Raw genomic sequence first — 144,179 nt, 5'->3', positions numbered from 1 at the left:
CATTTCGGCCATAGAAGTTGTCCCAGTTGTCAATGAATGGTACTGCATTATCCTTACAGTTGTGATGAATGGTTTGAAAAACCGACAAGTTGAAGATTGAGACATGCAGCATATGGGAATCTTTATTCAGGAAACGTTTCGCCACACAGTGGCTTCATCAGTCCAATACAAAGAGGAAGGCGTAAGGAGAGGAGGAGTATGAGGTAATCAGTCCCTCAGCCTGGAGTCGATGTGTTCAGTCCATCAATCTTGCAGAATGTACAGCATAGGGCCGTAGACGATTGATGGACTGAACACATCGACTCCAGGCTGAGGGACTGATTACCTCATACTCCTCCTTTCCTTACGCCTTCCTCTTTGTATTGGACTGATGAAGCCACTGTGTGGCGAAACGTTTCCTGAATAAAGATTCCCATATGCTGCATAAGTGTCTCAATCTTCAATTATCCTTACAGTGTTTATCCCCCCTAATTCTACGCCTTTCGAGAGAGTGCAGATTCAGGGCCCTCAGTCTATCCTCATAGGGAAGATTTCTGATACATGGGATCATTAAAATGGCATAAAATACCGACAGGTTGTTAGGTAAGACACATATGCAACAGTTAGGTATCTTTATTTCGAAACGTTTCGCCTACACAGTAGGCTTCTTCAGTCGAGTACAGAAAAGTTGATAGAAGCAGAAGATACTTGAAGACGATGTAATCAGTCCATCACCCTTAAAGTTTTGAGGTGGTCAGTCCCTCAGTCTGGAGAAGAGCATTGTTCCATAGTATCCATTGTTTCATACTATGGAACAATGCTCTTCTCCAGACTGAGGGACTGACCACCTCAAAACTTTAAGGGTGATTGACTGATTACATCGTCTTCAAGTCTCTTCTGCTTCTATCAACTTTTCTGTACTCGACTGAAGAAGCCTACTGTGTAGGCGAAACGTTTCGAAATAAAGATACCTAACTGTTGCATATGTGTCTTACCTAACAACACATGGGATCATCTTTATCATCTTCCTCTGTACGTTTTCCAGAGCATTTATATCCATTCTGTAATACGGTGACCTGAACTGAGCAGCATAGTCTAAATGAGGCCTAACCAAGGATATATAGAGTTGAAGAACAACCTGAGGACTTCTATTATTTATACTTCTAGATATGAAGCCAAGAATTCTGTTAGCTTTATTGCGAACACTAATGCACTGTTGTCTTGGTTTTAGATTACTGCTAGCGAGAACTCCTAAATCCTTTTCGCAATCGGTAGTATTAATATCTACATTATATATTTTTGTGAAAACTTGGGTTTTGTAAGGACATGGTTAGCGAGAGTTTTGGGTATAGTGGCGGGAGGGGGGAGAAACATTTCGACTTTGAGGGCGTTGCATTTTAATGTGGGAGGGGTTTCCAAGGACATTCGGAGGGCAGTGATGTATATAGTGGCAGATTTTTTGTATGTGTCTTGGTGCATGCGGGAGGTGGGGGGTGAATATAGGGTGCGGGCGCTTGCGGCGAGTGTGTATCGTACATTATGCAGAAATAGGCTACTATATGGGAGGTTGTGGGTAAATAGTTTTCCCTTGGGTTATCGTAATCTGACGGTAGGTGTAATGTTGGGGTTGGGTGTAGTTTAGAGCTGGATTGGGCTGTTTTCTCCCTAAACTGGCATTTTTGTTCTTTTTTGAGATTAGTGGAGGATGGAAGGTGGAATAAAAGTGTGTGGTAGTGGAGCATATGGGTGTAAAGTCGTTAGGAATGAGGGGGGGCGTAGGGGGGTGAACTTACCTGGAGTTTACCTGGAGAGAGTTCCGGGGGTCAACGCCCCCGCGGCCCGGTCTGTGACCAGGCCTCCTGGTGGATCAGAGCCTTATCAACCAGGCTGTTGCTGCTGGCTGCACGCAAACCAACGTACGAGCCACAGCCCGGCTGATCAGGAACTGACTTTAGGTGCTTGTCCAGTGCCAGCTTGAAGACTGCCAGGGGTCTGTTGGTAATCCCCCTTATGTGTGCTGGGAGGCAGTTGAACAGTCTCGGGCCCCTGACACTTATTGTATGGTCTCTTAACGTGCTAGTGACACCCCTGCTTTTCATTGGGGGGATGGTGCATCACCTGCCAAGTCTTTTGCTTTCGTAGTGAGTGATTTTCGTGTGCAAGTTCGGTATTAGTCCCTCTAGGATTTTCCAGGTGTATATAATCATGTATCTCTCCCTCCTGCGTTCCAGGGAATACAGGTTTAGGAACCTCAAGCGCTCCCAGTAATTGAGGTGTTTTATCTCCGTTATGCGCGCCGTGAAAGTTCTCTGTACATTTTCTAGGTCGGCAATTTCACCTGCCTTGAAAGGTGCTGTTAGTGTGCAGCAATATTCCAGCCCAGATAGAACAAGTGACCTGAAGAGTGTCATCATGGGCTTGGTCTCCCTAGTTTTGAAGGTTCTCATTATCCATCCTGTCATTTTTCTAGCAGATGCGATTGATACAATGTTATGGTCCTTGAAGGTGAGATCCTCCGACATGATCACTCCCAGGTCTTTGACGTTGGTGTTTCGCTCTATTTTGTGGCCAGAATTTGTTTTGTACTCTGATGAAGATTTAATTTCCTCATGTTCACCATATCTGAGTAATTGAAATTTCTCATCGTTGAACTTCATATTGTTTTCTGCAGCCCACTGAAAGATTTGGTTGATGTCCGCCTGGAGCCTTGCAGTGTCTGCAATGGAAGACACTGTCATGCAGATTCGGGTGTCATCTGCAAAGGAAGACACGGTGCTGTGGCTGACATCCTTGTCTACGTCAGATATGAGGATGAGGAACAAGATGGGAGCGAGTACTGTGCCTTGTGGAACAGAGCTTTTCACCGTAGCTGCCTCGGACTTTACTCTGTTGACGACTACTCTCTGTGTTCTGTTAGTGAGGAAATTATAGATCCATCGACCGACTTTTCCTGTTATTCCTTTAGCACGCATTTTGTGCGCTATTATGCCATGGTCACACTTGTCGAAGGCTTTTGCAAAGTCTGTATATATTACATCTGCATTCTTTTTGTCTTCTAGTGCATTTAGGACCTTGTCGTAGTGATCCAATAGTTGAGACAGACAGGAGCGACCTGTTACACAATCCTTGTTGCCCTGGGTTGTGTAACTGATAGGTTTCTAGATGGGTGGTGATCTTGCCTCTTAGGACCCTTTCAAAGATTTTTATGATATGGGATGTTAGTGCTATTGGTCTGTAGTTCTTTGCTGTTGCTTTACTGCCACCTTTGTGGAGTGGGGCTATGTCTGTTGTTTATAGTAACTGGTGACATTTGGTTAAGAAACAGAGGTTTAATGACTTTCGACGTCAGGTACGAACTTGAGCATGGAAGGGAACGTGAGTTTGTGTTTTTTAACACAGATAGCATGGGGTCAGGGGATGGCAGGGGGTGGCTTTCTGAAGTGTCTTTTGCCAGGTTGGTTTTGTTAATGATTGAGGTAGTACTGCCCGGTACATGTTTTATTAGGAGCCATAAGTTATATTGTGTAACTTAGTGCGTGACAGAGTAAGTCTGATATTGCTCTGGAACATTGTTAATAAATATATATATCTTGTTGAACATGATAATACATAAAAAATGGGAATATGTATTAGTGAGTGAGTTACAATTTCTAGTGTACTGTTACCATATTAGTTGGTATTCTTCACTTTGTCAAATAATTACTATCTATATATTGTTATAAGTTATTTATGTTAGTTCTTATTTTATACGTTTTAAGTGAACAAATGTAAGGTGTTGTGACTCTAGTGCAAGTGGCATTTATCTTGCACTGGGGAAAAGGGGAAGTGTAAAGTAAATATGATTGGATCATAACGAAATGTCATTGAATATATGTACACTGTATTTAGAAGACGGGAAGGATTGTGAGGATTGTCAATATATGTATTAATTCTTATGTAAATTTCATGGACGGATAAGTATTGACATTATTATGCTTATTGTAATATAATTTGATTGATGAAATGTATAATCTGGTTATCTTTGGAGTAAAGAGATAAAAATCATAGGTGATGGGGGATATTTTGTAAGCACAAAGATGAATCAGCAGTATGTATTTAGAAAATGTAAAAATTTTATTTTTCTGTGGCGGAGTCGATAAGGGGTTCTTATATTCCTTTATTTTATTGTATTCTAATGTATTTTTAAATTCAATGACTGATGGTGGTTATGAGTGGTGACGGCAGACACAGTTACTAGGCATGTGGGGGGGGGGGAGGTTGAAGAGTCAGCGGTAGTGTATTAAACCCACCACCGTGCATGTGAAGGCTTACTCAGCCCTGTAACAACTTCAGACAGTATTACCCAGGCTGGCTCCTCCTCAGGAAAATTAATGAATAGAAAAAGAAATAATAACAGACAAACATAAACACTTTATTATATAGAAATTTAAAATATAAAACACTTAAATAAGAAATATTAATCCTACATTAAAGAAAATGAAAAATGAAAAATATAAATGATAACTTAATTCAACGCTAATATATATAGGGGTGTCTGGTGTTGGTGACACTGTTGTTGAAATCGTAGCCGTTGCTGATGATGGGGGGGGGGGTCGCAGGTGTTGGTTACGACCCACTGGCTAGTTCTTCACAGTAGATAGGGCCTTGAGTATTCTATCCCGATGACAGGAAAGCAGGTTCTTTACCGCTGCAATGATGTGGGGTTACGTCGTGCAATTTCCTACAGGTGCACAGGTAATTAAATCCAAAATGGGGAAGTCTCTGGACGTTAGTCCTTCTCCATCATTTCTTCTCGTTGATTGACAGGTGACCCTCTCTGTCATCCAAGCTGGAAAGATAGACAGGTTACCCACTGCTTAAGAAATCACTCTCCATGGTAAGTACAATACCCAAAAGATGTGGTGATTATTACAACAGTCAACCTAGAGCAAGACTGAAAGGACTAAGTTTATTATTGGTCAAAAGTGAAGCTTTCAACCAATAAATCCACTAGAATACAAGGCAGGCATGTACTTACAGTAGTGTTGGGAGCTGTGAGTCTAGTGATTTACTGTTTGACCAGAGCCCCACACGTCACCTTTCGGGGGGGGGGGAGAAGAGGGAGGGGGAGGGATAGTGGGAGCTAGACTGACCCTACGTTAACAAGCAGCCGGCAATCAAACTATCACTTTAGGGGTGGGGGAGAAAAGGCGGGAGCTTGACTTACCCTACCTTAACAAGTAGCCGGCAATGAAACTATTGTTACTATATACTCCCTCGCTACTCCTATCTATTGAACATTTCCCCTCACAGTGCATGATATTGATTGTTATCATGAGGTATATGAGGGTTAGGGTGTGGATTGGTTTCATTAGTGGATGTGTGCCATCATGTTCAGATATTCCTTGTATTATAGGCAGCCTTTTAGATGGCAGATTGTGTTTTATACATGTCAATGAAGTCCTTAAAGCTCTTATAAATGTATAAGAGATGTCAATGAGTATACTAAGGTGAAAGTGGTATGTTTTCAAGGGGGGGGGAGTGTAAGCTTTACTAGGTAGGACTATCGGTTTTTTTTTATTATAAGACCATCTTTTCACGTGAAGTACAGTACATAAAAGCAGTGTTTGATTGGAGAGCAACAACCAGTTCTGATGTCATTATATAAGTGCTTCTTTGGTATTTGTGTAGTCACTGCAGATTATCGTTTTATTGCCTGTATCTTGTTACATATTGATTATGTATCCATATATTTTGTACCTGAGTTTTAAATAAAATATAAAAAAAAAAAATCTTGTCCCTAATCTTACTTTTGTATACCTGAAAGAACCCTTTTGGGTTAGTCTTTGAATCCTTTGCGACCTTAGCCTCATAATCCCTTTTTGCTTTTCTTATTCCTTTCTTTATTTCTGCCTTTAATTGACTATATTGATTTCTTAACTGCTCATCCCCTCTTTCGATACGCCTATATATGCCTCTGTTTTGACCATTGAGATGTTTTAATCTATTGTTCATCCATTTGGGATCATTTTTGCTAGATCTAATTTCCCTAGTCGGAACAAAAGTTGTCTGGGCAGCTAGAACTATGCTCTGAAAAAGTCATGTTGGCAACCATGATCACCTACCTGGCCCATAGTCAGGTCATCCCAATTTAGCCAACCCAGGTAATTTTTCGGTCCCATGAAGTCGGGCAATCGAAAATCTGGGTCAGAGATTTGATTGCAGTTACCTGGGTAATTCCATGATGTATTGAAACTAAGTGATTTGTGATCACTTTCCCCAAGCTCATCATTAACCTCAAGTTTATTAATTAGTGATTCTTTGTTGGCAAGAACCAAGTCAAGCAGATTGTTTCCTCTAGTTGGTTCTAACAAAACCTGTTTTAAAAAGCAATCCTGAATCGTATCAAGAAAGTCAATAGACTCAAGATTTCCTGTCATATTGTTCCAATCAATTTGTCTAAAATTAAAATCTCCCATTATCACAACATATTTATATCTAGATGCCTTGTGAATTTCGTCCCATAACAGCTTACTGCCCTCCCTATCAAGGTTTGGGGGCCTATAAATCACACCCAAAATTAATTTGCCACGACCCTCGAGAAACTGTAACCAAACAGATTCTGTTTTCGATGTTTATACTCTTATATCATGTCTAAGACAACCCTGTATGATGCATTCAGAAGGCATTTCTCTATCTTTTAGGTTGAACCAGGTCTCTGTCATACCAATAATATCTATATTACCTACACGTGCAAATAATCTTAGCTCATCTATTTAATTTCTTAGACTCCTACTATTTGTATAGTAAACCTTAAGGGAGCTATTCCCTCGTTGCCTTCTGCTATCTCTCTTTGTTGATCAATTGATTTGCCATTACTAGCAATTTTATTTTGAATATTGTCTTTTAAACATATTCCTGAGGTATTCCGGTAATAGCTGCTGTTTTTAACTCTAATGCTGTAGCCAGATTGTTTCCCACAAACACCCATACCTCTGTAATCTATCAGTTTAAACTGCTAGACAAGTCATCAATTACAACCACTCCATCCCCAGAGAGATGAACCCCATCCCTTGCATACATATCACGTTTGCCAAAGAATAGGTCCCAGTTATCAATGAATGGGATTGCAAGTTCCTTGCAGTACCTGTTTAGCCAGCAATTTATACCAATTGCCCTAGAAATCCATTCATTGCCAACTCCCCTTCTAGGCAAGATGCTACATATGACTGGGATCCCTCCCTTAGATCTAACTACTTCTATGGCTGAACTGTACTTATCCAGCAGCTCCTGTCTCCTGCCCTTCCCAATGTCATTACCACCAGCACTAAGACAGATAATAGGCTTGTTCCCATTACCTGACATAATATTATCCAACATGCTGACTACCAACACTCCCTCACTGTCTGGTGTCTGCGGATGTACTGACTACCAACACTCCCTCACAGTCTGGTGTCCGTGGGTGTTCTGACTACCAACACACCCTCACAGTCTGGTGTCCGTGGGTGTTTTGACTACCAACACTCCCTCACAGTCTGGTGTCCGTGGGTGTTCTGACTATCAACACACCCTCACAGTCTGGTGTCCGTGGGTGTTCTGACTACCAACACACCCTCACAGTCTGGTGTCCGTGGGTGTTCTGACTACCAACACTCCCTCACAGTCTGGTGTCCGTGGGTGTTCTGACTACCAACACACCCTCACAGTCTGGTGTCCGTGGGTGTTCTGACTACCAACACACCCTCACAACCAGATCCATAGTGAGAGTTCATTTAAATTCTTGACACTGGTATTGGCTACAAATATAAGTGGAAACTTGATTCACGAAATCGTAATGACACGATTGCAAACAAACCTTACCACGGGCGGGGATAGAACCCGCGATCAGAGAGTCTCAAACGCGACGGTCTGGAGTTTTGAGACTCTCTGATCGCGGGTTCTATCCCCGCCCGTGGTATGGTTTATAAATGGAAACTTCCATGACTGGCATGAAACATCATTCCTACTTGTATAGATAAGTGGAGTGTAGAGTCAGTGGGAAACTTTTCTGAGGTGGAGTGTAGCTGAGATAACCTGAAAAGATGACACAGAAGTCACTGTAATTCTCTGCCATTCAGAGAAACCTAATAATACCTTTACTGTCCTTGGGAACAGGAAAATCGAAATAGCAACAGCTTTACAGTAGTGATGAATGGTTTGAAAAACCAACAAGTTGAAGATTGAGACACTTATGCAGCATATGGGAATCTTTATTCAGGAAACGTTTCGCCACACAGTGGCTTCATCAGTCCAATACAAAGAGGAAGGCGTAAGGAGAGGAGGAGTATGAGGTAATCAGTCGCTCAACCTGGAGTCGATGTGTTCAGTCACTGTGTGGCGATACGTTTCCTGAATAAAGATTCCCATATGCTGCATAAGTGTCTCAATCTTCAGCTTTACAGTAACTTCTACAGTAGAAACCTCACGATGGTCAACAACAAGCCTAACATACTGAACCTTGGCTAGGTCAAACTCATATTTAGCTAAGTTCACAGTTGTTTACAAGAATTAGAGTATAATTAGATTTAAATTGACTGGATAAAATACACAAATTAAGGTAGCAAAATAATAATAATAAAAAAAAAATAAATAAAAATGGCAAAGACTTGGTTATAATATGCTAGTAAGATGGTAGACAGGATAATATAAAAGTTGTAGTTGTAAATACTAGTTTAAAAAAGTATGGAATAAAAATGGTCAATAAAAAAAGTTTACAATAAGTCTGATCAATATAGTTTAAAGTAAAATTGGGCAATAATAGGGATTTAGAATAAAATTGGGCAATTGAGTATTTTTTAAAGTGAGGTAGAATTATTGAAGACAAGTTATGGTTAGTTTATAATAAAATAAGATAGAACAGTGATGTGGTAAGTTGTAAAAAAAGGAGATAGATTCTATAGATATAAACACAATTAAGACTATGAGGTAGAATGGTCGTTGAGTACAACAATGACAATTAAAAGTAGTTGGGGTATTAGAATTTTAGGGGGGCACAAATTTATGACAATATAACACTAACTGTGGACTGTGGGTATTATCTGCACTTTACTCTGATTCTGTTAGTCCAGCCTCACTTAGGAATGTTTTAAGGTCATGTTCTGTGGAGATGAAGTATCTCTTCCCAGTGGGCTGTTTCCTAACTGCTATTTTTCCATCCCTCACAAAGCACTGGTGGATTTTTGGGGCATAGCGCAATTTTCTTAGCCGATAAAGAAGGTTTTGTCTCGTTTTGGTAAAGCACTCATTGACATAAACATCAGTTTTCATAGAAATAGATGTTTTTAGTAGGTTGTTTCTTTGTAGGCTAGTTTGGAATTTTAACAGCACTGTTTTTTTACCTGCTTGGTAGCCCATCAGTTTGCAATCCTTTAAGTCATCACTACGTATAATAAGGCGAAGGTGGTCCTTGATAAGCTGTAGGGTGGTCTCCATGCAGGTCTCTTGGGTGACTGTGGCTGGGAGATGTTTGCTGTTAACTACAACAGCGTCAGATAGCTGCTGTTGGTCATTATGGTCTTGGAAGTTGGTTATGACATTGGCAAGTTGTTGGTCCACTCTTGATCTTTCCTCTGTAATGTTGGTAGTAAGTAGGGTGACTTGGTCTTTTAGAGTGTTGATGGTGTTGATGGTGTACAGTTGGGCTATTCAGTCGACAGAATCATAATCGTGAGGTAGTAAATAGGGAATGGTTATGTTTTTCTCATTCAAGTGGTTGTTTGTACTGCTGCCACTGCAAGCTAATGTGCCCGATGCATCGAAACACCAATCATCGCTTGTTAATAGTGGTTTTCCTGACTGGAAACATGCAAATAAATAAATAATAAATAATAATATCTTTATTTACTACTTATACATGCACATGGTATACGGGCCTAGCTGACATAAATAACATACTACTGTATAGAAAGCCCCTTGTTATGCAGAGCATTTCGGGCAAATTAGGTCAGTTTTGTCCTCATTCGACTAACTCCCAAGTACCCATTTTACTGATGGGTGAATAGGGACAACAGGTGGCTTATGGAAACACGTCCCTAATGCTTTCCAGCTGTACCGGAGGAGATTTGAACTCCGGACCTCAGTGTGTGAGCTGAGTGGAAACGATCGTCTGAAGCAACACGAGCGGTCCAAGGAACATCTTGACTCAATCATTGCATTTCAAAAGTATCCACAATGATTGATGATGAAATGGTACGGCAGACTGAGCAACGAGAACGTTTTTATCAGTCAATATTGAAGCGTTTGGTCAGCATTATCAAGTTCATTGCTGAACGTGGCTTAGCATTCAGGGGAGACAACGAAGTGACTGGATCGCCTCGCAATGAAAACTATCTAGGGATTATCGAGCTTGTTTCGCGATACGACGACCTTTTATCACAGCATATTGAGAAGCATTCCTTCAGTGGCTCTGGACACACAAGGCATCTGTCGTCAACAGTAATAGAAGAACTCATAAATACGATGGGAAAACAAGTTTTGAACGAGTTAAAAAAAGTAAGTACTATTCAATTTCCCTCGACTCCACGCCTGACGAAAGTCATGTCGATCAGCATGCACTTGTATTGCGTTACATATAGAATAATGAACCTGTTGAAAGATTCCTTTCGTTCATCCCGAAAAGGGATGTTTGGTGCCGTGCTGTAGTTCCTCCAATTACACGAAATGGACGTCAGTAACTGCCGTGGTCAGACCTACAACAATGCCAGTTCAATGAGCAGTATGTACAATGGTCTATGGGCCAAATTGCTGCAAGACAACTGGCATGCAGAATGGGTTCCTTGCACAGCTCATTCGCTGAACCTAGTTGGGAAAAATGCAGCCGAATGTTGTACTGGAGCAATCCATTACTTCGATTGCCTTCAGAAGTTGTATGAGTTCTTCTCGATTTCCCAACAGCTGCAAAAAATTCTAACAGATGCTCTGGAAAGTGTATATATTTCCTTGGCTGTGAAACGGGTTACAACAACGTGTTGATCTTGCCGGGTCGATGCAGTCAAAACCCTCAGATCTGGTTACAGTGAAATCAGAAATGCATTAGAAAACATCACAAATGACGTTGATGAAGGGCCTGTGTACGCTGCGAAGCACATGGATTTATACTGATTTCTGGAATGACATTCTTCGAAGAGTGAATGCAACAAATCGAAGGCTGCAAAACAAAAAAACTTTATCTTAATATTGAATTTGCTTCATTGGCTAATCTGGAAGACTTTGTGCGGTATAAACGTGAATGTTTTGACAGTTATGAGAAGCAAGGTCAACTGTCGGGTTCTGCAGACTACACTCAATTGCGGAAGCGATCCTGTAACATTCGTTTACGTCCACTGGACTATGGTGACGCAGAGCAAGCAAGCATGACCCCCGCTGAAAAATTAAGAACAGAGAATTTCATTCGTGTCATCGATCAGTTCGTAGCTTCACTTGATCAATGTTTGCATATGAGCTGATGTCAGGTCGGTTCAGCTGCTTCGGGTGATTGACTGAGTTATCGTCCGAAAAGCTGACAAGAGCAGCACAAAACCTATTACAAGTATATCCCAAAGACATAGAAAATTCCTTTCCAGAAGAAATCATTCAATTATCTTCTTCTTTCAGGATTCATGCGAAGGAAGAGCCCAATGACATGAGCACAGAATTATTTCTTTACAAGCTCATCCAAGACAAACACGTGGTTGACCTTCTCCCAGATGTCGAAGTCGCATTGAGAACATACCGTGTAGTGATGGTAAGCAACTGCAGTGCAGAACGTTCCTTTTCTAAACCTAAACTTATTGAGAACCACCTACGAACGAGCTTGTGAACCTGACGGTCATGATCATGAAGCAAGGACAGCTTGTGAACATGACGGTCATGATCATGAAGCAAGGGCAGCTTGTGAACCTGACGGTCATGATCATGAAGCAAGGACAGCTTGTGAACCTGACAGCCATGATCATGAAGCAAGGGAGGCTTGTGAACCTGACGGTCATGATCATGAAGCAAGGACAGCTTGTGAACCTGACGGTCATGATCATGAAGCAAGGGAGGCTTGTGAACCTGACGGTCATGATCATGAAGCAAGGACAGCTTGTGAACCTGACAGTCATGATCATGAAGCAAGGGTGGCTTGTGAACCTGACGGTCATGATCATGAAGCAAGGACAGCTTGTGAACCTGACGGTCATGATCATGAAGCAAGGGAGGCTTGTGAACCTGACGGTCATGATCATGAAGCAAGGGAGGCTTGTGAACCTGACGGTCATGATCATGAAGCAAGGACAGCTTGTGAACCTGACGGTCATGATCATGAAGCAAAGGAGGCTTGTGAACCTGACGGTCATGATCATGAAGCAAGGGAGGCTTGTGAACCTGACGGTCATGATCATGAAGCAAGGACAGCTTGTGAACCTGACGGTCATGATCATGAAGCAAGGGAGGCTTGTGAACCTGACGGTCATGATCATGAAGCAAGAACAGCTTGTGAACCTGACAGTCATGATCATGAAGCAAGGACAGCTTGTGAACCTGACGGTCATGATCATGAAGCAAGGGGAGCTTGTGAACCTGACGGTCATGATCATGAAGCAAGGACAGCTTGTGAACCTGACAGTCATGATCATGAAGCAAGGACAGCTTGTGAACCTGACGGTCATGATCATGAAGCAAGGGAGGCTTGTGAACCTGACGGTCATGATCATGAAGCAAGGGAGGCTTGTAAGCCTGACGGTCAAGATCATGAAGCAAGGGAGGCTTGTAAGCCTGACGGTCATGATCATGAAGCAAGGGAGGCTTGTAAGCCTGACAGTCATGATCATGAAGCAAGGGAGGCTTGTGAACCTGACGGTTATGAACATAGAATCTGATATCTTGCGCTCCTTGGATTTTGATGGAGTCATCGGAGACTTTTCCACTATCTGACTGAAGATAACTCCTTATAAGTCCGCACATTACTTTTGATTTAGTCTTGTATATGAATCGATAGGCTGCTAAAATACACTATAAATCCAATTTATTGTTTCATTTCTTCATCTTCAGTGGATGGTACGAATGTTGAGAGTGGCGCAAATTTTCCAAGGAGAAACTTTAAAGTTTTCTAACCATTAGAGTTCGACCTTTTAAATGCAAGGGGCTCTCCACCAATATGGGCCTCGGGCCCCCCACCACCTAAATGCGGAACTGATGGAGAGTGAACTAAATAAATGAAATCATTTAGTTTCTTCCCTACTTTCAGAAGACCAACAAATATGGCAATAGCTTCTTAGTTGTGATTTTAACAGTGATGGAAGGATCTGGGAACATCATTCTGATTGTTCTGCTGATTTATCTATGCGTTAGTACTAGACGTTTTGTGGCTAGCATCCGAGCTGATTTTAACTGCTGTTCCATTAAGGAAAGTTGTGGCATAAACCTTGTTAATAAATACCGACAAGTTGGTTTAGAAAGACACGTAAGCAAACACTATGACATATTTATTAGAAAACGTTTCGGTCCTGGGACCTTGATCACTTCTAACATACAGAGTATGTGTATGTATAATGTTCGCCAAGACCATAGTCCTGGCACGGGTCCCAATCTTGCGATGGCCCGTCTCTGGCTCCCGAGGGAGAAAGGTTTCTACAATGATGCGACGCATGCCGCTCAAGCGCCCCTCTGGTCAGTTCAACTGGTGCATCTCATAAGCGACATCATATGTAACTATGGACACTAGCGAGGAGGAGGATATGTCATTATTACAGTTAACAGCTTGTCTGGTTCGTTGACCCCATGGTACACTAGTGTGGCCGCAGTCATCTCTGGGTCCTCTTCGGGAGGGAATATCACCCCTAGTTGCCTGCGGAGTGTCTCAGTAGCTTCGCACTCCAGAAGATAGTGTGTTAGGGGCCGCTGGACAACGTGCTGACAGTACTGGCACATCTCCTCCTCAGCCTTGTCTACCATCATCTTGGCTGTGGGAAAGCCCAAACGAAGCCGATGGATGGCGGTACACTGCGCTCTGGACCAGCTTCTATCATATGGAGGGGGTTCTCCCTGAGTCGCTGCTCGGTACCACTGTTGAGATGGGGTATCACCTAAGACCTCCCTCATAAGTTTCGTGGCTCTGGCAGCCACCAGTTTGGTCTGTCGTAGGCTGATTGGGACAGTAATCCCAACATGTGGATAGTCTGTTGCTGCCTTGGCTGCATCATCTGCCGCCTCATTTCCCCGGATGCCAGCATGGCTGGGGATCCAGTTTAATGTCTATCTATTACCCTGAACTTCTAAGGCTGTCATTATGCTCAGGATCGATGTGATGAGGTGAACATTATCCTGTGGTTGAGGATGGGAGAGGGCATTGATTGCAGAGATGGAATCAACATGTATGACAGGTCGGAGTCGATGTCGTAGGGCATGTGACAATGCCTGCTGAATAGCCACCAGCTCAGCTTGAAGGATCGTGCAGTGGTCAGGGAGTCGCCAGCCTTGTGTGTGACCATTGTGGTACAGTCCAGCTGCTGCTCTCTTCCTGTCAGGGTCGACAGAACCATCTGTGAAATACACTGCACATGTGCCTCCCTCTGCCAGTGCCATGCTTGTCTCAGCATGATTGCTGAGGGTGTCTTGACTGCAGAGACACTTAGAGATGGGTAGCTGCATGATGAAAACATCGGCTGGATTTGGGCGCCAGGGAGGTGGTGGATGGTACCCAGCAACAGGAAGGTCACAACTTTTCTCACAGAGCAGCTGTACAGGCAGCAGCTTCCGCCCAGCAGCACAAAACGAACGAATCCAGGAGTAGTCCGTAAAGAGTGTGGGATCTTGTGACATGGTTGTTAATATCCATCTCCTTAGTGGGGTACCTTGCTGCCGGTGCAGAATCGTGGCCACTTTGCAGGCGTTTATGTATCTTACTCTGTCAGCCAAGGAAGGAAGCCGGGCCTCAGATCTGAGACATACTGTGTTGGTCCAGATGGGGGCACCAACCATAGTTCTTATCGCCTGGTTTTGTACGACCTCCACCCTTTGCCTGCTCTGCGGGAAGAGATGAGCTAAAGCCGGTGCACCGTAGTCAATGAGCGAGCGTATAGCTTGTATATAGTACAAGCGAAGTACATCTTTGCTTGCCCCTGCACGGTGCCTCGTCATGGCTCTCATGGCGTTGAGTCTGAGTAGAGCACGTGACCTGACATACTCGGCCTGTTTCTGAAAGGTCAGCTTTTTATTAATGTAGATTCCCAAGTACAGGTAGGAGCCTGTCCACTCAAGTTCTATATCCTGAATACGTAATCTATTCATAGGATCTGGTCCCTTGAACATCATTGCAAGAGATTTCTCGGCCGAGATCTTGAGGCCTAGTTCCTTGCAAGACTGCGTAATTAGGTCCAAAGCTCTCTGAGCCTGTCGTTCTAAATTGCCTTTCCCATTCACTACTAGTGCAAGATCATCAGCATAGCTGAGAAGCTGTGTACCACTATGAAAGGGAAGGCTCACAAGTTCCTGCATAAGGATGTTAAACAGGGTAGGACTGAGCACACCTCCTTGTGGCGTACCGTTTTCCAGGGTTTTAAAGGAAGAGTAGTGTCCCTGAAAGCTGACACAGGCCTGCCTGCCCCTAAGGTAGGACTTTATCCAGGCCAGGAGGCGTCCTTTGATTCCCTTCCGAGCTAGTATTGCCAGAATTGCTGTGGGGCTGGCTAGCCCAAATGCCTTCTCAAGGTCGAGGTAAACGACGATACTAGGTTTTTTGTTGCTATCAGCAATCTGGCTTAGTAGAGTGGTTATGCACTCTGCTGTTCCCACTCCTTTGGTGAAGCCAAATATGTGATGATGAGAGGGTCCAAGTTTCCATAGGAGGCGGTTTAACACCATCCTCTCAGCAGTCTTGGCTAAGCAGCTGGTCAGCGATATGGGTCTCATACTGCCTGGGTCCTTGGGCTTTGGAATTGGTACGATTGTAGCTTTCTTCCAAGCTGCTGGGAGTGTCCTGGCCCTCCACGACTTGTTAGTGACGTCTAGTATGGCCTCCCATCCACTCTGCTCAGCCCGTGCAATCATGGAGTACGTCACACCATCGATGCCCGGGGCAGTGTCACCTGTGTTCTTAATGGCACGTCGGAGTTCCAAGTCCGTGAGGTCTACATCAGTCACATCTTCCGACTCACATGCAGCTTGTATCGTTAGCTGGCGCTGTGGCAGAAGATCCGTCTGTATATTCCGGATGTCCTGTGGGAGCTGAGTGGAGGCTCCCCTGGAAGTGAAAAGCTCCACTAGTTTCTCTGCTTCCTGGGATGGGTTCGGGTGTGCTGGTGGCCTCGGCTTGCTCTTGCCAGTTGCTATGTTGAGCTTGCCCAATATCTCAGATAAGGTGGTGTGATGCCCGAATGTTGAGCACCACTCCAGCCATTTCTCAGTTTTTACTCTGAGAGAGATTCTGCGGGCATGCTGCACAATGGCTCTCAGAGTATTCCTGTTCTCTGCCGTAGGGTTACGCCTGTATAGCTTCCTAAAAGAGTTGATGCGGTGGTTCTGCTCCCACACCTCGTCGTTGTAGAACCACCAGTCTCTTTTGTGAGTGCGTCCTGCGGACTCCTTTGGAATTGCGCACTCTGCTGCCTGGGTGAGAACAGTGATTAGCTCCTGTTCAGCCGTATCACAGTCTTCAGATAGAGAGTATGTGGACCACCAGTTATGAAGATAATCCTGGAACACCTTCCAGTTGGCCCTCTTTATGTCCCATCTAGGAGGCAGCACAACTGTGGGAGGCCTGTTGATGTTGAAGGTGGTGATCACTGCAAAGTGGTCACTGACAAGGTGAGGATGAGTTTCCCATGTGGCTCCTGCTGCGAGTTGTCTTGACCCGAAGGTAAGGTCGAGGCAGCCACCCAACAGGTGTGTGGGGTCTCCATTGTTTAGCAACTTTACCTCTGGAATATCGTGTAGGAGCATTGCTATATGTCTGCCAGCAGCATTGGTTGCTGAGTGAGAGTGCAGAATAGGGTGATGTGCATTGAAATCTCCACCCACAATAATACACTCAGTGCGTGCTAGTGCGAGGAGCTCTGCAATGTCGAGGGTGTGTCTTGGGTTCTTGTGGATGTTATAGATGGTAATGGGCGCCCCAGGTATGTGCACAAGGATGGCCTGTACCTCGACATCCTCCCCACAGTCCACAGGGTTGATTATAACCTCGTGAGGTATTGTATTGGATACAAATACAGCTGTGCCTCTGCAGTGAATGCCCGGGTCCATGTGCCGAAAATACCCAGCAAAACCGGGTAGTCTTGGGCACATAGTCGGGACAGTCAGAGTTTCTTGTAGCAAGACGATGTCAACCCGATCCCGAATTACTGCCTCCAGCAAGAGGTGCTGTTTGCCCCTCAGGCCCTGAATGTTCCATTGTAGGAGCTTGAGGGTGTGATTTGGCACCGAGGTTATTCCATCGATGTTGTTTCCTGAGCTGGAGACTGAGTCCTGCCCGCTCTGAGAACCTGCAAATTCATGGCATCCACTGTCTCCTCTTCGGTCAGAAAGCACACTCTCAGGAGAGTACTGACCATCTGCCGGAATGCGCTCTGTTGTTCCGTGGAGTTGATTGTGTTGCAAATAAGATCCGTGAACATCTTGATGAGTGCTACGAGATCCTCCCTGGTGAGGGCCTGCTTTGGAGATGGGTTCGAAACAGTGGATATTATCTGGGCTGCTGTGGTCTGTAGGGACTGCTGAGGGTTGGATTTCTTTATTGTATGCACCGTGGTCTGTTGCTGTATACCAGGTTGAGTAGCCGGGATCTGCTGGTGAGGTGCCAGTTGAGTCTGCAAAGCGCCTGTGCCGGGTAAGGAGTGCCTGCGTTGTCGTGCTATGGCCAGTGGGGGATCGTTTAGTGCAGCCTGCTGATCGCATTGACCCGATGCACCCTGTTGACACCTCCTGTTCCTCTTGTTTCTGTTTCTTCGTTGAGGTAGGGGTGCAGGAGGTTCTTGACCTTGACACCTGGTTGAGGCTTCTAGGGTTGGGAATTCCTGGGCATTGACTTGGTTTAGCTGTTGAGAGATCTGCGGTTTGGCAGGGTTCTCTGCACCCATCGTTTGATGATCCGTCGTAGCCTGTTGCCGAGTTTTTGGCGTCTTCCAGACTTCTTGAATTCTGGCGAGCCTCTCGGGGCATCGAGGATTCCAGGCATGGTGTTTCTGCCTGCAGTTCGGGCATTGTGGAGTGGGTGGCGATGCATTTTTCAGCTTGGTGATGCATTCCTCGGTAGGGTGGTGCTGGCTGCAGACACCGCAGATTACTCTGTTCGGACAGAGTGCACCCAGGTGTCCATAATGCTGACACTTGAAACAGCGAACTGGTTCTGCTGTGAAGGTCCTGACATCGTACCTGCCCCAAGAACCGAGGTCCAGCTGGGATGGCAGTGGTCCTACATGCTGAATGAGAACCTGTCGGGTTGGTGCGTTGCCTGCCGTCTTTGCCTTGAGACGTTGAGCTGACACCACACTGGGGTGAGCTGCTACTGCCTCGATGGGCATCATCAGCGGGTATCGCATCACTACACCCTTGGTGATCTTCTGCCGAGAGTCCAGTTCCTCCAGGGAGAATGAGCGATCTGTCTCCATGACTCTCTTCAAGGTGGTATACATTTCCTTGTTGAGAGGAGTCAATATTGGTTCTCCCCTCAAGTTGAACCATATCTTGAACTTCAGGTTGTGTCGTGATTCCAGGTATGAAACAACCCCATAGTGGGTTCTGTGGTCCCCATAAGACTTCACCTTGAATTTGCCAGGTCGGTTGAGCTGGTTTGCCTGCTCCTTGGACGGACGGTGCTTCTTCTTGTTGTCCACAGTGTTCCATCCCTCTTGGTTTTCGGGGGGTGCGGTGTTTATTTCCGCACCTGTTTCTATTGTCGCTGGCTCCATGGTTGGGACTGTCAGATCTGCTACAATGTGAGCAGGATCTTCCTCTTCCTCTCGCAACTTCTTCGCTAGAATTTCGCCCCACATTTCCAAATCTGAGTCCTCCGTCGTGTTCATGGAGCATCGTGGCCTCTTCTTTTCGGCAGAAGCCATGTGCCTATCTTGTGATAAGGTAGTGAACTCCGTGAACTGAGAGTGTGTCAATGGATTGTCGTAATACGAGTCTTCCTGAATGTGCTGTACTACTGTGGAATGTGCTGAACTAACTAACATACAGAGGTAGAAAGACATTATATATATAGGCGGAGAGTGAGGTGTGAGTGACGCACGTGACCTGAGGAATGTCATAAGAACATAAGAATGGAGGAACACTGCAGAAGGCCTACTGGCCCATGCGAGGCAGGTCCTTATCAAAAACAACCTCTACCTATGATGAGGACGGGTAGACGATGAAATCATGTGACTCCTGTGTTGTTGGGTTGGTGGTGCTTAAGCGAGTATTCGTGGCAACATCACCACATGGGAGTACTATGAACTGTTTAGGGGGCTGTTCCATGGGCGGTTTATTGAGGATAGCTTGTGCCTTGAGTCTGCAATCTCGGATGAAGAAAGATGGGAACTGAAGACGTGTAAAGGCTTGTGTTATGTAAGTGCATTCTTCTTCTAGAAAACAATCAACATTCTGAGACAGAGGCTCACTGAAAACCACGGCCTCCCTTTACCTCTTCTAGATTTCATCAATCTAGTGGAACTTTGTGTTAATTTCAACTTCTTCAAGTATCAGGACAACTGTTACAAACAATGCTTTGGGATGGCAATGGGCAGCCCGCTCAGTGCTGTGCTTGCCAACCTCTTCATGGAAAACCTGGAGACAGAAAAATTCAGCACCCTCATTCCCAACACCGTTACCTGGCTAAGATACGTTGATGATATATTGGTTCTCTATCCGAGACGTCTCAATATCCAGGCCCTTCTCAACAAGATCAATGCAGTTGAACCATCAATAAAGTTTACACTTGAACTCGAAAATGATGGCAAACTTCCTTTCCTCGACGTTCTACTGTGCAGATCTCCCGACAGTGACAAACTTCTCTTCAAAGTGTATAGAAAACCTACCAACAAGGACGATCTTATACACTTTTATTCACACCAAGACACCCGCGCTAAGAGAGGAGCCCTCATTGGCTTCTTCTTGAGAGCTCTTCGCATCTCCAGCCCTTGTTTTCTAGAAGAAGAATGCACTTACATAACACAAGCCTTTACACGTCTTCAGTTCCCATCTTTCTTCATCCGAGATTGCAGACTCAAGGCACAAGCTATCCTCAACAAACCGCCCATGGAACAGCCCCCTAAGCAGTTCATAGTACTCCCATGTGGTGATGTTGCCACGAATACTCGCCGGGCACTTGCTATGAGTAACATCAACGTTTCCACCATAAACACATCATCTGTCGAAGACCTCACTACGAAACGCAGCCCCACACTTCTAACTTCTACAGCAGGCGTCTACACTATCCCCTGTGGGTTCTGTCCCAAGAAATATGTAGGCGAGACAGGCAGTCCGCCTGAATGAGCATCGAAATGCCTCTAACAGAGACGATGTAAGGTACGCCTGTGTCCTACACAGAGACTCCACGGGGCATTTGATGAACTGGAATGAGGCACAACTCGTTCTCACCGAACCAGACCTCAGACGCCAACGGTGCCTAGAAGCCTCACTAATCGCCGTCACCGACACTATAGAACGCAACACTGGAAACTACAAAATTTCAAAAACATTGGCATACATGATACTTAAGCACCACCAACCCAACAACACAGGAGTCGTGTACGAATGGTATATAATACCGACAAGATGAGAGTAAGACACATGTGCAACATCTGGGTATCTTCATTGTAGACGTTTCGCCATCCAGTGGCTTTATCAATACAAATTCTAGGACATAACTTGAAGACAGTAGAACTATGTACAGAAGATGAGGTAATCAGTCCCTCAACCTAGGAGTAGGTGCTAACAGCACCATAGTCGTGGAGATTCTGGATGGCGAAACGTCTTCAATAAAGATACCCAGATGTTGCACATGTGTCTTACTCTCAACACAGGAGTCACATGATTTCATCGTCTACCCGTCATCATCATAGGTAGAGGTTGTTTTTGATAAGCACCTGCCTCGCATGGGCCAGTAGGCCTTCTGCAGTGTTCCTCCATTCTTATGTTCTTATGTTCTTATGACATCCCTCAGGTCACGTGCGTCACTCACACCTCACTCTCCGCCTATATATATAATGTCTTTCTACCTCTGTATGTTAGAAATGATCAAGGTCCCAGGACCGAAACGTTTTCTAATAAATATGTCATACTATTTGCTTACGTTTCTTTCTAAACCATACTTACTGATATTGATGTAATTCAGAGTCAAATGGGACTTTAGAGTCACCAGGTCACAATAATATTGATGTAGCTCAGGGTCAAGTGGGACTAAGGTCACCAGGTCAAAATAATATTAATGTAGCTCAGAGTCAAGTGGGACTTTAAAGCCACCAGGTCACAATAATATCCTTCCTTCGTGACCACCTTCTCAGGTCATCACGTCTCATACGATTGAATATTGAATTATTATAACATAGTTCTTAAAATTGTTTGGAAAATTTATGCCAGTAACACTGACACATTGGTGGACTTGACTCATGAAATCGTAATGACACGATTGCAAACAAACCATACCACGGGTGGAGTTTTGTGACTCTGATCGCGGGTTCTAACCCCACCCGTGGTATGGTTTATGGGTGGACTGTATTTTCGGCAATATCAATTACTTGAACCGAGTAATTTGCTTGTGTAGTTTTAAATAAATAAATTACATTAAAATGTATGAAGTTAATTTCCATATAACTCGTCAAATCAAGATTTGGCGTCATATCCTACCGCCTCTCTTTGGGTAGGCAATTTATATTGGTCAATACAAATTAACGTACCTGTAGTGAGAATTAATTCTCTGGGAGACAGACTGTACATGTGATGTAATTTCATCAATTTCTGACGATACTGCATCTATTACACTTTGGTTGATTTTACTGGATGATTCGGCGGATTTCCAAATTCCTTCAGACAGTCAACACTCCCTCTCAAGACGGCTACCCGGGACTTATTCCATTCAGTTGTCCACTATTTTTGACCTCTCCCTTTGAGTGAAATAGAGAATCGAGACCAGCAGTCAACCTTCCACACCCGTATCACCAGAACTGCCCTCTTACCGTCTACACAACCTTCCACACCCGTGTCACCAACGCTGCCCTCTTACCGTCTACACAACCTTCCACTCCCGTATCACCAGCACTGCCCTCTTACCGTCTACACAACCTTCCACACCCGTGTCACCAACGCTGCCCTCTTACCGTCTACACAATCTTCCACACCCGTGTCACCGGCACTGCCCTCTTACCGTCTACACAACCTTCCACACCCGTGTCACCAACACTGCCCTCTTACCGTCTACACAACCTTCCACACCCGTGTCACCAGCACTGCCCTCTTACCGTCTACACAACCTTCCACACCCGTGTCACCAACACTGCCCTCTTACCGTCTACACCCATGTCACCAACACTGCCCTCTTACCGTCTACACAACCTTCCACACCCGTGTCACCAACGCTGCCCTCTTACCGTCTACACAACCTTCCACTCCCGTGTCACCAACACTGCCCTCTTACCGTCTACACAACCTTCCACACCCGTGTCACCAACACTGCCCTCTTACCGTCTACACAACCTTCCACGCCCGTGTCACCAACACTGCCCTCTTACCGTCTACACAACCTTCCACTCCCGTGTCACCAACACTGCCCTCTTACCGTCTACACCCGTATCACCAACACTGCCCTCTTACCGTCTACACAACCTTCCACTCCCGTGTCACCAACGCTGCCCTCTTACCGTCTACACCCGTGTCACAAACACTGCCCTCTTACCGTCTACACAACCTTCCACTCCCGTGTCACCAACGCTGCCCTCTTACCGTCTACACCCGTGTCACCAACACTGCCCTCTTACCGTCTACACAACCTTCCACACCCGTGTCACCAACCCTGCCCTCTTACCGTCTACACAACCTTCCACACCCGTGTCACCAACACTGCCCTCTTACCGTATACACAACCTTCCACACCCGTGTCACCAACACTGCCCTCTTACCGTCTACACCCGTGTCACCAACCCTGCCCTCTTACCGTCTACACAACCTTCCACACCCGTGTCACCAACACTGCCCTCTTACCGTCTACACACGTGTCACCAGCACCGCCCTCTTACCGTCTACACAACCTTCCACACCCGTGTCACCAACACTGCCCTCTTACCGTCTACACCCGTGTCACCAACACTGCCCTCTTACCGTCTACACCCGTGTCACCAACACTGCCCTCTTACCGTCTACACAATCTTCCACACCCGTGTCACCAACACTGCCCTCTTACCGTCTACACCCGTGTCACCAACACTGCCCTCTTACCGTCTACACAACCTTCCACTCCCGTGTCACCAACACTGCCCTCTTACCGTCTACACAACCTTCCACTCCCGTGTCACCAACACTGCCCTCTTACCGTCTACACAATCTTCCACACCCGTGTCACCAACACTGCCCTCTTACCGTCTACACCCGTGTCACCAACACTGCCCTCTTACCGTCTACACAACCTTCCACTCCCGTGTCACCAACACTGCCCTCTTACCGTCTACACAATCTTCCACACCCGTGTCACCAACACTGCCCTCTTACCGTCTACACCCGTGTCACCAACACTGCCCTCTTACCGTCTACACAACCTTCCACACCCGTGTCACCAACATTGCCCTCTTACCGTCTACACAACCTACCACAACCGTGTCACCAACACTGCCCCCTGCCATCTACACAACCTACCACAACCGTGTCACCAACACTGCCCCCTGCCATCTGCACAACCTACCTCAACCGTGTCACCAACACTGCCCCCTGCCATCTGCACAACCTACCACAACCGTGTCACCAACACTGCCCCCTGCCATCTACACAACCTACCACAACCGTGTCACCAACACTACCCCCTGCCATCTACACAACCTACCACAACCGTGTCACCAACACTGCCCCCTGCCATCTACACAACCTACCACAACCGTGTCACCAACACTGCCCCCTCCCATCTACACAACCTATCACAACCGTGTCACCAACACTGCCCCCTGCCATCTGCACAACCTACCACAACCGTGTCACCAACACTGCCCCCTGCCATCTGCACAACCTACCACAACCGTGTCACCAACACTGCCCCCTGCCATCTGCACAACCTACCACAACCGTGTCACCAACACTGCCCCCTACCATCTACACAACCTACCACAACCGTGTCACCAACACTGCCCCCTGCCATCTACACAACCTACCACAACCGTGTCACCAACACTGCCCCCTGCCATCTACACAACCTACCACAACCGTGTCACCAACACTGCCCCCTGCCATCTACACAACCTACCACAACCGTGTTACCAACACTGCCCCCTGCCATCTACACAACCTACCACAACCGTGTCACCAACACTGCCCCCTGCCATGTACACAACCTACCACAACCGTGTCACCAACACTGCCCCCTGCCATCTACACAACCTACCACAACCGTGTCACCAACACTGCCCCCTACCATCTACACAACCTACCACAACCGTGTCACCAACACTGCCCCCTGCCATCTACACAACCTACCACAACCGTGTCACCAACACTGCCCCCTGCCATCTACACAACCTACCACAACCGTGTCACCAACACTGCCCCCTGCCATCTACACAACCTACCACAACCGTGTCACCAACACTGCCCCCTGCCATCTACACAACCTACCACAACCGTGTCACCAACACTGCCCCCTGCCATCTAAACAACCTACCACAACCGTGTCACCAACACTGCCCCCTGCCATCTACACAACCTACCACAACTGTGTCACCAACACTGCCCCCTGCCATCTACACAACCTACCACAACCGTGTCACCAACACTGCCCCCTGCCATCTACACAACCAACCACAACCGTGTCACCAACACTGCCCCCTGCCATCTACACAACCTACCACAACCGTGTCACCAACACTGCCCCCTACCATCTACACAACCTACCACAACCGTGTCACCAACACTGCCCCCTACCATCTACACAACCTACCACAACCGTGTCACCAACACTGCCCCCTGCCATCTACACAACCTACCACAACCGTGTCACCAACACTGCCCCCTACCATCTACACAACCTACCACAACCGTGTCACCAACACTGCCCCCTGCAATCTACACAACCTACCACAACCGTGTCACCAACACTGCCCCCTACCATCTACACAACCTACCACAACCGTGTCACCAACACTGCCCCCTACCATCTACACAACCTACCACAACCGTGTCACCAACACTGCCCCCTACCATCTACACAACCTACCACAACCGTGTCACCAACACTGCCCCCTACCATCTACACAACCTACCACAACCGTGTCACCAACACTGCCCCCTACCATCTACACAACCTACCACAACCGTGTCACCAACACTGCCCCCTACCATCTACACAACCTACCACAACCGTGTCACCAACACTGCCCCCTACCATCTACACAACCTACCACAACCGTGTCACCAACACTGCCCCCTACCATCTACACAACCTACCACAACCGTGTCACCAACACTGCCCCCTGCCATCTACACAACCTACCACAACCGTGTCACCAACACTGCCCCCTACCATCTACACAACCTACCACAACCGTGTCACCAACACTGCCCCCTGCCATCTACACAACCTACCACAACCGTGTCACCAACACTGTCCCCTGCCATCTATACAACCTACCACAACCGTGTCACCAACACTGCCCCCTGCCATCTACACAACCTACCACAACCGTGTCACCAACACTGCCCCCTGCCATCTACACAACCTACCACAACCGTGTCACCAACACTGCCCCCTGCCATCTACACAACCTACCACAACCGTGTCACCAACACTGCCCCCTGCCATCTACACAACCTACCACAACCGTGTCACCAACACTGCCCCCTGCCATGTACACAACCTACCACAACCGTGTCACCAACACTGCCCCCTGACATCTACACAACCTACCACAACCGTGTCACCAACACTGCCCCCTGCCATCTACACAACCTACCACAACCGTGTCACCAACACTGCCCCCTGCCATCTACACAACCTACCACAACCGTGTCACCAACACTGCCCCCTACCATCTACACAACCTACCACAACCGTGTCACCAACACTGCCCCCTGCCATCTACACAACCTACCACAACCGTGTCACCAACACTGCCCCCTGCCATCTACACAACCTACCACAACCGTGTCACCAACACTGCCCCCTGCCATCTACACAACCTACCACAACCGTGTCACCAACACTGCCCCCTGCCATCTACACAACCTACCACAACCGTGTCACCAACACTGCCCCCTGCCATCTACACAACCTACCACAACCGTGTCACCAACACTGCCCCCTGCCATCTACACAACCTACCACAACCGTGTCACCAACACTGCCCCCTGCCATCTACACAACCTACCACAACCGTGTCACCAACACTGCCCCCTGCCATCTACACAACCTACCACAACCGTGTCACCAACACTGCCCCCTGCCATCTACACAACCTACCACAACCGTGTCACCAACACTGCCCCCTGCCATCTACACAACCTACCACAACCGTGTCACCAACACTGCCCCCTGCCATCTACACAACCTACCACAGCCGTGTCACCAACACTGCCCCCTGCCATCTACACAACCTACCACAACCGTGTCACCAACACTGCCCCCTACCATCTACCCAACCTACCACAACCGTGTCACCAACACTGCCCCCTGCCATCTACACAACCTACCACAACCGTGTCACCAACACTGCCCCCTGCCATGTACACAACCTACCACAACCGTGTCACCAACACTGCCCCCTACCATCTACACAACCTACCACAACCGTGTCACCAACACTGCCCCCTACCATCTACACAACCTACCACAGCCGTGTCACCAACACTGCCCCCTACCATCTACACAACCTACCACAACCGTGTCACCAACACTGCCCCCTGCCTTCTACACAACCTACCACAACCGTGTCACCAACACTGCCCCCTGCCATCTACACAACCTACCACAACCGTGTCACCAACACTGCCCCCTACCATCTACACAACCTACCACAACCGTGTCACCAACACTGCCCCCTGCCATCTACACAACCTACCACAACCGTGTCACCAACACTACCCCCTGCCATCTACACAACCTACCACAACCGTGTCACCAACACTGCCCCCTACCATCTACACAACCTACCACAACCGTGTCACCAACACTGCCCCCTGCCATCTACACAACCTACCACAACCGTGTCACCAACACTACCCCCTGCCATCTACACAACCTACCACAACCGTGTCACCAACACTGCCCCCTGCCATCTACACAACCTACCACAACCGTGTCACCAACACTGCCCCTTGCCATCTACACAACCTACCACAACCGTGTCACCAACACTGCCCCCTGCCATCTACACAACCTACCACAACCGTGTCACCAACACTGCCCCCTGCCATCTACACAACCTACCACAACCGTGTCACCAACACTGCCCCCTGCCATCTACACAACCTACCACAACCGTGTCACCAACACTGCCCACTGCCATCTACACAACCTATCACAACCGTGTCACCAACACTGCCCCCTGCCATCTACACAACCTATCACAACCGTGTCACCAACACTACCCCCTGCCATCTACACAACCTACCACAACCGTGTCACCAACACTGCCCCCTGCCATCTACACAACCTACCACAACCATGTCACCAACACTGCCCCCTGCCATCTACACAACCTATCACAACCGTGTCACCAACACTGCCCCCTGCCATCTACACAACCTATCACAACCGTGTCACCAACACTACCCCCTGCCATCTACACAACCTACCACAACCGTGTCACCAACACTGCCCCCTGCCATCTACACAACCTACCACAACCGTGTCACCAACACTGCCCCCTGCCATCTACACAACCTATCACAACCGTGTCACCAACACTGCCCCCTGCCATCTACACAACCTATCACAACCGTGTCACCAACACTACCCCCTGCCATCTACACAACCTACCACAACCGTGTCACCAACACTGCCCCCTGCCATCTACACAACCTACCACAACCGTGTCACCAACACTGCCCCCTGCCATCTACACAACCTACCACAACCGTGTCACCAACACTGCCCCCTGCCATCTACACAACCTACCACAACCGTGTCACCAACACTGCCCCCTGCCATCTACACAACCTACCACAACCGTGTCACCAACACTGCCCCCTGCCATCTACACAACCTACCACAACCGTGTCACCAACACTGCCCGCTGCCATCTACACAACCTACCACAACCGTGTCACCAACACTGCCCCCTGCCATCTACACAACCTACCACAACCGTGTCACCAACACTGCCCCCTGCCATCTACACAACCTACCACAACCGTGTCACCAACACTGCCCCCTGCCATCTACACAACCTACCACAACCGTGTCACCAACACTGCCCCCTGCCATCTACACAACCTACCACAACCGTGTCACCAACACTGCCCCCTGCCATCTACACAACCTACCACAACCGTGTCACCAACACTGCCCCCTGCCATCTACACAACCTACCACAACCGTGTCACCAACACTGCCCCCTACCATCTACACAACCTACCACAACCGTGTCACGAACACTGCCCCCTGCCATCTACACAACCTACCACAACCGTGTCACCAACACTGCCCCCTGCCATCTACACAACCTACCACAACCGTGTCACCAACACTGCCCCCTGCCATCTACACAACCTACCACAACCGTGTCACCAACACTGCCCCCTGCCATCTACACAACCTACCACAACCGTGTCACCAACACTGCCCCCTGCCATCTACACAACCTACCACAACCGTGTCACCAACACTGCCCCCTGCCATCTACACAACCTACCACAACCGTGTCACCAACACTGCCCCCTACCATCTACACAACCTACCACAACCGTGTCACCAACACTGCCCCCTGCCATCTACACAACCTACCACAACCGTGTCACCAACACTGCCCCCTGCCATCTACACAACCTACCACAACCGTGTCACCAACACTGCCCCCTGCCATCTACACAACCTACCACAACCGTGTCACCAACACTGCCCCCTGCCATCTACACAACCTACCACAACCGTGTCACCAACACTGCCCCCTGCCATCTACACAACCTACCACAACCGTGTCACCAACACTGTCCCCTACCATCTACACAACCTACCACAACCGTGTCACCAACACTGCCCCCTGCCATCTACACAACCTACCACAACCGTGTCACCAACACTGCCCCCTGCCATCTACACAACCTACCACAACCGTGTCACCAACACTGCCCCCTGCCATCTACACAACCTACCACAACCGTGTCACCAACACTGCCCCCTGCCATCTACGCAACCTACCACAACCGTGTCACCAACACTGCCCCCTGCCATCTACACAACCTACCACAACCGTGTCACCAACACTGCCCCCTGCCATCTACACAACCTACCACAACCGTGTCACCAACACTGCCCCCTGCCATCTACACAACCTACCACAACCGTGTCACCAACACTGCCCCCTGCCATCTACACAACCTACCACAACCGTGTCACCAACACTGCCCCCTGCCATCTACACAACCTACCACAACCGTGTCACCAACACTGCCCCCTGCCATCTACACAACCTACCACAACCGTGTCACCAACACTGCCCCCTGCCATCTACACAACCTACCACAACCGTGTCACCAACACTGCCCGCTGCCATCTACACAACCTACCACAACCGTGTCACCAACACTGCCCCCTGCCATCTACACAACCTACCACAACCGTGTCACCAACACTGCCCCCTACCATCTACACAACCTACCACAACCGTGTCACCAACACTGCCCCCTACCATCTACACAACCTACCACAACCGTGTCACCAACACTGCCACCTGCCATCTACACAACCTACCACAACCGTGTCACCAACACTGCCCCCTGCCATCTACACAACCTACCACAACCGTGTCACCAACACTGCCCCCTGCCATCTACACAACCTACCACAACCGTGTCACCAACACTGCCCCCTGCCATCTACACAACCTACCACAACCGTGTCACCAACACTGCCCCCTGCCATCTACACAACCTACCACAACCGTGTCACCAACACTGCCCCCTGCCATCTACACAACCTACCACAACCGTGTCACCAACACTGCCCCCTGCCATCTACACAACCTACCACAACCGTGTCACCAACACTGCCCCCTGCCATCTACACAACCTACCACAACCGTGTCACCAACACTGCCCCCTGCCATCTACACAACCCTCCTCCCCACACAGATGGCAACACTCACTCGCTTCCTCACAAGTAGTTTGGTAGTTTGTGATTATCATTAATTCTTCATATTTACATTAAATTATGTTAACACTTCACATAGACATTACTAATTGTAGGAAAATTAAATTTTAAACAACTGCCCTGTATATTAACATTGCCCTGTATATTAACACTATTAATACTGCCCTGTATATTAACATTGCCCTGTATATTAACACTATTAATACTGCCCTGTATATTAACACTGCCCTGTATATTAACATTGCCCTGTATATTAACATTGCCCTGTATATTAACACTTTTAATACAGTGGTCCCTCGTTTTTCGTAATTAATCCGTTCCTGGAGCCGTTACTATAAACGAAATTTACGATTTGCGAATCAATTTTCCCCATAAGAAATAATGTAAATACAATTAATCCGTTTCTGACACTCAGAAGTATTAAAACAAAATTTTTTTTTACATGAAATATACATGTAGTACATAAACAATACAATGGGAAATGATGAATGAAAAATTAACAGCATAACACTTACCTTTATTGGAGATTCTTCTTAGTGTATGGGAGACTGGAGGAGGAGAGAGAGTGGATTGTTTATAGTTTGGAACGGGAATCCCCTTCCAGCAACACCTCAGGTACCAATTGCTTCTCTAGGGTTGCTTCTCTTCTCTGTTTCTTAATGCCACTAGGACCACCTTGAGAGTCACTCTAGTCCTGTCTCGCAAAGTAACTGTGGAGAGAGCTCTGTTTCTGGCGTCTCTTTAACACTTCCCTAAAATGGTACAAGACTTTGTCACTGTACATATTTCTCACCTTCTCTACCACAGGCTTGGCACTAGGAGCTTTCTTTGGAGCCATGGTAGCTTATTTAGTACTTGCAAGCACTAAAATGAGTGGAATATTATGAAATATTTCGTAGGAGCACTTGAGGGGACCTTCACTCACTGGTAAACAATGCCAGACTGGCTGGGTAGGGAGGCCTCCCCGGCTCACACCGTGCGTAAGCGTCCTGGACGAACTACTATTCGCGAGTCAACCTATGAAAAGCGAGTCCATGTTTATACGAAAATACCCCTATGATTGGCGAAATTTACGATTGCCGAGAACTACGAAAAGCGAGGGACCACTGTACTGCCCTATATATTAACACTGCCCTGTATATTAACACTGCTCGTTATATTAACACTGCCCTGTTTATTAACATCGCCTAGTATATTAACACAGCCCTGTATATTAAGACTGCCCTGTATATTAACACTGTCCTGTATATTAACACTGCTCTGTATGTTAACACTGCTCTGTATATTAACACTAACCTGTATATTAACACTTTATATTATTACTGCCCTGTATATTAACACTGTTTATTAACACTCACTAGCACGTTAAGAGACCATACAATAAGTGTCAGGGGCCCGAGACTGTTCAACTGCCTCCCAGCATACATAAGGGGGATTACCAACAGACCCCTGGCAGTCTTCAAGCTGGCACTGGACAAGCACCTAAAGTGGGTTCCTGACCAGCCGGGCTGTGGCTCGTACGTTGGTTTGCGTGCAGCCAGCAGCAGCAGCCTGGTTGATCAGGCTCTGATCCACCAGGAGGCCTGGTCACAGACCGGGCCGCGGGGGCGTTGACCCCCGGAACTCTCTCCAAGTAAACTTCAGGTAAACACTACCCTGTATATTAACACTGTATATTAACACTGCCCAGTATGTTAACACTGCCCAATATGTTAGCACTGCCCAGTTTGTTAACACTGCCCTGTATATTAACACTGCATATTAACACTGCCCTGTATATTGACACTGTATATTAACATTGCCCTGTATATTAACACTGTATATTAACACTGCCCAGTATGTTACCACTGCCCAGTATATTAACACTGCCCTGTATGTTAACACTGCCCTGTATGTTAACACTGCCCTGTATGTTAACACTGCCCTGTATGTTAACACTGCCCTGCATATTAACACTGCATATTAACACTGCATATTAACACTGCATATTAACACTGCCCTGTATGTTAACACTGCCCTGTATATTAACACTGCATATTAACACTGCCCTGTATGTTAACACTGTATATTAACACTGCCCTGCATATTAACACTGCATATTAACACTGTATATTAACACTGTATATTAACACTGCCCTGTATGTTAACACTGCATATTAACACTGCCCTGTATGTTAACACTGTATATTAACACTGCCCTGCATATTAACACTGCATATTAACACTGCATATTAACACTGTATATTAACACTGCCCTGCATATTAACACTGCCCTGTATGTTAACACTGTCCTGTATATTAACACAGCATATTAACACTGTATATTAACACTGCCCTGTATGTTAACACTGTCCTGTATATTAACACAGCATATTAACACTGTATATTAACACTGCCCTGTATGTTAACACTGCATATTAACACTGCCCTGTATGTTAACACTGTATATTAACACTGCCCTGCATATTAACACTGCATATTAACACTGCATATTAACACTGTATATTAACACTGCCCTGCATATTAACACTGTATATTAACACTGCCCTGTATGTTAATACTGCCCTGTATATTAACACTGCATATTAACACTGCCCTGTATATTAACACTGTATGTTAACACTGTATATTAACACTGTATGGTAGCGCTGCCCTGTATATTAACACTGTATGTTAACACTGTATATTAACACTGTATGTTAACACTGCCCTGTATATTAACACTGTATGTTAACACTGTATATTAACACTGTATATTAACACTGTATGTTAACACTGTATATTAACACTGTATGTTAACACTGTATATTAACACTGTATATTAACACTGTATATTAACACTGTATATTAACACTGTATGTTAACACTGTATGTTAACACTGTATATTAACACTGTATATTAACACTGTATATTAACACTGTATATTAACACTGTAGGTTAACACTGTAGGTTAACACTGTAGGTTAACACTGTAGGTTAACACTGTAGGTTAACACTGTAGGTTAACACTGTAGGTTAACACTGTAGGTTAACACTGTAGGTTAACACTGTAGGTTAACACTGTAGGTTAACACTGTAGGTTAACACTGTAGGTTAACACTGTACTTTAACACTGTAGGTTAATATTGTAGGTTAACACTGTACTTTAACACTGTATATTAACACTGTATATTAACACTGTATATTAACACTGTATATTAACACTGTATGTTAACACTGCCCTGTATATTAACACTGTATATTAACACTGTATATTAACACTGTATATTAACACTGTATATTAACACTGTATATTAACACTGTATATTAACACTGTATATTAACACTGTATATTAACACTGTATATTAACACTGTATATTAACACTGTATATTAACACTGTATATTAACACTGCCCTGTACATTATTGTTCATTTATATTAACATTGTTTACTCGTATTTTTAAGTCTTCTAAATAAACACCAAATAAGTAATTCCTATAAATTTAGCTAAAAATATGAACGTCGGTGCTGGTAAAAATCTTGCGATCCAAGGAACTGGAGGTGCTCTCCCATTCCTTGGATCTAACCCACCTCATATTTCCCAGTCACTGTATAACCCGAACAGGTTTAGTGCTTTCCTATCATAATCAGATACACGTTATGTTTAATTTAAAATTCATGGCGGATAATTATTTTTTAACTTAGCCAGTAACTGTGTGATAAAATTCTTGCTCGTCCAGACTGTCTCATCTTTCTCAGGTTAGTGATCAACTTTGCACAAATCATACCCTCGGCTGGGATTGAACCCGCGGTCATAGAGTCTCAAAACTCCAGCCCGTCGCGTTAGCCACTAGACCAGCTAGCACAATAAGATTCATCCAACTAGGTATATTTCTACACCATAGGAAGGTTAGCACAGGCACCTCTGTGACCACAAATGCAAGTTTTTACAGACGAATCTCCAGCTAGCGTGGCCGTGACGAACTCTAGCTCAAGTCCCTTCACTGCCGTCAACATGACTCAAGAAATCGTAATGACACGATTGCAAATAAATCATACCCCCGGCCGGGATTGAACCCGCGGTCATAGAGTCTCAAAACTCCAGCCCGTCGCGTTAGCCACTAGACCAGCTAGCCACAATAAGTAACTTTGCACAATTTATAGATTCGTTTTGTACATTTCGTTTAAAACAAAAGACATTCTTTTCAAACCATACCACGGGTGGGGTTAGAATCCACGATCAGAAAGTCACAAAATTCCAGACCGACGCGTTAGCCACCGGGCTAGACCGGGCCGAGGGGGCGTTGACCCCCGGAACTCTCTCCAGGTAAACTGGTCCAGCCAGCTGGTATCTGGTTGCTAGCTGGACCAGTGGCTAACGCGTCGGTCTAGAGTTTTGTGATTCTCTGATCGCGGGTTCTAACCCCACCCTCGGTGTGGTTTGTTTGCAGTCGTGTCATTAAGATTTCGTGGGACATTCTTTTCAGTTGGAGACATACAAAACACTTGGGAGACAGAGTTTAAAGAATTATTTCAACAATGTTCAGGTATGGAGGCCTGGTCTCAGACCGGGCCGCGGGGGCGTTGACCCCCGGAACTCTCTCCAGGTAAACTCCAGGTATTGTCGTTAGTGAGGGAACGACCATAAACAGGTCGTTGATATTCACATGATCGATATTATTATTATTATTATAATCAAGGGGGAAGCGCTAAACCCGGAGGATTATACAGCGCCTGGGGGGGGGGGATGTGGAAGGTATTCAGGCTTAATTCGGGGAACTGAAGCACAGATCCAATTCCCTAAATCAAGAGCCCCTCACCACATGATTGATAGAGTTCAGAACTGGTGGACAATAATGTCAACGAACCATTCACCATTTTATTTAGACAAAGAACAACTTGAAAATATAGATAAAATCAGTAAATGCAATTATTTATGGTAGATTATTAAGCAAAAACATGTATATTTTTAAGAATAGAAAACGGTTTACAACATTTTTCTATATACGAAAGCTAAAAAAAAAAAAATACGAAAATGCCTTAAATCCCAATCTCGTCCATAAAAATGTATTTCATTAGAGAGGAATTGCTAAGTTTGTAGTTAATTCAGAAGTGACGACCTCTTAAGATAACTGATGCTTCCTCTGTAAGTTTCTGGTGAGGATACCAGATCTTCTTTTAGTTAAGTATCAAAACAGTGAATGATACCACTTAGTCGGATCTTTAATCTTTTAGTGTCCAATGGCATTTTTTTAAGACAATGAGAGATGACTAGGTTCGATCCGACGGAAGGGAAAATTAGCTTCAATTCCATGTTAAGAGCCCTTCACTATCATCAAGGAGCCATTGCATATAAAAGGATTGACTCATAATGCATTTCGTGACCATCGTTAAGAGACTGTTGTAAGAACTGCATTCAGCGAGGTCGTGTCATCAGTAAATTTATCTTTATTATCAGGTCTTGTGTATTTTGCTATGACGTTGCTGCAGTAAGTGTTCGTTAACTCCATGTTACGTGGCGCATTAAGATGAGTCTGTTAGCCCTTCCATATATGTTCTACCATATATGCTATACCATATATGTTGCACCATATATGCTCTACCATATATGTTGCACCATATATGTTGAGATTTGCTTCCTTTTTATATTTTTGTAACAATTAAAAAATGTTTTGATTCAAGTTCCATTTATGTTTTTTATATTGTCTGTTTGTATATTAAATTTAAAAAATTGTTTTGGTGTGTTTTATTAACAATTGCAAGTTTGCAACATAAAATTTTTTAATCCCTTTGTCGGGAGCAGCCTAATATTTTCGGTCTCCGGAGATTAGCAATTGCTCGAAAACTAACCATCAGAAATCAATTTATATGGGATCAGTGACCTTGTATTGAGTTACTCTATCCACCATAGGGAGTTCAGTTCGAATTTCAAATTTTCGGACCCCTTGCCTGATGAAGGGATATATGTTGCACCATATATGCTCTACCATATATGTTGCACCATATATGCTCTACCATATATGTTGCACCATATATGCTCTACCTTATATGCTCTACCGTAAGTAAACTGTAAACATAATAACTGGTCTCGTCGTATATTTGTTCAGTGTTGCTGAAGCCTCGTACATGCCTCGTACAGCACTCGCATCTTTTGCATTATGGGAATTTCTGTTCCAGGGAACTTACCGCATTTTTACAGTTATCACCTCACACTGATGGGCTTTTGATATTGTCACACTGGACAAATATACACTTAAGCAAAATTTCACTTAATATCATTTTTAAATCTTTGACTAAAATTCCTGTCTTAGCCTCAGTAAAAGCAGTAGGAAATCAATATTTTTATTTATCAACATCTGTGTTATACGAGTGTCTTTGAGTGTTCCTCATGATACTACAAGTCGTTGTACGTTTGATGGCCGCTTCTCTTTCTAGTGAAACAAATTAATCATTCTCGAGGTATCTCTCAAATGGTCTCTGATCCTCAAGAGAAATTCTCCGGTTACAAGAACCTGGCATAATTTATGTATGAAAAGACTAAGTTAGCCAGATCATGAACGGTTTCAACCGTCATAAACTTTAGATTCCAGATATATGACGAAATGTAATTTTTTTCATGAATTTCTGTCTCAATTCACACATGTTTAAGCCTTCAAGCACTTCCATAAACTGTTTCTGTTTGACCAACAGTCAAATGCAAGTTGTATACAATTAAAGATGGTTGACTATTTTCGGTTGGAATTTGAAGGTGGAACCCACTACTTTGATTATTACTTATGTGAACAACTACTAACAGTTACTATCAAAGGTGTTTGTCATGGGATCATTTGTCTCTCGTAAATCGATAATAACTGAAATTTTTGATGTTATCAAATACTTATACTAAAATTAACAAAATCAATTGATAAATGGTGTTTGCCCAGACAGGTTCCTGGCCCCTCAATATGTCCAGACAAGTTTATTTTTTTCTACAGTTCATAACTAACATTTTGTCCAAACAAGTGCATTTCTCTAAGGTTTATGACCAACACTACGTCCAGACAGGCTCATTTTTCCAGGGCTGCAGCGACATCTTGGGGATTAAGTTTCCAGACTTACAGAGGGCGCGCTTGTTGCTGCAATAAAACATGCAAAGTGTTTATTAAACGAAAAATTAGAAAATCGACATATTAAAATCAATATCAGATTTATTAATGATCATAGAATCAAAGCTGCATCAATTTTTTTTATTATATATTATAAATATGATGGCATTTTAAGATTATGTATTGAAGACTTAGTTTAACAGAGCACATTGATCCTAGGAAGAAGAGGGAAGCTCTAATTCATTGAATTAAGAATCTTTAACCAACGTCAGAACACTTAACAATTTGAAGATTGAGACACTTATGCAGCATATGGAAATCTTTATTCAGGAAACGTTTCGCCACACAGTGGCTTCATCAGTCCAATACAAAGAGGAAGGCGTAAGGAGGGGAGGAGAATGAGGTAATCAGTCCCTCAACCTGATGAAGCCACTGTGTGGCGAAACGTTTCCTGAATAAAGATTTCCATATGCTGCATAAGTGTCTCAATCTTCAACTTGTCGGTTTTTCAAACCATTCATCACACTTAACAATTATTGGGGAAATTTTAATTAAAACATTTGGCTTTTAAACTAATAATATCTTTATTAATAATATTTAATATATTTAGAAATATATATTAATAGTTATTTATTTTTATTGATAATTAATATCATTTGTCCAAGGAAAGTACTTACAACTTGGCAATGAAAATAGAATCTCAGCAAATTATGTAAATAGGAGGAGAGGATCCTAACACATTGTCTAAGAGGTTGATCCTCTGTCTTTGCAATTGTGATGGATTTACAAGGGATTGAGCCTCCATCTTGTAATAGGATCCCATCCTCTTAAGAGGTATTATTCCACTTTATAACTAGCCTTAGGCAGTGATTTTCTGACAGTTTATTTTGCAGTGCACACACTGGGTGCCAGTTTTCCCGTCGCTCGTCAAAACTACTCACCTTCATCTAATATCTCATTTATAGTGGTATGTTATAACCGGTAAATTTTTATTGAGAGGTGACAAACTTAACTAAACCTAACTTAGTATCTTAAATAACGGCAGTCGAGAAACTTACTGCAAACTGTATGTGAAAAGTCTTGTAAAATTTTTAAGGATGGGTCTGGGACCTATCAGGAGACTTTCCAAAGTGTAAATATTACTAGGAACTGAACTTAGGTTCTTTTAATTGTAAAAAGAGTAACGGGGTTTGATACAGAGTGCTCTAGATTGTGTAAATAATACTAGTAACCTAATCAACTTTCCCTACAACTGGTTATTCCTGTATATACAAACTTGGTCGTTGAGGTATTAAAAATAATGGCAACTTATATGATGACAAATCGTGTATATACAATGACTGGTGAATTCATCTGAGTGGGACTTGCACATGAGTAAATAGAATTATCAAAGCTTATTTTTTGGGTAGTATTGAAAATTGGGTTGGGCAAATATCCTATTGGTGGGATGGATTGTGAAGAACCTGCCTAATGTGGGCCAACAGGCCTGCTGTAGTGTTCCTCCTTTCTTAAGTTCTTATGACTATGCTCTCTAAAAGGTACGCATTTCTCAGTATGTATCTTTCAGTGAATATATACCGATGGAGGGTCGTCTCCCAGCGTATTTTGGATTCCACAGTTTGACTAACAGTGACAGTCCTGTATGAAGGCCTTAATATAAATATTTTAACAATAACATTTTATCACCAAAGGTGAACCTAATTTTTTAATAAATCTTCAAAATTAGTTCAAGAATGTGGCAACATTATACTTAAAATTGGGTTATTACTCCAAAGGTGTGAATTTAAACATAATAAGAATCAAATACGGCTTATTATTGAAGAAAATACAGCGTTCACCATCGCAGTTTTGTGTATTTACCAGCAACAAAGGTTTAATGTACACTATAGGTATTCCGAAGCTTGATCGCTAGCGCACTCAGTTCACGTACTGAAGTCTGGAAATCGAATCCTCGGTACGGCTGAAAAACATTAGGGCGTATTTCGATAAGACACCTGTTGTCCATGTTCACCCATCAGTATAAAATGGGTACCTGGGTGTCAGTGGATTGCTGTGGGTCGCATCCTGGAACAAAACTGACCTATTTTTCCCGAAATGCTCTGCATAACAAACGACTTTCTATATGGTAGTATGTCACTGATGTCAGCTATGGTCTGTATACCTTGTACATGTACTTGTAGTAAATAAAGATATTATTATTATTATTTTTATTATTATGCAGACCATATAATGTGTACACTCAGTGGCTACTTTATTAGGTACATCCTTCTGGTACTGGGTGCTGCCCAACCCTGTATGAACTGAATAAAGTACGCATCCCTCTATCCACTAGACGACCATCCTTAAACAGCAGGCAGTCAGCAGTACTGAGCGTGTTACCCTGATGCAAGGATGTCGTGGAGCCTCAGAGACTAATTTCATCCTCATCTTGTTCGGTGTACCAGCCTTCACAAGCAGTCTATAAGTCAATGAAATCACGAAAGTCTAGTGGATAGATAATGGGGGCCCTTTAACCCTTAAACTGTCCAAACGTAGATCTGCATTTATTTTACATGCTTTAAAATGTTAAGAAACGTAGATCTACTTTACAAGAGGCAGCGGTGCAAACGTAGATCTATGTTTGGACAGTTTAAGGGTTAATTGAACTTTGCATAGAAAGGGGTTTGGTTATAGGTAATAAATATTTTAAGAAAAGGATAAGTAAGTATTCAGTATTTGATATAGGGCGTAATAACAATAGTTTGTTGGATTACATATTGATAGATAAAAGACTGTTGGGTAGACTTCAGGATGTACATGCTTAAAGAGGGACCACAGATATATCAGATCACTTTTTAGTTGTAGCTACAGTGAGAGTAAAAGGTAGATGGGATACAAGGAAAATGGAAGCAGCAAGTAAAAGAGAGGTGAAGGTTTATAAACTAAAGGAGGGGGTACTTAGGGTAAGCTATAAACAACTACTGGAGGATATAAACAACTATTGGAGTATAGGCAATGGGGGTCGAAGATGCATAGAGTAGGTTTAAGAATATAGTGCTAGAGTGTTCAGAAGATGTTTGTAGTTACAGGGAAGTGGGTGTGGGAGGGAAGAAGAGCGATTAGTGGAATGATGTATAGAGATTAGTCAGAGAGAATAAGTTAGCATATGAGAGGTTTTTACAAAGTAGAAGTGATGCAAAGAGGAGTATATGGAGAGAAAAAGAGAGATTAAGAAAGTGGTGAAGCAGTGTAAAAAGAGAGCAAATGAAAGAGTGGGTGAGATATTATCAACAATTTTTGTTGAAAATAAGAAAAACTTTTGGTGTTAGATTAATAAGTTGAGGAAGCCTAGGGAAAGAATGGATTTGACATGTTAAAAGTAGGAAAGGAGAGTTATTAAATGGAGAGTTAGAGGTACTGGGAAGATGGAATGAATATTTTGAGGAATTGTTAAATGCTGATGAAGATAGAAAAGCTGTGATTTCGTGTATAAGGTAAGGAGGAATAACATCTGGTAGGAGTGAGGAAGAGCCAGTTGTGAGTGTGGGGGAAGTTCGTTAGGCAGTGGTAGAATGAAAGGAGGTAAGTTAGCTGTGATTGATGGGATAAAGATAGAAATGTTAAAATCAGGTTGGGATATAGTTCTGGAGTGGTTGGTGCTTTTATCTAATAAATGTATGGAAGAGGGTAAGGTACCTAGGGACTGGCAGAGAGCATGCATAGTTCCTCTGTATAAAGGCAAGGGGACAAAAGAGAGTGCAAAAATTATAGGGGAAAAGTCTGTTGAGTATACCTGGTAAAGAGTGTGATAGAGTTATTATTGAAAGAATTGTGAGTAAGACGGAGAGTAGGATAGCAGATGAACAAGGAGGCTTTGGGAAAGGTAGGGGGTGTGTGGACCAAGTGTTTAAGTGAAACATGTAGGTGAACAGTAAAGAGGTTTTTGTGGCATTTATGGATTTGGAAAAGGCGTTTGACGGGGTGGATAGGGGGGCAATGTGGCAGATGTTGCAAATGTATGGAATAGGTGGTAGGTTACTGAAAGCAGTGAAGAGTTTTTACGAGGATAGTGAGGCTCAGGTTAGAGTATGTAGGCGAGAGGGAGATTATTTCCCAGAAAAAGTAGGCCTTTGACTAGGATGTGTGATGTCACCAAACGGTCAGTGCCCCAAGGCACTGTCCTGGCACCGCTGCTGTTTTTCATCCTCATAGCAAACATAGATAAAAACACCCGGCACACTTTTGTATCATCATTTGCAGATGACACTAAAATAAGCATGAAAGTCACTACGGTAGAGGACACTGAAAAAGTGCAGGACGACATAAACAGGATTTTCCAGTGGGCAGTGGAGAACAACATGACGTTCAATGGTTATAAGTTCCAGTTGTTTAGGTATGGAAAGATTGAAGAACTCAAAAGGAGCACTATATACAAAACTCAAGAGGGCCACCAAATAGAACGTAAGGAACACGTAAAAGACCTGGGAATAATTATGTCAGCGGACCTTTCTTTTAAAGATCATAACAAGACAAAGATCACGACAGCCAGGCAGATAACGGGGTGAGTACTAAGAACATTCAAAATAAGGGAAATAATGCCGATGGTGACACTCTGCAAATCACTAGCGCTCTCTCACTTAGAATATTGCTCAGTGCTGACGGCTCCGTTCAAGGCAGGAGAAATATCGGAGCTGGAACAAATACAATGATCGTTTACAGCTCACATTGAGCCAGTAAAGCACCTAAACTACTGGGAACGCCTTAAAGTCTTGAAAATGTACTCATTAGAATGGAGGAGAGAGAGATACTTGATAATATATACCTGGAAAGTATTCGAGGGCCTGCACACTGCCATAACAACATACTGGAGTGAGAGATATTGGAGGAAGTGCAAAATAAACCCAGTGAGGAGCAGGGGTGCGGTGGGGACAATAAGGGAACACTGTATCAACATCCGGGGTCCCAGACTATTCAACATCTTACCAGAAGATATTAACACGGCTGGAACAAGTGTAGAAGCCTTCAAGAGAAAACTGGACAAGTGTCTTCACCAAGTTCCTGATCAGCCGGGCTGTGGCTCGTACGTTGGTTTGCGTGCAGCCAGCAGTAACAGCCTGGTTGATCAGGCTCTGATCCACCAGGAGGCCTGATCACAGACCGGGCCGCGGGGGCGTTGACCCCCGGAACTCTCTCCAGGTAAACTCTCTCCAGGTAAGTGCCATATCAACCAAGCTGTGATGGATATGTGGGGCAGTGGGCCACAAGCAGCAGCAGACTGGTTGACCAGGCAAGCACCAGACGAGCTTGGCCCATGGCTGGGCTCAGAGAGTAGACAAACTCTCGAAACTCTTCAAAGGTATAAGGTAAAGTATATACCATCATTGTTCAATATATTTATAGAGGGGGATGTAAGAGAATTGAATGTTCGGGTGTTGGCAAGAGGCGTGGAGTTAAAAGATAAAGAATCAAACACAAAGTGGGAGTTGTCACAGTTGCTCTTTGCTGATGACACTGTGCTTTTGGGAGATTCTGAAGAGAAGTTGCAGAGGTTGGTGGATGAATTTGGTAAGGTATATAAAAGAAGAAAATTAAAAGTGAATATAGGAAAGAGTAAGGTGATGAGAATAACAAAAATAGGTTGCGAAAGATTAGATATTAGACTGGAAGGAGAGAGTATGGAGGAGGTGAATGTATTCAGATATTTGGGAGTGGACGTGTCAGCAGATGGGCCTATGAAAGATGAGGTGAATCACAGAAATGATGAGGGGAAAAAGATAAGTGGTGCACTGAGGAGTCTGTGGAAACAAAGAACTTTGTGCATGGAAGCAAAGAGGGGAATGTATGAGAGCATAGTTATACCAACACTCTTATATGGGTGTGAAGCTTGGATGGTAAATTTTATAACAAGGAGAAGGCTGGAGGCAGTGGAGATGTCATGTCTGAGGGCAATGTGTGGTGTGAATATAATGCAGAGAATTCATAGTTTGGGAAATAGGAGGTGTGGGATTTCCAAAACTATTATCCAGAGGGCTGAGGAGGGGTTGTTGAGGTGGTTCGGACATGTAGAGAGGTTGGAGTGTATAAATCTGTAGTGAAGGGAAGGCGGGGTAGAGGTCGGCTTAGGAAAGGTTGGAGGGAAGGGGTAAAGGAGGTTTTGTGTGGGAGGGGCTTGGACTTCCAGCAGGCATGTGTGATATTCGCTCACAATGGGGCGGGCCAAAACGACGTGCGTTCGAATCGTCGGCTAGCTGCAGTACTGTTATTGATTCAATACCACTCGTTCGTGGTTACAATATAAAATACTGCTCGTGGAGGCTAGTGCACCAAACGAGTAGACTGAAATTAGCTCAGAGGCACCCACACCACCGTATGTCCTCGGATCACGGTAAAACACCTAGCTCTGCTGGGTACGTGATTCATGTAGGATTGCATGGTCCTGTAGGTTAGAGCTTCTTGTGTGATTTTCCCTCACCATGGGGTCGGGCCAAAACAACGGGTTCGAATCCTCAGCTAGTAGCAGTGTTGTTATTATATATATATATATATATATATATATATATATATATATATATATATATATATATATATATATATATATATATATATATATATATATATATATATATACATACATACATACATATACCGAGTGGTGTGTATTTCTATGTGTATGTATACCATGAGTATTGAATCTTCTAGTGTATATTCAGTGAGAGGTCTGAATCTCTAAGCGTAAATTCAGCGAGGGATGTGTATCTCTCAGGACACATGCACTGAGAGATGTGTATCAGGACACATGCACTGAGAGATGTGTATCAGGACACATGCACTGAGAGATGTGTATCAGGACACATGCACTGAGAGATGTGTATCAGGACACATGCACTGAGAGATGTGTATCAGGACACATGCACTGAGAGATGTGTATCAGGACACATGCACTGAGAGATGTGTATCAGGACACATGCACTGAGAGATGTGTATCAGGACACATGCACTGAGAGATGTGTATCTCTCAGGACACATGCACTGAGAGATGTGTATCTCTCAGGACACATGTACTGAGAGATGTGTATCTCTCAGGACACATGCACTGAGAGATGTGTATCTCTCAGGACACATGCACTGAGAGATGTGTATCTCTCAGGACACATGTACTGAGAGATGTGTATCTCTCAGGACACATGCACTGAGAGATGTGTATCTCTCAGGACACATGCACTGAGAGATGTGTATCTCTCAGGACACATGTACTGAGAGATGTGTATCTCTCAGGACACATGCACCGAGAGATGTGTATCAGGACACATGTACTGAGAGATGTGTATCTCTCAGGACACATGCACTGAGAGATGTGTATCTCTCAGGACACATGCACTGAGAGATGTGTATCTCTCAGGACACATGCACTGAGAGATGTGTATCTCTCAGGACACATGTACTGAGAGATGTGTATCTCTCAGGACACATGTACTGAGAGATGTGTATCTCTCAGGACACATGCACTGAGAGATGTGTATCAGGACACATGTACTGAGAGATGTGTATCTCTCAGGACACATGCACTGAGAGATGTGTATCTCTCAGGACACATGCACTGAGAGATGTGTATCTCTCAGGACACATGTACTGAGAGATGTGTATCTCTCAGGACACATGCACTGAGAGATGTGTATCAGGACACATGTACTGAGAGATGTGTATCTCTCAGGACACATGCACTGAGAGATGTGTATCTCTCAGGACACATGCACTGAGAGATGTGTATCTCTCAGGACACATGCACTGAGAGATGTGTATCTCTCAGGACACATGCACTGAGAGATGTGTATCTCTCAGGACACATGCACTGAGAGATGTGTATCAGGACACATGTACTGAGAGATGTGTATCTCTCAGGACACATGCACTGAGAGATGTGTATCTCTCAGGACACATGCGCTGAGAGATGTGTATCTCTCAGGACACATGCACTGAGAGATGTGTATCTCTCAGGACACATGCACTGAGAGATGTGTATCAGGACACATGTACTGAGAGATGTGTATCTCTCAGGACACATGCACTGAGAGATGTGTATCTCTCAGGACACATGCACTGAGAGATGTGTATCACTCTGGACACATGCACTGAGAGATGTGTATCAGGACGCATGCACTGAGAGATGTGTATCAGGACACATGCACTGAGAGATGTGTATCACTCTGGACACATGCACTGAGAGATGTGTATCAGGACGCATGCACTGAGAGGTGTGTATCAGGACACATGCACTGAGAGATGTGTATCAGGACACATGCACTGAGAGATGTGTATCACTCTGGACACATACACTGAGAGATGTGTATCAGGACGCATGCACTGAGAGATGTGTACCAGGACACATGCACTGAGAGATGTGTATCAGGACACATGCACTGAGAGATGTGTATCAGGACACATGCACTGAGAGATGTGTATCAGGACACATGCACTGAGAGATGTGTATCAGGACACATGCACTGAGAGATGTGTATCAGGACACATGCACTGAGAGATGTGTATCAGGACACATGCACTGAGAGATGTGTATCAGGACACATGCACTGAGAGATGTGTATCAGGACACATGCACTGAGAGATGTGTATCAGGACACATGCACTGAGAGATGTGTATCAGGACACATGCACTGAGAGATGTGTATCAGGACACATGCACTGAGAGATGTGTATCAGGACACATGCACAGAGAGATGTGTATCTCTCAGGACACGTGCACTGAGAGATGTGTATCAGGACACATGTACTGAGAGATGTGTATCTCTCAGGACACATGCACTGAGAGATGTGTATCTCTCAGGACACATGCACTGAGAGATGTGTATCTCTCAGGACACATGCACTGAGAGATGTGTATCTCTCAGGACACATGTACTGAGAGATGTGTATCTCTCAGGACACATGCACTGAGAGATGTGTATCTCTCAGGACACATGCACTGAGAGATGTGTATCTCTCAGGACACATGTACTGAGAGATGTGTATCTCTCAGGACACATGCACTGAGAGATGTATATCTCTCAGGACACATGCACTGAGAGATGTGTATCTCTCAGGACACATGTACTGAGAGATGTGTATCTCTCAGGACACATGCACCGAGAGATGTGTATCAGGACACATGTACTGAGAGATGTGTATCTCTCAGGACACATGCACTGAGAGATGTGTATCTCTCAGGACACATGCACTGAGAGATGTGTATCTCTCAGGACACATGCACTGAGAGATGTGTATCTCTCAGGACACATGTACTGAGAGATGTGTATCTCTCAGGACACATGCACTGAGAGATATGTATCTCTCAGGACACATGCACTGAGAGATGTGTATCTCTCAGGACACATGTACTGAGAGATGTGTATCTCTCAGGACACATGCACTGAGAGATGTGTATCAGGACACATGTACTGAGAGATGTGTATCTCTCAGGACACATGCACTGAGAGATGTGTATCTCTCAGGACACATGCACTGAGAGATGTGTATCTCTCAGGACACATGCACTGAGAGATGTGTATCTCTCAGGACACATGCACTGAGAGATGTGTATCTCTCAGGACACATGCACTGAGAGATGTGTATCAAGACACATGTACTGAGAGATGTGTATCTCTCAGGACACATGCACTGAGAGATGTGTATCTCTCAGGACACATGCGCTGAGAGATGTGTATCTCTCAGGACACATGCACTGAGAGATGTGTATCTCTCAGGACACATGCACTGAGAGATGTGTATCAGGACACATGTACTGAGAGATGTGTATCTCTCAGGACACATGCACTGAGAGATGTGTATCTCTCAGGACACATGCACTGAGAGATGTGTATCACTCTGGACACATGCACTGAGAGATGTGTATCAGGACGCATGCACTGAGAGATGTGTATCAGGACACATGCACTGAGAGATGTGTATCACTCTGGACACATGCACTGAGAGATGTGTATCAGGACGCATGCACTGAGAGGTGTGTATCAGGACACATGCACTGAGAGATGTGTATCAGGACACATGCACTGAGAGATGTGTATCACTCTGGACACATACACTGAGAGATGTGTATCAGGACGCATGCACTGAGAGATGTGTACCAGGACACATGCACTGAGAGATGTGTATCAGGACACATGCACTGAGAGATGTGTATCAGGACACATGCACTGAGAGATGTGTATCAGGACACATGCACTGAGAGATGTGTATCAGGACACATGCACTGAGAGATGTGTATCAGGACACATGCACTGAGAGATGTGTATCAGGACACATGCACTGAGAGATGTGTATCAGGACACATGCACTGAGAGATGTGTATCAGGACACATGCACTGAGAGATGTGTATCAGGACACATGCACTGAGAGATGTGCATCAGGACACATGCACTGAGAGATGTGTATCAGGACACATGCACTGAGAGATGTGTATCAGGACACATGCACTGAGAGATGTGTATCTCTCAGGACACATGCACTGAGAGATGTGTATCAGGACACATGTACTGAGAGATGTGTATCTCTCAGGACACATGCACTGAGAGATGTGTATCTCTCAGGACACATGCACTGAGAGATGTGTATCTCTCAGGACACATGCACTGAGAGATGTGTATCTCTCAGGACACATGCACTGAGAGATGTGTATCAGGACACATGTACTGAGAGATGTGTATCTCTCAGGACACATGCACTGAGAGATGTGTATCTCTCAGGACACATGCACTGAGAGATGTGTATCACTCTGGACACATGCACTGAGAGATGTGTATCAGGACGCATGCACTGAGAGATGTGTATCAGGACACATGCACTGAGAGATGTGTATCACTCTGGACACATGCACTGAGAGATGTGTATCAGGACGCATGCACTGAGAGGTGTGTATCAGGACACATGCACTGAGAGATGTGTATCAGGACACATGCACTGAGAGATGTGTATCACTCTGGACACATGCACTGAGAGATGTGTATCAGGACGCATGCACTGAGAGATGTGTACCAGGACACATGCACTGAGAGATGTGTATCAGGACACATGCACTGAGAGATGTGTATCAGGACACATGCACTGAGAGATGTGTATCAGGACACATGCACTGAGAGATGTGTATCAGGACACATGCACTGAGAGATGTGTATCAGGACACATGCACTGAGAGATGTGTATCAGGACACATGCACTGAGAGATGTGTATCAGGACACATGCACTGAGAGATGTGTATCAGGACACATGCACTGAGAGATGTGTATCAGGACACATGCACTGAGAGATGTGTATCAGGACACATGCACTGAGAGATGTGTATCAGGACACATGCACTGAGAGATGTGTATCAGGACACATGCACTGAGAGATGTGTATCAGGACACATGCACTGAGAGATGTGTATCAGGACACATGCACTGAGAGATGTGTATCAGGACACATGCACTGAGAGATGTGTATCAGGACACATGCACTGAGAGATGTGTATCACTCAGGACACATGCACTGAAAGATGTGTATCAGGACGCATGCACTGAGAGATGTGTATCAAGACACATGCACTGAGAGACGTGTATCAGGACGCATGCACTGAGAGATGTGTATCAGGACACATGCACTGAGAGATGTGTATCACTCTGGACACATGCACTGAGAGATGTGTATCAGGACGCATGCACTGAGAGATGTGTATCAGGACACATGCACTGAGAGATGTGTATCACTCTGGACACATGCACTTAGAGATGTGTATCAGGACGCATGCACTGAGAGATGTGTATCAGGACACATGCACTGAGAGATGTGTATCAGGACACATGCACTGAGAGATGTGTATCACTCTGGACACATGCACTGAGAGATGTGTATCAGGACGCATGCACTGAGAGATGTGTATCAGCACACATGCACTGAGAGATGTGTATCAGGACACATGCACTGAGAGATGTGTATCAGGACACATGCACTGAGAGATGTGTATCAGGACACATGCACTGAGAGATGTGTATCAGGACACATGCACTGAGAGATGTGTATCAGGACACATGCACTGAGAGATGTGTATCAGGACACATGCACTGAGAGATGTGTATCAGGACACATGCACTGAGAGATGTGTATCAGGACACATGCACTGAGAGATGTGTATCAGGACACATGCACTGAGAGATGTGTATCAGGACACATGCACTGAGAGATGTGTATCAGGACACATGCACTGAGAGATGTGTATCAGGACACATGCACTGAGAGATGTGTATCAGGACACATGCACTGAGAGATGTGTATCAGGACACATGCACCGAGACATGTGTATCAGGACACATGCACTGAGAGATGTGTATCAGGACACATGCACTGAGAGATGTGTATCAGGACACATGCACTGAGAGATGTGTATCAGGACACATGCACTGAGAGATGTGTATCAGGACACATGCACTGAGAGATGTGTATCAGGACACATGCACTGAGAGATGTGTATCAGGACACATGCACTGAGAGATGTGTATCAGGACACATGCACTGAGAGATGTGTATCAGGACACATGCACTGAGAGATGTGTATCAGGACACATGCACTGAGAGATGTGTATCAGGACACATGCACTGAGAGATGTGTATCAGGACACATGCACTGAGAGATGTGTATCAGGACACATGCACTGAGAGATGTGTATCAGGACACATGCACTGAGAGATGTGTATCAGGACACATGCACTGAGAGATGTGTATCTCTCAGGACACATGCACTGAGATATGTGTATCAGGACACATGTACTGAGAGATGTGTATCTCTCAGGACACATGCACTGAGAGATGTGTATCTCTCAGGACACATGCACTGAGAGATGTGTATCTCTCAGGACACATGCACTGAGAGATGTGTATCTCTCAGGACACATGCACTGAGAGATGTGTATCAGGACACATGTACTGAGAGATGTGTATCTCTCAGGACACATGCACTGAGAGATGTGTATCTCTCAGGACACATGCACTGAGAGATGTGTATCACTCTGGACACATGCACTGAGAGATGTGTATCAGGACGCATGCACTGAGAGATGTGTATCAGCACACATGCACTGAGAGATGTGTATCAGGACACATGCACTGAGAGATGTGTATCAGGACGCATGCACTGAGAGGTGTGTATCAGGACACATGCACTGAGAGATGTGTATCAGGACACATGCACTGAGAGATGTGTATCAGGACACATGCACTGAGAGATGTGTATCAGGACACATGCACTGAGAGATGTGTATCAGGACACATGCACTGAGAGATGTGTATCAGGACACATGCACTGAGAGATGTGTATCAGGACACATGCACTGAGAGATGTGTATCAGGACACATGCACTGAGAGATGTGTATCAGGACACATGCACTGAGAGATGTGTATCAGGACACATGCACTGAGAGATGTGTATCAGGACACATGCACTGAGAGATGTGTATCAGGACACATGCACTGAGAGATGTGTATCAGGACACATGCACTGAGAGATGTGTATCAGGACACATGCACTGAGAGATGTGTATCACTCAGGACACATGCACTGAGAGATGTGTATCAGGACGCATGCACTGAGAGACGTGTATCAAGACACATGCACTGAGAGACGTGTATCAGGACGCATGCACTGAGAGATGTGTATCAGGACACATGCACTGAGAGATGTGTATCACTCTGGACACATGCACTGAGAGATGTGTATCAGGACGCATGCACTGAGAGATGTGTATCAGGACACATGCACTGAGAGATGTGTATCACTCTGGACACATGCACTGAGAGATGTGTATCAGGACGCATGCACTGAGAGATGTGTATCAGCACACATGCACTGAGAGATGTGTATCAGGACACATGCACTGAGAGATGTGTATCAGGACACATGCACTGAGAGATGTGTATCAGGACACATGCACTGAGAGATGTGTATCAGGACACATGCACTGAGAGATGTGTATCAGGACACATGCACTGAGAGATGTGTATCAGGACACATGCACTGAGAGATGTGTATCAGGACACATGCACTGAGAGATGTGTATCAGGACACATGCACTGAGAGATGTGTATCAGGACACATGCACTGAGAGATGTGTATCAGGACACATGCACTGAGAGATGTGTATCAGGACACATGCACTGAGAGATGTGTATCAGGACACATGCACTGAGAGATGTGTATCAGGACACATGCACTGAGAGATGTGTATAAGAACACATGCACTGAGAGATGTGTATCAGGACACATGCACCGAGAGATGTGTATCAGGACACATGCACTGAGAGATGTGTATCAGGACACATGCACTGAGAGATGTGTATCAGGACACATGCACTGAGAGATGTGTATCAGGACACATGCACTGAGAGATGTGTATCAGGACACATGCACTGAGAGATGTGTATCACTCTGGACACATGCACTGAGAGATGTGTATCAGGACACATGCACTGAGAGATATGTATCAGGACACATGCACTGAGAGATGTGTATCACTCTGGACACATGCACTGAGAGATGTGTATCAGGACACATGCACTGAGAGATATGTATCAGGACACATGCACTGAGAGATGTGTATCAGGACACATGCACTGAGAGATATGTATCAGGACACATGCACTGAGAGATGTGTATCACTCTGGATACATGCACTGAGAGATGTGTATCAGGACACATGCACTGAGAGATGTGTATCAGGACACATGCACTGAGAGATGTGTATCAGGACACATGCACTGAGAGATGTGTATCAGGACACATGCACTGAGAGATGTGTATCAGGACACATGCACTGAGAGATGTGTATCAGGACACATGCACTGAGAGATGTGTATCAGGACACATGCACTGAGAGTTGTGTATCAGGACACATGCACTGAGAGATGTGTATCAGGACACATGCACTGAGAGATGTGTATCAGGACACATGCACTGAGAGATGTGTATCAGGACACATGCACTGAGAGATGTGTATCAGGACACATGCACTGAGAGATGTGTATCAGGACACATGCACTGAGAGATGTGTATCAGGACACATGCACTGAGAGATGTGTATCAGGACACATGCACTGAGAGTTGTGTATCAGGACACATGCACTGAGAGATGTGTATCAGGACACATGCACTGAGAGATGTGTATCAGGACACATGCACTGAGAGATGTGTATCAGGACACATGCACCGAGAGATGTGTATCAGGACACATGCACTGAGAGATGTGTATCAGGACACATGCACCGAGAGATGTGTATCAGGACACATGCACTGAGAGATGTGTATCAGGACATGCACTGAGAGATGTGTATCAGGACACATGCACTGAGAGATGTGTATCAGGACACATGCACTGAGAGATGTGTATCAGGACATGCACTGAGAGATGTGTATCAGGACACATGCACTGAGAGATGTGTATCAGGACACATGCACCGAGAGACGTGCATCTTTAAGTACTTATTAACTAAGGAACATAAATCGTTGCTATACATTTACCAGTGTGAATATTGCCTAGTACAGAAGCCGTGATGTTACTTCTCACATTTGTCTCTTATTTCCCTTAATAAGCAGTGAAAAGTAACTTATCTCCTAACAAACTAAGAATATTTAGGCAAGAAAATCGAGAGATAATAATAATAATAATAATAATAATAATAATAATAATAATAATGAAGGTAGTAAGACATCACTGACTTTCTCCAGGAACACTGTTTTTTGAGAAATTGATTGAGTTATCGCTAAAGCGCTAGGAATTTAGTTTCCCTTCATAATGTTTGTATTGGTAAATAATTGGTACTTACACCAGCTCAGCTTGAACGAAGGCTAATGGTTGCATCATCTCCAAGTTGTCAGAATTGTCACATATTATCCTGGCCAAGCTGGTGCGTTTGATCTGTTCTAGCTGGGCCTCTGTGAACGAGGATTCTAACCCACCATTCTCGTAGTAGAATCTGTCGCCCACCTGTTGAAAACATGAGGAAAGTTACTTCGACAATGATTTTATGGACTTCATGTGTGCGGCAGTCACCTCACATTCTGTGAGCGGCAGTCACCTCACATTCTGTGAGGGGCAGTCACCTCACATTCTGTGAGCGGCAGTCACCTCACATTCTGTGAGCGGCAGTCACCTCACATACAATGAGCGGCAGTCACCTCACATTCTGTGAGGGGCAGTCACCTCACATTCTGTGAGCGGCAGTCACCTCACATTCTGTGAGCGGCAGTCACGTCACATTCTGTGAGCGGCAGTCACGTCACATTCTGTGAGCGGCAGTCACCTCACATTCTGTGAACGGCAGTCACCTTACATTCTGTGAGCGGCAGTCACCTCACATTCTGTGAGGGGCAGTCACCTAACATTCTGTGAGCGGCAGTCACCTCACATTCAGTGAGCGGCAGTCACCTCACATTCTGTGAGCGGCAGTCACCTCACATTCTGTGAGGGGCAGTCACCTCACATTCTGTGAGCGGCAGTCACCTCACATTCTGTGAGCGTCAGTCACCTAACATTCTGTGAACGGCAGTCACCTTACATTCTGTGAGCGGTAGTCACCTCACAACCATTCTGTGGGATATAGCAAAACATTACTGACACACATAATAAGTCCTGGGAACTTGCCTCAGTATGTTACTTGTCCAAGCAACTGCTATAAAATCGGTGACTACAGACATAAAAAATAACAAAAAAATATCCACAACAGAAATTTCAAAAAAAATTCTACGTCTACCCGTACATCTTCGAAAAAGGAACTAGCCAGATATTGAACAACTAAACCATACCCCCGGCCGGGATTGAACCCGCGGTCATAGAGACTCTATGACCGCGGGTTCAATCCCGGCCGGGGCTATGGTTTATTTGCAATCGTGTCATTACGATTTCTTAAGTCATGTTGACGGCAGTGAAGGGACTTGAGCTAGAGTTCGTCACGGCCACGCTAGCTGGAGATTCGTCTGTAAAAACTTGCATTTGTGGTCACAGAGGTGCCTGTGCTAACTTTCCTATGGTGTAGAAATATACCTAGTTGGATGAATCTTATTGTGGCTAGCTGGTCTAGTGGCTAGCGCGACGGGCTGGAGTTTTGAGACTCTATGACCGCGGGTTCAATCCCGGCCGGGGGTATGGTTTATTTGCAATCGTGTCATTACGATTTCTTAAGTCATGTTGAACAACTAAGGTGGAAGAGTTGAAGGTAGGAACTGGGTCAGCGTTTAGTCATAAGATTACAGAAGAACATAATGGGGTCAGGGACTCGATGATGTTGAACGTAATAGTGTTGATAAATATACTGAACTTAATGAGGGTAGTGGTGTGGGTGTAGTCAGGTGGAGGTACTAGTCAGGTGGAGGCACTAGTTAGGTGGAGGCACTAGTCAGGTGGAGGTACTAGTCAGGTGGAGGCACTAGTCAGGTGGAGGTACTAGTCAGGTGGAGGCACTAGTCAGGTGGAGGCACTAGTCAGGTGGAGGTACTAGTCAGGTGGAGGCACTAGTCAGGTGGAGGTACTAGTCAGGTGGAGGCACTAGTCAGGTGGAGGCACTAGTCAGGTGGAGGCACTAGTCAGGTGGAGGCACTAGTCAGGTGGAGGCACTAGTCAGGTGGAGGCACTAGTCAGGTGGAGGCACTAGTCAGGTGGAGGCACTAGTCAGGTGGAGGCACTAGTCAAGTGGAGGCACTAGTCAAGTGGAGGCACTAGTCAGGTGGAGGCACTAGTCAGGTGGAGGCACTAGTCAGGTGGAGGCACTAGTCAGGTGGAGGCACTAGTCAAGTGGAGGCACTAGTCAAGTGGAGGCACTAGTCAGGTGGAGGCACTAGTCAGGTGGAGGCACTAGTCAGGTGGAGGCACTAGTCAGGTGGAGGCACTAGTCAGGTAGAGGTACTAGTCAGGTAGAGGCACTAGTCAGGTGGAGGCACTAGTCAGGTGGAGGCACTAGTCAGGTGGAGGCACTAGTCAGGTAGAGGTACTAGTCAGGTGGAGGCACTAGTCAGGTGGAGGCACTAGTCAGGTGGAGGCACTAGTCAGGTGGAGGCACTAGTCAGGTGGAGGCACTAGTTAGGTGGAGGCACTAGTCAGGTGGAGGCACTAGCCAGGTGGAGGCAATAGTCAGGTGGAGGCACTAGTCAAGTGGAGACACTAGTCAGGTGGAGGCACTAGTCAGGTGGAGGCACTAGTTAGGTGGAGGCACTAGTCAGGTGGAGGCACTAGCCAGGTGGAGGCAATAGTCAGGTGGAGGCACTAGTCAAGTGGAGACACTAGTCAGGTGGAGGCACTAGTCAGGTGGAGGCACTAGTCAGGTGGAGGCACTAGTCAGGTGGAGGCACTAATCAAGTGAAGGCACTAGTCAGGTGGAGGCACTAGCCAGGTGGAGGCAATAGTCAGGTGGAGGCACTAAGCAGGTGGAGGCACTAGTTAGGTGGAGGCACTAGTCAAGTGGAGGCACTAGTCAAGTGGAGACACTAGTCAGGTGGAGGCACTAGTCAGGTGGAGGCACTAGTCAGGTGGAGGCACTAGTCAGGTGGAGGCACTAGTCAGGTGGAGGCACTAGTCAGGTAGAGGTACTAGTCAGGTGGAGGCACTAGTCAGGTGGAGGCACTAATCAAGTGAAGGCACTAGTCAGGTGGAGGCACTAGCCAGGTGGAGGCAATAGTCAGGTTGAGGCAATAGTCAGGTGGAGGCACTAAGCAGGTGGAGGCACTAGTTAGGTGGAGGCACTAGTCAAGTGGAGGCACTAGTCAAGTGGAGACACTAGTCAGGTGGAGGCACTAGTCAGGTGGAGGCACTAGTCAGGTGGAGGCACTAGTAAGGTTGAGGCACTAGTCAGGTGGAGGCACTAGTCAGGTAGAGGTACTAGTCAGGTGGAGGCACTAGTCAGGTGGAGGCACTAATCAAGTGAAGGCACTAGTCAGGTGGAGGCACTACCCAGGTGGAGGCAATAGTCAGGTTGAGGCAATAGTCAGGTGGAGGCACTAAGCAGGTGGAGGCACTAGTTAGGTGGAGGCACTAGTCAGGTGGAGGCACTAGTCAGGTGGAGGCAATAGTGGGGTGGAGGCACTAGTCAGGTGGAGACACTAGTCAGGTGGAGACACTAGTCAGGTGGAGGCACTAGTCAGGTGGAGGCACTGGTCAGGTGGAGGCACTGGTCAGGTGGAAGCACTAGTCAGGTGGAGGCACTAGTCAGGTGGAGGCAATAGTGAGGTGGAGGCACTAGTCAGGTGGAGATACTAGTCAGGCGGAGACACTAGTCAGGTGGAGGCACTAGTCAGGTGGAGGCACTGGTCAGGTGGAGGCACTGGTCAGGTGGAAGCACTAGTCAGGTGGAGGCACTAGTTAGGTTGAGGCACTGGTCAGGTGGAGGCACTAGTCAGGTGGACGCACTGGTCAGGTGGAAGCACTAGTCAGGTGGAGGCACTAGTCAGGTGGAGGCACTAGTCAGGTGGAGGCACTAGTCAGGTGGAGGCACTAGTCAGGTGGAAGCACTAGTCAGGTGGAGGCACTAGTCAGGTGGAGGCACTAGTCAGGTGGAGGCACTAGTTAGGTGGAGGCACTAGTCAGGTGGAGGCACTAGTCAGGTGGAGGCACTAGTCAGGTGGAGGCACTAGTCAGGTGGAGGCACTAGTCAGGTGGAGGCACTAGTTAGGTGGAAGCACTAGTCAGGTGGAGGCACTAGTCAGGTGGAGGCACTAGTCAGGTGGAGGCACAAGTCAGGTGGAGGCACAAGTCAGGTGGAGGCACTGGTCAGGTGGAGGCACTAGTCAGGTGGAAGCACTAGTCAGGTGGAGGCACTAGTCTGGTGGAGGCACTAGTCAGGTGGAGCTACTAGTCAGGTGGAGGCACTAGTCAGGTGGAGGCACTAGTCAGGTGGAGGCACTAGTCAGGTGGAGGCACTAGTCAGGTGGAGGCACTAGTCAGGTGGAGGCACTAGTCAGGTGGAGGCACTAGTCAGGTGGAAGCACAGGTCAGGTGGAGGCACTAGTCAGGTGGAGGCACTAGTCAGGTGGAGGCACTAGTCAGGTGGAGGCACTAGTCTGGTGGAGGCACTAGTCAGGTGGAGGCACTAGTCAGGTGGAGGCACTAGTCAGGTGGAGGCACAAGTCAGGTGGAAGCACACTGGTCTCTCACTGTACATACTCTGAGGAGAGCACTCTGGTCTCCCACTATACATACTGTGAGGAGAGCACACTGGTCTCCCACTATACATACTCTGAGGAGAGCACTCTGGTCTCCCACTATACATACTCTGAGGAGAGCACTCTGGTCTCCCACTGTACATACTCTGAGGAGAGCACTCTGGTCTCCCACTGTACATACTGTGAGGAGAGCACTCTGGTCTCCCACTATACATACTCTGAGGAGAGCACACTGGTCTCCCACTATACATACTCTGAGGAGAGCACACTGGTCTCCCACTGTACATACTCTGAGGAGAGCACTCTGGTCTCCCACTATACATACTCTGAGGAGAGCACTCTGGTCTCCCACTATACATACTCTGAGGAGAGCACTCTGGTCTCCCACTATACATACTCTGAGGAGAGCACTCTGGTCTCCCACTGTACATACTGTGAGGAGAGCACTCTGGTCTCCCACTGTACATACTGTGAGGAGAACACTCTGGTCTCCCACTGTACATACTGTGAGGAGAGCACACTGGTCTCCCACTGTACATACTGTGAGGAGAGCACACTGGTCTCCCACTATACATACTCTGAGGAGAGCACTCTGGTCTCCCACTATACATACTGTGAGGAGAGCACACTGGTCTCCCACTATACATACTCTGAGGAGAGCACACTGGTCTCCCACTGTACATACTCTGAGGAGAGCACACTGGTCTCCCACTATACATACTCTGAGGAGAGCACACTGGTCTCCCACTATACATACTCTGAGGAGAGCACTCTGGTCTCCCACTATACATACTGTGAGGAGAGCACTCTGGTCTCCCACTATACATACTCTGAGGAGAGCACACTGGTCTCCCACTGTACATACTCTGAGGAGAGCACACTGGTCTCCCACTGTACATACTGTGAGGAGAGCACTCTGGTCTCCCACTGTACATACTCTGAGGAGAGCACACTGGTCTCCCACTGTACATACTCTGAGGAGAGCACACTGGTCTCCCACTATACATACTCTGAGGAGAGCAACACTGGTCTCCCACTGTACATACTGTGAGGAGAGCAACACTGGTCTCCCACTATACATACTGTGAGGAGAGAAAACTAGTCTCCTACGTCTCTGGAAATCATAATAACTCGATTACAAACAAACCGTTGAACGGGTGGAGTTAGAACTCACGGCAGGTGCGTCGTACAACTTGATGGTAGTGCGTCACGGCCACGCTGGAAGGGAGATTCATCTGTAAAAACTTGCATTTGTGGTCACAGTGGTGGCCCATGCTAACCTTCCAGTGGTGTATAAATATACCTAGTTGGATGAATCTTATTGTAACCAGCTGGCCCAGTGGCTTACGCACTGGCCTGGAGTTTCACGGCACACTTGCCATGGATTCTAGTCCCACCCGAAGCGTGGGTAGCCTCCCACTATACGTACCCTGAGGCGAGCAAACTGGTCTCCAACTATACAGAGGAAGGTGTGACCCAGGAGGGAGCCTGCAGTGGGTCGCTCTGCGATACCACCAATGAATATATCGATGTCGTCAACATCCTTATACAACACCCGCAGTTGGTCGATTATCTGAAAATAGATGGCGTTATGTAACACTAAATAACAATAGTGTATTTTATGATATTGCTACTCTTTAAGGGGTGCCCCGATGCCGGTGAAGGAGTTTGATCCAAGTTATTTAAACCATCATTCCTTGACGTAAACTTGATTACCTTCCATTCCCAAAGTGATGGATGTCACCACAGTCTTTAATTCTTTCAGCTGAATGTAATAAAGACATTAATTACGTAAGGGATTTTTTTTATATAAGTGGGGCAACACGATCTGACGTCAACAGGTGTAACTATTTCATAACTTTTATATCTTCAAGTTTTTAGAATATTCTAAGATTACAATTTTTTTTAAATACATTGTACAGTGTGTCCCATTTATTATAAAATGATAAAATCCCAGGATATGTCAGGATTGTTATCCCCTGAGTGAACATAACCCAGGATATACCAGGATTGATATCCCATGAGTGTACATAACCCAGGATATACCAGGATTGATATCCCCTGAGTGAACATAACCCAGGATATGCCAGGATTGTTATCCCCTGAGCGTATATAATCCAGGATATGCCAGGAATGTTATCCCCCAAGTGTACATAACCCATGATATACCAGAATTGATATCCCATGAGTGTACATAAGCAAGGATATGCAAGGATTGTTACCCCTAAGCGTACATAACCCAGGATATGCCAGGATTGTTATCCCCTGAGTGAACATAACCCAGGATATTCCAGGATTGTTATCCCCTGAGTGAACATAACCCAGGATATGCCAGGATTGATATCCCCTGAGTGTACGTAACTCAGGATATTCCAGGATTGTTATCCCCTGAGTGAACATAACCCAGGATATGCCAGGATTGATATCCCCTGAGTGTACATAACCCAGGATATACCAGGATTATTATCCCCTGAGTGTACATAACCCAGGATATACCAGAATTGTTGTCCCTTGAGTGTACATAACCCAGGATATTCCAGGATTGTTATCCCCTGAGTGAACATAACCCAGGATATGCCAGGATTGTTATCCCCTGAGTCTACATAACCCAGGATATACCAGGATTGTTATCCCCTGAGTGTATATAACCCAGGATATGACAGGAATGTTATCCCCTGAGTGTACATAACCCAGGATATACCAGAATTGTTGTCCCTTGAGTGTACATAACCCAGGATATACCAGGATTGTTATCCCCTGAGTGAACATAACCCAGGATATGCCAGGAATGTTATCCCCTGAGTGTACGTAACTCAGGATATACCAGGATTGTTATCCCCTGAGTGTACATAACCCAGAATATACCAGGAATGTTATCCCCAGAGTGTACATAACCCAGGATATACCAGGATTATTATCCCCTGAGTGTACATAACCCAGGATATACCAGAATTGTTGTCCCTTGAGTGTACATAACCCAGGATATACCAGGATTGTTATCCCTTGAGTGTACATAACCCAGGATATACCAGGATTGTTGTCCCCTGAGTGTACATAACCCAGGATATATCAAGATTGTTATCCCCTGAGTGTACATAACCCAGGATATATCAGGACTGTTATCCCCTGAGTGTACATAACCCAGGATTTACCAGGATTGTTGTCCAGTGAGTGTACATAACCCAGGATACACCAGGATTGTTATCCTCTGAGTGTACATAACCCAGGATATACCAGGATTGTTGTCCCCTGAGTGTACATAACCCAGGATATACCAGGATTGTTATCCCCTGAGTGTACATAACCCAGGATATACCAGGATTGTTGTCCCCTGAGTGTACATAACCCAGGATATACCAGGATTGTTATCCCCTGAGTGTACATAACCCAGGATATACCAGGATTGTTATCCCCTGAGTGTACATAACCCAGGATGTACCAGGATTGTTATCCACTGAGCGTACATAACCTAGGATATACCAGGATTGTTATCCCCTGAATGTGCATAGCCCAGGATAGCCCAACATTACTAATATTTAATTGCTAATAAACCAGGAAGATCAAAGTTTATACCTATTAAAACTAATATTATTAAACCCAGATGAATAATAACTTGAGATAACAGATAATTAACTCAAGCAAATAAGCCAGACCAACCCAAGAAAGTCAATGAGCTATGGTTTGGAAAAATGAACTTATAAGTGGTAATGAAAATAATCCTGATTCACGTAAACCGAATAATGAAGAACTTGATCATATAGAATATGAATAGAACTTATGATAATTTCTGTGGGTCTCTGTGAGAGCCACAAACATTGCATTTGAATTCTGTGAGAAGTCGACTGATATTGTGTTGCAGGTTAGTGGCTTTATATTCTGTATATTTGCAAAAAACAAATAATGTATTATTTGTTTGGAGTTCCCATTAGTAGACACTTAATGTCAATACATCAATGCATAAATATATGTATTAAGGTTAAAATATTACTCGGATTTACATCAATATGTTTAAATAAAGGAAATACAGGATGGAGATAAAGATAGGAACACTTCAGGATGTTCATTAAATGAAGCTGTTTGTGGCATCTAGAGTCGTAATGCAGAGGTGTGACAGGTGACGTGTGGTGACGGTGTAGTGTGACAGGTGACATGTGTTGACGGTGGGGTGTGACAGGTGACATGTAGTGATGGTGGGGTGTGACAGGTGACATGTGGTGACGGTGTAGTGTGACAGGTGACGTGTGGTGACGGTGTAGTGTGACAGGTGACATGTGGTGACGGTGTAGTGTGACAGGTGACGTGTGGTGACGGTGTAGTGTGTCAGGTGATATGTGGTGACGGTGTAGTGTGACAGGTGACATGTGTTGACCGTGGGGTGTGACAGGTGACATGTAGTGATGGTGGGGTGTGACAGGTGACATGTGGTGATGGTGGGGTGTGACAGGTGACATGTGGTGATGGTGGGGTGTGACAGGTGACGTGTGGTGACGGTGTAGTGTGACAGGTGACATGTGGTGACGGTGGGGTGTGACAGGTGACGTGTGGTGACGGTGTAGTGTGACAGGTGACATGTGCTGACGGTGTAGTGTGACAGGTGACATGTGGCGATGGTGGGGTGTGACAGGTGACATGTGGTGACGGTGTAGTGTGACAGGTGACATGTGGTGACGGTGGGGTGTGGCAGGTGACATGTGGTGATGGTGGGGTGTGACAGGTGACATGTGGTGATGGTGGGGTGTGACAGGTGACATGTGGTGATGGTGGGGTGTGACAGGTGACATGTGGTGATGGTGGGGTGTGACAGGTGACATGTGGTGATGGTGGGGTGTGACAAGTGACATGTGGTGACGGTGGGGTGTGACAGGTGATATGTGGTGATGGTGGGGTGTGACAGGTGACATGTGGTGATGGTGGGGTGTGACAGGTGACATGTGGTGATGGTGGGGTGTGACATTTAACATGTAGTGACGGTGTTGTGTGACAGGTGCCATGTAGTGACAGTGTGGCATAACAGGAGACATGTGGTGATGGTGGGGTGTGACAGGTGACATGTGGTGATGGTGGGGTGTGACATTTAACATGTAGTGACGGTGTAGTGTGACAGGTGCCATGAAATGACAGTGTGGCATGACAGGTGACATGTAGTGACGGTGTGGTGTGACAGGTGATATGTAGTGACGGTGGGGTGTGACAAGTGCCATTTACTGACGGTTCTGGTGTAACAAGTGACATGTAGTGACGTAGTGACGGTGACGGGTGTATCTACAGAGGCTGCCTGTCGATTCTGAGAAGTGGCAGCCAAAGGAGGAACGCTTTGTGGTGGGTATCCAACAACCCTGTTTTGTCCACCGAGGTGGCTCTATGGATGTGAGATTGCTATCCTAGAGAACTGGTTTACTGAGGTGAAGGGTAGGGTATGTCACGGGTTCCACTCTGCATCTGTACTGCTGGTGGTATTGAGGGCCTCTTTACTTCTTTCTTTTTTTTTTCTTAAAATAATAATAAGTACCAACATCATGGAGTCTTCGTTCCATCACCCCCCTCCTCCTCCCAGGCCCCTTTTTGTTTTCGCATTCTGTTCTGGCCAGGCTTCGTTATTGGACCATTCTCTAGACTTTTCCCATACCCCTGTATTTCTTGCTGGTGCCAAGGCTCCTCCCATTTCTTCTAGAGCCTCTTCCTCTTACATGTCTTTAACGATGCACCCAGCTTTCCCAAATATGGGGCGGCAGTTTTTTGGGTCGCCCTCCTGCCTCAGGTCAGGCCACCCGCAGTCCAACACCTAAACATTCCAGACCATAAGCTGACGACGGTTCTTCGATTTATGCTCATTCCACCAAGAAACAACTTACACAGCACCCACTTTCTTTGTGCACCACGTTTACAATACACAGTGGACCAAATTCTTTTCCTTACAACCGACGTTTCCAACTGATTATCTTTCAGACCACAGTGTTGGTAATGCTCTTTTACGGCATGTTGGCCAAAATATATCCTTTCATACTCTTCGGGTCAGTGAGTGCATCATTACAGTTCAGAATGCAGATCAAGCTAATGATCTCTCCAATCTTACTTCCATTGATAATGTTCCTGTCACAGTTCACAACCACACTACTCTCAGTTTTTGCAGTGGTACAGCGGTCTTACAATGTACTATTATGCAGTGTCATTTTTTTGACTTGAACTGATGATATTTTAAAGCAATTAGCCCTTCAGGACCTTCCTATTCTCAAAGTGGATTCACATGTCCTGCCCGCTCGTGGCCACAGGCGCTTTCCCAGTAACATCGCCCACATAACCTTTGACTGTCATGAACTCCCGTCCTCTGTTTACATCGCGGGACATAGCCTAGGGGTTCATAAAGTGGTCCCTACACTCAGTGTCGAAATTGTTGGCACTTCGGACATTCTGCTAAATAGTGCAGGTTTGTGGCAGAGTGCCCGTTCTGCAGTGCCAAGGATCATGGCGACACATCTTGCAGTCTTCCCCCACTTGTCTTAATTGCAATGAAACTCATCCTTCTTTTTCCAGCCAGTGTCAGGTCTATCTTAATGAATGTGAAACCTTACTTATGCTATGCCTGGCTCTTGGCTCCACTTTCAGGGGAATCTTCCTCATATTACTTATTCTCGAGTAGCTACGAGACCTCCAACCCTGCCAGTTCCCCCACCTACCAGCTCCTCTGGTGCCATGTCTTCCTGGTTCACCCCTGTCTCTAATGCTTTTGTGATTTTACTCTCTGAAACCCCCACCTCCTTACCTCTTCCTACCTGTACTTCATTTCGATCACTAGTTTCTCAGTCTGTGAGGCCTTGCACACCTGCACCTTCTTCACGCCCATCACCTACCAAGTTGAACCTATCTCCTAAGCTTAAGTCTCTTCACATTCTTCCAGTGCTTACAATTCCCCAACAGCTCTCCTTTTCGGTCTCGGTGCCTAGTTCTTACCCCCTTTCTAACTCTCACACGAAGATGGAGGTTCACCACCCCTCGTGTGGTCCCCTCTTCTCCTGTTCCCTCCAGACTTCTTCTCGAGTCCCCTTCTAGCCTCCTTCCTCTTCTGTTCCACTGGAATCCTCTGTCTCCACCAGCACATCTCTGCTTGCTTTGCCTTACCTGTCTCTGAAGTCATGGTATGAGCATCTTCCTAGTCCACTGAAACACTTGACTCTCTTCTCAACTATATTGTAGAGATGAAACCCTCGATGGACACCAGTACTCCTCCTTCTACCTCTTTTTATTTTTCACAACCCTAGCAGCATTCATTTCCTTCACACCATTCCGATTCCTCCTTGCTTAAACACTTTCCGTTGCCTCCACACATTGACTTCACTGACTCTACTAATACATAGATTTTGTCGCTTCTCATTGTTGGCAGACCTATCTTTGTGAATAATGACTTATTAACTATGAAAGATTTTTGGCTTCAGGGATGTGAGGGAAAAGTTCAACAGATAGGAGTAGCGAGCGAGTATATGGTGATGACAGTTTGACTGCCACTCTGCTTGTTAAAGTAGGGTCAGTGTCTAGTTCCAATCCCCCTCCCATTTTTCTCCACCTGGAAAGGTGAAGTGTGGGGCTCCGACCAAATGGATAATCACTTGACTCACAGCTCCCAGCACAACTGTAAGTAAAAGCCTCTGTTCCTATTCTAGTGGATATATTGGTTAAAAGCTTCACTTTTAACCAATGCTAAAACTTAGTTCATTCTGCCTTGATTTCCATGTTTTGCTTTTAAATCCTCACCATTCTTTTAAGTGCCCTACACTTATCATGGAGAGTAATTTCTTAAACTGTGTGTAACATTTGTTTCTTTCTAGCTTGGAAAGTCAGCTTGAGTCATCTGTCAACCAAAGAAACAGTGTTGAAGGAGACGAACTTCACATGAGTTCTGGGACGTCACTTTTTATCTACTTACTTGAGTGTGGCCAACCGCAGGCAACTACCCCTCATCTTTGCAGTGGTGAAAGACCTGCATTCCTATCATCTTGACAGATTATTCAAGGCTAGAGACTCTGTGACGAACTAGTCGTTGGGTTGTCACTCAACAGCTGTGACCCCCCTCCCCCCCACATCATCAGCAACGGCTACACTTTCTACAAGGCGCGGTGTCAACCAGACACCCCAGTTCAACTATACATACTAGCATTGAATTCAAATGTAATTTTTTTTCATTTCATTTTTCATTTTTCTCTCAAGTATGATAAAAGTTCATATTTAAATGTTTTATATTTTCAATTCTAACAATAAAGTGTTTATATTTGTAGGTTGTTGTTCTTTTTTCTATTTTTCTATTTTTCCTGAGGAGGAGCCAGCCTTGGTAAGACCAACTTAAGATCTTACATGGCTAAGTAAGCCTTCACAAGTGGCGACCTTGCCAGAATCACTCAACCGAATCAAGATTCAACTCCATCTCGAATCTACCATTGGAACTTCAACGCTGCATACCACAGACTGTTACCACCAGCCATGAGTAATCATTCTCTATGGTAGGACTACAGTACAGGTATTTAAAAGATTTGGTAATTGTTATAGTCTCAATTCATTGTAAGTCAACTCAAGGCAGGATATACTAGTTAATTCTGCCACCTTTATTTTTGAGCTTGAAACGATTTGGAGGACTAAACTCTAGGGACCCGAGATTTTCCACTGACAAGTTGTTTCATTGAGCTCTATTTATTATATCAAGGGAGCTATTGTAGGACACTCTTGATTTGTTGGTGAGAAGATTGGATGGTCAAGGGACCCCAGTCAACTTACTGTTTGATCGGAGCTGGCATAGAACCCTCCGTTTTCTTTCATACAGATTGTTCAATCGAAGCAGGGATCGAACCCTCCGATTTATTTACAGTTTGAGCAGAGCAGGAATTGAACCCTCCGTTTTCTTTAATATATATCTGTTTCATTTTCCCCTGGTAGTTTAAGTTATTCTTGCAAGTATGGAGGAATACCAGTTTTGGATGAACACTGGGAGTAAGTTAGGAATAACGGGGAAAAATTTAGAAGCTTTCATTAGTGCTAAGATCCAGGAAAGAATTGAAAGAGAAAACCAAGTAAGACAGTTAGAGAAAGAGAATCGAAAGAGAAGATGAAAATGAGCGTGATAGACTTGATCGTGAGGAGAGAGCTAAAGTCCGGGAGGAACAACCCAAATTGAGAGAACTTGAGGAAAGAGCAAAAGATAGAGAAGTTGAGGAAAGAGCTAGAGAAATGAGTTAAGAGAGAGAGAAAAAGATTTTGAGGCACAGAAAGCATGCGTTAAATTAGAAAATAAAAAGTTAACTTTTACACAACAGCAATTAGAGGAAGGAGTAATTGAACATCATACAGCTAGTCCACATAGTGCAACACCTAATTTACCTTCCTTCACAGAGGGTGAAGACATTACTTCATACATAATTAATGTTGAAAATGGCCATCTTATACCTGGGCTACCAGGTTAGGTATGTTATTTTCTGGTACAGCTTTGAATATCTATGCAACTTTGTCGCAGGATATCATATGTAATTATAACCTACTTAAGAAGGAAATCCTTAAAGCATACCAAAAGGCCACAAATTCTTATAGGAAAGATTTTAGGTATGCCACCTTACAGCATGGCCAAAACTTTCAGCAGTTACAGGTAACACTCTTTCGTTTGTTCGAATTTTGGATAGAGAGCTCAGGAAATGATCACAGTTATGAATATCTTAGAGACTTCATGGTCGCTGACCAGTTCCTGACAGCTCTTCCCCACCAAATACGAACATTCATTAGTGAACATAACCTGATTAAAGCTGAGGAAGTTGCTGAGGCCGCTGACTTGTATGCTGAGGCTCACAATTCCTATAAAGACCTAAAGAGATCGACCCCTAAGGACAAGGGTTCATCAGATCTTAAGAAATCAAAGTCTCTAGTAGAAAGTAAAATGACGTCTTTTATTCCGGTTTGTCATTTATGCGGTGTTAAGGGACATAAACGTCCCTATTGTCCTTCTAAGTAGTGCAGAAAGTTGGAAGATGTTTTACAGACTGTAATGACCAAGCACCCTTCTGCTCAGGAACAGTTAATGGAATTAATGTATCTACCATTTTACGAGACACTGGATGCACATGTATAGTCATTTCTGAAACTCATTCCTCTGCTATCCTTTCAGACTACTTGGGCCGTACAGACACTTTTCCTACCATCTGTTGTTACATTAGGTCTAAATGGTTCACAGGTTTGTCCGAAACCGTACTAGCTCCCATCACCTCTTGCTCCATACTAATAGGTAATGTAAAAGGTGCCCTTCTTCCTTCTGAGGTTGACCTTTCATCACCAAAGATGGACATCAGTTTTTCAGCTCCTCTTCCTGGAAAGTCAGAAAAGCCCCTCGACAGTTCAGATGAGGCACTGTCTCGTGATATTCATGTGGGGTTAGAAACCACTGATACTACTCTCGAAAGCGAGGTAGTAGGATCACCGGTTCACTTGTTAGATGAAAGTGAGGATATCACCTCTGATACTATAAATGTCTTGACTAGGGCTCAGACCAAAGCCAAGGCTTCTCCTACTGTCCATCCTTTGATTTTCCCTGACTTTAAACCTTTAGATATATCGAAGGACTCCTTTGTTATTTTACTACGTAATTACCCTTCTCTTCAGAATTGCCATAATGCAGCTAGCAAAAATCAAGTTATTCAAAGGAAAAACTTTTCATATTAATTTGAATATATAAAAGGTATCTTGCATAAATCACTATTCAGAGTAAATTCAGACGAGATAGACTATTCCATCTTAGTTGTTCCAAGTCAATGCAGAGAGACTGTTCTTAAAATGGCTCATGACCTGCTGTAGCCGGACATTTCTCACATCGTAAAACCTTGAATAAAATTAGGGAAACCTATTTTTGGCCCAAAATGTCCTCGGATATCACTACATATTGTAGACCATGTAATGTTTGCCATCTGTCATCCTCCCGAGGTACCCGACGAGTAATGATATATTTTAACATTAGTTGGTTATGCTTCGAGTTTCCCTGAAGCCGTACCCTTAAAGTCCATAACTACTACAGAGGTGGCTGAAGCCCTTTCGTCCATCTTCTCCAGAGTGGGCATCCCTAGAGAAATTTTGTATGACCGTGGGACACAATTCAAATCTGACTTAATGCAACATCTATACCAACTTCTGGGAGTGAAGCCTCTCTTCACCACACCCTATCATCCCAGCTGTAATGGGAGGATTGAACGCCAGCATTCAATTCTCAAGTCCATTTTAATGAAACTTTGCTCCCTTAAACCTAAGGAGTGGCATCGTTACCTACCCTGTGCTTAGTTTGCCATGAGGGAAGTTCCCAGTGACTCTTTGGGGTTTTCACCTTTTGAACTTCTCTATGGTAGACAGGCCAGAGGTCCACTGTCCATCCTTCATGATTTATGGACTAATGAGGAGGGAATGCTGAGGTTCAGTCTTCTTATCAGTTTCTCCTTGACCTTAGATCCAAACTTGAGGAGACCTCTGACATAGTTTCGAGAAACTTAAGCTTTTCAATAGACCAGTACAAAACCTATTTTGATTCCAAAAGTCAGAGGAGAAGTTTTAAAGTATTGGATGAAGTTCTGGTACTTTTACCAATAAAGTCAAATAAATTATTAGTAGCATGGAAAGGTCCGTATAAGGTATCGAAAATTTGTGGGAAAGTTGATTACATCATAGAAGTCAAGGGGAAACCTAAGCTTTATATCAACATTCTTAAGAAATATTACCGAAGAAATTCGGTGAACTGCCTGAATAACTTTGATTTAGTTTTTCCACACAAACTTGATAAGACAACTGAGGAGTGTAAGGTGTGCGTAATTGACACCTCTAACATAGACTATGACAGAGAACATGACCTGGTGACTCTTGACCACTCAGGTGCGACAAACATTAATATCAATGAGTCTTTGGATGACCATATGAAACATGAACTACTTCAATGTGTGGGTAAATTCTCAGATGTTTTTACGAATATTCCAGGTGTCACCGTGGAGGTGACACCTGGAATCTTATCAAATCCTATCAAAAGGAAATTATACCCAGTTCCAGTACACCTTAGGGATACATTTGACCGAGAGGTAGACAAATTATTAAAACTAAAGATCATTGAACAAATTTTAAGACTCTTCTTTCTTTTCAGAGATTGATATTGCACAAGCATACATCAAGTAATGTTAGATCCTTCTTCTAAGCAGTACACCGCTTTTCCTACACACCAAGGACCGATGCAGTATAGAACTATGCCCTTTGATTGGTAACTGCCTGTGCTACCTACGTGAGACGGATGAGAAAGGTCTTGGATGATATGCCAAATGTTTCAGTTTATTTTGATAACATTTACGTAATGACATGCACGTGGGGCAAGCATATTCAAACATTGACATCAGTTTTACGTAGGTTACGCTCACATGGCCTCACTGCCAAGCCGAAGAAATGTTTCCTTGGGTTTAACAAAATTAGATATCTCAGATTGATTCTTTCTAATAACTCTTTGCAGCCTCTCCCCAGTAAGATCAAAGCTTTATTAGAGTTTAAATTCCCCAAAACCAAGAAGCTCATGCATAGCTTTCTTGGTTCTGTAAATTTTTATGCACGGTTTATCCCCAACATTACTGATCTTACAGGCATCTTATCCGACTACTTCAAGAAGTCTGTGAAGGAATTTCTTGAACTTGCCAACGAAGCTCGAGAAAAGTTTAATGAACTTAAGAATATCTTCTCAAAAGACCCCATACTTAAGATTCCAGATATTAATATACCATTTTGTTTAAGAACTGATGCTTCCAATACCAGCTTATGTGCAGTGTTTCTACAGTACCATGATGGTACACCCTTTTCTGTATGCTTCCTAAGCCGGAAACTTCTTCCTGCAGAAATGAGATACTCCACCATAGAAAAGGAATATTTGGCCCTTGTGTGGATATCTCCAAACTTAAATTTTATTTACTGGAAAAGGAATTCATTTTAGAGACAGATCACAAACCTATGATATACCTAGAAACTTTTAAGGGAACCAACAGTCGCCTCTTAAGGTGGACATTGGTACTCCAGGCTTTTAAGTTTCATATTGTGTATATCAATGGTTCATCCAATTATTTCTCTGACTGGTTAAGTCATGACAGTCAGTAGAAGATTTTGGTACCTTACGCAACTTTCCAGGTTTAGAACTTTTTCCTCACATATTCTTCTTATACTCCTTGACTATAAGTCTTGGTATGGGGGAGTGTGAGGGAAAAGTTCAACAGATAGGAGTAGAAAGCGAGTATATGGTGACGATAGTTTGATTGCCAATCTGCTTGTTAAAGTAGAGTCAGTGTCTAACTCCCGCTATCCCCCCCCCCTTTTTCTCCACCTGGAAAGGTGACGTGTGGGGCTCCGACCAAATGGATAATCACTTGACTCACACCTCCCAGCACAACTGTAAGTAAAAGCCTCTGCTCCTATTTTAGTGGATATATTGGTTAAAAGATTCACTTTTAACCAATGCTAAAACTTAGTTCATTCTGCCTTAATTCCATGTTTTGCTTTTAAATCCTCACCATTCTTTTAAGTGCCTTACACTTATCATAGAGAGTGATTTCTTAAACAGTGTGTAGCTTTTGTTTCTTTCTAGCTTGGAATGTCAGCGTGGGTCATCTGGCAACCAAAGAAACAGTGTTGAAGATGAACTTCACATGAGTTCTGGGACGTCACTTTTTTTCTACATACCTGAGTGTGGCCAACCCCAGGCAACTACCCCTCATCTTTGCAGTTGTGAAAGACCTGCATTCCTATCATCTTAACGGATTATTCAAGGCTAGAGACTCTGTGACGAACTAGTCGTTGGGTTTTCACTCAACAGCTGTGACCCCCCCTCCCCCCCCACATCATCAGCAACGGCTACAATTACTACAAAGCGCGGTGTCAATATCAACCAGACACCCCAGTTTAACTGTACATACTTGAGTTGAATTCAAATGTCATTTTTTCATTTTATTTTTCATTTTTCTTTCATGTATGATAAAAGTTCATATTTAAATGCTTTATATTTTCAATTCTAACAATATTTGTCGGTTATTATTCTTTTTTCTATTTATTAATCTTCCTAAGGAGGAACCAGCCTTGGTAAGACCAACTTAAGATCTTACAGGGCTGAGTAAGCCTTCACAAGGGTAATCGGGGAGAGCTCCAGGTATTACTCTCCCAGTATTCCCCAGTATGTTTTCGTGTTACAAGAGCCTAAAGTTAGTTCAGCGGTTACATGTTCCGTTTCGCGCTGTGTGTTGTTGCATTCTTTTGATTCTTTACCTGATGAAACTTATAATGATAGTGCTCTTCTTTTGCGTGTTGGTATACCGTTTCAACATGTATTTGCTCGTTTTCAGCTTCATTATACTGCTGCCTGTATTTATCGGCACAGGTGGTATACAGTTTGCTCTCTATATCTCTCCCCTTCCTTGGCATTATGTATCTCGGATGTTGCATTCATGATCTCTTCTCTGCTGCCACCCATCTTGTTAGGTGATTTTAACGCTTATCATCATCTTTGGGGAGGGTCCCACTGTGATAACCGTGGTGATCAGTTGGAGATTCTTCTCACTTTTCATCCTCTTCATGTTTTAAATACGGGTGCTTCCACCCAATTTGACTCTCGCACTCTTGCATCGATCTTTATCTGTTCCTCCTCAATTGCCCTTGATTACATTTGGTCTCTTCTCCTGGATTTGCACGACAGTGATCACTTTCAAATTATTCTTAGTTCTACTATGTATTCCCGACCCTCTCGTAGCCACCGTTGCCAATTTAGATGAACGAATTGGGACTTTAGTTTTGACTACAGTGTCACGTTCTATTACACAAACATCAGGCAGGCATTCTCAGACATGTGTGCCTTGGTGGTCTCCTGTGTGTGCCCGTGCAGAGCATTTGAAACGCGCTGCATGGGGCCGTTATCAATAAAATCAGACCGCAGATCGTCTTTTGCATTGTAACGTTCCTACTGTTACCTCGACTTTCCCTATGTGTGCCGTTTGTAAGACAGTACAGAACTTGTGTGGAACCTTTTGAAGTTGCCATGGAAATCGGGAACTGTCTTGTCCGTGTCTCCCAAGGGCTTCACCTCTGTCCCTGGTGTCTCGTTTCTAAGTCTGCCAAGGAGCATTTGTCTTTGGATATCTCTTCTAATGGGATGGAGCCGTATAACGTACCTTGTACTCTCTTAGAGCTCGAGTCCACCCTTTCTGCTTGCCGGTTATCGGCAGCTGGGCCTGATGATATTCATTTCCTTGTGCTACAGCATCTGCATTATACAGTCCTTTTGGGTCTTTTCAATCTTATTTGGACAATGGAATTCTGCCATTGTACTACCGTTTTGCAAACCAGGCACTTCGGGACTTAATACCTCTCATGATCGTCCCATTGCTCTGACCAGTGTAGTCTGCAAGGTGATGGAACGATGAAGAGACGTCTTATATGATATTTGGAGATTCACAATAATCTTTCTCCTCGCCAATACGGCTTTTGCAAGGGCTGCTCTACTTTGGACCCCTTGCTCCACTTAGATACGTATGTGTTAAATGTCTTTGCTAATAAACACTCCGTCCTAGAAGTCTTTTTTTTTTGATGTCGGGAAGGCATTTGACATCACTTGGAGGTATAACATCTTAGCGCAATCCCACTCCTTATTCCTCCACAGTAATCTACCGACTTTCCTTGCTGTTTTCTTATCTGAAAGACATTTTCGTGTCTGTGTTGGTACCTCGCTTTTCTCGGACATTGTTCAGGCCGAGGGAGTTCCAGATGGCTGTGTCCTTAGCACAACCTCTTTTTCTCATGGTTATAAATGACCCACCTTCTGCTCTTCCATTGCATATTTGGTAGTGAATTACTTCACTATAGTTTATGCAGGTGCTGACTGTCACCTGGTAGCGACCTCCCTTCAGGATGCGACTGACCGTGTTTCCCATTGGGCCACTTCTCATGGATTTAGATTTTCCAGTGCAAAAAAACTCATTTCATTACCTCATCCACTGATCCTTCATATTCAACTTTGGTTGTACCTTGTGGCTAGCAAAAACAAAGATGTCGTTTTCTGTTGGGTCCCTGGACACGTTGATGTGCACGACAATAAACAGGCAGATGCTGCTGCGTAGACAGCAGTGCATGATCTTCTGGTTATCTATAGAGGTGTTCCATTCAGGGATTATTTTAGTCATCTCTGCCCATCTTCGCGGCCGTTGGCAATAACGAAGATCAGACATGCACCATAACAATTTGTACTTTATTAAACCGATTTTGGGTTAGTGGCCATCTTCTTATAATCGTTGCCGTACTCGGGAGACTGCACTCTCTTGTCTCCACATCGGCCATAGTGGCCATGCCCATGGGTATCTCATGGAATGAAACCCTATTTCTCTCTGAGGTTTGTCGGGTCCCTATTTCGGTTCTTCACTTTCTTGTGGATTGTCCGGTTTGTAGATGAATGGTTCAGAGAACCGACATGTTGATAAATTAGACACATGTGCAACTCTTGGGTATCTTTATTGAGGAAACGTTTCGCCACACAGTGGCTTCATCAGTCCATACATAGGAGAAACTTGAAGAACAGGAGGAGAATGAGGTAATCAGTCCCTCAACCTTGAGTCGATGTGTTCAGTCCATCAATCTACTCAAGATTGATGGACTCAAGAGGTTGTGCTAAGGACACAGCCATCTGGAACTCCCTCGGCCTGAACAATGTGTTCAGTCCATCAATCTACTCAAGATTGATGGACTGAACACATCGACTCAAGGTTGAGGGACTGATTACCTCATTCTCCTCCTGTTCTTCAAGTTTCTCCTATGTATGGACTGATGAAGCCACTGTGTGGCGAAACGTTTCCTCAATAAAGATACCCAAGAGTTGCACATGTGTCTAATTTATCAACATTGTCCGGTTTACCGGCGAGCCACAATGAGCTCCGCCTTTGACTTAAATTCACTTTTTGACTTTCAGTCAGCAACTGCTGTACTCTACGAACTTTGACACATAGCCCCTAGCGTCCCTTCCAGCAGTTTTCTCCCCTTACCTCTGATTCCCCTCTCCACCTAGCTGTTTATAACCCCGGCACTATTTTCTGCCCCCACAGTGCTGCATGACCCTTGTGGGTTTAGCGCTTTGATTATATTAATAATAAAATTTATTTATTCATGGTGAGTCGTTCATTACAACTTATCTTGGGTTTAACGATTATTATTATTATTAAGACAACAACAACAACAACAACAACAAATAATAGTAATAATTCTCACCTCCTCGTCGATGACATCCCTGAGATCATCAAAACTCTTGGCTAGAGGAAGATTACATATCTTCCTCCACTTATTGTAGCCAGGCAGACCATGGTCACGGCCACGCTGGATGTTCAGTGCTACCAGATCCATACCAAAACGATTCTTACCAGCGAACAAGTGGTTGGTCAGCTGAAGAGTGCAAATTTTTATATTTTACAGAGGATGGTAAGCAGATATTGGTTAAATGAAATCGTTGTACCATGTTCCTAGTAATAAAGAAGCATTGAAAATATTTGAAGAAAAGAAAATGGAAGCTTTAATGAAGACGCAAATTAAGCAAATTTTATGAGTACACATTATAACTTGTCAAAAAAAAGAATTTGACAGGATGGAATGAGTTGTGAAGCACCCGGTTGGCCAGGGCTTAAGACCTCCTTTTGCTGGAAAATAGTTCTCTTGCCTCTGCTACATACCTAACTTCAAGCTCACTTTCTCCAGATTCTCAAATAAAAACAGTGTCATAATATGTTTTGTGTACGTGAGGCTGTGTGATGCGTGAGAGACGAAGCTTCCGTCCACATAATTATAGAGAAGGGCGGCCTGGTGGCTAAAGCTCTCGGTTCACACGGCGATGTCCGGGTTCGATTCCCGGCGAGGGTAGAAACATTGGGCGTGTTTCTTTACACCAGTTGTCTATGTTCCCCATCAGTAAATGGGTACCTGGGTGTTAGTCGACTGGTGTGGGTCGCATCCTGGGACAAAACTGACCTTATTTGCGGGAAATGCTCAGCATAACAAGCGGCTTTTTATATAGTAGTATGTCACTGATGTCAGCTATGATCTGTATACCTTGTATATGTACTAGCAGAAGTACAGGTATTATTATTATTATTATTATTATTATTATTATTATTATTATTATTATTATTATTATTATTATTATTATTGCTAGAGTATTGTGGAGAGCTGTAGAATTAAAAGAAAATATTTCTGATACAAAGTGTAAGCTGTCAAAGCAAAACTTTGACAATTCTCACTTTGGTTCACTTCTTTAAGAGATCCTGAAGAGAAACTGCAGAGGCTGGTGGAGGAAACTGAGAGGGTGTGTAAAACTGGGAAAAACAAAAGTGAAAATATAAATGCCAAATGATGAGAGAAAGAGATGTCTATGCAATGAAAGATTGGATATCAGACAGAAGAAAAGGAATATGGAAGAAGTGAATGTATTCAAATACTTGGAAGTGGGCACGTCGCTAAATTAGTCTACAAGAGATGAGGGAGCATCTATAGAAATAAATTGACTTAAGGAGAAAACAAAGTGAATATACCAGAGTGTATCAACACTTGAATATGGATGTATGACATGGATTTTAAACATCGCAGCAATGCCTGGTGTATTATCCAGAGCGCAGAGACTACTAGAAGATAGTGTGGAGGCTCCCAGAGGAATATTTCAAAGTGTTCAGCAAGGGTTGCTGAGGAAATTTCAGCATTTAGAGAGAATGAAACAGACCAGTATGACCAAAGTGGTGTATAAATCTTGGTGTCATCCCAGAATGTGTTGGAAGGAAGGGGGTAAAAATGGGTTTTTTAGTGTTAAGAGCTTGAGCACCCAGCAGGCTTGTGTTAACGTGTAATTTAGTTCAGTTCAGTTAACGTGAGAATCTCATTGTGGAGCAGATTGCCTTGCTGGCTGCATCTTGACTTGTTGTCACTCTCAAGAGACGGAGAGCAGTACATGCCCAATATAAATGCCTTACATTGTTCATGCCTTACAATGCCTTGCTGTTGGGTTTAGCCCCGATTCTTTTTCCTTTTTCTTTATTCTTTTCCTCTCCCCCATCTATTCTTAATCTATCCCCACTTCCCCCTCGCCCCTACCTTAAGTTTAGAACGTGTAAGTGAAGACAATTGATTATGCCATGGCATGTTACTAGAGTGTAAACAAAGGAGTGTCTATCAAGGGCTTGAAGTGTAACAAGTTAGGACTTAGAGTCCTGGAGATTATGGAAATACAGTGCCTGCACTCTGAGGGAATACAGTGCCTGCACTCTGAGGGAATACAGTGCCTGCACTCTGAGGGAAGGGGGGGGGGGAGGATGCTGCAGTTCGAGGGTCGTTTCAACTGTGATGTCTACTCAATTCTGGGAATAAAACTTCTGAATAAGTAACGGTAGAAATGTTTCCTTTGAGTCACCCAACTTGGTAGAAGATGGTCTTTTAGTAGTAGTAGTAGTAGTAGTAGTAGTAGTAGTAGTAGTAGTAGTAGTAGTAGTAGTAATAGTAGTAGTAGTAGTAGTAGTAGTAGTAGTAATAAATAATAATAATAATAATAATATAATAATAATAATAAAAATAATAATAATAATAATAATAATAATAATAATAATAATAATAATAATAATCTCCCACTCCCCAGATGCTGTGTAATCCCTACATGCTTCCTCAATGAAACATGTAGGGATTCACTAGGTGTATAAGTTTCCAGACTGAGTGCAAGTGTGGTTACCTCTTGGCTGAAGAAGCGGTCAAACTTCTGGCTGGGCTGGATGGAGAGGCCTCGCAGAAGGGAGTCCAGCCCACCAGGCTGGTACAAAAAGAAGGGAGAGAACTGGTTCTCACTCAACCGCAGGTTCTTCTCCACCAAACCAAACTTGTTGTACGCTCTGCCGACAAACACAAAATGTAAAAACAAGTGCTCTTGATTCTGATGGGCAGATGGTCAGTGAACGTGGTTTCTCTGGTCTAAATTTATTTTTTTGTGTTTCCCATTTCCCAGATTATTTGTAACTCTCATGGGCTTATCACTTCTGTTTTAATATATTTGAAATAATAATATTTGCTTTTATCCAAATTCATCTCCTTTAACACCTATTGATGTACCTATTTACTATCGCCTGATAAGCAGCAATTATAAGATTTGGCCATACGTCTTGTCCCACCCAGAGTGCTACCCACACCCAGGTATTTATTTACTGCTTGGTAGTAAACTTTCAGGCTTATCTCAGGAAGGATCTGACTTTATTCTTGAGAGACGCGAGACAGTTGGCCAAATATCCTAACGCCATCAGATTTTGTTTACCTGTCAGTAAATAGATACCGGTTGTTGTGTGAGGCGTCTTGAGGCAGGACTAAGGATCACAGTGGTAATAAGCCAGACAGCTTGACTTTCTTCAGGGATCCTGCAGTTTTATCTTAGCGGTTGATAAAGAAAAAGTCTTCTATTACTGCTTACCCCGCCTGGAAATTGATTCCCGGTCCTTTCGGTTGTGAGTAATCAGCTCTGTCACTAAACTACATGTACGGAGAACAATGGCAACAAGAGGATACTATAAAAGTATGAGTGAGAGGCACATTGTTGGACTTATGTACAGCTTTTGAAGAACTCTAGTGGGTGAATTACACAGGATAGCCAAAGTAATGTGACTTTTTTTTTTAGTGGAATATTTCTGAAGTCCTTAACCGGGATGTGTCCCAAAACTACTATTTATCTTCAGGGTATTTGTTTACTGATATGCAATACAGGCAGCAGATATTAAGGAATTCTTCCATATATCTTGCCTCTTGGCAGGATTGACCCCGGACTCTCGATTGTGATGTGAGTGCATCTTACACCAGGCAGTGTGGAGATGTCCGACCCTTTCCTGAGCGTCTGTGACAGATATCCCTAAGTCTCCCCGGGATGTTTGCTTTCAAAAACAGAATCGCTGACTAAAATACATCGTAACATGCTAACTTTTATATTTTACCGTCAAGGTATCTATATCAATGGCCGTAACCCAAATTATAAAATACAACGTGTCCTACAGAGGACAGGATGCTATATGACAAACAACAACCTGATTAACTAAATCCCAGGCGATGGATGACAACTAGAGATTTAATTACTCTGTCATAAGAGAAATGCTAATTACCCTCCTTCCCGCTACTTACTCCATGTTGCCGGAGATGAGAGTATGACCGTATCTGAAGGCGGCAGCAGCGAAGGCATTGATGATGGTGGGGTCGACGTCCTCGCGGTAGCCTGGAGCATAACCATGTTTTCTGGGTACCAGACCAAAGGTTTCCATGAACTTTCGACCTGATGGAGCGTGAGAGATATTCAGAGATGATTACCGATGTTGGTGATGAGTGTGTGGATACTGGGTGTTGTGTGGGTGGTTGGTATAGGTATTGTGTGGGAGGCGAGTGTAGGTGTTGTGTGGGCGGTGAGCGTGGGTGGTGTGTGGATGATGAGTATGGGTGTTGTGTGGGCGTTGTGTGGGCAATGAGTGTGGGTGGTGTGTGGGTGATATGTATGGATCCTGCCTCCATTACATGACTCTTCCGACTATTCCACTTCCTGACATCTCTATGAACAAAGAATTACTTCCTAACATCCCTGTGACTTCTCTGAGTCTTCAACTTCCAAATGTAACTCTTTCTTGCTGTGTCCCATCTCTGGAACATTCTGTCTCTGTCCACCTTGTCAATGTCCCTATCCACCTTCTGTGTGTGTGTGTGTGTGTGTGTGTGCGTGTGTGTGTATGTGTGTGTGTGTGTGTGTGTGTGTGTGTGTGTGTGTGTGTGTGTGTGTGTATGTGTGTGTGTGTGTGTGAGTGTGTGTGTGTGCGTGTGTGTGTATGTGTACTCACCTAGTTGTACTCACCTAGTTGAGGTTGCGGGGGTCGAGTCCGAGCTCCTGGCCCCGCCTCTTCACTGATCGCTACTAGGTCACTCTCCCTGAGCCGTGAGCTTTATCGTACCTCTGCTTAAAGCTATGTATGGATCCTGCCTCCACTACATCGCTTCCCAAACTATTCCACTTACTGACTACTCTGTGGCTGAAGAAATACTTCCTAACATCCCTGTGATTCATCTGTGTCTTTAGCTTCCAACTGTGTCCCCTTGTTACTGTGTCCAATCTCTGGAACATCCTGTTTTTGTCCACCTTGTCAATTCCTCTCAGTATTTTGTATGTCGTTATCATGTCCCCCCTATCTCTCCTGTCCTCCAGTGTCGTCAGGTTGATTTCCCTTAACCTCTCCTCGTAGGACATACCTCTTAGCTCTGGGACTAGTCTTGTTGCAAACCTTTGCACTTTCTCTAGTTTCTTTACGTGCTTGGCTAGGTGTGGGTTCCAAACTGGTGCCGCATACTCCAATATGGGCCTAACGTATACGGTGTACAGGGTCCTGAACGATTCCTTATTAAGATGTCGGAATGCTGTTCTGAGGTTTGCTAGGCGCCCATATGCTGCAGCAGTTATTTGGTTGATGTGCGCTTCAGGAGATGTGCCTGGTGTTATACTCACCCCAAGATCTTTTTCCTTGAGTGAGGTTTGTAGTCTCTGACCCCCTAGACTGTACTCCGTTTGCGGCCTTCTTTGCCCTTCCCCAATCTTCATGACTTTGCACTTGGTGGGATTGAACTCCAGGAGCCAATTGCTGGACCAGTTCTGCAGCCTGTCCAGATCCCTTTGTAGTTCTGCCTGGTCTTCGATCGAGTGTATTCTTCTCATCAACTTCACGTCATCTGCAAACAGGGACACCTCAGAGTCTATTCCTTCCGTCATGTCGTTCACAAATACCAGAAACAGCACTGGTCCTAGGACTGACCCCTGCGGGACCCCGCTGGTCACAGGTGCCCACTCTGACACCTCGCCACGTACCATGACTCGCTGCTGTCTTCCTGACAAGTATTCCCTGATCCATTGTAGTGCCTTCCCTGTTATCCCTGCTTGGTCCTCCAGTTTTTGCACCAATCTCTTGTGTGGAACTGTGTCAAACGCCTTCTTGCAGTCCAAGAAAATGCAATCCACCCACCCCTCTCTCTCTTGTCTTACTGCTGTCACCATGTCATAGAACTCCAGTAGGTTTGTGACACAGGATTTCCCGTCCCTGAAACCATGCTGGCTGCTGTTGATGAGATCATTCCTTTCTAGGTGTTCCACCACTCTTCTCCTGATAATCTTCTCCATGATTTTGCATACTATACATGTCAGTGACACTGGTCTGTAGTTTAATGCTTCATGTCTGTCTCCTTTTTTAAAGATTGGGACTACATTTGCTGTCTTCCATGCCTCAGGCAATCTCCCTGTTTCGATAGATGTATTGAATATTGTTGTTAGGGGTACACATAGCGCCTCTGCTCCCTCTCTCAATACCCATGGGGAGATGTTATCTGGCCCCATTGCCTTTGAGGTATCTAGCTCACTCAGAAGCCTCTTCACTTCTTCCTCGGTTGTGTGCACTGTGTCCAGCACTTGGTGGTGTGCCCCACCTCTCCGTCTTTCTGGAGTCCCTTCTGTCTCCTCTGTGAACACTTCTTTGAATCTCTTGTTGAGTTCTTCACATACTTCCCGGTCATTTCCTGTTGTCTCTCCTCCTTCCTTCCTTAGCCTGATTACCTGGTCCTTGACTGTTGTTTTCCTCCTGATGTGGCTGTACAACAGTTTCGGGTCAGATTTGGCTTTCGCTGCTATGTCATTTTCATATTGTCTTTGGGCCTCCCTTCTTATCTGTGCATATTCATTTCTGGCTCTACGACTGTTCTCCTTATTCTCCTGGGTCCTTTGCCTTCTATATTTCTTCCATTCCCTAGCACACTTGGTTTTTGCCTCCCTGCACCTTTGGGTAAACCATGGGCTCATCCTGGCTTTTTCATTACTCCTGTTACCCTTGGGTACAAACCTCTCCTCAGCCTCCTTGCATTTTATTGCTACATATTCCATCATCTCATTAACTGGTTTCCCTGCCAGTTCTCTGTCCCACTGAACCCCGTTCAGGTAGTTCCTCATTCCTGTGTAGTCCCCTTTCTTGTAGTTTGGCTTCATTCGTCCTGGCCTTCCTGCTTCTCCCTCCACTTGTAGCTCTACTGTGTATTCGAAGCTTACAACCACATGGTCACTGGCCCCAAGGGGTCTTTCATATGTGATGTCCTCGATATCTGCACTACTGAAGGTGAATACTAAGTCCAGCCTTGCTGGTTCATCCTCTCCTCTCTCTCTTGTAGTGTCCCTTACGTGTTGGTACATGAAGTTCTCCAGTACCACCTCCATCATCTTAGCCCTCCAAGTATCTTGGCCCCCATGTGGGTCCAAGTTCTCCCAATCTATCTCCTTGTGGTTAAAGTCACCCATGATCAGGAGCTTTGCCCTGCATGCATGAGCTCTTCTGGCCACTCTAGCTAGTGTGTCAACCATCGCTCTATTGCTCTCGTCGTACTCTTGCCTTGGCCTCCTGCTGTTCTGTGGTGGGTTATACATCACTGCTATTACCACCTTGGGACCTCCAGAGTGAAGTGTTCCCACTATGTAATCACTTTCTTCTCCGCTATCTTCTCTCTCCAGCTCATCAAAATTCCAGCGATTTTTGATCAGCAACGCCACTCCTCCACCCCCCCTGTTCCCTCTGTCTTTCCTCAGGATTTGGTATCCCGTTGGAAAGATGGCATCTGTTATCATACCTGTAAGCTTGGTTTCTGTGAGAGCTATGATGTCCGGTGATGCTTCTTTGACTCTTTCTTGCCACTCCTCCCACTTATTTGTTATTCCATCAGCGTTTGTGTACCATACCTTCAGTTTCCTTTCCAACACTGTGGTTTGGGGGGCCTGTGAGGGTGGGAGACCTGGTGGCATACTGTGGGGTTCTATAGCTTGGTGTTGGGTGGAGGCTGTGGGTATGGATTGTAGGGTGTGTTGGGATGGTGTGATAGGTTGTATGGTTCTGAGAGTAGTTGTGTGTGTGCTTGCCCTTGCTGTTCTGTCCTGCTCTGACAGACCTCTGCTGGTTCCCTCCTTGTCTCTTTTCCTAGCTCCTTTCGCTTTTTTGTCCTCTCCCTCAGCTGCTGTCGTTCTGATTTTGTTCTGTCTCTGTCTAGGAACACCCTCTTGTACTCTTCCGAGTATTTCAATCGTGGTTTCTCTTGGAGGATCCTGTTCCGCACTGTTTCCGTCCTGAGAATCAGCTTGATTGGTCGGTTTCTCACCTTCGAGTACCCCCCTATTCTCTGAAAATTTACAATCTCGTCCCTCTCTTCACCTATTTCTGTTATGATTTTCTCAATCTCCTTCCTTTCTTCCTGCTTCCTTTCAGTGTGTGTCCTTTCCTCTCTCTCCTGAAGCCCATGGATAAACACTGATTTTGCCCTTTCTTCCTCGCATTGCCTCACCCTCTGTGGCTCTGGATCCTGCCTGTATGTGGTCAGTTTCTCCCTTGATTTTTCCAGTGGCTCTTGATAGCCTTGTTGTGCCTCAGCATTCGACCTATCACCCTCTCCATCTGCAACCAGTTGATCTTCCCTTTCACTCCTTGGTCCTCCTTGGCAGATTGATGTGACCTTAGCATAATTCATAATTCCTTCCTTCCTGTTCAGCCTCGCAGCTTCATATGCTGTGTCTTCTCTGGTCACTGCCCCTGTAACTCGCTCCAGCCTATTTATCTCAACTTCTAGGACCCTTATCTTGGCTACTGCAGTTTCGACTTGTGCCTCCCAATTCTTTGTCTCCTTATCCAACCACCTTTCCAATTTCACAGAGAGCTCTTTCTCCATTTTTTCAGAAAGCTCTCCTAATTTTCTCTCCCACTCTTGTTCCATCCTTTTCCACTGCTCCTCCATCCACTCCTCCCTACCCGAACGGTGTGTGTGTGAGTGTGTGTGTGTGCGTGTGTGTGTATGTGTGTGTGTGTGTGTATGTGTGTGTGTGTGTGTGAGTGTGTGTGTGTGCGTGTGTGTGTATGTGTGTGTGTGTGAGTGTGTGTGTGTGCGTGTGTGTGTATGTGTGTGTGTGTGTGTGTGTGTGTGTGTGTGTGTGTGTGTGTGTGTGTGTGTGTGTATACTCACCTATTTGTGGTTGCAGGGGTCGATTCACAGCTCCTGGCCCCGCCTCTTCACTGATTGCTACTAGGTCCTCTCTCTCCCTGCTCCATGAGCTTTATCATACCTCGCCTTAAAACTATGTATGGTTCCCGCCTCCACTACTTCACTTTCTAGACTATTCCACGACTTGACTCCTCTATGACTGAAGAAATACTTCCTAACATCCCTTTGATTCATCTGAGTCTTCAACTTCCAATTGTGACCTAATGTTTCAGTGTCCCATCTCTGGAACATCCTGTCTTTGTCCACCTTGTCTATTCCGCACAGTATTTTATATGTCGTTATCATGTATCCCCTGACCCTCCTGGCCTCCAATGTCGTCAGGCCGATTTCCCTCAACCTTTCTTCGTAGGACAATCCCCGTAGCTCTGGGACTAGTCTTGTTGCAAACCTTTGCACTTTCTCTAATTTCTTGACGTGCTTGACTAGGTGTGGATTCCAAACTGGTGCTGCATACTCCAGTATGGGCCTGACGTAAATGGTATACAGTGTCTTGAACGACTCCTTACTGAGGTCTCGGAACGCTATCCGTAGGTTTGCCAGGCGCCCGTATGATGCAGCAGTTATCTGATTTATGTGCGCCTCAGGAGATATGCTCGGTGTTATACTCACCCCCAGATCTTTTTCCTTGAGTGAGGTTTGCAGTCTTTGGCCATCTAAACTATATTGTGTCTGCGGTCTTCTTTGCCCTTCCCCAATCTTCATGACTTTGCATTTGACAGGGTTAAACTCAAGGAGCCAGTTGCTGGACCAGGCTTGTAGCCTGTCCAGGTCTCTTTGTAGTCCTGCCTGATCCTCATCCGATTTGATTCTTCTCATTAACTTCACATCATCTGCAAACAAGGACACTTCTGAGTCTATCCCTTCCGTTATGTCGTTCACATATACCAAGAACAGCACAGGTCCTAGGACTGACCCCTGTGGAACCCCGCTTGTCACAAGCGCCCACTCTGACACCTCGTCACGTACCATGACTCGTTGTTGCCTCCCTGTCAGGTATTCTCTGATCCATTGCAGTGCCTTTCCTGTTATGTGTGCCTGATCTTCGAGCTTTTTCAGTAACCTCTTGTGAGGAACTGTGTCGAAGGCCTTTTTGCAGTCCAAAAAAATGCAGTCGATCCACCCCTCTCTCTCTTGTCTTACTTCTGTCACCTTGTCATAAAACTCTAGTAGGTTTGTGACACAGGATTTTCCTTCCCTGAAACCATGCTGGTTGTCAATTATACACTTGTTTCTTTCCAGGTGCTCCACCACTCTCCTCCTGATGATCTTCTCCATGACCTTGCATACTATACACGTTAGTGATACAGGTCTGTAGTTTAGTGCCTCATGTCTGTCTCCTTTTTTAAAAATTGGGACTACATTTGCCATCTTCCATACCTCAGGGAGTTGCCCAGTTTCAAATGATGTGTTGAAGATCTTTGTTAATGGCACACACAATATCTCTGCTCCCTCTTTAAGGACCCACGGAGAGATGATGTCTGGTCCCACCGCCTTTGAGGTGTCAAGTTCGCATAGCAGCTTCTTCACTTCCTCCTTGGTTATATGTACCTCATCCAGCACTTGCTGGTGTACCCCCCTGTTCTGATTTCCTGGAGTCCTACTGGTTTCCACTGTAAATACTTCTTTAAATCTCGTGTTGAGCTCCTGACATACCTCTCGGTCGTTGCTTGTGAATTCCCCATCACCTTTCCTCAGTCTGATTACCTGGTCCTTGACTGTTGTTTTCCTCCTGATGTGGCTGTACAACAGCTTCGGGTCAGTCTTGACTTTCGATGCTATGTCATTTTCATATTGTCGCTGAGCCTCCCTTCTTATCTGTGCATATTCATTTCTGGCTCTTCGGCTAATCTCTTTATTTTCCTGAGTTCTCTGTCTTCTGTACCTTTTCCATTCTCTAGTACACCTAGTTTTTGCCTCCCTACACCTTTGGGTGAACCAAGGACTCGTTCTGTTCTTCCCATTATTTCTGTTTTCCTTGGGAACAAACCTCTCCTCTGCCTCCTTGCATTTTGTTGCCACATAGTCCATCATTTCTTGTACTGGTTTTCCTGTCAGTTCCCTCTCCCACTGAATGTTTTGAAGGAAGTTCCTCATGCCTGAGTAGTTTCCCCTTTTGTAGTTTGGTTTTTCCCACCCTATTCCTGCTACTCTCTCCACTTGGAGCTCAACTATGTAGTCGAAGCACAGAACCACATGATCACTAGCTCCCAGGGGCCTTTCACACAAGATATCCTCGATGTCTGAACTACTCAAGGTGAATACAAGGTCCAGTCTTGCTGGTTCATCTTCTCTCTCTCTGGTAGTGTCTCTAACATGTTGATGCATGAGGTTTTCCAGTACTACATCCATCATCTTGGCTCTCCATGTTTCGGAACCCCCATGGGGCTCCAGGTTTTCCCAGTCAATCTCCTTGTGATTGAAATCACCCATAACTAGTAACTTTGCTCCCCCCCACGTGTGCTCTCCTGGCCACCTCGGCTAGTGTGTCGACCATGGCTCTGTTGCTCTCATCGTATTCTTCTCTTGGTCTCCTGCAGTTCTGTGGTGGGTTGTACATTACTGCAATTATCACCTTATGTCCCTCAGACTGGATTGTTCCTACTAAGTAGTGCCTTTCACCCGTGCCATCCATTCCTTCCATTTTCTCAAAACCCCACTGGCTTTTAATGAGCAGTGCAACTCCTCCTCCCCCTCTCCTCCCTCTGTCTTTCCTGAGGATTTGATATCCGGGTGGAAAGATTGAATCTGTTATTATTCTGGTGAGTTTTGTTTCTGTGAGTGCTATTATGTCTGGGGATGTCTCCTTGATTCTTTCGTGCCACTTCTCATACTTATTTGTTATTCCATCTGCATTTGTATACCATACCTTCAACTTCTTTTCTAAGACTGTGGTCTGGGAGGTGTATTGGGGTTGGGGAAGTGGGAGACCTGATAAGGAACTATGGGTGGTTGCTGTGGGGGTGGAGTTTGTAATGTAGTGGGTGGGGGCATTGGATATGGCATGGGTGTTTTGGTTTAGAGTGTTTGGCTGCACTGGGGTTGACCTGGTTGAGAGGCTTCTATAGGAAGCTGTGAGGGAGGTTGTATTTGATCTTCTTCCTGTGTCTGGGATCTCCTGTCTGTCTTCTCCATCCCCTCTCTTTCCTCCTTTCGCCTTTGTACCATCTCTCTCAGTTTCCGCCTTTCGTCTTGTGTTCTGTCGCGGTTGAGATACACCTTCCTGTATGCCGGCATGTCCCTTAATCGTGCTTTCTCCTGCAGGATCCTGTTCCGAGTCGATTCTGCCTTGAAGGTCACTTTCACTGGCCGGGTTCTTTTTTTTACAAACCCCCCCTATTCTCCGAAAATTTTCCAGCTGGGTCATGTCGTCTTCTCCGATTACTTTCATGATGCTTTCAATTGCTTTTTTTCCCCTTGTTTTCTTGCTTCATATGTTTCCCCTTCAACTTCCTGTAGCCCATACACAAAGACTGACCTCACCCTTTCATTCTCCCACTGCATATCCCTGTGTATCCCCTCATTCAATTTGATTTCCTCCATTGCAGCTTTCCTTTCTTCAGTTTCACTAGCTACTGTACGTGGGCTCAGTGGCCTGTCATTTTCCCTTCTCGGCTTTTCCTGGGCTCTGTTGTGGTCTTTTAGGGCCTCCACATATAGCTTAGCTCTTTCATTTACTACAGTCTCCACTGATAGAGCTTCTACATGCAGTTTTGCTCCTTCTTTCCCTACAGTCCCCTTATTTGTGGCTGAGGTAGCGGTCTCTGTTGTCAATCCCAAAATGTTCTTTAATTCTTTAGGCTGTTTCAGATCTTCCAGTTCCTCTTCTAAACTCTGTATCCTGGCCTCTGCTGCTTTGACTTTCACCTCCCACTTCCTGCATTCCATGTCTATCCTCTCTTCCATTCTCATGCTAAGTTCTTCTAGTTTCTTTTCCCATTCTTGTTCCCTTTTTTTGAGCTCTGCTGCCCAATCTTCCTTTGCAGTTTCCTCCTCCTGTCCCTTGGGTTTTCTTGTTGCTCTCTGGCAACCCATTTTTGTTTTATCCTGATTGCCTCAGAGTGGGAAACCTATGTAATTCTGTATGTTAGGTTAGTATTGTATATGTCAGAGTGTGGGGGGGGGAGGTAGAGGAGGAACTGTGGCTATATGGGAGAGTAGTAGGGAGGGGGAGTGGGAAGGAGAGTGAAGCAAGTGGGTAAGTGGGTGAGTGGGAGAGGGAGAGGTGGGGAGGGGGAGGGTGAAAGAGGGAGGGGAAGGATCAGGTGAAGGAGTGAAATGTCGGTGGGGGAGGGGGGGAGTGTATGTGTGAGTCTGGCAATATGTGTGTGTGTGTGTGTGTTGTGTGTGTGTTGTGTGTGTGCTGCGTGTGTGTGCATGTGGGGGGGTGTGGGGGGTGTGTGGGTGGGTGTGTGGGTGGGTGTGTGGGTGGGTGTGTGGGTGGGTGTGTGGGTGGGTGTGTGGGTGGGTGTGTGTGGGTGTGTGTGGGTGTGTGTGGGTGTGTGGGTGTGTGTGTGTGGGTGTGTGTGTGTGGGTGTGTGTGGGTGTGTGTGTGGGGGTGTGTGGGTGTGTGTGGGTGTGCGTGCGCACACTAGGCTACGCTACTCTTTTGAAGATTATAAAAAAAATTTCACAATCAATTCCTTATTAATATACACTAATATATAATATATAATATTAATTGCGTACACTTGTGTTTGTGTGTGTGTGTGTGTGTTTACTAGCTTGTCGTTCTTTGAAAAAGAGGGGGGGTTACGTTAACACTATTTGTTATTGTTGTTGGTTCACCGGTACTCTCCCGGCCCAGATCTTTATTGTTCTTGGTTCACCGGTACTCTCCCGGCCCAGATCTTTATTGTTCTTGGTTCACCGGTACTCTCCCGGCCCAGATCTTCATTGTTCTTGGTTCACTGGTACTCTCCCGGCCCAGATCTTTATTGTTCTTGGTTCACCGGTACTCTCCCGGCCCAGATCTTCATTGTTCTTGGTTCACTGGTACTCTCCCGGCCCAGATCTTCATTGTTCTTGGTTCACTGGTACTCTCCCGGCCCAGATCTTTATTGTTCTTGGTTCACCGGTACTCTCCCGGCCCAGATCTTTATTGTTCTTGGTTCACTGGTACTCTCCCGGCCCAGATCTTCATTGTTGTTGGTTCACCGGTACTCTCCCGGCCCAGATCTTCGCACACTAGGCTACTTTACTTTTTGAAGATTATAGGATTATTTTTTCTCACTCAATTCCTTATTAATATATACTAATGTTTATTATACAATAATTACGGGTGCTCACGTGTGTTTGTATGTGCGTACTTGTTTACTAGCTTGTCCCTCAGAAAAACGGGGGGGGGGTCACTAGGCTACACAACTCCTCTGGAGTTTACCTGGCGATATTTAGATAATTTACTAACCACTATCTATCTCCTGGTACTGAAATAGGGAGAGAGAGATGGTATAGCAACAACCAGCAGGGCGAGACACTTGAGACTTTAGACACTAACCAAAATTAACCACAAATAGGCAAGTGATGTCGTCTGCACAACAATGGAGGTTCCTGCTGGTCGGCTGCTATCAACTCCTTCACTTTTGTAACTCCTTCAGGAACTTTATCATGCATTCAAGTTTTTATTTTCTTTTTCTTTTAAGACTTGGTATTCCCTCTTTTTTCTTTAGTACAGTATTATGGTCATAACAAGTCTGATGATGTTAGCTACCTTCACAACACCAACAGCTGGGGATTGACTAATTTTTTCTTACTTTCAGTATTTACTTAATCACTCTTTTATGACCTTATCACTACACTGCTTCTATAATCAACCAACATATGTATTTGTTAATATTTCAGATCACACCGTTAACCCAATTAACTGTTTGGATATTTTGTGTCAACACTGCGGCCAGTAGCCTGATCAGCTGACTGCTACCTTCCCTCACTCAAATTTCATTCAAATTTAAATTGTAAAATTCTTGATCCTATCACATTATTCGCACTCTTGAAAGCTATTACACTCTTGTAGGTATGTTCACTGATTCACTCACGTACGATGACCGCTAATAATATCTTAGGACAGCCACTAGAACGCTAAATCCTGGGAGCACTATTTAGCGATACTGCTTCACGTGTGTGTGTGTGTGTGTGTGTGTGTGTGTGTGTGTGTGTGTGTGTGTGTGTGTCTGTTACTCTCTAACTGCTTCTTTAGCACAGTTAAGGTACGAGCAGATGTCTTCTTGGAGGGGCCCGGCCGAGGTTCTGACAGACGATAACTCAACACCGCCATCAGCCTTGAAATGCTACACCCAGTTCCTCACTGAACGCTCACACACACTAACATTCTCCATTATTTCTTTCGTCTGGTGCTCAGCTTTTTGAAGCCCTATGATTTGAACTATAATTTCAGGTGTTAAAGACTTTTTTTACCCATAATGTAACATGTTTAGCCCCAAAACCAGAGGGAACACTGGACGAAAGACGGGGCGGATGAGAGACAACAGTGCAACACTTTCTCTCACCACAGCAGCCACGTGAACAATGAGGAGTCCCTGTGAAGTGTGGCGGCAGGCCGAGACGTCATGCTTACTGTTGCTACCCAGCAGAATGCACTGACGAGAAAAGACCCCCCCCCCCCCTCTGTATGGTAGGCCTTTGATTTTCGTCACGGCATTATGCCGGGGTCTTCACCCGGCATAATGCCTTGACGGGCACTGTCGAGTTGAAGAATCGATCGTGGAAAAAAATCTTCTCTTCAGTGAACTTCTACTTTCCTCATCAATCTCCTATGTGGAAGTCTATCAAAATCCATACTTAAGTCCATAAATACAGTATCATTCAATACCATGAAAAAGTTCATAATCATGGTCTAGCACCTCAAAAACACTAGTGTATAAAGTTAGTAAACTCGTAAGGCAGTAAAACCCCTTTGTCAATCCGTGCTAAGCTGCATTGGTCAATTTATGTCTTTCAAAGTGACTTCAAATAGCCTCGGTTATTACTGATCCCATCAATTTTCCCCACAATGGAGGTTATTGGTTTATAGTTGGAAACTAACGACCTTTATCATGCTTTGTAGACTATTTCATTTGTTACTTTCCACATATTCTACACTATACCAGATTGTTGTGATATGTTGAATAGCTAACAGTCTGTTAAATTCCTCCTTACAATCCTATAACTCTTGAGAACAGTACATCAGCTTGACTTATGCTTTGAAAATTGTCATATTGGGCTTCCTATCTCACTCCTTCATACAAGCTGGGCTTCCTGATTCACTCCTTTACACAGGTTGGGCTTCCTGTCTCACTCCTTCGCACAGGCTGGGCTTCCACTCTCACTACTTCACACAGGTTGGGCTTCCAGTGTCACTCCTTCACACAGGATGGGCTTCCAGTCACACTCCTTCACACAGGATGGGCTTCCAGTCTCACTCCTTCACACAGGATGGGCTTCCAGTCTCATTCCTTCACACAGGATGGGCTTCCAGTCTCACTCCTTCACACAGGATGGGCTTCCAGTCTCATTCCTTCACACAGCATGGGCTTCCAGTCTCACTCCTTCACACAGGTTGAATTTCCTCTCCCCACTACACAGTATGAGTATCCCGTTGATACTCAATCATTCAGATTGAGTATTTAATAATACTCTGTCACTTAGAATGTTATTTATCATACTCACTCACACGGGATGCGTTGCCTTAGAAATTTCCTCACGTTGCATGAGTTTCCCATCATACTTTGTCACACATGATAAGTTTTCTACCATAATCCATCACAGAAGTTGTCTTTCATACATGAAGCAGTGAAACCTTTTTGCCAGAGCTGTGAGACTACGACAACGAGAATTATATCGTCAAAGCGTCCTACATGTACTGAGTAGCAACGTATTGCTCAAAGATTTCCTTCCAGCAGAGCTGTTGCTACTGTCACTGAGGAATTACTCTCGTAGAATGGTCTGCTCCAAGTACAGGATGTAGCGGTGGTGAGGTATTAGGGGAAGCAACAAGGTGAGGTGAGGGAGAAAATTACAATTCTTGGATTACCCTCTGAGGGTTAAAAACTCTGCATACTCTAACCTGCGGACTGTAACAGGTGCCCTAAATAATTTTTTGGCTTCCAACTTCTTCATTTTTATTTGGCTCATAACTCATACAGTATAACTGAGAAAAAAGAAAACTAAGCAAAATAAAATTTGAGTTTTTACTGAGTTTTAAAATTTAACGAAGGAAGACTTTCCTATTTACTAATATGTCACACTCAGCACTATTCCTGTCACGTGTTCTAAGTCATATGAGACTCGGTTATAGAACACGGGAATGCCTTTCTCGTATAGCGCCGAGACCATCCTTAGGTTCTTCTCATGGAACCCAAAACACAACAGTCACCTAAGTTATTTTTTTTATTGCTGGTGCAAGGGACTTGCTTACGTGTGTCAACTTAACGACGAAGTAACTCACCAGGCTAGTAGCCTGGTAGGCCACGCTCTTGCTTCACACCTGAGTGTCCGTGGTTCGATCCCCGGCTAGGATGAAGACACTAGACGTGTTTCTTTACAGCTGATGTCCCGTTTCCCTAACAAGTAGGTACCTGGGTGTTAGTCAACTGGTGTGGGTCGCATCCTGGGGGACAAGATTGAGGACCCCAAAGGAATAAGATAGTAACTCGATGACGCACTGCCTTGGGTTTTCTTGGGGTGATAACCCTCCGTGATTAAAAATCCGAACTAAATATTTTCTTGAGTGTCTGCTTACTATAAGGTGAAGAGGGAATGAAAGTCATGAGGGTGCGAGGTCAGACTCTCTACAAAGTGAAGAGGGAATGAAAGTCATGAGGGTGCGAGGTCAGACTCACTACAAAGTGAAGAGGGAATGAAAGTCATGAGGGTGCGAGGTCAGACTCACTACAAAGTGAAGAGGGAATGAAAGTCATGAGGGTGCGAGGTCAGACTCACTACAAAGTGAAGAGGGAATGAAAGTCATGAGGGTGCGAGGTCAGACTCACTACAAAGTGAAGAGGGAATGAAAGTCATGAGGGTGCGAGGTCAGACTCACTACAAAGTGAAGAGGGAATGAAAGTCATGAGGGTGCGAGGTCAGACTCACTACAAAGTGAAGAGGGAATGAAAGTCATGAGGGTGCGAGGTCAGACTCTCTACAAAGTGAAGAGGGAATGAGAGTCATGAGGGTGCGAGGTCAGACTCACTACAAAGTGAAGAGGGAATGAGAGTCATGAGGGTGCGAGGTCAGACTCACTACAAAGTGAAGAGGGAATGAGAGTCATGAGGGTGCGAGGTCAGACTCACTACAAAGTGAAGAGGGAATGAAAGTCATGAGGGTGCGAGGTCAGACTCACTACAAAGTGAAGAGGGAATGAAAGTCATGAGGGTGCGAGGTCAGACTCACTACAAAGTGAAGAGGGAATGAGAGTCATGAGGGTGCGAGGTCAGACTCTCTACAAAGTGAAGAGGGAATGAGAGTCATGAGGGTGCGAGGTCAGACTTACCAAGGACAATAGGGAGGTACTCATTGTAGGTGATGTGCTGCATCTGAGCGGCAAGGATTCTGCGAGCCTCCTGGAATAAGATCTCGTCGCTCCATCCTGGGTTGAGCTGCTGCAGCTCTTTGGCCAGTCTGTTGTGTTGACGCATCCAGATGGTGTGCATGGCGGCCAGCTCTGGCTGCTCGTTCACTCGGCTGTCACCTGTGACACAATTATTATATTCATGAAGGAGAGAGAGTGTAAAAAAACCTAATCAGTTGATCAAATGAAATTGCTGGTCCAAGAAACAAGAAAAAGGCTTTCAAATAAGCTGATGTTGGGAATAGCTCTTAGCCGACTCATGAAATCGTAATGACATGATTGTAAACAAACCATACCACGGGTGGGGGAGAACCTGCGGTCAGAGAGTCTCAAAACTCCACACCGTCGCGTTAGCGACTGGACCAGCTAGCCCCAATAAGATTCATCCAACTAGGTATATTTCTACACCATAAGAAGGTTAGCATAGGCACCAATGTGTCCACAAATTCCAAAGCCGTCAACATGACTAGCTGGCCCAGTGGCTAACACGTCGGTCTAGAGTTTTGAGACTCTCTGACCGCGGGTTCCATCCCCACCCGTAGTATGGTCTGTTTAGCGCTTAGCCATATATTAAGTTAGGAATCTTTAACCTAACCTCGAGAAACCATGTATAAAAGAGAGCGAAAGAGACTGCAAATTCTGGAGATAATATTCAGCTGGACAGTAAGTTTTGTATCAAGTAGCGTCCTCTGTTGTCTACCAACTTTCACAAGTGAAACTCGGGATAACTTAAGAATACAATACATCACAGGAGAGGGTAAAACCCCAATGGAAATAAGTCACTTTGACTTTTTTCTGGGTTAGGTTAGGTAAGGTTCGTCAGGAAACAGAACAAATGTTTCCTGACGCGGGTCTTAGTCAGATGATGACCCGCCTTTGGAGTTTTTGGTCATCTGACCGAGGCCTTCCGCTGGCTTACCGGTCCACCCTTTTAAAAATTATGGTCATTTATAACCAGTCTGTCTATATACCTTAATAATTTTTTTTTCTGGGTTATCCTACATAATTTACACTATGTATGATAATTGCAGGTATGTGAACCTGTGCCTAAACAAACTTACCCGCTTTGAAGCAGAAATGTGTACCAGATGTGTCTTTACATTCTGTTGGGTTGGGTGGGAGAAGTGTCTTGCCTGCCGTTGTCGCCTTTAACAGTCCACCAGTGAAGCTTCGTAGCTCCTTGGACTCTTCCACGCTGGAGCCATACACATTGCTGTAACACACGCAGCGTTGAGTCATACACATTGCTGTAACACACGCAACGTTGAGTCATACACATTGCTGTAACACACGCAGCGTTGAGTCATACACATTGTTGTAACACACGCAGCGTTGAGTCATACACATTGCTGTAACACACGCAGCGTTGAGTCATACACATTGCTGTAACACGCGCAGCGTTGAGTCATACACATTGCTGTAACACACGCAGCGTTGAGTCATACACATTGTTGTAACACACGCAGCGTTGAGTCATACACATTGCTGTAACACACGCAACGTTGAGTCATACACATTGCTGTAACACACGCAGCGTTGAGTCATACACATTGCTGTAACACACGCAGCGTTGAGTCATACACATTGCTGTAACACACGCAGCGTTGAGTCATACACATTGCTGTAACACACGCAGCGTTGAGTCATACACATTGTTGTAACACACGCAGCGTTGAGTCATACACATTGCTGTAACACACGCAACGTTGAGTCATACACATTGCTGTAACACACGCAGCGTTGAGTCATACACATTGCTGTAACACACGCAGCGTTGAGTCATACACATTGCTGTAACACACGCAGCGTTGAGTCATACACATTGCTGTAACACGCGCAGCGTTGAGTCATACACATTGCTGTAACACACGCAGCGTTGAGTCATACACATTGCTGTAACACACGCAGCGTTGAGTCATACACATTGCTGTAACACACGCAGCGTTGAGTCATACACATTGCTGTAACACACGCAACGTTGAGTCATACACATTGCTGTAACACACGCAGCGTTGAGTCATACACATTGCTGTAACACACGCAGCGTTGAGTCATACACATTGCTGTAACACACGCAGCGTTAAGTCATACACATTGCTGTAACACACGCAGCGTTAAGTCATACACATTGCTGTAACACACGCAGCGTTAAGTCATACACATTGCTGTAACACACGCAGCGTTGAGTCATACACATTGCTGTAACACACGCAGCGTTGAGTCATACACATTGCTGTAACACACGCAGCGTTAAGTCATACACATTGCTGTAACACACGCAACGTTGAGTCATACACATTGCTGTAACACACGCAACGTTGAGTCATGCACATTGCTGTAACACACGCAGCGTTGAGTCATACACATTGCTGTAACACACGCAGCGTTGAGTCATACACATTGCTGTAACACACGCAGCGTTAAGTCATACACATTGCTGTAACACACGCAGCGTTGAGTCATACACATTGCTGTAACACACGCAGCGTTAAGTCATACACATTGCTGTAACACACGCAGCGTTAAGTCATACACATTGCTGTAACACACGCAGCGTTGAGTCATACACATTGCTGTAACACACGCAGCGTTAAGTCATACACATTGCTGTAACACACGCAGCGTTAAGACATACACATTGCTGTAACACACGCAGCGTTAAGTCATACACATTGCTGTAACACACGCAGCGTTGAGTCATACACATTGCTGTAACACACGCAGCGTTGAGTCATACACATTGCTGTAACACACGCAATGTTGAGTCATACACATTGCTGTAACACACGCAACGTTGAGTCATACACATTGCTGTAACACACGCAACGTTGAGTCATACACATTGCTGTAACACACGCAGCGTTGAGTCATACACATTGCTGTAACACACGCAGCGTTGAGTCATACACATTGCTGTAACACACGCAGCGTTGAGTCATACACATTGCTGTAACACACGCAGCGTTGAGTCATACACATTGCTGTAACACACGCAGCGTTGAGTCATACACATTGCTGTAACACACGCAACGTTGAGTCATACACATTGCTGTAACACACGCAGCGTTGAGTCATACACATTGCTGTAACACACGCAGCGTTGAGTCATACACATTGCTGTAACACACGCAGCGTTGAGTCATACACATTGCTGTAACACACGCAGCGTTGAGTCATACACATTGCTGTAACACACGCAGCGTTGAGTCATACACATTGCTGTAACACACGCAGCGTTGAGTCATACACATTGCTGTAACACACGCAGCGTTGAGTCATACACATTGCTGTAATACAAACATGGACTGGTCATATACACAAAGCTTCAGTACACACAAAGCTTCAGTACACACAAAGCTTCAGTACACACAAAGCTTCAGTACACACAAAGCTTCAGTATACACAAAGCTTCAGTACACACAAAGCTTCAGTACACACAAAGCTTCAGTACACACAAAGCTTCAGTGCACACAAAGCTTCAGTACACACAAAGCTTCAGTATACACAAAGCTTCAGTACACACAAAGCTTCAGTACACACAAAGCTTCAGTACACACAAAGCTTCAGTGCACACAAAGCTTCAGTACACACAGTAACGAATATTGTTCACCATGTTAGCTTTACGCACGAGTCCTGATGATGCTGAGACTATTGAACAGTAAATGTGTTCCGACATGACTGACTCCCATTTTCCAGCCTGTGTATTAAATATCAATATTCTTTACCTTCTGCCTCCCTTAATTACTGTACCTTTAAATTCTTTCTCATCTTAACCATACCACGGGCGGGACTGAACCCGCGGTCAGAGAGTCTCAAAACTCCAGACCGTCGCGTTAGCCACCGCGGGTTCAATCCCGCCCGTGGTATGGTTTGTTTGCAATCGTGTCATTACGATTTCGTGAGTCTTTCTCATCTTGTTAGGTAAAAAGACACACTATTGTGGCAACGTTCCGCTCTCTAGGAGTTTAGTTGAACTTGTGTCCTTTTACCTAATATATTGTAGGTTATTCTTCCATTAATTCAACATTCTCACCTTTGCTCTTCCCTATAACATGACTCTATAATGTACCTAAATAAATCTAAATCTAAACGCCACAGGGGTTTTCTTTTAAATTAAACTCACACCTCACTGCACTTTGAGACACTTCCACCATAATGTGTGGAAGTGTTGGGAAGAACTGTATTATGTAACACTCCAACACCTGACTGTATCTTACAACATTCCCACATTTTACTGGATCTGAAAGCATTTCTACACCTTTCTGCATTTAAAAATATCATTCACCTTACTGTACCTTACAATACTTCCACACCTTACTGTGAAATTAAGACACATGTGCAACATCTGGGTATCTTTATTGTAGACGTTTCGCCATCCAGTGGCTTTATCAATACAAATTCTAGGACATAACTTGAAGACAGTAGAACTATGTACAGAAGATGAGGTAATCAGTCCCTCAACCTAGGAGTAGGTGCGAACAGCACCATAGTCGTGGAGATTCTGAAGCAGAAGAAAGGAGCCTTGAGCTTATATAGTAACGTTACTACATAAGCGCCAGGCTCCTTTCTTCTGCTTTACAATATGTAAAGTAAAAGGACACAAGTGCAACTAATGAAACATTTATTGTGGCAACGTTTCGCTCTCCAGGAGCTTTATCAAGCCATTAGTAATGGCTTGATAAAACTCCTGGAGAGCGAAACGTTGCCACAATAAATGTCTCATTAGTTGCACTTGTGTCCTTTTACTTTACATGTGTCTTAATTTCATCTTGTCGGTATTATATACCATTCTTACACACCTTACTGTATCTTACAATACTTCCACACCTTACTGTATCTTACAATACTTCCACACCTTACTGTATCTTACAATACTTCCACACCTTACTGTATCTTACAATACTTCCACACCTTACTGTATCTTACAATACTTCCACACCTTACTGTATCTTACAATACTTCCACACCTTACTGTATCTTACAATACTTCCACACCTTACTGTATCTTACAATACTTCCACACCTTACTGTATCTTACAATACTTCCACACCTTACTGTATCTTACAATACTTCCACACCTTACTGTATCTTACAATACTTCCACACCTTACTGTATCTTACAATACTTCCGCACCTTACTGTATCTTACAATACTTCCACACCTTACTGTATCTTACAATACTTCCACACCTTACTGTATCTTACAATACTTCCACACCTTACTGTATCTTACAATACTTCCACACCTTACTGTATCTTACAATACTTCCACACCTTACTGTATCTTACAATACTTCCACACCTTACTGTATCTTACAATACTTCCGCACCTTACTGTATCTTACAATACTTCCGCACCTTACTGTATCTTACAATACTTCCGCACCTTACTGTATCTTACAATACTTCCACACCTTACTGTATCTTACAATACTTCCACACCTTACTGTATCTTACAATACTTCCACACCTTACTGTATCTTACAATACTTCAACACCTTACTGTATCTTACAATACTTCCACACCTTACTGTATCTTACAATACTTCCACACCTTACTGTATCTTACAATACTTCCACACCTTACTGTATCTTACAATACTTCCACACCTTACTGTATCTTACAATACTTCCACACCTTACTGTATCTTACAATACTTCCACACCTTACTGTATCTTACAATACTTCCACACCTTACTGTATCTTACAATACTTCCACACCTTACTGTATCTTACAATACTTCCACACCTTACTGTATCTTACAATACTTCCACACCTTACTGTATCTTACAATACTTCCACACCTTACTGTATCTTACAATACTTCCACACCTTACTGTATCTTACAATACTTCCACACCTTACTGTATCTTACAATACTTCCACACCTTACTGTATCTTACAATACTTCCACACCTTACTGTATCTTACAATACTTCCACACCTTACTGTATCTTACAATACTTCCACACCTTACTGCATCTTACAATACTTCCACACCTTACTGTATCTTACAATACTTCCACACCTTACTGTATCTTACAATACTTCCACACCTTACTGTATCTTACAATACTTCCACACCTTACTGTATCTTACAATACTTCCACACCTTACTGTATCTTACAATACTTCCACACCTTACTGTATCTTACAATACTTCCTCACATTACTGTATCTTACAATACTTCCACACCTTACTGTATCTTACAATACTTCCTCACCTTACTGTATCTTACAATACTTCCACACCTTACTGTATCTTACAATACTTCCTCACATTACTGTATCTTACAATACTTCCACACCTTACTGTATCTTACAATACTTCCTCACCTTACTGTATCTTACAATACTTCCACACCTTACTGTATCTTACAATACTTCCACACCTTACTGTATCTTACAATACTTCCACACCTTACTGTATCTTACAATACTTCCACACCTTACTGTATCTTACAATACTTCCACACCTTACTGTATCTTACAATACTTCCTCACCTTACTGTATCTTACAATACTTCCACACCTTACTGTATCTTACAATACTTCCACACCTTACTGTATCTTACAATACTTCCACACCTTACTGTATCTTACAATACTTCCACACCTTACTGTATCTTACAATACTTCCACACCTTACTGTATCTTACAATACTTCCACACCTTACTGTATCTTACAATACTTCAACACCTTACTGTATCTTACAATACTTCCACACCTTACTGTATCTTACAATACTTCCACACCTTACTGTATCTTACAATACTTCCACACCTTACTGTATCTTACAATACTTCCACACCTTACTGTATCTTACAATACTTCCACACCTTACTGTATCTTACAATACTTCCACACCTTACTGTATCTTACAATACTTCCACACCTTACTGTATCTTACAATACTCCCACTCCTTACTGTATCTTAAAATTCTCCTACATATTACTGTATCTTAAAACTTTCCTACATATTACTGTATCTTAAAACTTTCCTACACATTACTGTATCTTAAAACTCTCCTACATATTACTGTATCTTAAAACTTTCCTACATATTACTGTATCTTAAAACTTTCCTACACATTACTGTATCTTAAAACTCTCCTACATATTACTGTATCTTAAAACTCTCCTACATATTACTCTGCCTTTAAACTTACCTATGCATTATTTTAAAACAGCTTAATATTTGTAAAGTAAAATACCTCGTTAGTTGTGCATTAACACACATCACTGTTTGGTCTTCAAAATACTTCAGTGTTTGCACCTCACACTTCACTGTGTACACCTATAAACACCGTTCACACAACAGTCTGCCGTTGTTTGCTATTCCTTAGTAAAACAACCACGTAACCAAGTTTTGCTCCACAGTACAAACTACAGTAACAGTACCTGGCATCGATAAAAGATGTGATTTGGTTCATCTGCTCCCGGGGACCAAAGTTACACTTGGGACGAACAGCTGGCATTGATCTTACGAACTCCATACACCGCTGAGTGAACCTGCAAGTACACACAAGACAGTAAAATATATACGCACGTTAAAGGATATAGGAAAGTAAATAGGAGAGTACTGGTTTGGAAACTCAGTAGTCAATGTGTGGAACAATGTAACTATTAGGGTTAGAGAAGGTAAAACCTTTGGTAGCTTCAAACAGAGGTTACATAAATACATGAGTGAGAAGGAGTGGACTTGAGTGGCACTTCCAGATGTGTTAATAGGGTTCCACCAGCCAGGGTGGGTGTCGTTGAGTGCTCACCACACAGTCACATGCCAGTGAGGGTGTGAGTGCTGACCACGGTCCCACCAGCCAGTTTGGGTGTGGGTGAGTGCTGATCACACTACCACCAGCCAGTGTGGGTGTGGGTGAGTGCTGATCACACTACCACCAGCCAGTGTGGGTGTGGGTGAGTGCTGACCACACTACCACTAGCCAGTGTGTGTGTGGGTGAGTGCTGACCACACTACCACCAGCCAGTGTGGGTGGGGGTGAGTGCTGACCACGCTACCACTAGCCAGTGTGTGTGTGGGTGAGTGCTGACCACACTACCACCAGCCAGTGTGGGTGTGGGTGAGTGCTGACCACAATACCACCAGCCAGTGTGGGTGTGGGTGAGTGCTGACCACACTACCACCAGCCAGTGTGGGTGTGGGTGAGTGCTGACCACACTACCACTAGCCAGTGTGGGTGTGGGTGAGTGCTGACCACACTACCACCAGCCAGTGTGGGTGTGGGTGAGTGCTGACCACAATACCACCAGCCAGTGTGGGTGTGGGTGAGTGCTGACCACACTACCACCAGCCAGTGTGGGTGTGGGTGAGTGCTGACCACACTACCACTAGCCAGTGTGGGTGTGGGTGAGTGCTGACCACACTACCACCAGCCAGTGTGGGTGTGGGAGAATGCTGACCACGCTACCACCAGCCAGTGTGGGTGTGGGTGAGTGCTGACCACACTACCACCAGCCAGTGTGGGTGTGGGTGAGTGCTGACCACGCTACCACCAGCCAGTGTGGGTGTGGGTGAGTGCTGACCACACTACCACCAGCCAGTGTGGGTGTGGGTGAGTTCTGACCACGCTACCACCAGCCAGTGTGGGTGTGGGTGAGTGCTGACCACACTACCACCGGCCAGTGTGGGTGTGGGTGAGTGCTGACCACGCTACCACCAGCCAGTGTGGGTGTGGGTGAGTGCTGACCACACTACCACCAGCCAGTGTGGGTGTGGGTGAGTGCTGACCACGCTACCACCAGCCAGTGTGGGTGTGGGTGAGTGCTGACCACGCTACCACCAGCCAGTGTGGGTGTGGGTGAGTGCTGACCACACTACCACCAGCCAGTGTGGGTGTGGGTGAGTGCTGACCACACTACCACCAGCCAGTGTGGGTGTGGGTGAGTACTGACCACACTACCACCAGTCAGTGTGGGTGTGGGTGAGTGCTGACCACGCTACCAGCCAATGTAGGTGTGGGTGAGTGCTGACCACACTACCGCCAGCCAGTGTGGGTGTGGGTGAGTACTGACCACACTGCCACCAGCCAGTGTGGGTGTGGGTGAGTGCTGACCACACTACCACCAGCCAGTGTGGGTGTGGGTGAGTACTGACCACACTGCCACCAGCCAGTGTGGGTGTGGGTGAGTGCTGACCACACTACCACCAGCCAGTGTGGGTGTGGGTGAGTGCTGACCACACTACCACCAGCCAGTGTGGGTGTGGGTGAGTGCTGACCACACTACCACCAGCCAGTGTGGGTGTGGGTGAGTACTGACCACACTACCACCAGCCATTGTGGGTGTGGGTGAGTGCTGACCACACTACCACCAGCCAGTGTGGGTGTGGGTGAGTGCTGACCCCACTACCACCAGCCAGTGTGGGTGTGGGTGAGTGCTGACCACACTACCACCAGCCAGTGTGGGTGTGGGTGAGTGCTGACCACACTACCACCAGCCAGTGTGGGTGTGGGTGAGTACTGACCACACTACCACCAGCCAGTGTGGGTGTGGGTGAGTGCTGACCACACTACCACCAGCCAGTTTGGGTGTGGGTGAGTGCTGACCACACTACCACCAGCCAGTGTGGGTGTGGGTGAGTGCTGACCACACTACCACCAGCCAATGTGGGTGTGGGTGAGTGCTGACCACACTACCACCAGCCAGTGTGGGTGTGGGTGAGTGCTGACCACACTACAACCAGCCAGTGTGGGTGTGGGTGAGTGCTGACCACACTACCACTAGCCAGTGTGTGTGTGGGTGAGTGCTGACCACACTACCACCAGCCAGTGTGGGTGTGGGTGAGTGCTGACCACGCTACCACCAGCCTGTGTGGGTGTGGGTGAGTGCTGACCACAATACCACCAGCCAGTGTGGGTGTTGGGTGAGTGCTGACCACACTACCACCAGCCAGTGTGGGTGTGGGTGAGTGCTGACCACACTACCACTAGCCAGTGTGGGTGTGGGTGAGTGCTGACCACACTACCACCAGCCAGTGTGGGCGTGGGTGAATGCTGACCACGCTACCACCAGCCAATGTGGGTGTGGGTGAGTGCTGACCACACTACCACCAGCCAGTGTGGGTGTGGGTGAGTGCTGACCACGCTACCACCAGCCAGTGTGGGTGTGGGTGAGTGCTGAGGACTCTACCACCAGCCAGTGTGGGTGTGGGTGAGTTCTGACCAAGCTACCACCAGCCAGTGTGGGTGTGGGTGAGTGCTGACCACACTACCACCAGCCAGTGTGAGTGTGGGTGAGTACTGACCACACTACCACCAGCCAGTGTGGGTGTGGGTGAGTGCTGACCACACTACCACCAGCTAGTGTGGGTGTGGGTGAGTGCTGACCACAGTACCACCAGCCAGTGTGGGTGTGGGTGAGTGCTGACCACACTACCACCAGGCAGTGTGGGTGTGGGTGAGTGCTGACCACACTACCACCAGCCAGTGTGGGTGTGGGTGAGTGCTGACCACACTACCACCAGCCAGTGTGGGTGTGGGTGAGTACTGACCACTCTACCACCAGCCAGTGTGGGTGTGGGTGAGTGCTGACCACACTACCACCAGCCAGTGTGGGTGTGGGTGAGTACTGACCACACTACCACCAGCCAGTGTGGGTGTGGGTGAGTGCTGACCACACTACCACCAGCCAGTGTGGGTGTGGGTGAGTGCTGACCACACTGCCACCAGCCAGTGTGGGTGTGGGTGAGTGCTGACCACACTACCACCAGCCAGTGTGGATGTGGGTGAGTACTGACCACACTACCACCAGCCAGTGTGGGTGTGGGTGAGTGCTGACCACACTACCACCAGCCAGTGTGGGTGTGGGTGAGTACTGACCACACTCCCACCAGGCAGTGTGGGTGTGGGTGAGTGCTGACCACACTACCACCAGCCAGTTTGGGTGTGGGTGAGTGCTGACCACACTACCACCAGCCAGTGTGGGTGTGGGTGAGTGCTGACCACACTACCACCAGCCAGTGTGAGTGTGGGTGAGTACTGACCACACTACCACCAGGCAGTGTGGGTGTGGGTGAGTGCTGACCACACTACCACCAGCCAGTGTGGGTGTGGGTGAGTGCTGAAAACACTACCACCAGCCAGTGTGGGTGTGGGTGAGTGCTGACCACACTACCACCAGCCAGTGTGGGTGTGGGTGAGTGCTGACCACACTACCACCAGCCAGTGTGGGTGTGGGTGAGTACTGACCACACTACCACCAGGCAGTGTGGGTGTGGGTGAGTGCTGACCACACTACCACCAGGCAGTGTGGGTGTGGGTGAGTGCTGACCACACTACCACCAGCCAGTGTGGGTGTGGGTGAGTACTGACCACACTACCACCAGCCAGTGTGGGTGTGGGTGAGTGCTGACCACACTACCACCAGCCAGTGTGGGAGTGGGTGAGTGCTGACCACACTACCACCAGCCAGTGTGGGTGTGGGTGAGTGCTGACCACACTACCACCAGCCAGTGTGGGTGTGGGTGAGTACTGACCACACTACCACCAGCCAGTGTGGGTGTGGGTGAGTGCTGACCACACTACCACCAGCCAGTGTGGGTGTGGGTGAGTACTGACCACACTACCACCAGCCAGTGTGGGTGTGGGTGAGTACTGACCACACTACCACCAGCCAGTGTGGGTGTGGGTGAGTGCTGACCACACTACCACCAGCCAGTGTGGGTGTGGGTGAGTACTGACCACACTACCACCAGCCAGTGTGGGTGTGGGTGAGTGCTGACCACACTACCACCAGCCAGTGTGGGTGTGGGTGAGTGCTGACCACACTACCACCAGCCAGTGTGGGTGTGGGTGAGTGCTGACCACACTACCACCAGCCAGTGTGGGTGTGGGTGAGTACTGACCACACTACCACCAGCCAGTGTGGGTGTGGGTGAGTGCTGACCACACTACCACCAGCCAGTGTGTGTGTGGGTGAGTGCTGACCCCACTACCACCAGCCAGTGTGGGTGTGGGTGAGTGCTGACCACCCTACCACCAGCCAGTGTGGGTGTGGGTGAGTGCTGACCACACTACCACCAGCCAGTGTGGGTGTGGGTGAGTGCTGACCACACTACCACCAGCCAGTGTGGGTGTGGGTGAGTACTGACCACACTACCACCAGCCAGTGTGGGTGTGGGTGAGTACTGACCACACTACCACCAGCCAGTGTGGGTGTGGGTGAGTACTGACCACACTACCACCAGCCAGTGTGGGTGTGGGTGAGTACTGACCACACTACCACCAGCCAGTGTGGGTGTGGGTGAGTACTGACCACACTACCACCAGCCAGTGTGGGTGTGGGTGAGTGCTGACCACACTACCACCAGCCAGTGTGGGTGTGGGTGAGTGCTGACCACACTACCACCAGCCAGTGTGGGTGCGGGTGAGTGCTGACCACACTACCACCAGCCAGTGTGGGTGCGGGTGAGTGCTGACCACACTACCACCAGCCAGTGTGGGTGTGGGTGAGTGCTGACCACACTACCACCAGCCAGTGTGGGTGTGGGTGAGTGCTGACCACACTACCACCAGCCAGTGTGGGTGTGGGTGAGTGCTGACCACACTACCACCAGCCAGTGTGGGTGTGGGTGAGTGCTGACCACACTACCACCAGCCAGTGTGGGTGTGGGTGAGTGCTGACCACACTACCACCAGCCAGTGTGGGTGTGGGTGAGTGCTGACCTCACTACCACCAGCCAGTGTGGGTGTGGGTGAGTGCTGACCACACTACCACCAGCCAGTGTGGGTGTGGGTGAGTGCTGACCACACTACCACCAGCCAGTGTGGGTGTGGGTGAGTGCTGACCACACTACCACCAGCCAGTGTGGGTATGGGTGAGTGCTGACCACACTACCACCAGCCAGTGTGGACTCTGGTCTGCATTATAAGCCATAACGTAATCCACTTAAATACTGGCTATACACATTCCTGAAATACAAACACTGGTCATACACATTGTTGTAATATTCACAATTACAATACTTACTGGCCGAAGAACTCATCATCATCAGGGATGAAGATTGGCATACAGTCAGGATGTAGCTCCCGGGCCTCCCTCTTCTGCCCTTTCGAGCAGCAGGTGATGTCTGACTTGTCCTTACCTGGTAATCAAGGTCATGTTGCATTAATAGTATTCAAGGTCATGTGCTATTAATATATTTGTTAATCATGGTCATAAGCTGTTAATATCTGGTAATCAAGGTCATGAAGTATTAAAATTATTAATTAATATCTGGTAATTAAGGTCATGAGCTATTAATATCTTGTCATCAAGGTAATAAGCCAATAATATCTTGTAATCAAGGTAATGAGCCATTAATATCTTGTAATCAAAGTCATTAGCCATTAATAACTTCTAATCAAGGTCATGAGCCATTAATATCTTGTAGTCAAAGTCATTAGCCATTAATAATTTCTAATCAAGGTCATGAACCATTAATATCTTGTTATCAAGGTCATGAGCCATTAATATCTTGTAATCAAGGTCATGAACCATTAATATCTTGTTATCAAGGTCATGAGCCATTAATATCTTGTAATCAAGGTCATGTGCCATTAATATCTTGTAATCAAGGTCATGAACCATTAATATTTTGTTATCAAGGTCATGAACCATTAATATCTTGTAATCAAGGTCATGAGTCATTAATATCTTGTAATCAAGGTCATGAACCATTAATATCTTGTTATCAAGGTCATGAACCATTAATATCTTGTAATAAAGGTCATGAGCCATTAATATCTTGTAATCAAGGTCATGAACCATTAATATCTTGTTATCAAGGTCATGAGCCATTAATATCTTGTAATCAAGGTCATGAGCCATTAATATCTTGTAATCAAGGTCATGAACCATTAATATCTTGTAATCAAGGTCATGAACCATTAATATCTTGTTATCAAGGTTATGAGCCATTAATATCTTGTAATCAAGGTCATGAACCATTAATATCTTGTTATCAAGGTTATGAGCCATTAATATCTTGTAATCAAGGTCATGAACCATTAATATCTTGTAATCAAGGTCATGAACCATTAATATCTTGTTATCAAGGTCATGAGCCATTAATATCTTGTAATCAAGGTCATGAACCATTAATATCTTGTAATCAAGGTCATGAACCATTAATATCTTGTTATCAAGGTCATGAGCCATTAATATCTTGTAATCAAGGTCATGAGCCATTAATATCTTGTAATCAAGGTCATGAACCATTAATATCTTGTAATCAAGGTCATGAGCCATTAATATCTGGCAGACAGGATCAAGTACCAGTAGTGATGACATTAATATCTGGCAGACAGGATCAAGTACCAGTAGTGATGACATTAATATCTGGCAGACAGGATCAAGTACCAGTAGTGATGACATTAATATCTGGCAGACAGGATCAAGTACCAGTAGTGATGACATTAATATCTGGCAGACAGGATCAAGTACCAGTAGTGATGACATTAATATCTGGCAGACAGGATCAAGTACCAGTAGTGATGACATTAATATCTGGCAGACAGGATCAAGTACCAGTAGTGATGACATTAATATCTGGCAGACAGGATCAAGTACCAGTAGTGATGACATTAATATCTGGCAGACAGGATCAAGTACCAGTAGTGATGACATTAATATCTGGCAGACAGGATCAAGTACCAGTAGTGATGACATTAATATCTGGCAGACAGGATCAAGTACCAGTAGTGATGACACACACTATTGTATACCACTCAAAGTATTTTCCTTTTAGAGAAGATTTTCTGATGCCGAGGAAGAGCTCTTGATTCAAGGAAATGGAGCAACTCCCTCCCTCTACTGAACCCTCCAAATGACCACATAACCTTCAGTAACTATTTGATTCACACTGGTCAGTAAATATACCCTTCCATTTCTTGGCCTTGAAGGTGAAATGCTCTTGATCCAAGGAATTTAATAGGCCAGGACAATAAAAGGCAACAGTGGAAAACCTTAGGCTAAATCTTAGAGTCATATAAGAATTCCTGCAGACTGCTGGGGCATTATGACTCACGAAATCGTAATGACACGATTGTAAACAAACCAAGACACGGGTGGAGATTGAACTCGCGGCAAGCGAGTTGTAAAACTCTCGGCCAGCTCATAAGCCACTGCCGCGAGTTCAGTCAAAACCCATACCGCTGTTTACTAGAAAAATAACTCTATTGGGCAAATTTCATGCCATTTCCTCGCCCATTAAAACATTACTGCTGGTAACATCGTCACAAAAAACACAGTGTTAGCTGGAAGCTTATAAACACTTCTTGTGGCCAATGTCAGATATTTAAATATTCAAAAATAAATAAATCTTTCAGTAATAAACATAAAAAAAAATTGCTGAAAATAAGTACATATTGTTAATTCTTAATGTCACTGAGAACTGTTTATTATCTAAGTTGATTTGTAATTAATGGTTGAAAGTGGCGAGGAATCTGATACATTATCAACGGCAACAGAGCGCTAACCATGAGTCACGTAGCAACACACCACCTACATCTACAACACCTCGTAGCAACACGCCACCTACATCTACAACACCTCGTAGCAACACACCACCTACATCTACAACACCTCGTAGCAACACACCACCTACATCTACAACACCTCGTAGCAACACACCACCTACATCTACAACACCTCGTAGCAACACATCACCTACATCTACAACACCTCGTAGCAACACATCACCTACATCTAAAACACCTCGTAGCAACACATCACCTACATCTACAACACCTCGTAGCAACGCACCACCTACATCTACAACACCTCGTAGCAACACACCACCTACATCTACAACACCTCGTAGCAACACATCACCTACATCTACAACACCTCGTAGCAACACATCACCTACATCTACAACACCTCGTAGCAACACATCACCTACATCTACAACACCTCGTAGCAACACATCACCTACATCTACAACACCTCGTAGCAACACATCACCTACATCTACAACACCTCGTAGCAACACATCACCTACATCTGCTACACCTCGTAGCAACACACCACCTACATCTACAACACCTCGTAGCAACACATCACCTACATCTACAACACCTCGTAGCAACACATCACCTACATCTACAACACCTCGTAGCAACAGATCACCTATATCTACAACACCTAGTAGCAACACATCACCTACATCTACAACACCTCGTAGCAACACATCACCTACATCTACAACACCTCGTAGCAACACATCACCTACATCTACAACACCTCGTAGCAACACATCACCTACATCTGCAACACCTCGTAGCAACACACCACCTACATCTACAACACCTCGTAGCAACACATCACCTACATCTACAACACCTCGTAGCAACACATCACCTACATCTACAACACCTCGTAGCAACAGATCACCTACATCTACAACACCTCGTAGCAACACATCACCTACATCTACAACACCTCGTAGCAACAGATCACCTACATCTACAACACCTCGTAGCAACACATCACCTACATCTAAAACACCTCGTAGCAACACATCACCTACATCTACAACACCTCGTAGCAACACATCACCTACATCTACAACACCTCGTAGCAACACATCACCTACATCTACAACACCTCGTAGCAACACATCACCTACATCTACAACACCTCGTAGCAACACACCACCTACATCTACAACACCTCGTAGCAACACACCACCTACATCTACAACACCTCGTAGCAACACACCACCTACATCTACAACACCTCGTAGCAACACATCACCTACATCTACAACACCTCGTAGCAACACACCACCTACATCTACAACACCTCGTAGCAACACATCACCTACATCTACAACACCTCGTAGCAACGCATCACCTACATCTACAACACCTCGTAGCAACACACCACCTACATCTACAACACCTCGTAGCAACACATCACCTACATCTACAACACCTCGTAGCAACAGATCACCTACATCTACAACACCTCGTAGCAACACATCACCTACATCTACAACACCTCGTAGCAACACATCACCTACATCTACAACACCTCGTAGCAACACATCACCTACATCTACAACACCTCGTAGCAACACATCACCTACATCTACAACACCTCGTAGCAACACACCACCTACATCTACAACACCTCGTAGCAACACACCACCTACATCTACAACACCTCGTAGCAACACATCACCTACATCTACAACACCTCGTAGCAACACATCACCTACATCTACAACACCTCGTAGCAACACATCACCTACATCTACAACACCTCGTAGCAACACATCACCTACATCTACAACACCTCGTAGCAACACATCACCTACATCTACAACACCTCGTAGCAACACACCACCTACATCTACAACACCTCGTAGCAAAACACACCACCTACATCTACAACACCTCGTAGCGACACATCACCTACATCTACAACACCTCGTTGCAACACATCACCTACATCTACAACACCTCGTAGCAACACATCACCTACATCTACAACACCTCGTAGCAACACACCACCTACATCTACAACACCTCGTAGCAACACATCACCTACATCTACAACACCTCGTAGCAACACACCACCTACATCTACAACACCTCGTAGCAACACATCACCTACATCTACAACACCTCGTAGCAACACACCACCTACATCTACAACACCTCGTAGCAACACATCACCTACATCTACAACACCTCGTAGCAACACATCACCTACATCTACAGCACCTCGTAGCAACACACCACCTACATCTACAAAACCTCGTAACAACACATCACCTACATCTACAACACCTCGTAGCAACACACCACCTACATCTACAACACCTCGTAGCAACACACCACCTACATCTAAAACACCTCGTAGCAACACACCACCTACATCTACAACACCTCGTAGCAACACACCACCTACATCTACAACACCTCGTAGCAACACACCACCTACATCTACAACACCTGGTAGCAACACACCACCTACATCTACAACACCTCGTAGCAACACATCACCTACATCTACAACACCTCGTAGCAACACATCACCTACATCTACAACACCTCGTAGCAACGCATCACCTACATCTACAACACCTCGTAGCAACACACCACCTACATCTACAACACCTCGTAGCAACGCATCACCTACATCTACAACACCTCGTAGCAACGCATCACCTACATCTACAACACCTCGTAGCAACACATCACCTACATCTACAACACCCTGTAGCAACACATCACCTACATCTACAACACCCTGTAGCAACACATCACCTACATCTACAACACCTCGTAGCAACACACCACCTACATCTACAACACCTCGTAGCAACACACCACCTACATCTACAACACCTCGTAGCAACACATCACCTACATCTACAACACCTCGTAGCAACACATCACCTACATCTACAACACCTCGTAGCAACACATCACCTACATCTACAACACCTCGTAGCAACACACCACCTACATCTACAACACCTCGTAGCAACACATCACCTACATCTACAACACCTCGTAGCAACACACCACCTACATCTACAACACCTCGTAGCAACACATCACCTACATCTACAACACCTCGTAGCAACACACCACCTACATCTACAACACCTCGTAGCAACACATCACCTACATCTACAACACCTCGTAGCAACACATCACCTACATCTACAGCACCTCGTAGCAACACACCACCTACATCTACAAAACCTCGTAACAACACTTCACCTACATCTACAACACCTCGTAGCAACACACCACCTACATCTACAACACCTCGTAGCAACACACCACCTACATCTAAAACACCTCGTAGCAACACACCACCTACATCTACAACACCTCGTAGCAACACACCACCTACATCTACAACACCTCGTAGCAACACACCACCTACATCTACAACACCTGGTAGCAACACACCACCTACATCTACAACACCTCGTAGCAACACATCACCTACATCTACAACACCTCAGAGCAACACATCACCTACATCTACAACACCTCGTAGCAACGCATCACCTACATCTACAACACCTCGTAGCAACACACCACCTACATCTACAACACCTCGTAGCAACGCATCACCTACATCTACAACACCTCGTAGCAACGCATCACCTACATCTACAACACCTCGTAGCAACATATCACCTACATCTACAACACCCTGTAGCAACACATCACCTACATCTACAACACCCTGTAGCAACACATCACCTACATCTACAACACCTCGTAGCAACACACCACCTACATCTACAACACCTCGTAGCAACACACCACCTACATCTACAACACCTCGTAGCAACGCATCACCTACATCTACAACACCTCGTAGCAACGCATCACCTACATCTACAACAGCTCGTAGCAACACACCACCTACATCTACAACACCCTGTAGCAACACAGCACCTTCATCTACAACACCTCGTAGCAACACATCACCTACATCTACAACACCTCGTAGCAACACAGCACCTACATCTACAACAGCTCGTAGCAACACACCACCTACATCTACAACAGCTCGTAGCAACACAGCACCTACATCTACAACAGCTCGTAGCAACACACCACCTACATCTACAACACCTCGTAGCAACACACCACCTACATCTACAACACCTCGTAGCAACACACCACCTACATCTACAACACTTCGTAGCAACGCATCACCTACATCTACAACACCTCGTAGCAACACATCACCTACATCTACAACACCTCGTAGCAACACACCACCTACATTTACAACACCTCGTAGCAACACACCACCTACATCTACAACACCTCGTAGCAACACACCACCTAAATCTACAACACCTTGTAGCAACACACCACCTACATCTACAACAGTTCGTAGCAACACACCACCTACATCTACAACACCTCATAGCAACACACCACCTACATCTACAACACCTTGTAGCAACACATCACCTACATCTACAACACCTCGTAGCAACACATTACCTACATCTACAACACCTCGTAGCAACACATCACCTACATCTACAACACCTTGTAGCAACACATCACATACATCTACAACAGCTCGTAGCAACACACCAACTACATCTACCACACCTCGTAGCAACACATCACCTACATCTACAACACCTCGTAGCAACACATCACCTACATCTACAACACCTTGTAACAACACATCACCTACATCTACAACAGCTCGTAGCAACACACCACCTACATCTACCACACCTCGTAGCAACACACCACCTACATCTACAACAACTCGTAGCAACACACCACCTACATCTACAACACCTCGTAGCAACACACAACCTACATCTACAATACCTCGTAGCAACGCATCACCTACATCTACAACACCTCGTAGCAACGCATCACCTACATCTACAACACCTCGTAGCAACACACCACCTACATCTACAACAGCTCGTAGCAACATACCTCCTACATCTACAACACCTCGTAGCAACACACCATCGACATCTACAACACCTCGTAGCAACGCATCACCTACATCTACAACACCTCGTAGCAACACACCACCTACATCTACAACACCTCGTAGCAACACACCACCTACATCTACAACACCTCGTAGCAACACACCACCTACATCTACAACAGCTCGTAGCAACATACCACCTACATCTACAACACCTCGTAGCAACACACCACCTACATCTACAACAGCTCGTAGCAACACACCACCTACATCTACAACAGCTCGTAGCAACACACCACCTACATCTTCAACACTTCGTAGCAACGCACCACCTACATCTACAACACCTCGTAGCAACACACCACCTACATCTACAACACCTCGTAGCAATACACCACCTACATCTACAACACCTCGTAGCAACGCATCACCTACATCTACAACACCTCGTAGCAACACACCACCTTCATCTACAACACCTCGTAGCAACACACCACCTACATCTACAACACATCGTAGCAACACACCACCTACATCTACAACACCTCGTAGCAACACACCACCTACATCTACAACACTTCGTTGCAACACACCACCTACATCTACAACACCTCGTAGCAACACACCACCTACATCTGCAACACCTCGTAGCAACACACCACCTACATCTACAACACCTCGTAGCAACACACCACCTACATCTACAACACCTCGTAGCAACGCATCACCTACATCTACAACACCTAGTAGCAATACACCATCTACATCTACAACACCTCATAGCAACACACCACCTACATCTACAACACCTCGTAGCAACACACCACCTACATCTACAACACCTCGTAGCAACGCATCACCTACATCTACAACACCTCGTAGCAACACACCACCTACATCTACAACACCTCGTAGCAACACACCACCTACATCTACAACACCTCGTAGCAACGCATCACCTACATCTACAACACCTCGTAGCAACACACCACCTACATCTACAACACCTCGTAGCAACACATCAACTACATCTACAACACATCGTAGGAACACACCACCTACATCTACAACACCTCGTAGCAACACACCACCTACATCTACAACACCTCGTAGCAACGCATCCCTACATCTACAACACCTCGTAGCAACGCATCCCTACATCTACAACACCTCGTAGCAACACACCACCTACATCTACAACACCTCGTAGGAACGCATCACCTACATCTACAACACCTCGTAGCAACGCATCCCTACATCTACAACACCTCGTAGCAACACACCACCTACATCTATAACACCTCGTAGCAACACATCACCTACATCTACAACACCTCGTAGCAACACACCACCTACATCTATAACACCTCGTAGCAACACACCACCTACATCTATAACACCTCGTAGCGACACACCACCTACATCTACAACACCTCGTAGCAACGCATCCCTACATCTACAACACCTCGTAGCAACACACCACCTACATCTATAACACCTCGTAGCAACACATCACCTACATCTACAACACCTCGTAGCAACACACCACCTACATCTATAACACCTCGTAGCAACACACCACCTACATCTATAACACCTCGTAGCAACACACTACCTACATCTACAACACCTCGTAGCAACGCATCCCTACATCTACAACACCTCGTAGCAACACACCACCTACATCTATAACACCTCGTAGCAACACATCACCTACATCTACAACACCTCGTAGCAACACACCACCTACATCTATAACACCTCGTAGCAACACACCACCTACATCTACAACACCTCATAGCAACACACCACCTACATCTATAACACCTCGTAGCAACACACCACCTACATCTACAACACCTCGTAGCAACGCATCCCTACATCTACAACACCTCGTAGCAACACACCACCTACATCTATAACACCTCGTAGCAACACACCACCTACATCTACAACACCTCGTAGCAACACACGTCGTGGTCCAGGAACTTACCCTTGGTGATGGGTGTGTGGGTCACATCGTGGTCCAGGAACTGTCCCCACTGCATGATCAGGATGGTGAAGTTATCGTAGTGGCGGTCCCTGTCTATGATTACTTTGAAGGAGATTGACCTGGGAGACGGGAGGGGAGACCCGGACTTGGAGAGTCCTCTTGCTGAGTTCACACCTGAGGAAGTAGGTGGCTGAGTGAACGTAGGAGATGGTAGGTGAGTGAGTGGAATATTTGAGGTAGCAAATGACTGAGTGACAGTAGAGTGAGTGAAACATCTGTGGTGACAGTCGAGTGAGTGAAACATCTGAGGTGACAGTCGAGTGAGTGAAACATCTGAGGTGACAGTCGAGTGAGTGAAACATCTGAGGTGACAGTCGAGTGAGTGAAACATCTGAGGTGACAGTCGAGTGAGTGAAACATCTGAAGAGACAGTCGAGTGAGTGAAACATCTGTGGTGGCAGTAGAGTGAGTGAAACATCTGAGGACACAGTCGAGTGAGTGAAACATCTGAGGTGACAGTCGAGTGAGTGAAACATCTGATGTGACAGTCGAATGAGTGAAACATCTGTGGTGACAGTAAAGTGAATGAAACATCTGAGGTGACAGTCGAGTGAGTGAAACATCTGAGGAAACAGTCGAGTGAGTGAAAAATCAGAGGTGACAGTCGAGTGAGTGAAACATCAGAGGAGACAGTCGAGTGAGTGAAACATCTGAGGTGACAGTCGAGCGAGTGAAATATCTGAGGTGACAGTCGAGTGAGTGAAACATCAGAGGAGACAGTCGAGTGAGTGAAACATCAGAGGAGACAGTCGAGTGAGTGAAACATCAGAGGTGACAGTCGAGTGAGTGAAACATCAGAGGAGACAGTCGAGTGAGTGAAACATCTGAGGTGACAGTCGAGCGAGTGAAACATCTGAGGTGACAGTCGAGTGAGTGAAACATCAGAGGAGACAGTCGAGTGAGTGAAACATCAGAGGTGACAGTCGAGTGAGTGAAACATCAGAGGAGACAGTCGAGTGAGTGAAACATCAGAGGTGACAGTCGAGTGAGTGAAACATCAGAGGAGACTGTCGAGTGAGTGAAACATCAGAGGAGACAGTCGAGTGAGTGAAACATCAGAGGTGACAGTCGAGTGAGTGAAACATCAGAGGAGAGAGTCGAGTGAGTGAAACATCTGAGGTGACAGTCGAGCGAGTGAAACATCTGAGGTGACAGTCGAGTGAGTGAAACATCAGAGGGGACAGTCGAGTGAGTGAAACATCAGAGGAGACAGTCGAGTGAGTGAAACATCAGAGGTGACAGTCGAGTGAGTGAAACATCAGAGGAGACAGTCGTGTGAGTGAAACATCTGAGGTGACAGTCGAGCGAGTGAAACATCTGAGGTGACAGTCGAGTGAGTGAAACATCAGAGGAGACAGTCGAGTGAGTGAAACATCAGAGGTGACAGTCGAGTGAGTGAAACATCAGAGGAGACTGTCGAGTGAGTGAAACATCAGAGGAGACAGTCGAGTGAGTGAAACATCAGAGGTGACAGTCGAGTGAGTGAAACATCAGAGGAGACAGTCGAGTGAGTGAAACATCAGAGGTGACAGTCGAGTGAGTGAAACATCAGAGGAGACTGTCGAGTGAGTGAAACATCAGAGGAGACTGTCGAGTGAGTGAAACATCAGAGGTGACAGTCGAGTGAGTGAAACATCAGAGGTGACAGTCGAGTGAGTGAAACATCAGAGGTGACAGTCGAGTGAGTGAAACATCAGAGGTGACAGTTGAGTGAGTGAAACATCAGAGGAGACAGTCGAGTGAGTGAAACATCAGAGGTGACAGTCGAGTGAGTGAAACATCAGAGGAGACTGTCGAGTGAGTGAAACATCAGAGGAGACAGTCGAGTGAGTGAAACATCAGAGGTGACAGTTGAGTGAGTGAAACATCAGAGGAGACAGTCGAGTGAGTGAAACATCAGAGGAGACAGTCGAGTGAGTGAAACATCAGAGGTGACAGTTGAGTGAGTGAAACATCAGAGGAGACAGTCGAGTGAGTGAAACATCAGAGGAGACAGTCGAGTGAGTGAAACATCAGAGGAGACTGTCGAGTGAGTGAAACATCAGAGGAGACAGTCGAGTGAGTGAAACATCAGAGGTGACAGTTGAGTGAGTGAAACATCAGAGGAGACAGTCGAGTGAGTGAAACATCAGAGGTGACAGTTGAGTGAGTGAAACATCAGAGGAGACAGTCGAGTGAGTGAAACATCAGAGGTGACAGTTGAGTGAGTGAAACATCAGAGGAGACAGTCGAGTGAGTGAAACATCAGAGGTGACAGTTGAGTGAGTGAAACATCAGAGGAGACTGTCGAGTGAGTGAAACATCAGAGGAGACAGTCGAGTGAGTGAAACATCAGAGGTGACAGTCGAGTGAGTGAAACATCAGAGGTGACAGTCGAGTGAGTGAAACATCAGAGGAGACTGTCGAGTGAGTGAAACATCAGAGGAGACAGTCGAGTGAGTGAAACATCAGAGGTGACAGTCGAGTGAGTGAAACATCAGAGGTGACAGTTGAGTGAGTGAAACATCAGAGGTGACAGTTGAGTGAGTGAAACATCAGAGGTGACAGTTGAGTGAGTGAAACATCAGAGGAGACAGTCGAGTGAGTGAAACATCAGAGGAGACAGTCGAGTGAGTGAAACATCAGAGGAGACAGTCGAGTGAGTGAAACATCAGAGGAGACAGTCGAGTGAGTGAAACATCAGAGGAGACAGTCGAGTGAGTGAAACATCAGAGGAGACAGTTGAGTGAGTGAAACATCAGAGGAGACTGTCGAGTGAGTGAAACATCAGAGGTGACAGTCGAGTGAGTGAAACATCAGAGGAGACTGTCGAGTGAGTGAAACATCAGAGGAGACAGTCGAGTGAGTGAAACATCAGAGGAGACAGTCGAGTGAGTGAAACATCAGAGGAGACAGTTGAGTGAGTGAAACATCAGAGGAGACAGTCGAGTGAGTGAAACATCAGAGGAGACAGTCGAGTGAGTGAAACATCAGAGGAGACAGTCGAGTGAGTGAAACATCAGAGGTGACAGTCGAGTGAGTGAAACATCAGAGGAGACAGTCGAGTGAGTGAAACACAGCCACTGATGGTTATGAAACTCATACATTTTTTACAAATTAATCTTCGACAACCAAGACAATTGCACAACACTGCATGTCATCAACACTGCATGTCATCAACACTGCATGTCATCAACACTGCATGTCATCAACACTGCATGTCATCAACACTGCATGTCATCAACACTGCATGTCATCAACACTGCATGTCATCAACACTGCATGTCATCAACATTGCATGTCATCAACACTGCATGTCATCAACACTGCATGTCATCAACACTGCATGTCATCAACACTGCATGTCATCAACACTGCATGTCATCAACACTGCATGTCATCAACACTGCATGTCATCAACACTGCATGTCGTCAACACTGCATGTCGTCAACACTGCATGTCGTCAACACTGCATGTCGTCAACACTGCATGTCATCAACACTGCATGTCATCAACACTGCATGTCATCAACACTGCATGTCATCAACACTGCATGTCATCAACACTGCATGTCATCAACACTGCATGTCATCAACACTGCATGTCATCAACACTGCATGTCATCAACACTGCATGTCATCAACACTGCATGTCATCAACACTGCATGTCATCAACACTGCATGTCATCAACACTGCATGTCATCAACACTGCATGTCATCAACACTGCATGTCATCAACACTGCATGTCATCAACACTGCATGTCATCAACACTGCATGTCATCAACACTGCATGTCATCAACACTGCATGTCATCAACACTGCATGTCGTCAACACTGCATGTCGTCAACACTGCATGTCATCAACACTGCATGTCATCAACACTGCATGTCATCAACACTGCATGTCATCAACACTGCATGTCATCAACACTGCATGTCATCAACACTGCATGTCATCAACACTGCATGTCATCTACACTGCATGTCATCAACACTGCATGTCATCAACACTGCATGTCATCAACACTGCATGTCATCAACACTGCATGTCATCAACACTGCATGTCATCAACACTGCATGTCATCTACACTGCATGTCATCAACACTGCATGTCATCAACACTGCATGTCGTCAACACTGCATGTCATCAACACTGCATGTCATCAACACTGCATGTCATCAACACTGCATGTCATCAACACTGCATGTCATCAACACTGCATGTCGTCAACACTGCATGTCATCAACACTGCATGTCATCAACACTGCATGTCATCAACACTGCATGTCATCAACACTGCATGTCATCAACACTGCATGTCATCAACACTGCATGTCATCAACACTGCATGTCATCAACACTGCATGTCATCAACACTGCATGTCATCAACACTGCATGTCATCAACACTGCATGTCGTCAACACTGCATGTCATCAACACTGCATGTCATCAACACTGCATGTCGTCAACACTGCATGTCGTCAACACTGCATGTCATCAACATTGCATGTCATCACCGGAGAAATGTTCCACCTGCAGATGAAAGCTTTTTGAGAAGATAGAGACATGAATTACAATCCTTGTGACAGAAGATGGAGAAGAGCGATGCTTTGTGGTAATTGGTACCTCAGTTTTGAGGAAAAGTAATTCGTGATTATCACCCTCCAAATCTGAGGGACTGATTACTTCAGACTACCTCTCTACGTCTTTTACAGTCTCTAGAAGTATATTGTTCATCCCTGTAGTTATCTGATGTAGCCTACATTGTAGGGGACTCGTGCTGTCAATAAGGATACATAGTGTAGTATACATGTGTCTCACTGAGACACATGTACTATATGTATGAGATTTATTAATGGTATATAACACCTAGGTGTTTCAAATGCCTTCAAGGTATGTATGCTTATACAGGCTTTTTAACCAAGGAAATGGAGCTGCCTTTCCATTTCTTAGACCTCTGCTTTTGTGGTGTTTCTTATTGCAGCCTCTCCTTACTTAGCGACGCACTCGTTTATCGACGACTCGGGCTTACGACTGTCTCTCTGATCAGTATGCATAGCTAAATAATATATATTAGAGTAGATTTCCTCTATTCTGTTTACTACAATGTAAAGTACACTACTGTATAAACATTTAAATATACCTTCAAAGCTACACCATGAGGTATCAGTTGCATCAGTTGCATCAGTTAACGCCCCCGCGGCCGGTCCGTGACGAGGCTGTAATATGGCCAGTATCTTTCCTTGCAACGTTCCGTTACGTAAAATTTTCTAGCAATAACTTAGGATCGTTTACTGGCACTACTTTTACGTTTTAAAGACCAAAATATGACATTGTTTTCCATATTTTACACTTTGGAATATACATGGTAAGAAATGTTAGAGATGCTCCCTATACAGGCGAAGGTGAAGAATCACAGAGCTGCTAAGAGAGGCCAATGTATATGAAATACGAAGGGAGGCACTGGTCAGAGAAACAGAAAATATCGAACTCAAGCTTAAGGAATCTCACAAGAGACAAGAATCTCAGGAAGAACTAAAAGTCATAAAGGAAATTGAAAAAAAAATAATTCTTCTCTTATGCCAAATCTAAGGGTAAAACAACATCCAGTGTGGGGCCCCTACTTAGGCGGGATCAGACCTACACAGATGAAAGCAAAGAAATGAGCTACTAAAGTCCCAATTCGAGCCGTTAACCAGATTAAGGGTCGACAATCTTTTTGACCGAGACCCAAAATCTGGTCATCTCAAAAATCTCTGACATTATCCTAACACCACAAGACTTTGAAAAGGCATTAAATGACATGCCCATGCACTCTGCTCCAGGCCCAGACTCATGGAATTCCGTGCTTATCAAGAGCCGCAAAAAGCTCCTTGATCATTCTATGGAGAGGGAGCATGGACACAGGGGTCAAACCACACTCACTAAAAGCAACAAACATCGCACCACCCCACAAAGGTGGTAGTAAAGCAGTTGCAAAGAACTACAGACCGACAGCACTAACATCCCATAACATAAAAGTTTTGAAATGGTTCTAAGAAGCAAGATCTCCAGCCACCTAGATAGCCATTAATTACACAACCCAGGGCAACACGGGTTCATAGAAGGTCGCTCCTGCGTGTCCCAGCTACTGGATCACTATGATAAGCTCCTGGATGCTACAGAGGATAAACAAAATGCAAAAGCCTATGACAAGTGTGACCATGGTGCAATAGCGCACAAAATGCGTGACGAAGGAATAACAGGAAAAGTTGGTAGATGGATCTATAAATTCCTAACAAATAGAACACAAAGAGTAATAGTGAACAAAGACCGAGGCAGCTAGGTTGAAAAGCTCTGTTCCACAAGGCACAGTACTCGCTCCCATCATATACCTTATCCTCATATCTGACATAGAGAGGTATGCTATAGCTCCGTGTCTTCCTTTGCAGATGACACCCGAATTGACATGACAGTGACCTCCAACGAAGACACTGTAAGACTCCAGGCGGATATCAACCAAATCTCCAAATGGGCCACTCAAAACAATATGAAATTCAGTGAAGAGAAATTTCAACTACTCAGATATGGAAAACTTGAGGAAATTAAAACTATATCAGCGAATGCAACAACTTCTAACAATACAATTGAGCAAAAAAGTAATGTGAAGAACCGGGGAGTGATAGTGTCAGAGACTCTCACCTTCAAAGACCACAATAATATATCATCTAGAAAAATGATAGGATGGATAATGAGAACCTTCAAAACTAGGGACGCCAAGCCCATGATGATTCTCTTCAAATTGCATGTTCTCTCTAGGCTGGAATACTACCGTACACTAACTGCCCCATTCAAGGCAGGCGAAACTGCCGACCTAGAGAATGTGCAGAGAACGTTCACGATACACATAAGTACGATAAAGCACCTAAATTACTGTGAACGGTTGAAGTCCCTTGATTTGTATTCCCTGGAACGCAGGCGAGAAAGATACATGATAATATACACTTGGAAAATCCTAGAGGGATTGGTACCAAACTGGCACACGATAATTACTCCCTGTGAAAGCAAAAGACTCGGCAGGAGATGCAGGAGATGCAACATTCCCCCAATAAAAAGCAGGGGCGCCACGAGTACACTGAGAGACAACAAAATAAGTGTCCGGGGCCCAAGACTGTTCAACTGCCTGCCAGCATACATAAGGGGGATTACCAATAGACCCCTGGCCGTCTTCAAGAAGCCACTGGACTGTCACCTAAAGTCAGTACCTGACCAGCCTGGCAGTGGTTCGTACGACAGTCTGCGTGCGGCCAGCGGTAACAGCCTGGTCGATCAGACCCTGATCCAACACGAGGCCTGGTCTCAGACCGGGCCGCCGAGGCGTCGACCCCCGAAACCTCTCCAGGTATACTCCATGTATGGGTGTCGATGCATAGCAGCTGCTAATACCTCGGAACCTCTGTACTGCAACAAGTATAAGGAAACTTGCTCAACAATAACATTTGTACTAGGATCGATCACCGGTCCGTCAGTTGTGAGCCAAGGACGCTACCACTTGAGCCATGAACCACCGGAAAATGTCTCAATATGTCAGTTTCAAACTGTTAACACTGGTGTGTCCAACGAACATGATGGTTCTGGAATTTGGTCTAGTTTTTGTAGGTTCTAATTTCCCAATTTTATCATTAAGAATTTGAGAAGACATTGTGAACCTTCTGAAGTTGATGTTTGTAGCTGAAAATTAAACAACTTTAAACTATTTTGTTTCTAAACCACATAATTTTTCACACAATTCTCGACCATCTAGGAGACAACAGGGTTTTGTTTATCCTAAAATATATTAGAAATAATTGAACTTTATTCAAACATTTAGATGCATTCGTGTAGTGTTGTGCTCTAGAATATCCCATTATAATTCATCATCATTACCCAGGTATTTGAGGGTTGCTGGGTACTAGACATCTTTAGTGGAGTTAGAACTCATGGGAAGTTGGAATTAGTAATATGTAGATCCTAGACCTCTTGAGGAGGTTTAGCAATAGTTCCTAGATGTGTTGAGGAAGTTATGCCTACTGTAGGTTTTGAGGTATAAATCACGGAACGGGTGAGGGTTGAACCCAAGTCAAGGAAGTCCTAACTACTCGACCAGCTGGCTCTAATAAGATTTATCCAACTAGATACATTTTGAGGCCCAATTACAAAGCCTCCGAGTACGAGGGGCTTGGGTGTGGTCTCTGAGCGAGACCACACCCAAATTACCACAAACACCTTAAGAAATTAGGAGTGGTGCGCACCATCTGTGTAATCAGGTGGAAGGATGCGCTGGAAGGCGGTGCCGGCGCGTCCCCAGTCCTTGTTCTGTCGGTTGTTACACGACCCATCCATGGTCCTGTACTTCGTTCTGGGACACAGTGGCTCCTTGGGGCACGTGTTGGCGATAATTGTGTTCTGAAGACCAAACCTCGGCAGACCGAACCCACCTTGCTCCTTGCTTAAGTTGAATCTACAAGAGTGAAAACAGACTCATTTGAAAACAGATAAATCGAAATTACGTAAGAGACAAACGTATGGAGAAATTTTTGTCCAGTTGGACTTTTTATTCTTAATTGACTCATTTGTAACTGTTATTGCATATATTTGTACCCTTGAAGACGGGTGCCTTGGCGCCATTGAAGGGGCCTTGATCTAAGGACTTGAAGTTATCGTATTTTCCGGCATATATGGCGCGCTTTTTTCCCCACAAAATGCCTTTGAAAATCAGCCTGAGCCTTATATGCTCAGGATCGGAGTCAAGGGTAGGCTTTGGGTTACGCTTTAACATTGTCTACTAACATTACGTTACAACTGCTTGGAAACATGTCTTCTATGGATTATATGCTCGTGTTCCTTAAATGCCGGAAAACACGGTACTCTCCCTTTCCTAAGAACGACCCACTGTACTTCCCATTCGCCTATACATGTATAACTCACACAGGCTTATTGATTTCCCATCGAATATCACTATGCCATCCCCAAGTGCTGTATGACCCCCATTGGTTCATTCCTCACTATGATAACAATGCTGTCTGAGACTCTACTCACTCATTGACGAGGTTCAACGTGGCTGCCACGTTCTTGGAGGCATCCTTGGCTTTCTTGACAATTTTATCAGTGGTCTGGAAGAGCTGGGCATGTAAGAAGACCGGAGTGCCCTCCTTAGCCACCACCTGGTTCTTCAGCTGAACAAACCATACAAAATATTACTGTTTGTTATTCTACTGAACACAAAAATATTGTCGGTTTTTCAAATGAATATAGAATATTATTGTCTGGTCTTCAATTGAACACTGTGAACAATGTCAAAGTGAACATACACAAAATAATATTGTATGTTCTTCACCTAAACACACACAGGATAATATTCCTGTTTGTTCAACGTATATACAAAGGTGTTCAACGTATATACAAAGGATAATATTGTCTGTTCTACAGCTGCACACACACACACACACACACACACACACACACACACACACACACACACACACACACACACACACACACACACACACACACACACACACACACACATTTAGCCCTAAAGCTGAGGGATTTAGTTATGATGAGGTACTAAAGAAACTGGACCTGATGTCACTACAAGAAAGAATGATTAGAGAAAACATGATTACGACATACAAGATACTCAGAAGCTTTGACAGAGCAGATGGGAGCAGACTTTTTGAAATGAGAGGTATAAGGCAAGGCGTTATAGATGGAACCTAAAAACACAGAGGAACCACAGCGATGTAAGGAAGTCTTTGACTAGATGAAGATGTAGTAGAGGTGAAGTCAACACACAGAATCAAGGGCAGATATGATAAGGTCTATGAGGCCCAGATAATTCACTACATAATAATATATCGTCGCATGATTATATATTGTAAATGAGATGTAGGCTCAAGCTGGAGTAAATCAGCGGATACTTGACCCGTAATACGTCCATCTATTTCTTGTTTTTATTTTTTTCAGAATCGCCTGAAAAAAAATAAAAACAAGAAATATCAGAAATATGTTACAAAAACATGAAATTTCGCAATTATGCTCCTGATAACTTTACGAATAAAGACCAAAAGAGTTCCTCTCTGACTGCAGCTGCCATCATTTTCTCTCACTAAATACCTTTAAGTGTGGAATTTTTCTTATACAGTGGACCCCCGGTTAACGATATTTTTTTGCTCCAGAAGTATGTTCAGGTGCCAGTACTGACCGAATTTGTTCCCATAAGGAATATTGTGAAGTAGATTAGTCCATTTCAGACCCCCAAACATACACGTACAAACGCACTTACATAAATACACTTACATAATTGGTCGCATTCGGAGGTGATCATTATGCGGGGGTCCACTGTATTTCCTTTTTGAGGTTATTTACAAAAAATTCTGAACAAGATTACGTCTATTTATGTTTTTTTAATTTTTCCTAAGCCAAACCGGAAATGGAATGTGCTAGTTGGAGCATGTTGCAAGATTTTTGCTATTTGTCGACAGTTTTCTGTTAATGTCTCACAAACGACAAGATCTCTGATAAAAATACTCAGAAATAAAGCTATATAGAGGAAAATTATCTATTTAGGAAAGTGTGACTCTTATTTTGAATATGTTTTAGTTTATAGTTCATGCGTATACATAACAAAAAAGTACAATACCGTGACTGGAACGACACACAAATAACCCGCACATAGAACAGTGGAGCTTACTACGACGTTTCGGTCCGACTTGAACCATTTACAGTCACACTATAAATGGTCTAAGTCGGACCGAAACGTCGTCGTAAGCTCTTCTCTTCTATGTGCGGGTTGTGTTTCACGTGTATATATTTTGGCAAGAGATAGTCATTGAAGAGAATTTTTTTCCCGAGTGGTTTTCTATGCAGTAGGAACAATTTACTCAAGTTTTTGTTTATAATCTTATGATTTAAGACTAGTATTGACCTCGTCATGTGTTATACTAAGGTCATCTGTGAGATCCTCAGCTGAATTAGAATTTAGGCAACTTTGATGGTAGCAGTTCCATAACACTGAAAAAAAAAAACAGATTTTACGCAAACACATTGTTTTCTAAAGCCTAACTGTAGCTACATAAAATAACTTTCAATATTTTTATTAAATCTGGTGCCTCTGTTGTATAGGCAGGTGCCAGAATAATCTTGTATTTTCCAGCGACGCAGCTACTGAAAGAAAGAATAAGCAATATTGACTCTATGGTATTATTTTAAATAACGATGTCCTGTAGGTTTTGGGAACTATACACTCGTTCTAGGACGTTCCATTTTGCTTCTTTCAAGAACGTAATATGTGTCTTCAGGGATGAGAGCATCCATCTCCTTTCCAACTACCACAACTGACTCGTGTTTATTACATTTAAGGAATTCACTCTGATGATTGAGCACATCTGGATCATCACTGGCAACCTGTGTCACAATAATAAGAACATCCTTGTTCTCTACGTTACCAAAGAACTTTTATTTAGGAAGACACAGACGTGTGTTCTCATCAAATAATATTTCAGCTAAAATGAATCCTCAAAATTCCTTGACGCTCGATGCCTCTTCTACTGATCAGGTTTGTCGAATATCCATCAAAAATTGTCTCCCAGTTCACAAGAACTGGGTGACTTGATGGATCAAATTTTCTCCATCACTGACGTGCTTGGATCCTGACAACTCGTTGTTCAATAGTGTTAAACATCTGATACAGAGATAACTTCTTCGTCTTTCCCATCCAATATGGAGAGTAAGACAGAAGCCAACTCATGTATGAAACATGTTTTCAAGTCTTCCGGTAGTTTACAGTGCAAATTATTCGCAGTTGTCAAGCCACAGTATCCCTGTCGGCAGGCGACTGTCTGACTGGTGTCATGGCATCAGCGAGCAGAGTTATTGCTTGTACAAAGTATGACGTCACTTTGTCAGCTAACTCGCTCACTCCTGTTATGGTGTATGTGAGCAGAGCTTTTGAAGGAGACCATGTGCTGGTTGACAACGACACATGCCGAGTCAAGGGCCTCTCCCTTGAACCGTCCTTGCACACAGTACAACGTGGTAAGTTGCAAGTCCTTGTTGTCAACATGCATAGTCGAGAATTTCCCCTGCGGAAGAATACCTCACTTGTCGACCTTGTCAGGTTCCCTCTCCCGGTGAGAGTGGAGGGTGAAGTCCCAGCTGACCTCCTCGTAAGTGCAGTTCTCCCAGGCGAGTCTGCTGCTGACTCTTCCGACACCCGGCCAGTGCAGGGAGATGATCTAGCTATGACAGACTATCCCGAAGAGGCCCCAAAACTTCTCCAGGTGCCGATGGTGACACTCTTCAAATCACTAGTGCTCCCTCACTTAGATATTGCTCAGTGCTGATGGCCCCGTTCAGGGCAGGAGAAATATCGGAGCTGGAACAAATACAATGATCGTTTACGGCTCACATTGAGCCAGTAAAGCACCTAAACTACTGGGAACGCCTGCAAGTCTTGAACATGTACTCATTGGAGCGGAGAAGAGAGAGGTACATGATAATATATACCTGGAAGGTGCTCAAGGGCTTGGTCCTAAATCTGCAAACTGCCATAACAACATACTGGAGTGAGAAATATGGGAGGAAGTGTAAAATGAACTCAGTGAGGAGCAGAGGTGTGGTGGGGACAATAAGGGAACACTGTATCAACATCCGGGGTTCCAGACTTTTCAGCAACTTACCAGAAGATATCAAAAACACTTCTGGAACAAGTGTTGAAGCCTTCAAGAGGAAACTAGACAAGTATCTTTACCAGGTGCCAGATCAATCAGGCTGTGATGGATATGTGGGGCAGCGGGCTTCCAGCAGCAACAGCTAGGTTGACCAGGCGAGCACCAGACGAGCCTGGCCTATGGCCGGGCTCAGAGAGTAGATATACTCTCGAAATTCTTCGAAGGTATATCAAAGGTATAAGGTCTTTTCAACTCTTGATCTTCTTCAAGGGTTCTGACAGATCTCCCTCGATGATGAAAGCAAAGAGTTGACAGCTTTCTCTACGCTAACCGGTCATTACCAGTTCAGGAGGATGCCCTTCAGCTTGCGTGGAAGCCCAATCACATTTAGTCGTTTGATGACGACAATTTTCCGTACCCTCCTAGGTGGCACGCTCATGGTCTACCTAGATGATCTCATAGTCATGTCGCAAGATGTCCCGACACATCTCGAGAAACTTGACAGGGTATTGGACAGGCTAGCTCAGGCAAACCTTAAGGTAAAGCTCTCCAAATGCCATTTCCTCTGGAAGGAAATAAAATTTCTGGGTCACACAGTGACTTAGAATGGCATAAAGACGGACGAGTCTAAAATCTCGGCCGTGTAGAAATTCTCCAGACTTATGACGGCAGATGCAGTCCGGTCCTTCATAGGCCTGGCGGGTTTCTACCACACCTTTATCGCAGGTTTCTCCACCATTGCTGCACCCCTGACACGCTTACTCAAGAAGGATACCCCTTTTGAGTGGACGTGTGATCAGGAACGAGCTTTTGTCACTCTCAAGAACAAGTTAACATCAGCCCCAGCCCTTAGATTCCTTGATTTCACAAAGGCATTTATCGTGACGACTGATGCCAGCAAAGTTGGCATCGGTGCAGTCTTGTCACAGGAATCTAATGGCAAGCAACAGCCTATTGCCTATGCTAGCCATGTCCTTACTAAAGCAGAAGTCAATTATTCAGTGACAGAGCTAGAAGCTTAGCCATTGTACGGGCCTTGAGTCATTTTTGGGATATTATCTACCATTATCCTATCAAGATTTACACAGATCATCTACCTTTATTGGCCCTTTTTGCTAATAAGAACCTCTCGGGAAAGCATGCTCGGTGGTCGCTCACGTTCAATGACTACAACCCTGAAATTTGCTATGTCCCAGGTAAGCAAAATGTTGTAGCTGATGCCCTGTCGAGACATATAGCATTCATGAGTGTCGACAACTCGTTCTCTGTTGAGAATCTTGAGAGAGCCCGACGACAGGATTCTATGTGGTCTCCAGTCCTTCGTTTCCTGACCAAGGAGGACGTTGACTTACAGGTCAAGTCTCCCGTTCCACAGAAGGATTTGGTGGTCAACCAAGGAGTACTGTGCCATGTTGCACAGCTGGTGGACCCCGGCAGAACCATATACCAACTGGTGATAGCAGAGTCCATGATACCAGCTACTGTTAGGTTGATCCAAGATGTCCCAGGTGCAGCGCACCCCGGGAAGGACCGCAGTATCAAACAGGCACGAATGAAATATTTCTGGCCTAAGATGGCAGCGGACATTGCCAAGCATGTACACCAGTGTGATGTTTACCTACAGCACAAGTGTACCGTTACAGGTCCTAACCCCATTCTAAAGTATCCCATTACAAAGAAGCCCTGGGAGAGAAATTCTGTCGACCTGTTGACGAACTTCTCGACCTCGGAGAAGGAAAATAAGCACCTGCTTGTAATGGTAGATAACTTGTCGCGGTACAATGAATTAGTTCCCATTCCTGATAAAACTGCCGAGACTGTTGTTAATGCTTTCCGTGAGAATGTCGTTCTCCGTCATACCTGCCCACGTGTCCTTCTGTCAGACAATGGGTCTGAGTTCATAAACGCCATAATGCAGGATCTTTGCTCCAGATTTAACATTCACCAAGCGCCAGTAGCTCCACGCCACCCTGCGAGTAATGGTCTTGCTGAAGGTACAAATCGCAAAGTCCTGGAGGTGCTCAGGGTAACCGTTAGCCCAAGTTGTACTACATGGGATGAGGCATTCCCAGATTTTCAGTGTACATTAAACTCCTCCCTCAACAGCTCGATCGGTGAGACACCTCATTTTGCTTTGTATGGCTATGACAAGCGCTTACCGTACGAAATTCTGTTTGCTCCACCTCGACCTACTTACGACACTGATAACCCCAGTGTAGTAAAGATGCGGACAATGCAGCTTGTTTTCCAGTGGGTACGAGAGAACCTTATGAAAGCTACTGATAGGTTCACGTCAGAGCGCAATGCCCTCGCCAAGGAAAGCAAAGTGGAACCAGGTTGCAAAGTTATGTTGCTCAACCCAGTGCAGACCCCAGGTATGCACAAACTTGTCCCAAAATTCGTGGGTCCTTACTGTGTCCTCCGACAGCTCTGTGGCAATAAGTTCGAGGTGAGGGAGATTGCTACTGGAACTATCAAAGAAGCCCACCTTGATCACATGAAGTATATGGACCATGTGCAGGCCGAAGCTGGAGTCGCGTGCGTTGCAACTCCACAATCAGACCAATGCTAGGGACAACCCGTCTACTTCTTCTCCCACTACTACTGTTACTGAAGACGGCCCAGTAAGGCTCCATACTTATGGCCTGCGACCCAGGACAACAGTACATTTCTGTGACATTGACATACCTACTGACTTGTCTGACTCCTACGCTAGTTATGCTAATTGTTTGCTTGCAGAAATGGGTATAAATGTACACACATTGTATAGCTAGTTGATAATGGAGTCAGGGTGGACAACATCATGTAAATATGTAAATACTTTTAGAAGGGTACCCAGAGTATAATGAATTCCATGGACATAGTATTATTGTAGGTATGTGCACCCAGTGTCTCTTTTAAAGCCTGCGGACAACCTGTATATAGAAGATTTTAGTTCCAGTGCTGACGTCTCCGGACTCTCTCCTCAATGAAGCTGCGCGGGCAAGCCAGTTTTCTCTTCCCCAGGATGGGAGAGTTTTTCTTTTGCCTGTTGCATTTTATGTCCATTTTTGATTTAAAAGTGAGCGAAAGCCAATCCCTCCCTGGGGTAGCTAGTGTAAGTAATTCTATTGCCCCTATGGGCCCACTAGTACTGTTGCGTTGGGACGACGCGAGGTGCGTGGCCGAGCAAATGTAGACAGCATGTACTGTCAGCACAGACAGCCTATGCTGTCTGCCAGCTTAGTTCATATTTCGCGGCATATAAGTGCTGCCCTCTGTAGGCTCACCCAGGTCATTGGGATGCTGGGCCCACTCGTCCTCACTTCTTCACAACCGACTGACTTGAGAGGTACAAGTGCTCCCCTCCACGGACTAGCTATCGGTCATTCCCTCACATTGTCCGTTGTGTACTCACTCCTTTCCAATTAAAACCAAACTAGTCCACAGCCGTATCATTGCTACCTACGCTACCTCCATCGGCACTAAACCATTGCTCAACAGCAAGAAAAGTAATAACAAAGACCTGTCTTGATGAATAGGTAGTACACTACTTGACAGTGACACGAGACCTGTCTTGATGAATAGGCAGTGACACAATTTGACAGTGACACGAGACCTGTCTTGATGAATAGGCTGTGACATTACTTGACAGTGACACGAGACCTCTCTTGATGGATTAGCAGTGATTTCTGAAGTCATTCAACAATCTTCTGAACATCTCTATCATACTATGATATACTTTTGATGATATACCTTTGATGAGTTTCAAGAGATTTTCTAATCCAAGAGCCCGGCCATTGGCCAGGCTCGTCTGATGCTTGCCTGGTCAACTAGGATGTTGCTGTTCGTGGCCCGCAGCCCCACATATCCACCACAGCTTGGTTGATCTGGCACACATTCTTACATACGTGGTGAGCCATTGGTGTTACCACACCAATAACAGTGACGTAAATCTCACTGTTACTGTAAGATGAAGAGAATCAATATATTGAGTTAGAGGTGGCAGGATGTCGCATAGACACCGTGGATGTCTTCACGAGGGAACCGGACGGATTCCTGAAGTCAGTGACTGATCAGCTGATCGGGCTGTTGTTGGTACGTTGGATTGCATGCGGCCAGCAGTAACAGTCTAGTTGATCAGGGCCTGTCTCAGTGAAATCCAGTTCTATGGTCACCAGATTCCAATACCCTAATTGCGGTGTCTCAGGGCACAGCTGGAAGTTGAAAACGCAGATGAGTCACAAGGATGTCAGGAAATACTTCTCTATCTTTACAATAAGTGAAACGACTTTGAGAGTGAAGTGGTAGAGCCAGAATACATACATAGTTTTAAGAATATGTATGGCAGGGTTCACGCAGCCAGGAGAGAGTGAATCAGAAGCAGCCACGTACTGAAACTCGACAACTCCAACCACAGTTAGGTAAGTACAATTACGTGAGATGTGTTTCCAGTTTGTCTTAAACACGTCATGTGATGAGTCACCTTCATTAGATGCTTCTTAAAAACATTATTGTCTTCCATTGAGTTGAATTTTGGAGGAATGTCATTAAAATACAATTTTGACACTCTGTGGCAGTGTTTTAAGATTAAACTTCGCGAAATAAATGCATCGAGAGATCAATCAATTTGCAGTGCGCGAGGTCTTGTTGCAGCATGTATGAAATGCGTCATTTCTTTTTCACAGGGCTTGACGAGGTTTGGTTAAGGTTCTGCATTATTCTTTTATTTTTTTGTCTTCTTAGGACCTTAGTCTTTCTGAAATGTACCCATTTCTTCTCTCTCTATTTGTAGCAGGTATTAATTAGTTTAAAACCAGAGGAACAACAACCAGCAATTTTTGGTCTGTTGTTCGTTGTTGGTGGGTTGTATGTAAAGTTGTTGGTGGGTTGTATGTAAAGTTGTTGGTAGGTTGTATGTAAAGTTGTTGGTAGGTTGTATGTAAAGTTGTTGGTAGGTTGTATGTAAAGTTGTTGGTGGGTTGTATGTAAAGTTGTTGGTGGGTTGTATGTAAAGTTGTTGGTGGGTTTTATGTAAAGTTGTTGGTGGGTTGTATGTAAAGTTGTTGGTGGGTTGTATATAAAGTTGTTGGTGGGTTGTGTCAAGTTGTTGGTAGGTTGTATGTAAAGTTGTTGGTGGGTTGTGTGTCAAGTTGTTGGTGGGTTGTATGTAAAGTTGTTGGTGGGTTGTGTGTCAAGTTGTTGGTGGGTTGTGTGTCAAGTTGTTGGTGGGTTGTATGTAAAGTTGTTGGTGGGTTGTATGTAAAGTTGTTGTGGGTTGTATGTAAAGTTGTTGGTGGGTTGTATGCAAAGTTGTTGGTAAGTTGTATGTAAAGTTATTGGTAGGTTGTATATAAAGTTGTTAGTGGGCTGTATATAAAGTTGTTGGTGGGTTGTATATAAAGTTGTTGGTGGGTTGTATATAAAGTTGTTGGTGGGTTGTATATAAAGTTGTTGGTGGGTTGTATATAAAGTTGTTAGTGGGCTGTATATAAAGTTGTTGGTGGGTTGTATATAAAGTTGTTGGTGGGTTGTATATAAAGTTGTTGGTGGGTTGCATATAAAGTTGTTAGTGGGCTGTATATAAAGTTGTTGGTGGGTTGTATATAAAGTTGTTGGTGGGTTGTATGTAATGTTATTGGTGGGTTGTATGTAAAGTTGTTGGTCGGTTGAATGTTAAGTTATTGATGGGTTGTATATAAAGTTGTTGGTGGGTTGTACATAAAATTGTTGGTGGGTTGTATATAAAGTTGTTGGTGGGTTGTATGTAATGTTGGTGGGTTGTATGTAAAGTTGTTGGTGGGTTGTGTAGACAGCATGTACTGTCTGCACAGACAGCCATGGTGTCTGCCAGCTTAGTTCATATTTTGCGCACTAAGGTGCTTCCCTCTGGGCCTATCCAAGTCTGTGGGAAGCTCGTCCCACACTCCCTCACTCTCTCTCAGCGGCCTGGCAGCAAGACAGAAGGCCTAGAAGCTCTCTCCTCTTGTGGGCATGGCCTACCTGGGCCATGGGCACAACACACAAGCCTGTGTACTCACCACGACGTTTTCAAATAAACAAAGAAGCCTCTGAAGACGTTTATAATTCACACCCCGCTTTCAGTTCACCAAATAATTTCGTTATAAATGGTGGGAAGCGGTGGTCGCAGCAGTTGTGTTTCCCCGGAGAGAGGAAGGAAATAGGATGAAGTCATCTTCACTTTATCACCCTATACAAGAAGCATCCGTCTCTCAACGAGTTATCCTGATGTCGTGTCTGCACGTTTGAGCATCCAGACACAGGTACAAGCAGGATCTAGCCGAATTTCTTCGAAAATTGTAGGTGGTGTCCCAGTGACCCCATGCTACACCGTCCCACGCTGTTTCTCAAGTCATGTGTTCAGTGTCACTTGTATGTTCTGCTGTTGTTGTTCGGCTCAGCACAGCTGTTTCAGCAAGCCAGAGGTGAGTTTTGTGGTGATTTCTGCATCCAGTGTGTCTCCCTGTGTTTGTGGGTGGGAGAGGAGGAAGTGGCCAGATCCTCCCTGGCCATACACTCGCCCACGTTCGCCCTACTCACACCTCACCAGCCTACCACCACACTCCACCACTATTTACTCACTCCTTCTGCTGTGTTTTCTGCTGTTTTCCGTGAGAAATGGACACCAGAGCTGTGAATCCAAGTGCCCAAGGCCACTCGAAGCTACGTGGATCAGCATGCCACGTAAATCAGCAACCCCCGTGGATCAGCAAGTCACGTAGATCAGCATGCCACGTGGATCCCGACACCACGTGGGGTGTGGACGATGTCACATAGATCTACAAGCCACATGGGTTAACAAGCCAGATGTCCCAGGCCTCATGCTGTGGTCTGCTGCCCGCATCACATTAACGTCACCGACGATGCTGCCCGACTTCACGACGTCACGATGTCTGCCTGACGTTACCTCGAGATGTCTGCTGACGTCACAGTGCTGCTGATGTCACCTCGCGACGTCACGCCTGACATCACATGATGTCACATCGAGTGTTTCTAGTAATTATTTCAGTATTGTCGAGAAGATTGAGAGAAGATATATGTCGTTTATTAATTAATTCTTCTCAGTCAGTGTTCTCACATGTTAGTGTATGGCTTAGTGTCAGTTTTGTACACAGAAAAGCATCATTTGCTAGTTTAAGCCAAGTTGTAACACATGTACCACTGGTGTGTGTAGTTTCCATGAGTCCAGTGAGGTCTGAGCCAGACCTGAGAAGCACCACTGTGTTAAGTCACCCATGTGACCAGTGCGTTTGACAGCTGATATCAATCAGCTCTGAGCCCAAGCCCCCTTGTACAGAAAGCTCTTATGCTCGTCGCTAGTGATGTTATGCAGAATCGTACCTGCTACGATTTCCATCAAGATTTGTTTCACTTCTCCTCCAGACCTTCAGAGTGCAGTTATAGGGAGAGAAACAAGTCTGGGGACACTTAGACTAACCTCTGCTATAACTCCAACTGCCGAGAGAATGACACTTGTCAAGCCGCAGTTAGCCCTGTCGGCAGGCGTTGTGTCAGCCTCGTGTCACAAGCTTCAGTGAGCTCCTGCACAAAGAAGATGTCACTTTGACTGCTAGCTCACTCACTGCAGTCTGGTGTATGATGTTACAACTCCCAGATGTTTCGCCCAGTCGTCTCTGCCACGACTCGCTCCAAGACTCGCTCCACGCTTGCCAGCAGTGACAGCCCAGCGACAGTACCAGTCGAGAAGTGTCCTCCTGAGTCGCTTGCCAGAAGTCCTGCCCAGTTGCCGAGTTTTGTCGACGCCTCACTCGAGGCCACCAGCAGGTTGTGCCCCAGGTTGAGTGAAAACCTGCAGCGACTCCTACGATGACTGCTTCACCGTTCTAGAGGAAACCAGAGCCTGTTACATCACAGCTCAGCCGCAGTGATGTCTCCTGTGTTGCAATATCTGTCCAGACGCAGGAAGGCGTGCAGTGATGCTCTTCGACGCTCACAGTCTATGATCACGATGTTTAGCACACCCCACATGTTTTTTCTTCCCTCCTTGTAGGAAGTTTTTTTTTCCATGTCAATATGTATATATATATGTTTTTTATTTTGTGTTCTATGCCCTGTTCCTACGAGAGAGAGACCGAGTTTTTTTGACGCGAGGTAGGTGGCCGAGCGAATGTAGACAGCCTGTACTGTCTGTACAGATAGCCATGCTGTCTGCCAGCTTAGTTCATATTTCGTGCACTAAGGTGCTGCCCTCTGGGCCTATCCAAGTCTGTGAGAAGCAGGTCCCAGACTCGCTCACTCTCTCTCAGCGGCCTGGCAGCAAGACAGAAGACCCAGTAGCTCTCTCCGCTCGTGGGCATGGCCTACCTGGGCCATGGGCACAACACAAAAGCCTGTGTACCCACCACGACATTTTCAAACAAACAAAGAAGCCTCCGAAGGCGTTTATAACTCACACCCCGCTTTCAGTTCACCAAAAAATTTCGTTACAGTTGTACGTAAAGTTGTTAGTGGGTTGTATATAAAGTTGTTGGTGGGTTGTATTTAAAGTTGTTGTTGGGTTGTATATAAAGTTGTTGTTGGGTTGTATATAAAGTTGTTTGTGGGTTGTATATAAAGTTGTTGGTTGGTTGTATATAAAGTTGTTGGTGGGTTGTATATAAAATTGTTAGTGGGTTGTATATAAAGTTGTTGTTGGGTTGTATATAAAGTTGTTGGTGGGTTGTATATAAAGTTGTTGTTGGGTTGTATATAAAGTTGTTGTTGGGTTGTATATAAAGTTGTTGTTGGGTTGTATATAAAGTTGTTGGTGGGTTGTATATAAAGTTGTTGTTGTGATGTATATAAAGTTGTTGTTGGGTTGTATATAAAGTTGTTGGTGGGTTGCATATAAAGTTGTTAGTGGGTTGTATATAAAGTTGTTGTTGGGTTGTATTTAAAGTTGTTGTTGGGTTGTACATAAAGTTGTTGGTTGGTTGTATATAAAGTTGTTGTTGGATTGTATATAAAGTTGCTGGTGTTTTGTATAGAAGGTTGTTGTTGGGTTGTATATAAAGTTGTTGGTGGGTTGTATATAAAGTTGTTGGTGGGTTGTATGTAAAATTGTTGGTGGGTTGTATATAAAGTTGTTGGTGGGTTGTATGTAAAATTGTTGGTGGGTTGTATTTAAAGTTGTTGGTGGGTTGTATATAAAGTTGTTGGTGGGTTGTATGTAAAATTGTTGGTGGGTTGTATTTAAAGTTGTTGGTGGGTTGTATATAAAGTTGTTGGTGGGTTGTATGTAAAATTGTTGGTGGGTTGTATATAAAGTTGTTGGTGGGTTGTATGTAAAATTGTTGGTGGGTTGTATTTAAAGTTGTTGGTGGGTGGTATATAAAGTTGTTGTTGGGTAGTATATAAAGTTGTTGGTGGGTTGTATATAAAGTTGTTGGTGGGTTGTATGTAAAATTGTTGGTGGGTTGTATATAAAATTGTTGGTGGGTTGTATATAAAGTTGTTTTTGGGTTGTATATAAAGTTGTTGGTGGGTTGTATATAAAGTTGTTGGTGGGTTGTATGTAAAATTCTTGGTGGGTTGCATATAAAATTGTTGGTGGGTTGTATATAAAGTTGTTGGTGGGTTGTATATAAAGTTGTTGGTGGGTTGTATATAAAGTTGTTGTTGGGTTGTATATAAAGTTGTTGGTGGGTTGTATATAAAGTTGTTGTTTGGTTGTATATAAAGTTGTTGGTGGGTTGTGTATAAAGTTGTTGGTGGGTTGTGTATAAAGTTGTTGGTGGGTTATATATAAAGTTGTTGGTGGGTTGTATATAAAGTTGTTGGTGGGCTGTATATAAAGTTGTTGGTGGGCTGTATATAAAGTTGTTGGTGGGTTGTATATAAACACAGAGTAACGTTTATCATGATAAAGTTGGTCTTCTACAAGACATATTACACTGTTCTCTCGTCTCGTTACTTTCTCTCCTCACTCATCATTTCTTCACTCAGTATCTCACCATGTTTTTCTCACATGGTCGGGGAACCAACTTCACATATAACTTAACGTGTATACCCAGGTAAACTTTTCTCTTGCAATGTTACATTTTTCAACACAAATCTTTCTTCTGACTGCAGTGTACATTGTTTTTCTTGTGGTCTTCTGTTTTTCTTAAATCACAGATAATATTTTATCTGTGATTTATTTTATGACTTCTGCAAAATGTATCGTCTTTTCGAATTTCAGTCACAATTCTAAAGTTAAGGAAAACATCTTTAACAATCACAATTTCTCCCTCAGCAATTTTTTTTTTCGAGGTGAACAATTAATTGTTGACATTTTCAAAAAACTTGTCTCTTTGATTTCGTGGTTTTTTCAGTGGCACCTAAAACAAATCTGTAACTAAAAAATATATTTTTATCAATCTAAGCAGATAATTTCCCTCCTTTTGGCTTCATCTCTGTACACTTTTACTTAAAAAAAATCGTTGAGAGATATAAACAGAAAAATTAGCTCGAGGAACAAAAATCTCGTAGTTTGTTTATATTTTCTCATCATTCCTGTCTGAATTACTCAAAAATTAACACATATACGACATACACGCATTGAAACAGTATTGTTCAAAATTTGTTTTCCCAGAATAAAAAAAAACATACCACGGGTGGGGTTAGAACCCGCGATCAGAGAGTCATATAACTCCAGACCGACGCGCTAACCACTGGGCCAGCTAGCTACAATAAACTTACTGCAGCCAGCTGGCCCAGTGCCTAACGCGTCGGTCTGGAGTTTCACGACTCTTTGATCGCGGGTTCTAACCCCACCCGTGGTATGGTTTTACAATCGTGTCATTACGATTTCGTGAGTCTTGTTTTCCAGTTTTTCAAATGGTATCAACCGTTTTCTAAACAGCAGCAAAAAGAAAATAAATAAAAAATACCCTATTGACTCGGGGCTGGGGATTCCAACTCTTTTCATAAAGCATCCAGCACTGAGGCAGATAATGGACTTTTCTCGTTATCGGACACGATAACTAACCAGTCAGCTACACCAGTACCTACTGCAGGGAAAACCATCCTCTGTCTTACGTTATCTTACGGAATTCTTAATCCACATGTTATTTGAGTCTTCACCAAGTATGTATTATTTTCTTACATGTCGAGGTCGCTGCGGTCGAAGTGAGAGAAACTCTTTTGATCTTAATTTCTACAATTATCAGGAGCAGTCGTGGAAATTTGATCTTTTCGTGAATTATTTCTCATATTTCTTGTTTTTCAGGGTAATTTGAATGGACTATTATGGGTGAAGAATCGGCTGTCTTACGCTAACTTGATCCTAGTTGATCCTACTAGTTCGATCGCTGGCGGACTTAGCTCACACACTTTGGTCCGGAGATCGAATCCCCCGGTACGGCTGAAAACATTTTGACGCATTTTCATAAGACACCTGTTATCCATCTTCACCCATCAGTAAAATATGGGAAACTGGTTGTTAGTGGACTGGTGTGGGTCGCATCCTGGGACAAAGTTGACGTAATTTGCGGGAAATGCTCAGCATAACAAGCAACTTTCTATATAGTAGTATGTCATTGATGTCAGCTATGATCTGTATACCTAGTATATGTACTTGTGTATGTACTGGTACTAAATTAAGATATATTATTACATAGTGGTAAATTTTCGGATAATTTTAAGAGATCGAACAAACTCCACTAAATCCGTAAGGATCATTCAGGACCTGAGGAATGAGAGGTAATAAAGCAATATTATAATTTTGGAAAGGGTACGGCCAGTACCCAGGCCAATAAACATGACAACACTTCAAATATAAATTTCATACAGGAAGAGCCTCAAATATTCGACTAAAGGATAAACCTGTACTATGGTTAGGAGGGCGCAGATGTTTTTTGAATATTATGGAAATCAAAGTTATAAATCCCAAGGTGAAACAATTGACATATTTTTATTGCATTCATTATTTTCCCATAACTTACCTAACCTTCTTATAACACGCGTAATTTAATTTAGCATAACCAACTAATTATATTTTAGATAAGTTTACAATAATTTGATAATAAACAAACACAACGAAATATATTTTTTTTCGTTAGGTTCAGAAGGATTTTTGAGAAATAATTGCATACACAAATTTTCCCTTGCTTTATTTGGCAAGAAAATAGCAAGTTTTACTTATTTGGCACGTCATATATATATATATATATATATATATATATATATATATATATATATATATATATATATATATATATATATATATATATATATATGCAATAAGATCACAGTAAACAGGTGATTTCAGAATATGCAAAACAACCACTGCGAAAAAATAGAGAAATTCCAAGTGCTTTCGTGACTACTCACATTATGAGGTTCCTTGATAATGTGAGTAGTCACGAAAGCGCTTGGAATTTCCCTATTCTTTCGCAGTGGTTGTTTTGCATATATATATATATATATATATATATATATATATATATATATATATATATATATATATATATATATATATATATATATATATATATATATATATATATATATATATATATATATATATATATACATATATTATTTTTTTAGCACGCTGGACGATTCCCACCAAGGTAGGGTGGCCCGAAAAAAGAAAAACTTTCACCATCATTCACTCCATCACTGTCTTGCCAGAAGGGTGCTTTACACAACAGTTTTTAAACTGCAGCATTAACACCCCTCCTTCAGAGTGCAGGCACTGTACTTCCCATCTCCAGGACTCAAGTCCGGCCTGCCGGTTTCCCTGAATCCCTTTATAAATGTTACTTTGCTCACACTCCAACAGCACGTCAAGTATTAAAAACCATTTGTCTCCATTCACTCCTATCAAACACGCTCTCGCATGCCCGCTGGAAGTCCAAGCCCCTCGCACACAAAACCTCCTTTACCCACTCCTTCCAACCTTTCCTAGGCCGACCCCTACCCCGCCTTCCTTCCACTTCAGACTGATACACTCTTGAAGTCATTCTGTTTCGCTCCATTCTCTCTACGTGCCCGAACCACCTCAACAACCCTTCGTCAGCCCTCTGGACAACAGTTTTAGTAATCCCGCACCTCCTCCTAACTTCCAAACTACGAATTCTCTGCATTATATTCACACCACGCATTGCTCTCAGACATGACATCTCCACTGCCTCCAGCCTTCTCCTCGCTGCAACATTCATCACCCACGCTTCACACCCATATAAGAGCGTTGGTAAAACTATACTCTCATACATTCCCCTCTTTGCCTCCAAGGACAAAGTTCTTTGTCTCCACAGACTCCTACGTGCACCGCTCACCCTTTTCCCCTCATCAATTCTATGATTCACCTCATCTTTCATAGACCCATTCGCTGACGCGTTCACTCCCAAATATCTGAATACATTCACCTCCTTCATACTCTCTCCCTCCAATCTGATATCCAATCTTTCATCACCTAATCTTTTTGTTATCCTCATAACCTTACTCTTTCCTGTAATCACTTTTAATTTTCTTCCTTTACATACTCTACCAAATTCATCCACCAACCTCTGCAAATTCTCTTCAGAATCTCTCAAGAGTACAGTGTCATCAGCAAAGATCAGCTGTGACAACTCCCACTTCATGTGTGATTCTTTATCTTTTAACTCCACGCCTCTTGCCAAGACCCTCGCATTTACTTCTCTTACAGCCCCATCTATAAATATATTAAACAACCATGGTGACATCACACATCCTTGTCTATGGCCTACTTTTACTGGGAAATAATCTCCCTCTTTCCTACATACTCTAATTTGAGCCTCACTATCCTCGTAAAAACTCTTCACTACTTTCAGTAACCTACCTCCTACACCATATACCTGCAACATCTGCCACATTGCCCCCCTATCCACCCTGTCATACGCCTTTTCCAAATCCATAAATGCCACAAAAACCTCTTTAGCCTTATCTAAATACTGTTCACTTATATGTTTCACTGTAAACACCTGGTCCACACACCCCCTACCTTTCCTAAAGCCTCCTTGTTCATCTGCTATCCTATTCTCCGTCTTACTCTTGATTCTTTCAATAATAACTCTACCATACACTTTACCAGGTATACTCAACAGACTTATCCCCCTATAATTTTTGCACTCTCTTTTGCTCCCTTTGCCTTTATACAAAGGAACTATGCATGCTCTCTGCCAATCCCTAGGTACCTTACCCTCTTCCATACATTTATTAAATAATTGCACCAACCACTCCAAAACTATATCCCCACCTGCTTTTAACATTTCTATCTTTATCCCATCAATCCCAGCTGCCTTACTCCCTTTTATTCTACCTACTGCCTCACGAACTTTCCCCACACTCACAACTGGCTCTTCCTCACTCCTACAAGATGTTATTCCTCCTTGCCCTATACACGAAATCACAGCTTCCCTATCTTCATCAACATTTAACAATTCCTCAAAATATTCCCTCCATCTTCCCAATACCTCTAACTCTCCATTTAATAACTCTCCTCTCCTATTTTTAACTGACAAAGCCACACACACACACACACACACACACACACACATACACGGGGACAGGAAATGGGTCTCATCCTGAATCCTTCCAAATGTGAAATCATCTCAGTCAGTCAACAAGTGATAAATGCAGTGAGATCAAAACTACCAGGAGCAGCAGTCATTGCCCTCACAAATAGTTTCTTGCTAGGAGCACCTCTGGGAAGCAATGCCATTGACACAATTCTCAGGAAGAAATTGGAAGAGTTAAGGAGAATGGAACAACGAATAGGCAATCTGGACACTCACGATGCCTTGTACCTTCTCACAAAGTGCTTGAGTCTGCCCAGGTTGACATATTTCCTAAGATGTGCACCTTCATATGATAACCCTATACTGCACGAATATGACAGTATTCTGAGGCAGATTTTTACGAAAGTACTTTACCTTACTCTAGAAGACGGGCAGTGGAACCAAGCTACACTTCCAGTCAGACTAGGAGGCATTGGTGTCCGCAAGTCATCACAGATTGCGTTACCTGCTTTTCTGTCCTCGTGTAATGCATCCAGAGAGTTGTAGCAGCGATTCTCCCTGAACATCTTAGGGACAAGATTGGAGTCCAGGACCAAAAATTCATTGAAAGAGCAATGATCTGGGATAATCTAACGGGCTCTGAAACCAGACTTGCTCCCCCAAACAACTACAAACAATCGCACTGGGATGGTCCAATAGTGGAAAATATTGCATCAAAAATGCTTCAGAGTGTGTCAGGGAAGGATAGAGCCCGCCTCCTGGCAGTGAGAGGCCCTCATGCTGGGGACTTTCTGTTGGCTGTTCCCAACTCCAGCCTTGGCACACGCCTCGACCCACAGACCATCCGCATCGGTGTTGCCCTTCGACTTGCCGCCCCTATTCTCGCCGAACACAGGTGTATTTGTGGCAGTGAAGCAGCAGACCGATTCGGGTACCATGGTCTTGTGTGCCGTAAATCCGAGGGAAAGATTGCAAGACAGGAGGAGAGGAGGTTAATAACATTATCAAGAGGAGCCTCACAACAGCTGGATGCCCAGCAGTAAGGGAGCCACCCCAACTATGCAGATCTGATGGCAGCCAGAAGCGTCCAGATGGTATCACCCTTCAAGCCTGGACAGATGGGAAGCAGGTGGTGTGGGACTATACATGTGCATCTACCTTGGCTGATACCTATCTCCAATACACCA

The 144,179-nt window shown here is 44.9% G+C and overlaps 1 protein-coding gene across 1 annotated transcript; it reads right to left on the bottom strand.

Annotated features, from left to right (window-relative positions):
* Positions 1 to 36,385: 36,385 nt before the first annotated feature.
* LOC128689516 (chorion peroxidase) lies at positions 36,386 to 125,028 on the bottom strand. The gene is made up of 13 exons (XM_070086476.1): positions 124,896 to 125,028; positions 124,109 to 124,317; positions 115,793 to 115,966; positions 106,336 to 106,450; positions 100,750 to 100,860; positions 94,406 to 94,557; positions 93,267 to 93,464; positions 78,854 to 79,001; positions 77,430 to 77,586; positions 74,939 to 75,109; positions 59,100 to 59,243; positions 53,347 to 53,507; positions 36,386 to 37,535 (listed from the first exon to the last, which is right to left on the bottom strand). The coding sequence occupies exons 2-13, from the start codon at positions 124,197 to 124,199 to the stop codon at positions 37,451 to 37,453; spliced, it is 1,707 nt and encodes a 568-aa protein (XP_069942577.1). The 5' UTR covers positions 124,200 to 124,317; positions 124,896 to 125,028; the 3' UTR covers positions 36,386 to 37,450.
* Between the last annotated feature and the right edge of the window lie 19,151 nt (positions 125,029 to 144,179).

The sequence above is a fragment of the Cherax quadricarinatus genome, chromosome 18 (genome assembly GCF_038502225.1).
Source record: "Cherax quadricarinatus isolate ZL_2023a chromosome 18, ASM3850222v1, whole genome shotgun sequence".
Classification (NCBI taxonomy): Eukaryota; Metazoa; Arthropoda; class Malacostraca; order Decapoda; family Parastacidae; genus Cherax; species Cherax quadricarinatus.
Note: the sequence above shows the minus strand (reverse complement) of the source record. Positions and strands in the feature narration are given on the sequence as shown.

What these genes read in the sequence shown, in the direction of transcription:
- LOC128689516 (XM_070086476.1), bottom strand. Translation starts at nt 124,199, where the DNA reads ATGGATGGGTCGTGTAACAACCGACAGAACAAGGACTGGGGACGCGCC. An exon ending in GATGATGAGTTCTTCGGCCA is followed by an intron (nt 100,861 to 106,335) that starts GTAAGTATTGTA and finishes GTGTACTTGCAG; the next exon opens with GTTCACTCAGCGGTGTATGG. An exon ending in GGGATGTCATCGACGAGGAG is followed by an intron (nt 59,244 to 74,938) that starts GTGAGAATTATT and finishes ATCTATTTTCAG; the next exon opens with ATAATCGACCAACTGCGGGT.